Below are 144,179 nucleotides of genomic sequence, written 5' to 3' on the forward strand. Positions count from 1 at the left end.
AATAACTCTCTTCTGTGTGTCCTTATCTCTCCCTGTAGTCCAGCTTCTTTCCCCCCTCTTCCCTCCCTGCCCACTTGGTCCAGCATCTCTCCTATTTTTCCCTCAACCCGCAGGTGGTCCAACATCTCTGTTTCTCTCCTCACCACCCTTCCCCATCCCCTTCCCCATCCCTTTCTCTGTGGGTTCAGTCTCTTCCCCCTCCTCCTTCTATCTCTCTCTGTCTTTCTTTCCTTTCCTCTCTTCCTTCTATTCCATGCAGTCCATCACATCTCTCTATTACTCTCTTCTCCCCTCTGCCATATACGGTACCCCTCTGGCATCTCTTCTATTCCTCTCTCCTACCCCCAGGGTCCAGCATCTCTCTGTCCCCTTCCCCACTGCCTATGTTTGGCGTGAATAGGATTACCAGACTTCCAGATTTCCTCGGACGGCTTTTCAAAACCCGGCACTTTGTCCGGGTTTTGAAAAGCTTCCTCTAAATCGACGTCGGGCAGGAGGATATCCGTGCGGATGCCACGTGAAGACATCTCGTGCATGCATAGATACGTGTGATGCCATCATGGCAAATCTGCACATGCGTGGATTCCCTCCTGCTCAAGTGCAGGTAGCGGGGTGGGGAGGGGGGAGAGGGGGGACTGGGGTGGAGCTACGATGGATTAGGGGTGGGACTAGGGCGTAACAGAGTGGCGATGGGTGGAACTGGGCAAACCTGGAGGGGTGGGTCTAGCATAAAATCCTAGCATAAAATCTGGTAACCCTAGACGTGAATCACGTCTACAGGAGGCGTCTAGCAGCGTCTAAGGTCATTTGCAGCGTAAACCACACCTGCTTTGATCTTGGACACCATTAGGCTCCTCTGTAGATGCAATTGCGGCATCCTTTTTCAGAGGCACCCGGGGCGCCTACATTTAAAAAAAATGATATATATTATTTAGCACAAGTATTGGATGAGACTAGGAAGATTAAGGGGTCCTTTTATCAAGCTGCGGTAGGGGTTTAACACACGTAATACCGCGCATTAAACCGCCTGCCGCGCTAGCCGCTAGCGCCTGCATTGAGCAGGCATTAGTTTTTTAGCCAGCCGTGGGGGTTAGCGTGTGATGAAATGTCTGACGCGCTAACCCCTTCACATGCCCTATGAACTCCAGCAGATGGTTTTATTTGGAACAATAAGAGTGCTGAAAAGAGTATTAGCAGTGAACCTGAGAGGCTGAGATCATCACCAACATCCCTTGACGTATGGGGAAGGTTGAGGTTGAGGTTAAATTAGGGTTACCATATTTTTCTACGGGAAACCCCGGACACAAGGCCCTGTCCTGTTTTGTCTCCAGCCCCAGCCCATCCAGTTCCATCTGCAGCCCCACCCTAGCCCCACCCCTACAAAGCCACCTCTCTTCTTCCAGATGAGCTCCAGCCATGTCTGGAGGGCCTGGAGCATGCGCGGATGTGTGTGACACCATGCATGCAAGATCAGAGGCCCTCCAGATGCGGCTGGAGTTTCCCGGGGTTTGGAAAGTTCATCCTGGAGCCCAGACAGTCCTCGAAAAAGACCTTAGATAACCTTAGGTTAATTCCTGTTATGATGTGCACAAAACTAGCCCATTTGGAGCCATTACCCCTGTATGAAAGCAGGAGTGAATCGATGGGACAATATTACATGGGGGTGCTGGGCAATAGAAAGGATCCCAAAAGGGCCTTACACCTAATTGAACTAGAAGGTGCCCAATGAACACAGCTTAGTTTAATCAATTGTATTTTTCTCTTTCAAATTACCTTTATTTGTAAGCCAATGGTGCACTCTAGTGGCCAAACAGGAAAATTAGCAAATTGGATTTCTCACCTAGAGTTGCCAGATGTCTTGAAGTCCTGTTAGCTACCTTTTGATATAAGTCAGCCTCTCCACTATCTGGTATGTGTTCAACAGATTCCTAGTGGCCTGACCACTAGGCGACATTTTTCCTCTAAACTACAGTTCCCTAGTGGAGAATAACTAAACAAAATAACACTAAATAAACCAATCCCCACTTATATGCAAGAGTGCAGTATAGGTCTACTTATATACAGGATGAGGCCTCAGTAATGGAGCCTACGCACAGTCATATTCACTGACTGGATTTATCAGCGTAGTTGTTCTGCTCCTTGCTCCAATCATCGGCCGCACACCTGTATCCCCTTACTTTAGCAAATTATTTCTATCCATTTTATTAAGTAATAAATATCCTAAAAGTTCTTCAATTAGTTAAATTCACTCCATGATTTCTTTTCTATAAAGAGCTAAATCATTTTTTAGCTTCATAATATATTTTCTTTAAACTATAAATCTTTTTTTCTTTTTCTTATTTGTATTAATTTCCAACTTATCTTCTAGTTTACAGCTATTTGCATTCTTCGGATTCGTCTGCACTATTTCATTTCACTGAAACATTACTGAAAGATTTCTTAGCTTCAGGCAGTGCTCGTGTGTCAAAAACTGTCATTTCATTTCACTGAAAACATTACGTTTCACTAAAACATTACTGAAAGGTTATTTAGCTTCAGTCAGTGCTTATGTATCAAAAAATGCCTATACTGTATTATGAAGCAAAAAAATGATTTAGCTCTTTATAGAAAAGACAAAAAGTTTCAAGTTTATTAGGATTTTATATACTGCCTATCAAGGTTATCTAAGCGGTTTTACAATCAGGTACTCAAGCATTTTACATAATAGTAGATATTTTCATGCCATGAGGACTTGCAATCTAAAGTTTGTACCTGGGAAAAGGGTACCTGGGAAAAGTGACTTGCCCAGTGTCACTGGGAGAATCAAGATTTTAGCCACAGATTTCCGTTCCACTGGCCTGACCACTAGGCTACATTTTTCCTCTGCCATACCATCATCACCACTAACTAAACAGGGCAAGTGTGCCACTGGAAAGGAACCCCCCATCACCACCGTGCTTCCATGCCCCTTACCTTATTCTGTTATTTATCTTTTTTTTTTTTTTTTTCAAATTTATAAATCATTTTCAATGAACATAGCTCAATAAAATTGTACATAAAAATTAATAGTGTCCGCCAACAGTCCTCCCAATAAAGTTTCCTGAGTCTGAATCTGACGATGAAACTGAAGAGGCAGAAGAGGATCAGCTTTTCCAGTGGGAACAGCCATATCATTACCCAGCTGATAAATAATTTAATTAGCAGTTTATCTGAAGCCATCATGAGCAGTGGACAGACAGTGAGTCCCACCTCTGGAACCAGCAGGAACAAAGGTAAGGACACAGCCATAGAAGCCAGCTCTGGGAGTGCTATTGTGCTTGAGAACTCTCAGTATTGAGCAAACACTCAAGGAAGATATAGCGGCGCTAGAAAAGGTTCAAAGAAGAGTGGCCAAGATGGTAAAGGGGATGGAACTCCTCTCGTATGAGGAAAGGCTAGAGAGGTCAGGGCTCTTCAGCTTGTAAAAGAGACCGCTGAGGACATGATTGAAGTCTACAAAATCCTGAGTGGAGTGGATCAATTTTTTACTCCGTCAAAAATTACAAAGACTAGAGGACACTTGATGACGTTACAGGGAAATACTTTTAAAACCAATAGGAGGAAATATTTTTTCCACTCAGAAGATAGTTAAGTTCTGGAACGCGTTGCCAGAGGTTGTGGTATGAGCGGACAGCTTAGCTGGTTTTAAGAAAGGTTTGGACAAGTTCCTGGAGGAAAAGTCCATAAACTGCTGCCGAGACAGACATGGGAGAAGAAAGATATGGTGTTAACTAGTACGATATTTGTAATATTATGGATATTCCATGAAGAATAAAAAGGTAGATGCTGCTTTCATTAGATCATGACCATGTGCCACATGACTTTGTAGCAAAACAAGAAAAAGATTGTAGAACTGAAGATCGGACGTACCAGTTCGTAGTTTAATAAGCCCCCAAATAACTTAAACGCCGTGGGATCCTTTTACGAAGGTGCGCTAGTGTTTTTAACGCACGCGCCAGATTAGCGCACGCTATAGTGCGTGCTAGCTGAAAAACTACCGCCTGCTCAAGAGGAGGCTGTAGCGGCTAGCGCGTGCGGCATTTTAGCGCGTGCTATTCCACGGGTTAAGGCCCTAACGCGCCTTCGCAAAAGGAGCCCTATAATCTTATGAACAATCCGCAAAGGGTGTACAGCATTCAGTCACGAGTGATCCACGGGATAGAAACCAAATAATGTGTACAATAAAAATGGTAGAACCAAAAACACAAATACAAAAGAGGTGTAGGAAAATAAGTCAAAACCAAAATCACCTCAGTGAAAAACACCAAAATAGTACAGAACTTATAGTGTAACAAGCCTCAGAGACCTTACGTTCAAGCAATCTACTGCTGTATACGTATAGCCAGTCAGAATCTCAATCACTGGCTTGTGACAAGAAATGTACTATGATTTTCAATGTTCTAGTTATTTTAAAATTATGATTTAAATGTATTTTATCTTCTAAACATGTCTATCATTCAGAAAAAAAATCAACATTCAACAGTAATGCAAATATTAATAAACAGCACTTATCTGTGAAATAATGAAAATCCGGTGCGTGCACTAAAAAACACTAGCGCACCTTTGTAAAAGGAGCCCCGAATCCTGCAAATGAGGACTGATTAGAAATCGGATGTTAAAATATAAAATTGTAAACATAGACTGGTCGTGTTGTCTATATCTCAAAGGCATAGAACCAGACGGCTGAAAAGGATGAATTTTCAGCATCACAAAGCTATACCAGAGTGCTGGGGGGTGCCTTGTGGATCCCCTGGTAGTGGTGCTCCTCCTTCAGGTTCATCAAGTGGACCAACCATTGAAGAGGTTGATTAAAATAAGGATATGTGTTCCAGATTTGCCTGTTTAAATTAGAGGTCTGCACGGGAACGGGGATCACGGGAATCCCGCGGTTCCAGCGGGGGGTCCCGCGGGAATCCCCCCTAACCCACGGGACTCCCACGGGGACCCCCCTCTGGCCCACGGGACTCCCACGGGGACCCCCTTCTAGCCAACGGGACTCCCACGGGGATGGAAGGCTTTGAAGCAGGGTTCATCCATATAATATAATAGACACGTCAGCCTTAGTAAAAGAGGGGATTTATAAGTGAATTACCTCAACAGAAAACAAAAAAAGGGTTCCACCAAAGAGATTCCACAAGGAAAACAGCAAAAGAAACTGTGGAATTGATGATCCTGTCAGAAGTAATTGCTGCTTTTTATGGGGACGGGCGGGGATGGAGGTAATTCCTTGCGGGGATGGGTGGGGACGGAGAGGATCCTGGCGGGGACGGGTGGGGACAGAGAGGATCCTGGCGGGGACAGGTGGGGACAGAGAGGATCCTGACGGGGACGGGTGGGGACGGAGAGGATCCTGGCGGGGACGGGTGGGGACAGAGAGGATCCTGGTGGGGACGGGTGGGGACGGAGAGGATCCTGGCAGGGACGGGTGGGGACAGAGAGGATCCTGACGGGGACAGAGAGGATCCTGGTGGGGACGGATGGGGACGGAGAGGATCCTGGCGGGGACGGGTGAGGACGGAGAGGATCCTGGCGGGGACGGGTGGGGACGGAGAGGATCCTGGCAGGGACGGGTGGGGACGGAGAGGATCCTGGCAGGGACGGGTGGGGACAGAGAGGATCCTGGCGGGGACAGAGAGGATCCTGACAGGGATGGGTGGGGACGGAGAGGATCCTGGCGGGGACGGGTGGGGACAGAGAGGATCCTGACAGGGACGGGTGGGGACGGAGAGGATCCTGGCGGGGACAGGTGGGGACAGAGAGGATCCTGACAGGGACGGGTGGGGACGGAGAGGATCCTGGTACGGACGGGTGGGGACGGAGAGGATCCTGGTGGGGACGGGTGAGGACGGAGAGGATCCTGGCGGGGACGGGTGGGGACGGAGAGGATCCTGGCGGGGACAGGTGGGGACAGAGAGGATCCTGACAGGGATGGGTGGGGACGGAGAGGATCCTGGCGGGGACGGGTGGGGACAGAGAGGATCCTGACAGGGACGGGTGGGGACGGAGAGGATCCTGGCGGGGACAGGTGGGGACAGAGAGGATCCTGACAGGGACGGGTGGAGACGGAGAGGATCCTGGTGGGGACGGGTGGGGACGGAGAGGATCCTGGCGGGGACGGGTGAGGACGGAGAGGATCCTGGCGGGGACGGGTGGGGACGGAGAGGATCCTGGCGGGGACAGGCGGGAATGGGTGGGATTTCTGTCTCCACGCAACTCTCTAGTTGAAATATAAAGAACTCAGCCAGTAGACATCCCAAGATCTTTAGTCGTTGAGCTGCTGTTTAATTTCTGGGCATTTTGAGTACTTGAAAACCTGCACAAGAAGAAGGTGGTAATAGCACTGCATTTCATACTGTAACAGAGTTTTGAGTCCTAGCAAAAAAAAACAACAAAGAGCCTTTGAATTTTTCTAATGATGTTTCTCCACGCAAATAACTTGGTAAAGCATTCCAAAGCTGAGGAGTTATGACTGAAAAAATAGTAGTCCTCCTTGTACCAATAACTTTTAGGGATGGGATAGTCAAAAGATGCTGCTCTGTTGATCCTAATGTCCGAAATGGAGTATACGGTATAAGAAGACGGTCGAGGAATATTGGTGCATTTGATAGCCGGATTTTAAAGGTTAGTATTGCAATTTTGAATATGATTCTATAGGAGATCGGTAACCAATGTGCTTTTTTCAGAAGTGGGGTCACATGATCATATATTTTTTTTTTGAATCGGTGATCAATTTTATTGCCGTATTTTGTATTATTTGCAATCTTCTCAATTCTTTCTATGTTATGCCCTTATACAGTGTGTTCCAATAATCCAACCTAGAGATAACTAAAGAGTGAATTAGAATGTTTAGGGCATCTGGTTCTAACATTTTTGTTAAGGATCTGATTAGTCCAGGGATCTCAAAGTCCCTCCTCAAGGGCCGCAATCCAGTCGGGTTTTCAGGATTTCCCCAATGAATATGCATTGAAAGCAGTGCATGCACATAGATCTCATGCATATTCATTGGGGAAATCCTGAAAACCCGACTGGATTGCGGCCCTCAAGGAGGGACTTTGAGACCCCTGGATTAGTCGCAGCTTGTAGAAACAGGTTTTTTTTAACCACTGAGCTGATCTGGTCGTGATATGAATGTTTCTGATCTAGGACTACTCCCAGTAATTGTGTAGTTGATAATCACCTTCCAGAATTTTTCTGACATCGAAGAATGATTTAGAGCTTGTTTGTACTTCAGAACTGATCGAATTTGTGCTCCGTCCCTATTATAACAGGGACGATTAACGATGTTGTCTTGATATGTCTATGTTATACGTGACAATCGGAGGGGAAACAAGATTCTATGTATGTCATATGGAAACCGCATAGTTGCATGCGGTATATAAATTTTTAAATAAATAAATTTTGATATATTTCAAGCCAACAGGTTGTCTTCAATTTGATGTTTATATTATTTATGTCACTGGGGGTCTTCCGTGTTTGGCGGGTGTAAGAGTTGAATATCGTCTGCACAGGCGTAAGAAGAAAATCCGATTGATTGACTGAGAGTCAGTAAAAGGGACAGAAACATTTTCTACATTATTTGGGTTTTATCTTGTGGGTCACTTGTTTTGAGATGACTGTTTTCAAGTTATTTGGACGCTTATTTGGATGCAATTAAGATTTTAATTCACTCTCTAGTTATTTCTCACCTCGACTATTGTAACTCTCTTCTCAATGGACTCCCCCCAAAAAGAACTCCGACGCTTACAAATAATTCAAAATACAGCAATAAAACTCATCTATAAAACTGGCAAATTTGACCATGTTACTCCACTTTTGAAGGAAGCACACTGGCTCCCTATTACACACCGTATCACCTATAAAACCATTCTGCTCACCTTTAAAATAAGACTTTCCCACCAGCCTTTATATCTTGATAAGCTTCTTATCCCACAATGCCCAACACGCCTACTGAGGTCAGCAGATCAGAAACTTTTGTTAATCCCTTCCATAAAAGACTTCTTCTACACTAGGAAAATAAACTTCGCAGTAGTAGCTCCAACTCTGTGGAATGCTCTGCCACAGCAACTCCGATTCGAACATCAACTTGATAAATTCAAGATAAGCCTGAAGACTTTCTTATTTAGCGACGCCTTCTCCTGTATTTAGAGACCCTTTTTCTTTTTTCTTTTCTCTTTTTCTTCTTTTTTTTTTTCTCTTTCTTCTCATTCTTTTCTATTTTTTTTTTCTCTACTTATTCAGCAAACCGCTTTTATAAAGCGATCCCGCCCCACATGTTCTACCCTCTCCCCTCTCTCTCCCTTCTTCTTTTAACATGTAACTTTCCCCTCCCTTCTCCCTTTTTCCCTCACTCTCATGTCTGTCCTGTTTATGTCCTTGGTGTTCACTATTATTATTTTTTAATTATTTATCTTTTTAAAATTTTATTGTAAACTGGCCAGATACTTGCTGATGGTCGGTATATTAAAACTCAATAAACTTGAAACTTGAAACTTATTTAAACTACAAACCGGCACATCCGACCTTCTGTTCCACAATCTTTTCCTTGTTTTGCTGCCTCATTTCCTTTCTGGAACCTTTTGGAGCTATTTTGAATTTTGTTGTTTGTCACGTGACTTTGGGGTCCTTTTACTAAGGCGCGGGTACTACATGCTAACATGTGCATAGAATATAATGGGGAGGTTGATAAGAAGTGATAAAGTCAAGAAATGAACATTGTCTGCTTGTCTAAAGTTATAATTTTAATTACCTCTTTATTTTTATGAGACCTATTGGGAGTAGTTACAGTCCTAATAATGTGGACTTGGATTTGAAAGATTTATTTCTTGAATGTAATAATTTTGTTTAACATTGGTGCTAAATCAACTAGCACGCCTTAGTAAAAGACCCCCTTTGTCCGAGGTCTACAATACAGCTTCAATACTTAGAACCTGGCCTGATGGTTGCGCTGACCCCTCTCCTAGACAGAATGTTATCATTCCAGGCAGCCAAACTGAACACATGGCTCGTAAAACCCATACTCGAGGCCCCTTCATACGCCAACTTCAGAAAATCACTGAAGACCCGTCTCTCTAACAAATTCTAATCCCAGTTCTTGTCCAATCCCCCTCAGCTATCCTCATCCCAATCCTCAATTCTCTTGATTTTAGATTAACTCATGCTCTTCCCATTTGTAATGGTATTACACCCAAATTGTTTTCCCCTGCATCCCAATCTCTGACTAGATACTTCCTTTGATTCAAACCAACTTGGTTCTCTTCCATTTGTAATTTGTATCCCAGAAAGTACTTTTTCTTTTCCCCTTACATAACATACACTCATTGTATGTATCTTGTTGTATGGAATAGCGGTATATAAGAAATAAAATTATTATTATTATTATACCTCAGATGTACTGCGCAAAGTGTTCCAACTGCAGTGAGTCTGGGGAGCTCCTGGATATGCTGGTGGAGATTGAGAGGAGGCACTGGATGAAAGAGCAGGTAAGGCGTGAAAAGATCTCGTTGGGCCTTAGTCTCTCAAATTCATTTGGGCTTCAGGAAGGTGAATTTGAGGTGGTGGTGGTGGTGGTGGTGGTGGGGAAACCTCAAATATCAACTGGAACTGTCATAGTCAGAAAACAGAACCAAAGAGCAGGGCAGGATTAACCAACAGACCAAGTAGGCATGTGCCTAGGGCCCGAAATGGTCAGGGGGGGGCCCGATGAAGGAAGGCATCAACATTGTTTATTTCCAAACGGCGATGAGCCCCTCCAGCATTGATCGGCAGCACGGGCCCCCCCGATCAGCAACCTCCCCCCCCTTGACGGAAAGTAAGACAAGCAAGCAATGCGGGTAAGAAAGGCAACGGGAACTGTAATTTTGCAAGCGGTGCTACTTGCCCAAAGCTTCCCTCTGACACAGCTTCCTGTTTCCGCCTGGGCGGGGTGGGGCGGGGCAGGGGGCCCAGTGTACTTGTGTGCCTAGGGGCCCTCGATGAATTAATCTTGCCCTGCCAAAGAGTCTAACAAAAGGGGCAGACTTAATTCGCCTCTGGAAATCGAATAGCGTGATATAATGACGATCACCAGAAGAGTACATGTAACAAATATTTGGCACAGAAAAGATGTTTATTAAGGTCTGAAACAAGGTATCTGGAGCTTGCAGGAGAAAAGGCCGTCAAAGGCAGCTCATTAACACACTCCATATACAAGTTTATTTAAAATTTCATAAATTGCCTAGACATAGTTTCTAGGTGGTTTACAGCTAAAATTAATGGACAGTAGACACGACAATAGGATTTGAACAACAGGATAGGAGGGGAAAACTACAATATTAAATAGAAAATAAACAATTAGGGCAAGAACAAAAGGTACGATAGAAAAAAGAAAGTGATCTCTCGTACAAGAGATCTCAATTTATTTAAAAAAAAAGGAATGAAAATATTGATAATTTTGTCCTAAAAAGGACATTTCGATATTGTAAGTCTCTTTAAATGCTTTTAATTTTAATTTGAACTACCCGGCATATATTTGTCATCGGACATAAATGTATTTACTTCTGCTTAAGATGTCTGGGTGGTGGCAGTGTCAAAAAAGGGTCCCTTAGGGGAAAAAAATAGGACATCGAGTTAGAACAAAAAAACCCTCTCTTTTACTCTGGAAATAAAAATAACACCCCCCCCCCCCACCTCATCCACTGCTTCCCCCAACACATACATTTTAATTAGTTGTGAAGGCTGTCTAGGTTTTCCTTGCAAAAGACACTTTTAAAGGTCCAATGCCACCTTTTTAGACCAGGCTTATGGGGTTCATAGACAACCCCGCGAAAGACAAAGGCGCGCGCCGACAACTGAGCGCAAGACGGAGGCACGCGCCGAAGAAAATTACAGTTTTTAGGGGCTCCAAGGGGGGGTTTTGTTGGGGAGCCCCCCCAGTTTACTTAATAGAGATCGCGCTGGTGTTGTGGGGGGTTGTAACCCTCCACATTTTACTGTAAACTTAACTTTTTCCCTAAAAACAGGGAAAAAGTGAAGTTTTCAGTAAAATGTGGGGGTTTACAACCCCCCACACCCCCACAACGCCTCCACAACGTGGCGTGATCTCTATTAAGTAAAGTGGGGGGGTTCCCCCCACACACCCCCATCGGAGCCGTAAAAACTGTAATTTTCTGCGGCGTGCACATCCGCGCTGCGCTCAATTGTCTGCGTGCGCCTTTGTCCCGGCGCGCTTTTGACCTGACACCGGCTTATGGCACTCACCTTACAAAATCTCTTTGGTCTGCCATAGGATGACTGTATTGTGCCCCCTCCCCCCTTTATCTTACTCTACACCTATTTTTCTTTTATTTATTTATCAATTTTACATTTTAACAAAATCAAACATTTTGTACAGAAAGAGTGTCTGACTTTGCATTATTTTTGTTTTAAAAGAAAAATTCTCTATTCAAACAATCTCGAGTCCTCATAATAGATCCAAGAGTTATGAGTGAACATTTAGGAAATTCAAAAGATAAGTCCTCCTTTACCAAATAAAGGTATCTAGTGAGTGGATCAAGGGGTGACGGGAACCCAAGGGGACTTAAAACTGAACTTTTTCCCTAAAAAACAGGCAAAAAGTTTGGTTTCAAGTATAATGAGGGGGGTTACAACCCCCCAAACCCCCCACAACACCAGCGTGATGTCTGTTAAGTAAAATAGGGGGGTTCCCCACCAACACCCCCCGTTGGAACCCTTTAAAATAGTGCTTTTCTTCGGCGCGACGTCAACCTTGCGCTCAGTTGTCGGCGCGCCGTTGTCTCACGTGATTTTGTCTATGAACCGATCAAGGAGCTTCATTTCTATTTACTAGTCTGTTGTTCCGTCCTTTTCCAGGCGTTTCGACGTCAAAAAAGTTGTAAGTTGAGCTGGTTCAAAAAACACATATTTGTTATCACGATACCTTACCACACATTTACACGGAAAGCGCAAGAAGAAAATACCACTCAACTGTGTAACTCCTGGTTTCAATAAAAGAAATTGTCGTCTACGATTATGAGTTTCTTTACTAACATCTGGGAAAACTTGAATTTTCAAACCTAGGAACTCCTTATGTTTATTTTTTAAAAACATTTTTAATATCCATTCATTATCTGGCAATAATGCCACAGATAATAGAAGAGTTGCTGGTTTAGCCAAATCTTTATCAGATACTCATCTATAATCTCAAAAAATCTGACCATATAAGCCCCTTCTACAAAAAACTGCACTGGCTGCCTATGGAGGCGAGGATTATCTTCAAATTTGCTTGCCTCTGCTTCAAAACCCTAACAGGCTCGTCCCCAATCTACCTATCAGATCACTTTGTCCGTCCGGGCCCCACCCACACACATAACGCCCACTTGTTTGCCTTCCCGTCCCTAAAGTGCTGCATCTACAAGAGATTCCTTGACAGATCCCTGGCGTTCCAGGCATGCAAATGGAACAAATGTCTATCCACTCTCATCTCTAATTCTCCCTCCTACCAAACTTTCAGGAAGTCAATCAAAACTTATCTCTTTGACAAATATCTCTGACTCCCGCCCTCCTTGTAACTCTACTTTTAACTATGCCTTGTACCTCCCACCTTCCTGCACCTCCCACCTAGCTGCCTCCTCCATACCTGCACCTCCTACCTACCTGCACCCGACTTCCTAAGCCACGCCGATTGACTTGTTTATAACCTCGCTATCTCCTTCTTGCCTGCTCCCGACTCGCTAAGTTATATTGATTGATTGACTTATTTGTAAATTTCGCTGTAGATGTACAGTCTCTTGTCATGTAAACCGCTTTGAACTATTCTGGTACTGCAGTATACAAAAATAAAGTTATTATTATTATTATATTTCCAAAATTGCTGTTAAATCTAGTTGAGGTTCCTGTTCAGTCTGTTTCAAAAATCTTCCGCTTGCTGTTCCATTACTTTAGAAGGCAAGTACCGTAATAACCTATTTTTCTTTCTATCCCCATCTTTACTCTCTCTCTGTCTCTCTTACATGTGGTGGTTTTATGTCATTTAATTTATTCATTCCTTCCTTAGCTTTACTGGGATTTTCAGCTCCTGGACTGTGACCGGGATAACCAGCTTTCTCTTCAGGACACAGGCCTACTCCTGCAGTTAGCACAAGAGGCCAACATCACTGACAAAACCTGGAGGGACTTCACGAGGAGTTCTGGGCACACGGCACGCGGTGTGACGTGGGAAGCACTGGAGGTAAAGGAACATCAAGCACCGGAGATGCTCAACATCCTGCGGAGATGCCAAGGGGTGATCCATCCCAAAGAGCGAGAATTACCTAAGGCCAAAGAGTGGTATTTTCTCAGTAGTGTTTCAGGGTAGAGAGTGACATGGTGACATAATTCATCACCATTCCCGTACACGCGAAACAATTCCGCGTCATTCTTTAGTGTCTATCTCAACCTCAGTCCTTCTATACCAGCGTTCTTCAATGCAAGGCTTGAAGGTCATTGGTTGTGGCCATTCATACTCTGATTCTTATGTGAGCCAAGGATAATGAAGCCATTGTGACATCACTGATGTGACTGGCTCTTAGGCATTGGTGGAATGAGGAATTATGATGTCACAGTATCTGCTCTGGATACCAGAGACTGTCATTCTCTAGTGTCGATCTCAACCTCAGTCCTTCTACTCCAGCATTCTTCAATGCAAGGCTTGAGGGTCAGTGGCTGTGTCCATTCATACTCTGATTCTTCCCTCTTTCCTTAAAGAATGACATGGAGATGGTTTCCTGAGGTTGTCCACGGGGACGGGAGCGGTGATGAATTTTGTCACCATGTCAATCTCTGTTTCAGGGGTATAAATCTAAACACATTCTTGCTTCTCCCCACATGCAGTTCTTTATCTCTGGCCTCAGTTTCTATCCTTCAGCAACCCTTGATTTGACCTCAATCACCCCTGTATCCAGCCTTAAAAACCTTCACTACCCCCACTTGCTTCTCAACAAACTTCCTCCTCCCCAGCAAATATCTAGTCTCTGGCCTCAGTCACTTTCATTCACCCCCCCCCCCTCCCTTCATAAAGGGGATGGAACTCCTCTCATATGAGGAAAGACTAGAGAGGTTAGGGCTCTTCAGCATGGAAAAGAGACGGCTGAGGGGAGATATGATTGAAGTCTACAAAATCCTGAGTGGAGTAGATTGATTTTTTTTTTTACTGCATCAAGATTTACAAAGACTAGGAGATACTCGATGAAGTTACAGCGTAATATTTTTTTCACTCAGAGAATAGTTAAGCTCTGGAATGCGTTGCCAGAGGATGTGGTAAGAGCAGTTAATGTAAGCTGGTTTTAGAAAAAGGTTTGGACAAATTCCTGGAGGAAAAGTCCATAGTCTGCTTTTGAGACAGATATGGAGGAAACCGCTGCTTGCCCTGGATCGGTGGCATGGAATGCTGCTACTATTTGGGGTTTTGCCAGCCACTTGTGACTTGGATTGGCTTCCGTGAAGAAGAAATACTGTGCTAGATGGACCATTGGTCTGACGTAAGACTATTCTTATGTTCTTACTCCACATGCCACATTTTTCCTACCAGACTCCAACTACATGTCCCCGGTTCATAGACAACGGCGCGAAAGACAAAAGCGCGTGCCAACAATTGAGTGCAGTGCGGAGGCACGCGCCGCTCTAAATTACTGTTTTTAGGGCTCCGACGGGAGGGGCATGGGGGGGAACCCCCCACTTTACTTAATAGACATCGTGCCGGCGTTATGGGAGGTTTTGGGGGTTGTAACCCTCCACATTTTACTGTAAGCTTAACTTTTTCCCTAAAAACAGGGAAAAAGTGAAGTTTTCAGTAAAATGTGGGGGGTTACAACCCCCCAAACCCCCCACAACGCCCCCACAATGCGGCGCAATGTCTATTAAGTAAAGTGGGGGGGTTCCACCCCCACACCCCCCCCCGTCGGAGCCCTAAAAATGGTAATTTAGAACGGCGCGCGCCTCCACGCTGCGCTCAATTGTCTGGGCGCACCTTTGTCCCGGCGCGCTTTTGACCTGACACCCTTCGATTTAGATAGGCGCCTCTCTAGTTGGGCGCCTCTGAAATAGGTGCCTAATATTAGGTGCAAGTTACAGAATTTGGGCCTTAGTATCTCTGCTCCTGGGTCAAGAGCAATGTTCCCTCTAAGGATTGATGAGGTGTGTGCAAAAAAAAATATGCATGAGCGACAAGTTACATACTCCACAAATTTATGAGCAGGCGCGCATGCGCACTCCTATCTGCGTGTTCTGTGAGGTGTAGGTCCGTGGCCGCCGAAGTGCGCATGCGCAAGTCCCCAGCCTTACTGGTATGTTCATGCTGTTCTTTGGTCTGCCCTGCTCCTTGCCTTAGTGTATTTTTAAGCTGAAAGACGTGGCAGCGGCTCCTCTCACGATCCCCACCTGCGTCGGAAGTCCGATGCAGTCGGGGATCTTGAGAGGAGCCGCCGCTGCATCTTTCAACTTGAAATACACTAAGGCGAGCAGGGCAGACCGAAGCTTCAAAAAACATTTCAGGCGACGGTGCGGAGCGGCGGATGGAAAAAAACAAGGCTCCGAGGAGGACGCGCAGGCACAGCGTCGCCCGAGGAGAACGACAAGTGCCGGGCTCACGCCGCTTCTGTCCCCTTTCGCGGTGCCACGCCGGCGCTTGGCCCGAGCCGCCGCCGCCGCTTCCTCTCACCTCCGCCCGCGCTCGATTCCAGTCACGCCCACTGCGTATTTTAGTGAGCGACACGAGAAAAATTATGAGCGACGCCAATGAAAATTGTGAGCGATCGCTCGTGCGCTCAGCTTAGAGGGAACATTGGTCAAGAATCAATGATTCCTAACCGTATAACGTACACATCAACCAATCAGCTACCAACTGAAAAAGTTGTCCTATTCTAAATCAGATTCGTTGTGGCTTCTTGTGTATTCTGCATTGTTCTGTGCCCCAGTGAAGGTGATATATCAAACCTGAATGAACATAAACATTTCCCAAGGTCATAATGAGCGGTTTGTTTGTCTTTCCCCATTGGACGCATATGTGCAGTTCAGCTTTATTTCTACAGTGCCATCAGCAGCAGTATTTAAGGGGCTTTCCAGGGTAAGTCAGGATGTTAGGGATTCCCTATCCTCAGTAACTTGCTGTAGGGAATCAATTGCTTCATGACAGACCAAGGGACCACTCTGTGGCACTGAAGAGCTAGAGTTTCTTAATTTCCTGAGGACAGACATTTTACCCTGAGCAATCAAACTCTGGAAATCGTCTTGGGTTCAGTTAGAGAGACGGTGGCGTAATTCCTGAAGCTGGTGTACTCCTTAGGTGCCGACCGAGAGAGGTGACATTAAAGATATCCAACATCAGTTCTTCCACTGGAGCTTAGAAGCCGGTGTGACAGCAGCAAGCTCTAGGAGTTTAAACACAACGGGAGTTTGGGCTGCCTTTTACCTGTCCTGCTGTATTCTTGCATTGCATCTCTGCTCTATAGAGAAATATTTCACTGGATTTCTGTCCTGTAGGAATGGCTGTTTGGAAATCCCTTGCTTGGGTCAGATGAAGAAGAATCTCCTCCGCAAATGCAGCTGAAGGCAGGTGCCAAGGAGGGATGCACAGGAATGAATCTCCATGCCAAGGTGAGGTATAGAGTGAGCACATAACTGCAACCAGCACCTGGGTCATGTGTCTGGGGGTTTTGGAGTGAAAGGCAGAGGTCAACGTCATACTTAACCTAAGGACCAGATGAATTTCTGGCCCAGGGCACCGGTGCTAAATGGCACCAAAAATTAAGCTCCTCCCTCTTCTGAGGCTGCTGTCCTGTCCAATCTCGGTGCATCTTCATAGGCCAGTTGACGCTACCGCTTGACACTGAAGCCGGCCTATGAAGCAGCACACTGCCGGGAGTAGGCAGTGGCATCAGAAGAGGGAGGAGGGAACTGACCAGGGAGTGGGGGGGGGGGGGGGACCGAGGGGCGGGGCATGGGCCACGTTCTTGAGCTGGCTCTGGCCAGAGGTGTTACAGCATCTACCACCTATGCCATGTGCCTGGGGTTTTGGAGTGAAAGGCAGAGGTCAACGTTAGCTTAACCTAAGAACCAGATTAATTTCTGGCCCAGGGCACCGGTGCTAAATGGCACCAAAAATTAAGCTCCTCCCTCTTCTGAGGCTGCTGTCCTGTCCAATCTCGGTGCATCTTCATAGGCCAGTTGATGCTACCGCTTGACACTGAAGCCGGCCTATGAAGCAGCACACTGCTGGGAGTACACAGTGGCATCAGAAGAGGGAGGAGGGAACTGACCGGGGAATGGGGGGGACTGAGGGGCGAGACATGGGCCAGGTTCTTGAGCCGGCTCTGGCCAGAGGTGTTACAGCATCCACCACCTATGCCATGTGCCTGGGGGTTTTGGAGTGAAAGGCAGAGGTCGTCAGCTTAGCCTATGGACCAGATTAATTTCTGGCCCAGGGCACCGGTGCTAAATGTCACCAAAAATTAAGCTCCTCCCTCTTCTGAGGCTGCTGTCCTGTCCAATCTCGGTGCATCTTCATAGGCCAGTTGATGCTACCGCTTGACACTGAAGCCGGCCTATGAAGCGGCACACGGCAGTGGCATCAGAAGAAGGAGGAGGGAACTGACCGGGGAGTGGGGGGGGACCGAGGGGTGGGGCATGGGCCAGGTTCTTGAGCCGGCTCTGGCCAGAGGTGTTACAGCATCCAGCAGATATGCCACATGTCTGGGAGGGTGCTGGGATGAAACCCAGAGGCACTGCAGCAGCCAGTGGCTGTACCACGTAGTAAAAGACGGTTGGCACCATTTGAATGAAAAAGATTTGCATTAGTAGTGATATCATGACATCAAGTGTATTGTGTTCATTAGGACTCCCCGGTGGAGCTCAGCATGGCGGAACAGGATTATGTTGCAGAGAGTCAGCTGATAGAAGTGAAAGTCATCCCTGGACATCTCTTCCTGACCAAAGATGGGAGCAGTGCAGTCAAAGACGGTCCTTCAGCTTCAGGACAAGCCAAGGATATGTCAACTACACATCATGTAAGGATAAACCATCTCCTGTTCTAGCAGAGCTTCCTCGTTTTCACACTCCAGCCCTTTACGTGGAAAAGGCTGGAGCCCACTGACATAAGGTACAGGGGAGAGTGGCTGAATTTCACTGCTTTCCCCAAAACCCTGTCCCAGCAATCCCCCATGGCTATCTCCTTCAAGACAGATAGCTTCTGGCTTTAAAGGGACTTTAATAAGCAGAATGTATGCCCTTCCTGCTGGCCGTAATGAAGAAAAATTTCACGTTATTTGGTTGCCCCTCTCTCCCCCCCCCCCCCCAATCTAGGTTTTGAATATTAGCTTGAATGCTCAAGGTGAATTTCCAAATTCCTGACAGCGTGTATATAAATGAAATAAACAAGTAATACCATAAGGCACAACTGGGGAGACAGATTGGCACAGAAGGCTCTGAGACTTTTACTCAAAGGATTTAAATCTATAGGAAGATAGTAGGAGAATGATGAAGAAGTCTGCAGGGAAGAGATTAAACCAGTGTTCTTCAACCACCGGTCTATGGACCAGTGCCGGTCCACAGAAATTTCCTGCCGATCCACAGTGCCAGCACGTGCATCAGGCCCAAAACAGTGTTCTTCAACCGCCGGTCCACGGTGCGATTGATGCGGCGTTATCTTCGAGCCAGCTCCCTCTTCCTAACTGATGCACAAAGCCACGGGCAGTGGCTCCTACAGACATCCTGAGCCTGAACCGGAAGCCTTCTCTCTGACGTTGCAACATCAGAGGGAAGGCTTCCAGATGAGGCACAGGACGTGCAAGGTGCAATTAGTACTATTATGGGGGCGGGGTCTGGGGTGGACATCGAGTAGAGATGGGCAGGGTCTGGCCCACGACTTAGCCGCCGGTCCACAGACCGATGCCGGTCCACAGAATAATTTTTTTATTTCTGCCGGTCCATAGGTATTAAACCATAGGATTAAACCATGGCACTAGGGTCAAGTATTCTTTATGACCGAGGTGGGTTTTCAGGTGGAATTTGAAGGACTGGAATACTCAAGACTATTGAGCAGAGAGAGATTAAAGTGCAATAGTGGGGTGCGGTGACAATATGTCCATCACTTTGCTGGCCCCTCCCACATCCAAAAGGTCTTGTTCTAGGCGTTTGGAACTTGGACGATTTTTTGGGACGAGAATGTAGTATACAGTAAAGATAGACGTACTAGCAGTTTGGACAATCAAACGGCTGGACGTTGAAGTAGACGATTTGGGGTGAAAAAAAAAATTGGGGACGTATTTTTCGAGAATGAACTTTGGATGCTGCCAACTTTGGGGTGCTAGCACCCTAGGCCCAAAACGGACTGAGACGCTTGTTATGATTATGTGTCCTGATGATTTGGAATTTGGTTTTACTGAATAGCATGCATTGCAAATTTACAGCAATCGCAATAAAATGCACTGATGCCATAAGTGCACATTATTGTAGCTCAAGGTCCATTTTACACAATGGGGCCCAGTGGTGTAGTAAGGGTAGAAGGCGCCCGGGGCGGTGGCATCTCCCCCTGTTCTCCCTCATGCCCCTCCACTCTGCACCCCTGCTCCTTCCTGCCTCCCCCTCCCCCACTCCCTCACTCCCCCCCTCTCGCTCTCCCTCCCCCCTCCGTACCTCTAAATCTTCACCACCGCGAGTGGCTTCTGCGGTATGCTCCTCGCGCCAGCGTTGGATTTCCCTCTGAGGTCACTTCCTGGCCCAGTGACCCAGAAGAGATTCAGAAGGGAGTCAGGCTGGCACGAGCAACAAGCAGAAGTTGCTCGAACTAGCGAAGATATACAGAGGTACAGGGTGGGGGGAAGGGATGGCATGAGCGTGACATTGTGTGGTGGGTCGGGGGCACATAAGTGCCAGCGCCTGGGGTGGTCCGCAACCCTCCCCCCCGCATCCCCCTTACTATGCTAATTATGGGGCCTAGTTGCTAATAATGAATGCAGGCAGCATTAGAACATGCTAATGTAATGTAATGTAATGTAATTTATTTCTTATATACCGCTACATCCGTTAGGTTCTAAGCGGTTTGTAGAAAATATACATTAAGATTATAAATGAGAAGTAAGAAGGTACTTTAAAAATTCCCTTACTGTCCCGAAGGCTCACAATCTAACTAAAGTACCTGGAAATTAATAAAGAAGAGAAAATAAAGATGGTTGAAAAAAGAAAAATTCTATGTGAACTTATAGGATGGAAATTAAATTACAGTGTTTCTATAACCATAAAGTTCTATGACATCACAATGTAGGTGTGAAGAGCCTTAGCCAATAGGGAGAGGAGGAGATAGTGGATGCTGCGGAAGGACCATTTGGCCTTTATCTGCCATCATGTTTCTATAGTGATAAAGTTCTATGACATCACAATGCAGGGGTAAAGAGCCTTAGCCAATAGGGAGAGGAGGAGATAGTGGATGCTGCGGATGGGTCATTTGGCCTTTATCTGACATCATGTTACAGTAATGTAATGTAATGTAATTTATTTCTTATATACCGCTACATCCGTTAGGTTCTAAGCGGTTTGAAGAAAATATACATTAAGATTATAAATGAGAAGTAAGAAGGTACTTAAAAAATTCCCTTACTGTCCCGAAGGCTCACAATCTAACTAAAGTACCTGGAAATTAATAAAGAAGAGAAAATAAAGATGGTTGAAAAAAGAAAAATTCTATGTGAACTTATAGGATGGAAATTAAACTGACAGTGAAGAACTGTATGAAAAATACATATGGAATGCAGTTAGAGAGGGTAGGTTACAATCTATTTATGGTATTTGTTTAATTGTATGTATGTAATGCATGTTTATTGTTTATCAGGACTTTTTTTTTACTGCTTACGTTTGTATACTATAAAAATATATCCAGGCGATGGACAAAACAGTATGCAGGACTCCCCTGAAATTCACGGGGGTTCCGTTCCAGGAGCACTCGCGAATTTTGAAAAAACACAAATGCCGTTTAGGAGCAGATCGGAGGCAGGAGAGGGAAGCTGAGGCGTCATCGGGTGCTGAAAATCAGGTGCAGGATCCTTCTTAGTCATTTCTGACCGCCTCTTCCGGGAACTAAAGTCAGGCTACACCAATCAGGAGCTGCTTTGACACGCTATCTGGCGTGTCAAAAACAGCTCCTGATTGGTGTAGCCTGACTTTAGTTCTCAGACGAGGCGGTCGAAAATACCGCAAAAGACTGAGGCCGCGATTTGCGAACCGCGAATTCGCAGGGGAGTACTGTATAAATATAAAAGACAAATAGAACAAGGAACTCTATAAAACAGATAGATAGGAAGACACCACGCATACTAGACCTTTCATAATAAAATCTTTAAATAAATCTTTCACTAGGCTACCTTCTCAATCAGTCGTCAGCTGTATATCATTGTGGAAGATCAAGGTGGAAGATCATTCCATAATTTTTAAGCCAAAAAATCAGAAAGTCAAATTACGGGTGGATTCATGTGATGCAATCTGTGGGGTTGGGCAGGACTAACTGATTAGAAGCCATCATAGAGCCTAAAGCACGGCTAGAGGTATATGGTATAATCCATGATGACAGATACGAAGGTTCATTTGAACAAAAGACTTTATGAGGCAAAATATGAATCTTGAACCAAATTTGATATTGAATAGACAGCCAATGAAGACGGATAAAAGGTAGGGTGATATGATCAATTTTTTTTAGCATTACAGAACAATCTAGGTGTAGTGTTGTGTAATATTTGTAAATGTATGTCGGTAACTCTAGCTGCTATTTTTATAATGTCTCAACCAATTAAAGATAACAAGAAACCGTAGCCTGTGGCTTAGCCCACTGATTTGAATAGGACTGCTTGTGGTTGCTTTTCTCAGCACCTATGGGTATATGCTAAGTTCAAGTGTTTAGACTGGTGGATCTGTATTCAGAAGTGTTCAGGGTTCATGTTTCAAGATGAAGTTTTGTATTGCCTGATGTGTATTCCACAATTATTTCTATTGGTTGATTTAGAGCAAGAGTGTAAACAGAACCAACCAGTTGTGAGTTTGCTGCTGGTTCCAATCTATCTCCTGGAGCCCTGACAGTAAGATACCCTGTAAGTCCTAGTCATATATCATTGCTTCTAACCCAATACCTTGTCTCTGTTTTCTATTCTTCCTAAGCCTTCTTTGTCAGACTCTGGGTGGATGAAGCTGGAGAAGTCAGGAATCCGGATTGGCCATTCAGGAGCATCTGAAGAAGGACTGGAACCAGCAATAGAGAATTCATTGGGAAAAGGCAGCAGTGGGATAAAGGCTGAGGAATGTGATTCATCCATGCCGGAAGAGTCTGATGGCTGTAACCCACCAGTGCAAGAAGAGACTGAAGAATTTGATCAACCAGTGCAGGGAGACATTGAGGGAAGTGATCCACCAGTTGAGGAGAAGATTGAAGCATATGTTCCACTAGCGCAGAGAAAGATTGTAGGATGTGATCCACTAGTGCAGAAAGAGAGTGAGGGATGTCAATCATCAGCACAAGAAAAGACCATGATATATGATCAACTGGCAAAGGAAGGGATTGAGAAATTTGATCAACCAGCAAAAGAGGAAACAGAGAGATGTGATGCACCAGTACAGAAAGAGAATGAGGCATGTAATCAACCAACAAAGGAAGAGACTGAGAGACATCATCAACCAACAAAGGATGAGACTGAGAGACATGGTCAATCAACAAAGGAAGAGACAGAGAGATGTGACCTACCAGCACAGGATGAGACCGAGAGATGTGATCAACCAACAAAAAAAGAAACTGAAATATGTGATCAGCCAACAAAGGAAGAGACTAAAAGATGTGATCAACTGGTAAAGAAAGAGACACAGGAACGTGATCAACCAAGAAAGGAAAAGACAGAGAGATGTGAACTACCAGCACAGGATGAGACCGAGAGATGTGATCAACCAACAAAAGAAGAGACAGAGAGATGTGGTCAACCAACAAAGGAAGAGACTGAGAGATGTGATCAGCCAACAAAGGAAGAGACTGAAAGATGTGTTCCACCAATAAAGAAAGAGACTGAGGTATGTGATCAACCAACACAGGAAGAGACTGACAGACGTGGTCAACCAACAAAAGAAGAGACTGCGAGACGAGGTCAACTAACAAAGGAAGAGACAGGGAAATGTGAAATACCAGCACAGGATGAGACTGAGAGATATGATCAACCTGCCAAAAAAGAGACAAAGAGATGTGATTTACCAATACAGAAAGAGACTGAGGTATGTGATCAACCAACAAAGGAAGAGACTGACAGATGTGATCAACCAACAAAGGAAGAGACTGACAGACGTGGTCAACCAACAAAGGAAGAGACTGACAGACGTGATCAACCAACAAAGGAAGAGACTGACAGACGTGGTCAACCAACAAAGGAAGAGACAGAGAGATGCGAACTACCAGCACAGGATAAGCCTGAAAGATGTGATCAGCCAACAAAGGAAGACACTGAGAGATTTGTTCCATCAATAAATAAAGAGACTGAGATATGTGGTCAACCAGCAAAGAAAACAACTGGGAAATATGATCTGCTAGTCCAGGAAGAGACCGTGAGGTGTGATCCACCAGTAAAGGAAGACACTGAGAGATGTAATTCTCCAGTGTCAGGAAAGATAGATGGATGTGATCCACAAGTGCGGGAAAAGATTAAGGGATATGATCTGCGAGCACAAGGAGAGACTCAGGGCTTGGATCTATCAATGCTGGAAGAGACTGATGAACATGATATATCACCACAAGGAGAGGGCAAGGAGGGACCTTATAAGCATGTAACTGAACAGGTAAGCATAGGGATCTTTTGGTTGGTTAGTACCTGTCCTGCTATTAGTCTTCTGTGCCTTTTGTCTATGGGCCACCACTACAAAGGCTGGGCTTGAGGGACTATTATTATTTTTTTAACATTTATTTATATATCACTACTATCACAAAGTTCTATGCAGTTTACAAGAAATCAAGACAATCTCTTGGGAATTGCATATAATTACAAATTCTAGATGTAAAAAATGACTACAGCAAATACACACACCATCAAAGTACTTCAGATTATTTAGCATTGGAAATATATTCTAAACAAAAGTGTTTTAAGATTGTCCTAAAGGTTAAATATGAATTTGAACATTGCAAACATAAAACCATTCCCAAGATGATAAAAGGGGATGGAACTCCTCTCGTATGAGGAAAGACTAAAAAGGTTAGGGCTCTTCAGCTTGAAAATGAGATGGCTGAGGGGAGATATGATTGAAGTCTACAAAATCCTAAGTGGAGTAGAACGGGTACAAGTGGATCACTCCGTCAAAAATTACAAAGACTAGGGGACACTCGAAGTTACAGGGAAATACTTTTAAAACCAATAGGAGGAAATTTTTTTTTCCACTCAGATAACAGTTAAGCTCTGGAACGCATTGCCAGAGGTTGTGGTAAGAGCAGATAGCGTAGCTGGTTTTAAGAAAGGTTTGGACAAGTTCCTGGAGGAGAAGTCCATAGTCTGTTATTGAGAAAAACATGGGGGAAGCCACTACTTGACCTGGATCGGTAGCATGGAATATTGTTACTCCTTGGGTTTTAGTCAGGTACTAGAGACCTGTATTGACCACCATGAGAACAGGCTACTGGACTTGATGGACCTTTGGTCTGACCTAGTAAGGCTATTCTTATGGTCTTATGTTCCAGACTTTTGGAGCTTGAAAAGATAAACGTTTTCATGATGTCTAAATCTTTTATCCATTTGACTGATGGAAGAGCAAATGAACAATGATTTCAACTTCCTATTCCCAATCAAAGTGGAAAATATAAAACGCTCATACAAGACAGTTGTTAGGTTGCATCCGCAGGAGTTTCGTCAGCCAGAAGCCTGAAGTCATAATGCCATTATACAGAACCACGGTGAGACCTCATTTGGAATACTGTGTGCAATTCTGGAGGCCATACTACCGAAAAGATGTGCTGAGAGTAGAGTCGGTGCAACGGATGGCCACCAGGATGGTCTCGGGGCTCAAGGATCTATCGTACGAGGAAAGGCTGAAAATTTTGCAGCTGTACTCACTCGAAGAACGTAGGGAGAGAGGAGACATGATCGAGACGTTTAAGTATATTACCGGCCATATCGAGATGGAAGAAGAGATTCTTTTTCTCAAAGGACCCTCAGCCACAAGAGGGCATCCGCTCAAACTCAGGGGCGGGAAATTTCATGGCGACACCAGGAAATATTTCTTCACCAAGAGAGTGGTTGATCCTTGGAACGAGCTCCCGGTACAGGTGATCGATACAAACAGCGTGCAAGAATTTAAGAGCAAATGGGATGCCCATGTGGGATCCCTTAGAGGGTTAAGCCAAGGGAACCTGTCACCAGGAGTGGGATCCCTAGGATAATAGACTTGGGGGTGGGTCAGTAGAGTGGGCAGACCTGATGGGCTATGGCCCTTATCTGCCGTCATCTTCTATGTTTCTATGTTTCTATACCTTGGGCAGTTTCTATTTAAAACTTTATATAACATATATGACTATTTGAACATAATTCTCACCTCAATTGGTAACCAATGAAGATTAATATAATATCTTATAATCCTATCATTTTTGTAGAGAAGAAAATTAGACGTACTGCTATGTTTTGTGTGTTTCTGCAATTTTTGGAAAACTTGTTTGGAAAGTTCAGTATAACTAACCTCCTCTTTTACAAAGGTGCGCTACGCTTTTTAGCGTGCGCTAAACATTAGCACGCGCTAAACACACGCTAAACACTAACGCGTGCATGTTATCCTATGGACACGTTAATGGCTAGCGCACGCGTTGATTTAGCGTGCGCTAAATCTGCGCTAAAAAATGCTTAGCGCGCCTTTGTAAAAGAAGGCCTAAGATTACAGTAATCTAGTTTTGACAGCAATAAAGATTGCATTAACCATCTGAACTGTTCCGATTCCAAATATTGGGCTTCTTTTACTAAGGTGCGCTAGCGTTTTTAGCGCACGCAGGAAATTACTGCACGCTACACCGCACGCTACGCTTCTAGAACTAACGCCAGCTCAATGCTGGCGTTAAGGTCTAGCGCGCGGCGATGTAGCATGCGCTATTCCACGCTTTAAAGCCTTAGCTTAGTAAAGCACCTTAGTAAAAGGAGCCCATTTGTCTAATTTGTCTCAATGTCCTCATCAGAAAAAAAAAAGGAGCTTTTTATTAATGCATTCGCTTGTGGTTCAAGAGATAGGGTTTATTTTATTTTTATTTTACACCGCTTATCACCTAAACCAGGGGTAGGGAACTCCGGTCCTCGAGAGCCGTATTCCAGTCGGGTTTTCAGGATTTCCCCAATGAATATGCATGAGATCTATTTGCATGCACTGCTTTCAATGCATATTCATTGGGAAATCCTGAAAACCCAACTGGATTGCGGCCCTCAAGGAGGGACTTTGAGATCCCTCTAATCCAGGGGTAGGGAACTCCGGTCCTCGAGAGCCGTATTCCAGTCGGGTTTTCAGGATTTCCCCAATGAATATGCATGAGATCTATTTGCATGCACTGCTTTCAATGCATATTCATTGGGGAAATCCTGAAAACCCGACTGGAATACGGCTCTCGAGGACCGGAGTTCCCTGCCCCCGGCCTAAACCAAATCTTAATAACCAGAACTAGAGCATATTAGACTAAAAGATCATTATTTAACAGATCAGGTTTGTCTAGTAAGAGAAATGTAGTTTTGCCTGAGTTTAGTTTCAATTTGTATTTCATTATCCAAGACCCAATCCTATACAATATTAATTATTTACGTACAGGTTCAAATAACTGGTATCATAACAGCAATATCATCTGCATAACTACAAACTGAAAGTCTTATTTTTTTTTCCAATTTGAAACATTAGTGTATATAAATAAACCTTAAATAATGGGGGCGATAGAGGCGGGTCCCGGGGAACTCCACAGGGAATCTTCCAACTATCAGACAACGTTTGTTTTGTCTAATTTTCTATGATCTGGTGGCCGGACAAAATCTTTGAACCAGTTTAAAACCCCATCAGTAATCCCACACATAAATAGTTACGTGAGGGAAATCATTTGGGATCATGAAGGGCAATTTAATAACAGGACACCTACAATGAGGCACTCAAAGGGTGCGAGGAAAGAGTCCATTCTAAAAAGGAACATAAAAACATTTTTTAAATGTTTCTTTGTTTTTAATGTTTTTATGCTTTTTATGTTTTTATGGTTTTTATGTTTTTTTATGTTTCTATGTTTTTGTTTTTTATGTTTTCTATGTTTTTATGGCCTATCTAGTCTGCTCATCCATGCTATCTAGTATTCTTTCTCTCCCTTACGGATCCAATATATTTGTCCCAAGCTTTCTTGAATTCAGATACATTATTCTTCTCCACCACCTCCTCTGGGAGGCTGTTCTACATGTTCCCCCCCACACACACACACTTTCCATATAGAAGTATTTTCTGAGGTTACTTCTGAGGTTACCCTATGCCTACTCATTCCAGAGCTTCCTTTCAATTGAAAGAGACTCGCCTCATGCGCATTTATTCCATGTAGGTGTATGTGATGATCTTAAGGTGGCCACACAGGTTGAAAAGGTGACAGCAAAAGCTAGAAGGAAGCTAGGGTGCTTAGGAAGAGGTATTGTCAGTAGGAAAAAGGAGGTATTGATGCCCCTGTATAAGACTCTGGTGAGACCTCATTTAGAATATTGTGTACAATTCTGGAAACCGCACTTTCAAAAAGGTATAAAAAGGATGCAGTCAGTCCAAAAGAAGGCTACTAAAATGGTGTGTGGTCTTCATGATAAGGCGTATGGGGACAGACTTAAAGATCTCAATCTGTATACTTTGGAGGAAAGGCGGGAGAGGAGAGATATGATAGAAATGTTTAAATGCCTATGTGGCGTAAATGCGCTTGAGTCAAGTCTCTTTCATTTGAAAGGAAGCTCTGGAATGAGAGGGCATAGGATGAAGTTAAGAGGTGATAGGCTCCGGAGTAATCTGAGGAAATACTTTTTTACGGAAAGGGTGATAGATGCTTGGAACAGTCTACTGGAAAAAGTGGTGCAGACAGAGATTGTGTCTGAATTCAAGAAAGCCTAGGATAAGCACATGGGATCTCAGAAAAAGGAATAAATGCAAGTAAACTGTTCTGGGAGAACGGTATAGAAAATTGAATAATTATAAAAAATTAAATAAAAATAATGGTTACTGCGGATGGGCAAACTGGATGGGCCATTTGGCGTTTATCTGCCTTCATGTTTTTATATATCCCTCTCCTGCCTTTCCTCCAAAGTATACATATTAAGATCTTTAAATCTGTCTTTATATGCTTTATGACAAAGACCACTGACAATTTTAGTAGTTGTCCTCTGGACCGACTCCATCTTGTTTGTATCTGCCCTCCTTCATCCAAATATCAACTTTTCTTGTTTTCATAAAGGATCCCCCTAAGGAATGGGTAATGAAGGTCCTGGAAGCTGCAGACGCTCTGATTGGTGCTTTAATCTCACTTAAAGGGGACATGGGCAGAACAGCCAAGATCAGATTGGATACAGTGGCGGAGAGAAGCATCTGCCATGAAACCTCTCCACCAGTGTGGGGGCACAGAGCAGTTACCACTGACAAAGTAAGCAAAAAAACGCTCCTAGTTCTATATTTATCTCTTCTTCCTGTGACTAGTCACTGTTCCTCCACCGAAACACTTTTTCTGAAATGTGGTGTAGAGAAGGAAACTCTAGTCTTGAAGAAAACTCTAGTCTTGAAGCGAACTCTAGTGTTGAAGGAAACTCTAGTGTTGAAGGAAACTCTAGTGTTGAAGGAAACTCTAGTCTTGAAGGAAACTCTAGTCTTGAAGGAAACTCTAGTCTTGAAGGGAACTCTAGTCTTGAAGGAAACTCTAGTCTTGAAGGGAACTCTAGTCTTGAAGGAAACTCTAGTCTTGAAGGGAACTCTAGTCTTGAAGGAAACTCTAGTCTTGAAGGGAACTCTAGTCTTGAAGGAAACTCTAGTCTTGAAGGGAACTCTAGTCTTGAAGGGAACTCTAGTTTTGAAGGAAACTCTAGTCTTGAAGCCCGACCTATTGGCCACCTGGCTGGGTGTAATCTATTTCCCAGGATATCTCCTGTAGTGGAATAAGAAGGGTTTGGGGAGCACACAGCAGAGGTAACAAGGAAGGATTCAACCCCAGCAAAGGAAATGACCTGTATTCGGCCTACAAAACCTCACCATGCTGTACAAACCATCCAGATGGAAAGATCTTGGTCTTTTTCTAACTAGAATTTCTTTGTGATACAAACCAAGCACTCATTGCAATGGTGTTTAATAAGTAGGTCGTAGCAAGGGGAGGTCATAAACAGTGGCATAGCGAGGGTGAGTGGTACCTGGGGCGGTGGTGCCCCTCCCTTGCCTCCTTCTCTGCCCCCCCATCACTCCTTTCCTCCGTACCTCTTTAGTTTTCCTGGCGTGAGCAGCATCGTGAACTTGCTGCCCACGCCGTGTCTGCTCTCCCTCTGACGTCACTTCCTAGGCGCAGGACCTGGAAGTGACGTCAGAGAGAGCCAACACCAATGCGGATAAATTCGTGATGCTGCTCGTCCGGGAAAATTAAAGAGGTTCGGGGGAAGGGGCGCACGTGTGTGGTGGGAGGGTGGGAAGGAGCAGGGGTGGGGTGGAGAGGAGGACGGGAGCTGGCACCCCCACCAAGACGGTGCCCAAGGCAGACAGCCACCCACCCTTGCTACACCACTGGTCATAGAACTGATGTACGATTAGAATATACTATGAACTAGATTGATGCCGAAAAAAATGCTATGTGCTACTCTATAAATTTATTTTATTTATTTATTCAATTTTCTATACCGTTCTCCAAAGGGAGCTCAGAACAGTACTCAGTATTCAGGTACTCAAGCATTTTCCCTGTCTGTCCTGGTGGGTCACAATCTAGCTAATGTACCTGGGGCAATGGGGGGATTAAGTGATTTGCCCAGGGTCACAAGGAGCAGTATGGGGCTTGAACCCACAACCTCAGGGTGCTAAGGCTGTAGCTTTAACCACTGCACCACTCTAGAAAAATAAAAATGTAGTAAAAGTGAGCCAAGTATAGGACAATGAAGCCATTGTGACATCACTGATGAGGTTGGCTCTTATTGGAGGAATGAGGCATTGTGACATCACAGTATCAGCTCTGGTTACCAGAAACTTTTCATACTTTTTATTCAGTTTTCTATACTGTTCTCCCAGGGGAGCTCAGAATGGTTTACATGAATTTATTCAGGTACTCAAGCATTTTTCCCTGTCTGTCCTGGTGGGTCACAATCTATATAATGTACCACTGCGCCACACAAAGTTGCCCACCATTTGTAGAATTGCGCTTAGCACCAGGAACCGCACCTAACTTTGGGCGTGGCTATTTATAACCACAGAAATGTGGTGCAAATTCTCTTGGAAAAATTAAGGCCCTCTTTTACTAAGGTGCGTTAACCGATTAGCGTGCGCTAATCCAATTAAAAGAGGGGGTAAGTGTGGATCCCCCCCCTTACTCTATAACTACACACGTCATTTGGAGGAACATCTCCAATCCGCCCATGACTCTCACATTTCTGCACCCTCTTTTTGGACTCGTGCGTAAAATATAGGTGCAGATCTCATGCCTAAATTTGCATATGTTAATTTTAATGAACTGCAATAGCACCAATAATTGATGGTTCCGATCCCAATTCTTGGTGCTAACTGACTCGTGAATTAAATTGCACACACAATTTTAGTAGTTGTTATAGAATTTGGACGTATATATATATATATATCCCTGACCCCCAGGAGCTCTTAGTAGAAAGGATCCAGCTTTAAAGTAGAGGTCTGCACAGGAACGGGGATCGCGGGAATCCCGCGGGTCCCACGAGTGTCCCGCGGGAATCCCCTTCTAACCCACGAGACTCCCACGGGGACCCCCCTCTGGCCCATGGGATTCCTACGGGGACCCCCCCTCTGGCTCACGGGACTCCCGTGGGGACCCCCCTCTAGCCAACGGGACTCCCATGGGGATGGAAGGCTTTGGAAGCAGGGTTCGTCCATATAATATAATGGATACATCAGCCTTAGTAAAAGAGGGGGGTTTATAAGTTAATTACCTGAACAGAAAACAAAAAAAGGGTTCCACCAAAGAGATTCCACAAGGAAAACAGCAGCGCAAACACAAAAGAAACTGTGGAATTGATGATCCTGTCAGCAGTAATTGCTGCTTTTTATGGGGACGGGTGGGGATGGAGGTAATTCCTTGCGAGGATGGGTGGGGACGGAGAGGATCCTGACGGGGACGGGTAGGGATGGGGAGGATCCTGGCGGGGACGGGCGGGGATGGGTGGGATTTCTGTCCCCACGCAACTGTCTACTTTAAAGGTCTTCTTTGGCAGCCAGTGTTTGCTGCAATTAACAGATAACTTGTGCTTTTCTGTTTCTCAAGTGAAATTTCTAGTTATGCAGAGTTCAGTTTTCAAAGATATTTTTCCAAATAAACAGAACCGATTCAAAATTGTCCTGTTCAAGTGGAGTCCAACCTTCTAATTGACTAAATGCAATCTTTATGCGTATTCTGAGGGAAGTATAAAAAGACAGAACCATTCAAGGAACAACTTAAACTGTAGCAAATATTTCTCTTCACTTTCTTAAAACAAGGAAGATAGTGAATACAAAGCAACCGCTCCAGTTTCAAAAAAGAGCAAAGTTATAAGCTAAGTCCAGTGGTACTTTGGATTACGAGCATAATCCGTTCCAGGAGCATGCTCGTAATCCAAAATGCTCGTATATCAAAGCAAGTTTCCCCATAGGAAGTAAGGGAAACTTGCTTTGAAATGTTCCCACCCCCCACCTTTCCCCCCCCGAGGCAAGCAGCGCTGCCCCCCCCCCCCCATGAGAACCGGCATTGCTCCCCCCGAAGGCCCCCCCGTGAACCGGCACCCTCACCCCCACGATCTGGCACCCCCCCTCGCCGCCATCGGGCACCCCCCCCCCGCCACGACCTGAGATCCCCCAACCCACCTGAACCCTCTTCTTACTTCCAGTGTAGCCTCCGCATCGACATTGGCACGTCCTGTGCATTGGTGCCGGTGCCCGAAAATCTGCTTCGTGTGCCGGGCATTGAGCATGCACGCATGCTCAAGGCCCGGCACAGGAAGCAGATTTTCGGGCACCGGCACCAACGCACAGGACCTGCTGGTGCCGGTGCCAATGCAGAGGCTACACTGGAAGTAAGAAGAGGGTTCGGGTGGGTTGGGGGATCTCAGGTTGCGGCAGGGGGGTGCCTGATGGTGGCGGGGGGTGCCAGATCGCGGAGGGGAAGGTGCCGGTTCGCGGGGGGGGGGGGGCGCTCGTACAGCGAGGCAAGCTCGGTTTACGAGGCACCAAGTTTGCGAATGTTTTGCTCGTCTTGCAAAACACTCGCAAACCGGTGCACTCGTAAACCGAGGTACCACTGTACTTTGAACCTGGACAAAACATGAAATGTTAAATCAATTGATGTAGTACTTAATTAGCTCAGAATTCTTTGACACATAAGCACAAGCATTTTAAGTATTTTTGAAATTTTATGAGTTGAAATGAAATGATATGGAAATGATCTACAACACTGAAGTAGCATAATTGAAATGAGCTGATAAGCATTGACTAGACGAAGTGAGCCATAATGAATTGAGATAAATAGCACTAAATGAAAATCGTTTACAGCACTGAGGCACCTTTTTGAAATACTCTGGAAAATACTTGAAGCATAAACACACTTTAAAAAAGTTAAAATATCATCTGTTGCCGGTCCTGAGGGTTCAGCTTAATTGTAGTTTTTTTTTAACTTTTAGTAGTAGTTAGTTATGAGATTTTTAATAAAATTTAAGGAAATTTAATGAAATATCAAAACATTAAAAGATTAATATACTAAAACTTGATGAATTGTTTAAGTTAGGTTAGATTAAATAAGAAGATATTAATAAGAAAGTAATCAATTTATTAATAAAGTAATGAAGTAATAGAATTGATAAATAATGGTAGGAAGGACGGGTTCAAGCCTATGATGTCATCAGGAGAAAATAAATTTTTCTTCTCTTGGAAGAATTTCCAGTATGAGATAAATTGCTCCGCTTTCTGAGGCTTGTTCCTGTCAGTATCACTTGTTTTAAGAAAGTGAAGAGAAATATTTGCTACAATTTAAGTTGTTCTTTGAATGGTTCTGTCTTTTTATACTTAACTATTTAATGAACCATTGATTGTTGTATTAATCTGAGGGAAGGACATGCCTGGAATTTTTCTCATATTCATGTTCCACCAGCACAGAAAAAGCTAAGTGGTTGATTGGAGATGTTCTCCATAATTTTTGAGTTCACTTGAGTTTGTGATCTATTTCCCAGGAACTTCCTGCAGAGGAGCACAAGGAGATTCTAGATGCATTCCCTGACCACATTAGTGCAGGAGACACACTAAGAGACATCCCAAACGGTAGATATCCAGACTCCACTGAAGAAGACAGCAGCCTCACAGCTAGGAAGCAGGAGATTCCCTGCAGACCCCTGAAAGAAAATTTATATGCTGGGAAATCCATTCCCAGGGAGCAGATGAGGGTAAGAGCTTGTGTTATGGTGGCATCTCCACATGAGAAAGCTCAGTTATAGGCAGAAGTGCTGTCACTTTTTGGGGATATAAATAAACCAAAGATGCTGCATGTAGAGCTTATGGTGGTTTTATACTTGTGATAAACCTGGAGAACCTGCCGCCTGTAAAAAGAAAGACATTTGTTCTTCAATATTCCACTTTACCAGAACACTGCAGGTCTTGTACTGTTCCTATTATCCTAATAATTATGCTTTTATAGGTTGTTCCTAATCTGCTATCAGATGCTAAGAGAGTAAAGATGGAACAGCTGGCAGCTCTGATTCTGGATTCAGGGTCTTCTGAAGAGCCAGAGTTGACTTCAGAAAGAATCTTTGACAACAAAATTATGAAAGTTAAAGCCAAGGAACGTGCTCCACCAGCAGGAGGAGAGGAGATTGAACAGAATGTGACAAAGAACTATGAAGAAGAAGAAGAACAGAAAGTAATTAAGAAATGTGATCTACCTGCACAGGGAGAGCAAGAAGTGACTGAAAGATGTGATTCATCAGCACAGGGGGAGCAGGAAGTGACTGAGAAATGTGTTTTACCAGAAAAGGGAGAGCAGGAAGTGACTGAGGAATGTGATCCACCAGCACAGGGAAAGCAGGAAGCTACTGAGGGATGTGATTTATCAGCACAGGCTAAACAGGAAGTGACTGAGGAATGTGATCCACAAGCACATAGAGAGCAGAAAGTTACTGAGGGATGTGATTTATCAGCACAGGCTAAACAGGAAGTGACTAAAGAATGTGATCCACCAGCACAGGGAAAGCAAGCAACAACTGAGGAATGTGATCCACCAGCACAGGGAGAGCAGGAAGTGGCTGAGGGATATGATCTACCTACACAGGGAGAGCAGGCTGTGATTGAGGGATATGATCCATCAGCACACAGAGAGCAGGAAGTGACCGCGAAATATGATTTACCAGCACAGGGAGAGCAGGAAATGACTAAGGAATGTGATCCACCAACACAGGAAGTGACTGAGGAATATGGCCTTCCAGCACAGGGAGATGAAAAAGTGATTACAGAGGGCTTTGTCAAACAGGTGAGTACTGTGAAACTTTTTTTAAAAAAATAAAAATCTAGAATTGAAACACTGATGAAATTTGGTAGCTCCAGTCATGAACACACACAAATTCAGTTTTCTGGTCATTCAGAAGTGCTTCTATAAATAAGGCTTTAATATTTCTCCACCAAATACACTGTGAAATGAATAGAATAACGCAATATGTGTGTGTGTGCGCATACCTTACTCAGTGTGTATTTTACAGGTGGGCGGATACTGGGTGGTGCGTGGGCAGAATGCACATTATGGGCTTGATTCTATGAGCATGGAGCAGCAGATGAAATCCAGGCCACCCTTCTGGTCAGACTGGATGGGCTATACTGGTCTTTATGTGCTGTCATTTACTGCGTTACTGTGTAATATCGAACGCCAAGACCTATTTCTGGTTCCAGCTAAGTACTCAGAATCCTCACTGCCCATCCGCCTCTGTGTCCCTCGCTTCCTTTCCTAGGGATCATCGGAAGAGTTGATGCTGGCGGTGTGGGAAGCAGCAGAGAATCTGATTGGCAGCTTGGCATCACTGAAAAAGACAATGGGGAGAGAGTCAAGAAAGCGACATGTCAGCGTGTCAGATGGTGCCGTCTGGGATGGACGCCAGAGCAATGCAGAAGAGAACGAAAAGACAGCAGCGCAAGAGACTCTTGGCACCAAAGAGGTGAGTAACCAAGTTTCTTCATTCCCTTGTGGCTGTTCCTATTATCCCACTCGCATTCACAATGTTCTGTTCAGCTTTTCTAGATCCCTAATTAACGTGGCCACATTTTTTGCTAGCAGCTTCTGAGGTTCTTTTTTGAGGTTAATGCCACGGATTTGGCCCAAAATCTTTTTTGCTGTACTTACACTGACCAACAAGACCAAGAAGTTGCTCCATGCAAATACTCTTACACAACTACCATTACAGCAAATACCTAGCTAATAAAGGGTATGGAGGACCTCTCATAAACTGACAGACTGAAAAGGCTAGGGCTTTTCTCCCTGGAAAAGAGGAGACTTAGAGGAGACATGATAGAAACCTTCAAGATCATGAAGGGCAGAGAAAAAATAGACCGGGACAGATTTTTCAAATTAAGGGGATCAACAAGTACAAGGGGGCACTCGGAGAAATTGAAAGGGGAGAAGTTTAGAACAAACGCTAGGAAGTTCTTTTTCACACAGAAGGTGGTGGATACATGGAACGCGCTACCAGAGGATGTGATAAACAGGAGCACGCTACAGGGGTTCAAAGAAGCTTTGGATAGGTACTTGGAAGACAAAGGGATTGAGGGGTACAGATAAGAGTAGAGGTAGATTATAGGGATGGGATTAGAGGTAAGTTATAAAATTAATCAGGGATCACTGTTCAGGCACTAGGCCTGATGGGCCGCCGCGGGAGCCGACCGCTGATCAGCGGAGGCAACTCTTATGTTCTTATGTTCTAGCTATGACTTTTTTTTTTAATGTTCCTTTTCAGCTGTTTGAATCTAGTTTTACTAGCTAAAAGACATTCTGAAGAATTATTAAATTATGTACTCTGTATGATGGGTTAGCGTCCTATTGAATGTTTCCAGGTTTGTACAGTTTATCTTCAAACTGCTTAGGAGAAGCTCTGAGCATAGGAGAATAACTTTTCAAAATAATTGGGGTTCTAAACCCAGTGGAAATTTATCCTTCCCTGGTCACAATCAAGGAGCTTTCTCAAGCCCCCCCCCCCCCCCACAGGGTTGGCTCCAAAGGCTCTGAGTGTACAGCAGAAGCGGAGGCCAAAAGAGATCCCAACACGTCCGAGTTCTAATCCTAGCTCTGCTACAGGCTTTCTTTGTCCAAAGGACAAAAAGTTTGGTTTCTCTTTCTGCCACAGTCACATTGTTTCATTTTCCCCTCTCCTGTTCTGGTGTAGTTTATAGTTCAATAGCAAAAAAAAACTCGGATATTGTGAAAACTACTAAAAATGAATAAAACACTTTCACAAAAATGGAATAAAATATGAAGGTATATCAATAATGTGAAAGCACAAGCAAACAGACCACTTGTTAACGGAGGAAAAAGCCTCAGACAGGGGCCCACTCACCTCCACAATAGTGGAATAGCGGTGGTGGAGCGATCACTTCACTGACTGAAAACCTCTTGTTGATAATAGTCCAAGCAAATGTGCTCTATTACTTGTTACTTTGAAAATTGTGTAAAATAGATGAAAAACCAACTTATCTTTCCTTTCTCTGAGATCGGTACACCGATGGTAGCCAGCGTTACACAATTTTAGCTGCCTGTGTAACGTATCCAATCGTACTCTGATTTGGACGCCAACAGCGTTCAGAAATCAAAACTGGTAACCATAAACAACATAACGGTGTATATGAAATTATGGAACATGTTGGTGGAATTTGAGAAACTTATTTGTTTCCTTTGCTGTGTATGTTCCGTTGTTTGGATCGTTGGTGGGGTTTGGCAGGGCTCCTTGTTTGACTGCATTTAAGGAAGGTTAGATCGATATGAGGCTGTGCAGTGCTTCTGTGTTGCAAATGCTCAAGACAAGATGGATTGGGGGAGGGGACGAGCGGTAGGGTTGGGGGGGGGGCGCTCCTGGTTTACTCTTACTTTTTTATTTGAAGCTTTTTTTATTGAAAAACTTGCACAACAAATACAAAAGTTTACAAGTTTACAAGTTTACAAGTTTACAAGTTTAACTTTATTTGATGAATCGCTTATCATGATATCTAAGCGATGTACAGTTAAAAAACCATCAGAGTGTGGTAATACAATTTAAGTTACAAGGTCACTTAAAAGACGGACATACATTTAATTTACTAAAATCATTTTTAGGACAAACGAAGATTGACAAACAAGAGTGGGTGGGAATGGAGGGGAGAAATTACAATCTTATTATTTGTTAGAGTTTGACATCAAAGGGTAAAAACAAATTAGGTAATAATGGGATTAAAAAAAAAAAAAAAAAGAAGAAAGAAGAATACAGAAACCTAGAAGGACAAAGTTTTATAAGTCAAATGCGTCCTGGAATAAATATGTTTTTAAGTTTTTCTTAAATAGCACAAGGTCGGTTTCATTTTTAATAAAATTTGGGAGGGCATTCCATAGTGTGGGAGCTTTTACTGAAAATATATCGTTGCGTCTAGTACCTATGATTCTTAGCGATGGGACTGAGAGCAAATTAGATGAAGAAGATCTTAAAGAACGAGCAGAATTGTGTGGGACGATCATTTTTGAAATAAATTGAGGTTCATTGGTGCTTAGCGTTTTATAAACCAAAAATAATATTTTAAAGGTAATTCGGTGGGTTATGGGCAGCCAGTGTAATTTAATTAGTAAAGGTGAAACGTGGTCAAATTTCTTTGCATTAAATATTAATTTAACTGCTGTATTTTGGATAATTTGTCATAAGTCAAACCAAGGCTCAACAGACCCATACAGAAGACATGGCCCAAGCATCGAGAACAAATCCAAACAAACGAGGCTGTAGAAAGTCAACGTTCTCAGACCTTGAGTTGTAATTTATTCAAAGTGTTCTTGACAATAACAATAAAAGCAATGAGCACGATAAAAACTCTATCCACATTTATCGTGAGAGGACCCAACACGGGCCTTGTTTCGGCTAAACACGCCTTCTTCAGAGATCCAAGATGCATTTATACAGTCTTCGATAGATGTGGACCAAAAAACAAACAAACGGGCAAGCCGATTTGTGAAAGCCCAAAAACTGAGTGTGAGATAGCAGTGCTAGAAGCAATACTCAAGAACATAAGAATTGCCGCCGCTGAGTCAGACCTGGGTTCATCCTGCCCAACAATCCGCTCACGGGGCGGCCCCCAAGTCAAAGACCAGTGCTCTAAATGAGTCCAGCCTCACCTGCGTACGTCCCAGTTTAGCAGGAACTTGTCCAGCTCAGTCTTGCCAACCAAGCATCAAAAACTATCCAAAGTTAACACATTTGGAAATTTGCTCTTACTTGAGGCAAGTTGATTGGTAGTGAGCCTGTATGGCAGTCCTGGTTTTGCGCACGCACAGGGCTCATGTTGCATGGTGCCCTGGGCAAACACCCTATTCATCCTATCCTACAACCACCACTCCATTGTTAAGCCTGAACATCTGTCTCTCATATATCCCATCGGATGGTCTCGTCAACGACTTTCCATGACGTTTTATCAATTCCTGTTCTCTACACCACAGGAGTGGAGGAATAGCCTAGTGGTTAGTGCTACAGCCTGAGAGCCAGGGGAACTGGGATCGATTCCTTGTGACTCTTGGCAAGTCACTCAAACCATCTTTTCTCCAAGTACAAAACAAGTATCTGTGTATACAATGTAAACTTTGTAACCACAGAAAGGCAGCGTACTGCCCCATCCCCCTACCTGCATTCTACCTCTCCCTGTGCTACTCAGAAACCAGCGCAATGACTTTTTGTTGTGCAGGGGATAAAATTGTGTAACTGACTTGTGGGGCATTGATTTTTCCTGTTTCCTGATTTTCTGAGGATCTGATTATTAACGTTTATCTGTCTTTTATTTTGTTTAAAACTTATGCATGTAATATTTGATAAACTGTTTAGGCTTTAGACGGTATAGAAAATTTTAAAATAAATTTTTTTTAAAAGACCAGGAAGCAGGAGATTATCTAATCGCTGGTTGCATTTCCTTAAAATGGTTATGGTTCTGCTTCAAAACCATAACTGGCTCGTCCCCGATATACCTGTCACACCACTTGGCGTTCCCAGGGACCAATCGCACACGCAATGCCTATCTGTTTGCCTACCCATCTCCAAAGGGTTGCATCTACAAAAGATTCCTTAACAAAACGCTCTCATTCCAAGCTGGCAGATGGACTGATTGCCTGACCACCCTCATCTCATCTGCCCCATCTTACTCATCCTTCAGGAAATCTCTCAAATCTTACCTCCAACCCCTCCCTGCCCAATAACCAAATTCTACCCACCTCTCTCATCTGGCAGTATTCAGTCTCATGCAACCATTGTATTGCATCTGCACTGCATAAATAGCTTGCTGTATATGTACATTCCCTTAAGAACATAAGAACATAAGCATCGCCTCTGCTGAGTCAGACCATGTGTCCATCACGCCCAGCAGTCCGCTCCCGCGGCGGCCCCCCTTGCATGGTATCTTCGCTGTATAAATATCTTCGCTGTATATGCAAAGTCTCTTGCATTGTTAACTGCTCTCTACTGCATTGTGGAGTGTGTGGCACAGGGGTTGGATCTACAGCCTCCGCACCCTGGGGTTGTGGGTTCAAACCCCGCGCTGCTCCTTGTGACCCTGGGCAAGTCACTTAATCCTTCATAGCCCCAGGTACATTAGATAGATTGTGAGCCCACCGGGACAGATAGGGAAAATCCTTGAGTACCTGATTGTTAAAACCGCTTAGATAACCTTGATAGGCGGTATATAAAATCCTAATAAACTTGAAACTTGTACATTCTCTTGTATTGTATCTTCGCTGTATATGTACAGGTTCATAGACAAAACCGCGGAAGACAAAGGCGCGCGCCGACAACTGAGCGCAAGACGGAGGCGCGCGCCGAAGAAAATGACAGTTTTTAGGGGCTCCGACGGGGGGGGTTTGTTGGGGAGCCCCCCCCCACTTTACTTAATACAGATTGCGGCGGCGTTGTAGGGGGTTTGGGGGGTTGTAACCCCCCTCGTTATACTGTAAACTTAACTTTTTCCCTGTTTTTAGGGAAAAAGTGAAGTTTTCAGTAAAATGTGGGGGGTTACAACCCCCCAAACCCCCCACAACGCAGCGCGATCTCGTCGGAGCCCCTAAAAACTGTTATTTTCTTCGGCACGCACCTCCACGCTGCGCTCAGTTGTCGGCGCGCGCCTTTGTCTTCCGCGGTTTTGACCTGACACCATATGTACAGTCTCATGCATTGTATACTGCTCTGAACTGTTTTGTGGTATTGCGGTATACAAAAATTAAGTTATTATTATTATTATTATTAAAATAGGAAATGGATGCATCAAAGCAGTTCCTCATGGAAGGGCTAGATGAGCCTGTGAGGGATAGAATCCAACCATTACCTCATGAGGAAGAAAAGTCAGGTGGAAAGTTCAAAGTCACCATTAAACAGGTAAACAAAGACCTTAGCATGATTTATAAATTGCTGACATAGAGACAGGACCCCGACTAGGGTGCAGACAGATTCTGAAAGGGTTACGTGAGCATTCTATTTAATCATCCTTGGTCTGTGTCTGATACCGAAACAGCTGGATGCCCAGGAACCATGTGAAGCCTACAGAGACCAGGATATGGCTGAAGGTTCGGCTCCCAGCGATGGGAAGGAAGGAGTTCCATCAGTTACTGGGACATACGGTGATACTAGCAGTGAGGGCAGTGACCCAGCTCCCATCAGGGAGCCGTCAAAGGTTAGCTCGCATCAGGAAGCATCACTGTGCATCGAACAGGTATGTTTGAAAACACCAAGACCATCGAACGTAGCCACAGGCTCTCTTCTACCTTTTCGGAAGCTTTTGGAAACGACTTTATTCACTAAACATTTTGGAAATTAATTCTTTTCGAAATTTTTCTTTTTATGGTTTATATTTTTTTTTACTTAACTATTGTAAACCGGGTCGAGCTTTCTTAGAATGAAGACTCGGTATATAAAGCCAAGGATTAGATTAGATTAGATTCAGGACTGAGGTAGATTTGAATTTTTCCCTCTGGGCTGTTGTGAATTTTGGGTTCATAGTCATTCGCGCATGGGACTTCGGCGCGCTGACATTTCAGCGCAGACAAATCGGCGCAAGACCCCAGTGCACCGCCTAAAAAGTTACTTTTAAAGAGCTCCGACGCGGGGTGTGAACGGGGAACCTCCCCCCCAGTTTACTTCATACTCTTCGTACTGCCATTAGAGGGGGGGTTGGGATCCTCCATTATAGAGTAAACTTAACTTTTTCTGGGACCACTGCACAGGTGATAGGCCTGAGGGGCCGCCGCGGGAGCGGACTGCTGGGCAGGATGGACCTCTGGTCTGACCCAGCGGAGGCAAATTCTTATGTTCTTATGTTCTTAAGAGAGAGATTTTTTTGTTGTATGTATCACCAGGCCAAATGTGGCTAGGTCACAGAGGTCCAGAAGTGATCAGATAATTCCATGAAACTCGAGTAGCCAAGAGAAACTACAGGCCCCTTTTACAAAACCGCAGTAGCGATGCTGTGGTGGGGAAATGTACCAAAGCCCTTAAATCTACAAATCCTGTCCTTGGTTAGTAGACCATGGCTCAATAAAGATAGTAAAAAAAAAAAAAAAAGCTGTAGTTCAATTTGTTAATATACGAGGGTCATTTCATAAAAAATGCACACTTTTTTAAAATTTACATGTTGTATTTTCTTCAAGTATTTCTTTACAATCCTTCAATATAGTCTCCCTGCTTTGTAATGGCCAGGTCTCAACATCTGGGAAGCTTCATTATTCCATCCAAAACATCGTTTTTGTTCAGTTGCCGAATGGCTCAGGTACCAGCGGAAAAAAGCTCTTCCAGAGATGTTAAACGAAACCTGGATCGAAGTCTCCAAGTAGGTCTTTTAGTATTTGGGTCTTATTGTGGACTGATCTGGCGTTACAGTAGAGTGTTGGGACTGGGGTGAGAGAGTCGGAGGTAAGGTTAGGTAGGTTGGCTGGAGGAACAGGCTTTAAAGAGGTGTGATGGACTCCTCTGTGTTTTTTGAAAGGGTGATTCTCCATCCTCCATCCCTACCAATATGGCTTCAGACCCAGCTTCAGCACCAAATCCCTCCTGGTTTCCTTAATTTCTAAGGTGCAACAACTACATTCTTGTAACAAATTCGCTGTCCTATTACAATTCGATCTCTCTGCAGCTTTCGATGTTGTCCACCACAACATACTACTTTATCAACTTTCCGAGATAGGAATTGAATCCACCATCCTAAAGTGGTTCTCAAACTTCATACGCTCTCGCTCCTACACTGTCAACACAAATGGCACCATGTCCGTTCCTTGGACACCATCTTGCGGTTTCCCTCAGGGATCACCCCTATCCCCTATTCTCTTTAAGATCTATATGTCCTCCCTGAAACTCCTCCAATTATCCCCCCTTGAAACAATCTACACATACGTTGATGATATCCTTGTCCTCCTTGAGACAGACCAGAACCTCACCAACCTCCACAAGAACATTACAGCTTGCATAATGAGACTCCATTCCTGGTCCTTCTCGGTACAGATGAAATTGAATGAATCAAAAACAAAATTACTCTGGCTCGGCCCAAAATTAGAACACCTGCCCACCCTCTTCGCACTACCCTCAGGCGCTGCACTGCAGCTTGAGTTCTCAAGCAAGGTCCTTGGCATCATTATCGATTCTTCTCTCTCCCTCAATGACCACCTCAACTCCTTGGCTAAATCATGCTTTTTCAGCCTCCACATGCTGAGGAAAGTAAGATCCTATTTTCGCCAACAACATTTCGCCGTCCTTGTCCAATCCATCATCCTCTTCAAATTAGACTACTGCAATGCCATCTACTTAAGCCTATCAAAAAAACAGTCTTCAAAGACTCCAGCTAATCCAGAATACTGCAGCCAAGTTGATCTTTGCAAAATGCAAGTCCGACCATGTCTTCCCACTCCTAGCCAAACTTCACTGGCTCCCAGTGATTTCCAAAATCCATTTCAAATGCTCCTGCCTGGCTTTTAAGATCATTCACGGCATCCTTCCTCCCTTAATCCCACTATCTTATAACTCCTCGAATCCTGACTCTACCAGATCCGCCCAAAGGTATAAATTATCCTTCCCCTCTCTACACGGTATTCGCTATGCAGGGAAACTGGGAAAATCCCTTCTCTTCAGAATCACAGGTCTTTCGAACGACCTTACTACCCCGCTGCGGAACCTGGGCTCCCTCCAATTATTCCGCAAGCAATTGAAAACCTGGCTTTTCACTAAAATGTAATTCTATCCCCCCTTACTCTTCTCTTCTATATATAAGTTCATGTAAACCTTTTTTTTCCTTCTCTTCCTATATTTTAAGTTCTTGTAAACTGTGCCGAGCTCCACAACATCCGTGGAGATGATGCGGTATATAAACTTAAGGTTTAGTTTAGTTTAGTTGTTTCAACTTTGGAAAAAGGTCAACGTCTGATGGTCTCATGTCTGGACTTCAGGGAGCATGAGCTAACACCTCCCAGCCGTATTCTTGCAGTTTTTCAATGACGACATTCCCTATGTGCGGGCGAGCGTTGTCGTGAAGAATGAGTGTCCCAGCCAAGATCAACTGAGGTCGGGTTGCGTGCATTTTTCTGCACATTTTTTGGCAAAAAATCACGATAATATACTGCTGTGACACTTCTTTCACATGGAACTTTGTCTGTGATAATGATGCCTTCATGATCATAAGCAAAAAAAATCAGCATTTGTTTGACTTTTGATTGAGCTCGTCAAAATTTTTTTGGCCATGGTGAAGATGGAGCTCACACTCGGACTGTGATTTCAGCTCCGGCATGTTCACTACAGTCCTGACATGAGTCCACCAGACTTCAACCTTTTTCCAAAGTTGAAACAACCTATGCGTGGACATCGTTTTGCATTTCTGTGGGACTCGGTCATTACAAAGCAGGGAGACTATATTGAAGGATTGTAAAGAAATACTTGAAAAACAAACAAACATGTAAATTTAAAAAAAAATAGTGTGCATTATTTATGAAATGACACTCGTACATTAAAGAAAGCCATGGCACAAAAGTATGTGGTGCATGTGAAACCTGCTTGACATCATCTGTATATGTATGGAGAATCCATTCTGTAATATATTAGTCTCTAATTCTGTATTTATACAGGGAATCAAAATTAAGACACGAGTTTTCTATCCACTGCTATCTCATTTCAAGCCTTTTGAGTGGAACCCTAAAAGGTCAAAAAAGAAAACACCTGAAACTTTTACTGAAGATTTGGGGCCATCTAAAGAGGGTCTGGAGCCATCATTAGGGAACCCACTGAGCAAAGAAATCGGTGACAAAGGGACCAAGACATCTAAGAAAGGATTGAATAGAGAGGATGAGGAGGAATACGATATAGTAGCCTATGAAGAAAGAACAGAGGAGGAAAATGCAAAGGGATGCTGCCCAATATCTAAAGGAGAAAAAATGAAGAAAGAGACCAGGAAATGTGACGAAGCATCGTATGGAGAGAAAGAGAGAGAGGAATGTGACCCAGCATCTTTTGGAGAGGAGGTAGGAGAGAAAGAGACTGGGGAATGCGACCATGCTTCATATGAAAAGAATGGAAAGAAAGAAAGAGAGGAACCTGACCAAACATCATATCAAGGGGAGGAGAGAGAGACTAAAGATTGCGAACAAGCATCATTTAAAAAGAAGGAAAAAGAAACAAAGGAATGTGAGCCAGCATTTTATGGAAAGGAGAAGAGAGAGAGAAAGAACTTTGAGCTAGAATCCTGTGCAAAGAGGAAAAAGAAAGAGGCAGAGGCGAACAGCCCAACATTTTGTAAAAAGGAGAAGAAAGAGACAGAGGAATGTGATCTGGAATACCATGAAAAGGAGGAGAAGAAAGAGACAGAGGAATTTCTCCCAACATCCCATGGAAAGAATGAAGAGAGAGAGTCAAATAAATGTGACCCAGCATCAGGTGGAGGGAAAGAAAAGAAAGAGATACATTCACTACCCTATGGAAAAAAGAAGAAAGGGACAGAAAAGGAGGAGGAAAAAGAGACAGAGCAATGTGATCAGGCACCATATGAAAAGATGGAGAAGAAGAAAGAAAGAAAGGAGCATGACCAAACATCATATGGAGAGAAAGAGGAGAAAGGTACTAACGGCTGTGACCAAGCAACCTATAGACAGAAAGAAACAGATGATCAACATCAAGCATCATATGAAAAGAAGGAAAAGACAGAGGAATGTGACTCCGCATCCCATGAAAAGGAGGATGAGAAAGAGAAAGATGAACATGACCAAGAGTTATGTGAAGAGACGAAGAAAGAGACAGAGGAACATGATACTATGTCCTACGGACAGAAGCAGGAGAATGAGACCAAGAAATGTGGCCCAACCTTCAACAAGGGGGAGGAGGAGAGAGAGACAGCACGATATGACTCAGCATCAAATGGAGAGAAGGAGAAAAAAGAGACTGAGGAATGTGACCAAGTCCTGGATGAGAACAAGAAAGAGACAGAAGACCATGACCCAGTGCCCAACAGAGACATGGAGGTGAAAGAGACAGAGAAATGTGAACAAGCTTCTTATGAAGAAATGAAGAGAGAGACAGAAGTATGTGGCCAATCATACCATGAAAGGAAAGAGGAGAAAGATAGAGTTGAATGTGTACCAGTGTCCTCTGGAGAGGAGAAGAAAGAGTCAGAGGAATGTGAACAAGCATCCTATGAAAAGGAGGATGGGAAGAAAGAGACAGAGGAGTATGAACAAGAATTATATAGAGAGAAGAAGAAAGATAAGGAAGAATATGACCTGGCTTCTCAAGAAGAGAAAGAAAAAAATAGAGAAGAAAGTGCCCAAGAATGCCATGAAAAGAAGGAGAAAGAAAAAGATGAATGTGACCAAGTATCATATGAAAAGAAGAAAAAGACAGAAGAACATGGCACAGTGTCTTTTGGAGAGAAGGAAGCAAAGACCTGTGACCCAGCATCCTATGAAAAGGAAGAAGAGAAAGAGACAAAGGAATATGACTCAGCACTAAATGGAGAGGAGGAGAAAGAGATTGAGAAAGGTGAACAAGCATCTTGTGTAGAAATGAAGAAAGAGAAGAAGGAATGTATCTCAACATTCCAAGAGAAGGAGGAAGAAGAAGCAGATAAATGTGACCAAGCACTGTATGAAAAGAACAAGACAGAAGAATCTTACCCAGGATCTTATGAAGGAAAGGAGAAAAAACAGATGGAGAAATATGACCCATCATCATATGGAGAAGAAGAAGCAGCACAGAAATGTGGCCAAGCATTGTATGAAAAGGAGAATGTGAAGGAAGAGAATGAGGAGGCCCTTGTTCAGCAGGTAAGCTGGCTTATATTATTGCATGCAATGCTAAGGTAGAGGGAAAGAAAAGAAAGATATATAGAATTTCTATGTAATTCATTTTCATCAAGGGCTCTTCTACCTCCCTGTGCATGTTGAGATTTTATTTGTAGGTTATGTGAGCATGGGATTAATAAGTAGGTCTCACAATCCATTTCCTTGATTTCCCTGAAGATATGTTCTCAAGATGTTCCAAAGAAGAACTCACAGTCATCCAAAGAAACTGCTAAATTGGAAGAAGATGGAGAAAAACAAGAGCAAAGAAGAAGGTTTGAGGAAGAGTTTAGGAAAAATAAGGGAGTGCTGATAGAGGAGGAGGATGTACAACAGAAAGATAACATGGCAAGGATAATGGAAAAGAAGAATGGGGAGATGGCAGAAGATAAGGATGAAAAAGTGATCGAAGCTAAACCTGAAGAGGGAATGATTGAAATTAGGAAGAAAGAGCTGTTGAAGGGGGCAGAAGAAGAGGAGGTGGAAGAGATAGTAGAAAATAAGGATGAGGTGATGGATGATAATTATGAGAAAAGAGTGAATGCTAAGCAGGAAAAAGTAGACGGGAGGCATAAGGAGATGGTAGAATTTGAGAAAGAAGAAATAGTAGAGGACAAGAAGAACAGGGAAGATAAAGTAAATGAAATGGTAAAGGAGGAAAAAGTGGTAGCAAAGAAGGAACAGAAAATGATGGAAGATAAAGAGAAGTTGGTGAAAGAGGAGAAGAAAGTAGTATGTAATGAGAAGAAAATGGAAGATAAGGCGATAGAGATGGTGAAAGATACAGGAATGAGAGAAAATAAGGAGATATCCAGATATACAGTGTCATCAGCTGATTCCAAAGTCCCTGAAGAAGAAGCTTTACAGTCTCCAGAAAATGAAGAGAGCTACATCCCAGGAGATTCTGGCAAGACTAAAGTGGTAAATAATCTCTAGGACATATATAAATACATACATTTGTGTAATTGGATGCATTCTGTTTAATTAAAACAGATGCACAGAGAGGGATGACCACTCATGTCCCAATATTCAAATTTATTTAACAATTTAAATCCCTCGGTTGGGGCTAGTTGCTCATTTTCATCGGCATTTAACTAACTACATTCTGTTGAATATTATGGCTAGTGTTGATATCAAAGCCAGCTATTTTGGGGACAGAGTCAGCACTTGGCCACTTAAATGCTAATGGTCAGCCCTTAAGCGGTCAGATTTACTGCATCAATGGAAACACATAAAAAGTCCACCCTATTTTTTATGTGGTAACCCATGGCCGCTTAAGTGATGAATATTGTCTTAGCCTGCATAAAAATAACCAGATATTAAAGGCCAAAGCCCACACAGGTCCCAGTTTTAAATATCCAGGAATAACGCCGTCAGTGGTGAGCAAAACGCTCACTACCTGACAGCTGGATGTGTTGACCCTTAGTTGCAACTCCTTGGGATTCTGGGCAAGTCAACTAAACCTCCATTACCCTAGATACAAAATACGTACCTGTATATAATATATAAACTGCTTTGATTATAACCACAGAAATTCCATCCCCGTTCTCTTAAACACAATTTCTGACTCGCTTCCAGAGATCGCCATTCGTACCTGAATTCAATGAACCAGTGGATGTGAGTGGGTTTAGACTGGTCGCCAAATCGCCAGCGAGCATTTCTCCAGCATTGTCACCAGTTAAGACGTTAAGGTGTGATTCACTGGCTGCCAGTGATGCAGGAGTCATTCCAGAGGACAGGTGTCTGGTTAGAAATGAGGTATATACCAATCTTACATCTTCACGATGTGTTTATCAGAATATATTTGATGTCATTTCACTGTATGTATGCAGTCTCTTTTTTGCTGTAAACCGCTTTGAACTGTTAAGGTATTGCGGTATAGTACTCCCCTAAAATTCATGGGGGTTCCGTTCCAAGAGCACCCGCGAATTTCAAAAAACCGCGAATATTGGACGCGGTTTAGGAGCGGAGCGGAGGCACAAGAGGGCTGCACGGGTGGCAGTGGGTACCTATGTAAGTCAAGAGAACTTAAAAACAGTTTGTCTCATTGAAAATGAAACCATCACAAGAGCAGGCAAGGAATTAATCGATCCGATACCGAGAAACACCGGAGTTAACAAAGAGTTTGCTGGGATAGTGTAAGGGCAACCCCTGGTATACTCACCTGGATGTGGGGAACTTTTGTTCGTCACTGATCCTTGGAGCTTGTGAATTAGGGGCGGCGGCCGATGCTTATGTAAGTCATTCGCGGTATTTTCTGACTGCCGGAAGAGGCGGTCAGAAAACGCCGCGAGTGACTGAGTCCATGAATCGCGGACTGTGAATTCGCAGGGGAGTACTGTATATAAAAATTAAGTTATTATTATTATTATTACAAAGCCACGCCAGAGTTTTTAGCACCGGCTGCAGCAGTAAGAACTCCAACATTCAGAATTCCTATAAGCGTCGGAGTTCTTACTGCTGTGGCCAGCACTAATAACGCTAGCGTGGCTTTGTAAATGAGGGGTAAGCAAATATCTACAAAAGGGGGAGATCCTGTTATCAGTTTAAGGCCCACCTGCTCACAGCAAGCACACTCCTCTTTAAAAAAAAAAATAATAATAATAATAATTTTTATGGATAAAGCAGCCAACAGCAAAACAAGAAAACATAAATGACATCGTCAGAGTGATCAATATGTCCAGAACAGTCCCAGAGGGGCAGCGGACAGAAACAACCTGAAAACAGAAAGGAGATACCAGCGATTGCAGATCACACAGAATCCAAAAGTGCTTCAGCTGAGCCATGAACAAGCAGAGTCCCCCGTCCCCCCAATCACGAAAGAAAACTGACGCTCCGAAGAAGCCCCCTCCGGGAGAACTAACCTTGACTGCAATAACCGTTTACAATGATTTAACCCAGTGGTCTCAAACTCAAACCCTTAGAAGGGCCACATTTTGGATACTTGGAGGGCCTCAGAAAAAAATAGTTAATGTCTTATTAAAGAAATGACAATTTTGCATGAGATAAAAACTCTTTATAGTTTATAAATCTTTCCTTTTGGCTAAGTCTTAATAATAATATTGTCATTTATAGCTAAAGAAACATATGATCAAGAAACTGTTTTATTTTACTTTTGTGATTATGATAAACAGACCGAGGGCCTCAAAATAGTACCTGGCGGGCTGCGAGTTTGAAACCACTGCTATAGGCTAAGGCTCTTTACACCTGCATTGTGATGTCATAGAACTTTATGGTTATGGAAACAGTAACATGATGGCAGATAAAGGCCAAATGGCCCATCCACAGCATCCACTTTTGTGATTAGGATAAACATACCGAGGGCCTCAAAATAGTACCTGGCGGGCCGCATGTGGTCCCCTGGTCGCAAGTTTGAGACCACCTATTTAACCCCAGAACCCACACACCTGCCCACCCACACCAACCGCCATCAAAACATACCATACCCATCTCATGCGTGCATTCAGCGGAGACGGCTGTTTCTGCTGCCCCACTAGGATCCTGCTTTCCTGGCTCTTAGGGGATTGAAGTTTTGCTTCTACTCTCAAGCAAGCACACTCCTAGGTAGATTAAGGGAGTGCAGTTTTCAGAATGCAGATTCACACAGGTAAATCACTATTGGCTGCTCCCCCACCCCCCCTCCTAAATGGCTTTGAAAATTGTCCTCTCTCCAATGAGGCAAAACTAACTCCACTAAGCAAAAAGCTGCACACGATACTAAATAGAAACCACAAACAGCAGCAAAAAAAAGGTCTGATGGACCTTCAAAGTAACTAATTTCTGTCTCGAGCACTGGACTACCAATCAAATGCCATATAAATAATATAATTGAAAAAAGGAGGGAGTCTCAGTGTGAATTTCACCTTATTTCACCCTATTTTTGATTCGGTTGGTGGGTGCACACAATGATGGTGTGCAGGTGGAGGTTATTAGACCTTCACCGTAGCATGTGAGTGCTGGAGATGTTTTTCTCCTTTCGCTGGTCTTTCACACTGAGATTCCCTCCTTTTTTCAATTATATTATTTATATGGCATATGATTGGTAGTCCAGTGCTCGAGACAGAAGTTAGTTACTTTGAAGGTCCATCAGACCTTTTCTTGCTGCTGTTTGTGGTTTCTCTCTCTAATGAAGCATAGGTTATCACGGTTTCATAAAAGAGGAGGCTAGTGTCCATCTACGCAAGTTTATGCCAGTATTCTATCTAATAAACACGTTCACAAAAAAACATATGTATAACGTCTCATGGATGTCCATAGCTCCGTGCAGGCTTACTCATGAAGTGCAATTCAAAAAGCAGAGGAAAAAGCCTCAAGCTGAGGCCCTCCCACCACCACAAAGGTGGTTCGGCGATAACCTCACTGGCAAAACACCTCTGTAACGTTGCAGGTAGATAAAAGCACTGCTCGGTGCTATTTAAATTATATGCACTTGAAGATAGAGGAAAATTGACATGATAGTGTACCGATCAACAGCAGTAAGTGGAAGACTATTCATGTCATTTATCTACCTGCAACATTACAGAGGTTTTTGCCAGTGAGGTTATCGTCGAACCACCTTTGTGGTGGTGGTAGGGCCTCAGTCTGAGGCTTTTTCCTCTGTTTTTTTGAATTGCACTTCATGAGTAAGCCTGCACGGAGCTATGGGCATCCATTAGACGTCATACATATATTTTTGGTGAAAGTGTTTATTAGATACATCAGGTTTTCACAGTACTTGGGTTGTTGTTTTTTTTTTTTTGCTATATGCCAGTATTCTAACTAAACTAAACCTTAAGTTTATATACCGCATCATCTCCACAGAAGTGGAGCTCGATATGGTTTACAAAGCTTAAAAATATAAGAAGAGAGAGGAGAAAGATTTACAAGAGCATATGGATAGAGGGGATGTAAACAGGAGAAGAAATGTTATATGTAAGAAAAAAGCCAGGTTTTCAGTTGTTTTCGGGATAGTTGGAGGGAGTCCAGACATTTCTAAACATTTACTCATGCAGTGGGCACATAAATGTTTGTCCCCGGTTCACAGAATTGCTCTGATGGGCACCTAAATGTCTCATCAGAAATGGGTCGCTGAAATAAGGCCTAGGAAGCATCACACCAAGATCACGTTTAATAGTAAAAAAAAAAACCCAAACCTCCAAAACACCCCAATGTCTAATTCTTTGTCTGTTTTAGAAGTTTCTGACACAAAATGACCTTCAGGTTGTAAGGGCAAAAGAGGAACGGATAAGTTACGGAATCAAAAGTTTGCAAGAGACTGTACCCGCCGGGAGTGACGTCTGCTGCTCTGTGGCAGCTACGGGAATGGAGAGCCTTGGACAAAACGTGCAAGGAGCGGAAGCGCAAGTGAGGACCATTGACTTTGCTTCTCTCCGAACTACATAAAGCACCTTCCTTATCGGGGTCTCTATTTAAAAGCTGTCTTCATTTGCTTCTGTCTTATTACTACTGTATGGGTAACCTGTGGTTTCAGTAGAGCACCAGTGGTAGGGTTACCACTGTCAAATGCACGCAGGGCATTGGCGCCCCGACATTTCCGCCCCGACATTTGCATGCCACCCTATTCCTTACCGTTTGCGCTCTGAGAGGGGGTTTGGGGGGGACACGTGCGCTTTTGTTGAGGGTGTGGGGGGGGAACCCCACACACTACACTTACAACTCGTGCTCTGAGGGGGTTGTGGGGGAGGAACCCCACACACACTCGTGCTCTCGTTGAGGGGGGTGTAGGGGGAGAACCCCCCCAAAACTTGCAAATCGCGCTATGACCACTTACAATTCACGATTCTACCTCAGCAATTCCCCTCCCTTCAAGCGCTCAATTATCGCTGCATGCATTTGACGGAGCAGAATTGTCGGCACGCCAGTTGACGGTGTATCCTTACCAGACGTCCGGATTACCCAGACATGTCCTCTTTTAGATGACCGTCAAGGCGTCCGGTCAGGTTTTCAAAACCTGGCGCTTTGTCTGGGGTTTGAAAACCATTGAGCGCGGGGCTGCGTCTGGAGGGCATGCACGGGTACGACGCAATGATGCCATGCACATGCACAGATGCCCTTTAAACGCGGCCCCAAAGAGGCAGGGTTTGTATGGGACCAGGGTTGGAGGGCAGGGCGATGGGTAGAATGGGGCAGGGCTGTGGGTGGAATGGGGCGGGACTTGGTGAGGAACAGGGCGGGGCCATGCGTCCACTTTTTTTGAGGCCAAAATCTGGCAACCCTAACCAGTGGGCTTTACAAATACATTTAACTGGCTGTCGGACAGGCGCCAGAGGGTGGTGGTTAATGGAAGTCGCTCGAAGGAAGGAAAGGTGAGTAGTGGAGTCCCTCAGGGTTCGGTGCTGGGGCCAATCCTGTTCAATATGTTTGTGAGTGACATTGCTGAAGGGTTAGAAGGAAAAGTGTGCCTTTTTGCAGATGATACCAAGATTTGTAACAGAGTAGACACCGAAGAGGGAGTGGAAAATATGAAAAAGGATCTGCAAAAGTTAGAGGAATGGTCTAATGCCTGGCAACTAAAATTCAATGCAAAGAAATGCAGAGTAATGCATTTGGGGATTAATAATAGGAAGGAACCGTATATGCTGGGAGGAGAGAAGCTGATATGCACGGACGGGGAGAGGGACCTTGGGGTGATAGTGTCCGAATATCTAAAGGCGAGAAAACAGTGTGACAAGGCAGTGGCTGCTGCCAGAAGGATGCTGGGCTGTATAAAGAGAGGCGTAGTCAGTAGAAGGAAGAAGGTATTGATGCCCCTGTACAGGTCATTGGTAAGGACCCACTTGGAGTATTGTGTTCAGTTTTGGAGACCGTATCTGGCGAAGGACGTAAGAAGACTTGAGGCGGTCCAGAGGAGGGCGACAAAAATGATAGGAGGCTTACGCCAGAAGACGTATGAGGAGAGACTGGAAGTCCGGAATATGTATACCCTAGAGGAAAGGAGAGACAGGGGAGATATGATTCAGACGTTCAAATACTTGAAGGGTATTAACGTAGAACAAAATCTTTTCCAGAGAAAGTAAAATGGTAAAACCAGAGGACATAATTTGAGGTTGAGGGGTGGTAGATTCAGGGGCAATGTTAGGAAATTCTACTTTACGGAGAGGGTGGTGGATGCCTGGAATGCGCTCCCGAGAGAGGTGGTGGAGAGTAAAACTGTGACTGAGTTCAAAGAAGCGTGGGATGAACACAGAAGATTTAGAATCAGAAAATAATATTAAATATTGAACTAGGCCAGTTACTGGGCAGACTTGCACGGTCTGTGTCTGTATATGGCCGTTTGGTGGGGGATGGGCTGGGGAGGGCTTCAATGGCTGGGAGGGTGTAGATGGGCTGGAGTAAGTCTTAACTGAGATTTCGGCAGTTGGAACCCAAGCACAGTATCGGGTAAAGCTTTGGATTCTTGCCCATAAATAGCTAAGAAGAAAAAATTAAAAAATTAAAATTGAATCAGGTTGGGCAGACTGGATGGACCATTCGGGTCTTTATCTGCCGTCATCTACTATGTTACTATGTATTTATATTGGAGTGATTGAGGGTAGAACCAAGGCTAGCATAGCTAGAATAATAATAATAATAATTTATTTTTTTATATACCGCCAAAGCCATAATAGTTTGAGGCGGTTTACAATAAGAGATGCTTGGCAATCAGCGAATTGGTTACATTACAAAGTCATCGAATATAAGGTACAGGATGGGAGTAGTGAAACACTATAAGATTCTTGGGTTACAATTGATTAAACAACTGACATAATATCCGGTCTGTCACAGACATGTCAAGTCATATATGTTAGGTGTGTGATGCACATATTTGGGTCCTTTCTCCAGTTCACGTGCCTAAATGCATGGCAAGTCCCAGCTTCGTATTCCCTGACCCCAAGGTCTGGCATATCTCTCTCTATGCTTTATTGTGCTTGATATGCAGACCAAAGCAGTGTACAATTAAAAATACACACAAAATTTATCAATACATATAAAAATTAAAGGAATTCCAAATTTCAATAGGAAAGCGTAAGCATACAAGGGCAGGCACATCAGTAAATAAGAACATAAGAATAGCCTTACTGGGTCAGACCAATGGTCCATCAAGTCCAGTAGCCCATTCTCACGGTGGCCAATCCAGGTCACTAGTACCTGGCCAAAACCCAAGGTGTAGCAATATTCCATGCTATCGATACAGGGCAAGTAGTGGCTTCCCCCATGTCTTTTTCAATACTATCCTCATCAGTCTGTCAGGTATTCAGCCTCGCAGCTCAACCCCCAAATGCCTTTTGGATGAAATAAATTTTATAGCAGAGCCTGGCAAGGGAGGCGAGTCATTCCGTAGCTTCGGTGCAATGGAGAAGAAGGCAGTAGTCTCGTTGATTTGTGAGATGTTTTCTTAGGGCCAAATAACACTAGTCGATAGAAATCAATAGATCTTAAAGCCTTGGGTGGTATGTAGGGGATGAAAAGATGGGACTCCCAAAGAGTAAGCCTTGTGAGTTAGGCAGAGTAATTGAAAGGAATTCTGAATGGGACAGAAAACCAGTGGAGCCGTATAAGTAAGGGAGTAATGTGGTCAAATCACTTGGATCCACAGAGAAAGCTAGCCGTGGTGTTCTGGAGCGTCTGAAGGCATCTGAGAAGACAGCTAGCTATACCATTACAAAGTTAGAAGAGATGGATGTGGATCTGAAGTTGGAAGAAGGCAAAAAAAACCTGTGCATCAGACGTGGTTATATTACATTACATTACATTAGTGATTTTTATTCCGCTTGTACCTTGCGGTTCAAAGCGGATTACATAAGAAGAGAACTGGACATTTCCAGGAGGGTACATGACATTGGAGAATACAGATTGAGGGTATAGACTTAATAACATTGGAAGATAGATCAGGTTACATTACATTACATAGCAAGTAGTCTGTTTCCATACGTTGGTAGATAGTCGGTTTCAGTAGGATGATTTAGGTTTCAGGTAGCTTTCTTGGCATTTTGTTTTTTGGTTTTTTTTGTTTGTTTTGTTTTGTTTTATTTTATTTTTTTTATTTTTTTGGTTGATGTGAAATGTGAAATCCAAATGTGATAGCAGCAGAATATGAGGAGTGTGTAGTGCAGTGGTTAGAACTACAGCCACAGCACCCTGAGGTTGTGGGTTCAAATCATATGCTGATTTTTGTGACCCTGGGCAAGTCATTTAATGCCTCAAGTATATTAGAGTTTGAGCCCTGAATGTAAACCACTTAGCCATAAGTGGTTTATAAATGCTAAAAATATTCAGAGGTGAGGTAAAACAGATAAGCAAGATATGGTTAGCATAGAATAGAAATTAGTATTATAAGATAGGAAGGGAGTAGCCAGTGGACTGATAAAGATATTAAAGAGTAGCGGGCATCTCTCACTCTTCCCCCCCACCCCCACTCTACCAATTTGGTTTGGTGACTTCCCAAGATTCTGATTTCTTAAGTCATGTCTCAGCATTCAATGACCTTGGCTAATTTATATAATCCCTTTGTCTCTCTAGAGGTTCCTCGAGCGCCTTGAATGCATCCCGTTGCAAAGGGAGAAAGCCTTTATCCGTCTATCCCGGCTCGAGCAGGAGGAGGCCATGGAGAGACTGAAGGAGCAGCAGAGGAAAGCTGCATTCAGATACCAGCAAGACAAGGAGCGTCAGATGCTGAGGGTGAGAAGCGAGCCTGCGACGAGTGGCTTAAGCTGAGAGTTCATTGTAAATTCCTGCTGCAGTTCGACTGCCTCGCCACAAGATACTGCCTCCGTAGCTTTTGGTTTCCAGAAAAGGGGAATGCCTTGTGTGCAGTTTTCCATCTATACAAGGAATATTTTGCTGGATTCCGTATATTGTTCAAAGCTGGGTGTGCAATTTTGGGCACGGATTGCAGATCTTGAAGAGCCTGCTATTAAGGCCTTCACTGACAGACCACTCAACTCTCTTTATGCTGGTTCAAATAATATGAATTTAATAATCAAATAGCAATAGCTTACATGAGCAAATCACACAGCATAGAGTAATAAATCATGCACCAGGCTGGCCAGACTGATGGAGAACTTCTAATGAGTTCTGAATCCTTGGTTCAAGGAGCTTTCTTTTATATGATTCTGACAGCTCTGGCCCACGTTGGTGCATGTTACATTTCACACTTTCATTGGTTAATCATATTCCTTATCTCATTTATTAATCTATGGATTGGTTAACATAATTGAGTGATACTGTGTGTCATACCTTTTTTCATCTACTTCTCCCTTACTTCCCCGTAAATGTCCTATTAATATATCAAGAACCTCCCTCGAGCACCTGGGCCTAACGGCTTTCCAGGTCTGTGGATAGAACATGAGAACATAAGAACATAAGAATTGCCACTGCTGGGTCAGACCAGTGGTCCATCGTGCCCAGCAGTCCGCTCATGCGGTGGCCCCCAGGTCAAAGACCTGTGCCCTAACCGAGACCAGCCCTACCTGCATTCGTTCTAGTTCAGCAAGAACTTGTCCAACCTTGTCTTGAATCCCTGGAGTGTGTTTTCTCTTATAACAGACTCCAGGAGAGAATTCCAGTTCTCCACCACTCTCTGGGTGAAGAAGAACTTCCTTACGTTCGTACGGAATCTATCCCCTTTTAACTTCAGAGAGTGCCCTCTCGTTCTCTCTACCTTGGAGAGGGTGAACAACCTGACTTTATCCACTAAGTCTATTCCCTTCATTATCTTGAATGTTTCGATCATGTCTCCTCTCAGTCTCCTCTTTTCAAGGGAGAACAGGCCCAGTTTCTCTAATCTCTCACCGTACGGCAACTCCCCCAACCCCTTAACCATTTTAGTCGCTCTTCTCTGGACCCTTTCGAGTAGTACCATGTCCTTCTTCATGTATGGCGACCTTGTTTCCTGCACAGCATTCGTCCTTCTTGTGAAACTTCCATAAGCTTATCATACCACTATAGGGCTAAGATCTCTTTTTCACTAGAATTGCTTTTTTTCTCCAGCTGTGCCTTCTGTTTGACCCTGCTTCCAAGAAGGCAGAAGTGTCTTTCAGAGCTGACAGTTTTTTAGTCAGTGTCCATTTTGCTGTTTCAGCAACCATTTTAGGTCTTAGCTGTATTGGCCTGTTTCTGCTTTATTGGGGAAAATTCTCAGGGGTCTCAGGGGTCTTCACCTGGGCTTACAGGACTTCTCATCCCTTCCTCAATCTGCACATAAACTAATTGACTAATTAGGGGATAACAATCAAATATTGGCATTAACAAATGCTAATTAGCAGTCATTAGGAGTTACGCATGGATCTGCCCTACACCCCTATTCCATAACTTGTACACCTAACTTATCTTGCACACAACTCCAAAGGAGGCGTGGCTAGAGGAGGGACATGGGTGCAACAGAGGCGTTCCTAGGATTTAGGCGCAGTTATAGAATGCGGTCACTTCTGCACCTAACTACCACTAGTTGGGTGCGAGCGTTTACAGCAGCCCATTTGGCAGGTGTAAATTCTAATGCCCAAAGTTAGACCCAAAAATGTGTGCTAGGCTAATAAAGGCCGTTCCACACAAAACCTTTATAGAATACATAGTGTGGATCATCTAACTGTGTGGCCTAACTGTGGCCAACCTATACAAACATATATTTACGGTTATTAGAAAGACATAAAGACCTGGATTCTCTAAATGGTGCACAAGCTTAGTGAAAAATGCCATTTAAATGACGTTTTTCACTGATTTTCAAGGCGCCCACCAGCACCTATAAAATAGGCTCCAGAATCACGCCTCCATAGGTATAGCCTTTCAGCTCTTGCTATTTTTTATTTATGCACTGCAGACGTTCTTAAAGTAACAGCAAAACTAATTAAAATGTACTGCTGTGTAAATATTATTGGGTCCACCATACAAACCAAACACTGAAAATCATTAAAAAAAAAAACAAGTGGAGAAAAACAGACCTCAATAACTTACTTTCCCGCCAAAATTCAAATTTCTGACCAACTGACTTTCCCGCCAAAATTCAGATTGGTTGACTGCCCTGTTCCCAATCAGGTCAGTGAACCCACTATTTACAAAGATAACTGTAGACCTCACAGCATACCCTGAAGAAAGCCACAGAATGGTGGCTGAAACATTGGTTTCTACCTGACAAGATTTAGCAAGACCCAGAAACCTGCTACAAGCTCAATAACTTGAATCCCAGACTCATAAAGCGTCCATTGGACCCATGATGATATGGGTTCCAATATTCGCTTCATGAATCTGGGAGCCAAGTTATTGAAGTCTATTTTCTCCACTTGTTTTTAATGATTTATTTATGATTTTCAGTGTTTGGTGTGTATGTAATGTAATGTAATGGTGGACCCAATAATACTTACACAACAGCACATTTTATTTGGTTTTGTATTTTATATTTATATAATGAGTCAAAATGTTGTGTGATCATGGCACCGAGGTATCCCCCTCTTCAAACCCAGCATGGAGAAAAAGCCTCAGACTAATGTAGCAGTATAGAACCAAGAGGTACAAATCAACACTGCTTTAAATATTTCCACTGGCAAAAAAAACTCCCTCACACAACAGCTCAGGTTTAGAAAAGGGCAAAGTCACCCGGAGGCACGTACAAGGACTTAGCTGACAAAAGACGACTTGAGCTCCAACGCTGTCACGTCTTCTCCAATCTTCCCAATAAGCAACCTTGTTTCACCAATGTTTGGCTCATCAGGGGAACAAACAATGCACTGTTTGTTCCCCTGCTGTCTTTTCGTTCTCTTCTGAATTGCACTGGCGTCCATCCCAGACGGCACTATCTAACACTTTGACATGTCGCTTTCGTGACTCCCCATTGTCTTTTTCAATGATGCTAAACTGCCAATCAGATTCTCTGCTGCTTCCCACACTGCCATTGTTTGTTCCCCTGATGAGCCAAACATTGGTGAAACAAGGTCACTTGTTGGGAAGATTGGAGAAGACATGACAGCATTGGAGCTCAAGTTGTCAGCTAAGTCCTTGAACGTGCCTCCGGGTGACTGCCCTTTTCTAAACCTGAGCTGTTGTGTGAGGTAGTTTTTTGCCAGTGGAAATATTTAAAGCAGTTTTGATTTGTACCTGTTGGTTCTATACTGCTACATTAGTCTGAGGCTTTTTTGCCCTCTTTTTGAGTGCATGCTGGGTCTGAAGAGGGGGGTACCTTGGTGCCACGATCATACAACATTTTGAATCATTATATGAACATATTATATGTTGTTCGTCCTCTTATAATTTGTTAACACATTAGTATTTTTTATTTATGCCAACTGGTTTTGAAGACTGAAAAACAGCAGAGACAGGAAAGTATGATGAGAAAAACAATACTGGAAGGAAAGGACCAATGTTCCACAAAATTTCTGATGAAAGCAACAAGGGTAGTAGAACACCAGATCCTAGATGTGCAGGAGATTTCAGGTGCAAAATATCATTTGGTAACTTCACAAAACAAAACTCTTGTATACAGAAAATCTATGTGAGATTATAACAGTAATTATATCAAATGCTCTTTGCTCACGGAATATCCCGTAACAACGGGACCCTACACAGGCCGTGTTTCAGCAAGATTTTGCCTTCCTCAGGGGTCCTGATGGTAATCTTGAGATCTGAGGGAAATATCTGTGGAGCAACTGACACAATTCCAAGGCACAAACAGCTTCCAATATAGGGAATGCAATGTCTAACGGTGAACGTTGGTTGTGCACCTTTAGACATTGTGTTCCCTATATTGGGAGTTGTTTGCACCTTGGAATTCCCTCAGATCTCAAGATTACCATCAGGACCCCCGAAGAAGGCAAAATACTGCCAAAACACAGCCTGTGTAGGGTCCCGTTGTCACGGGATATTCTGTGAGCTAAGAGCATATGATATAATTACTGTTATAATATCAACACAGATTTTCTGTATACATAAGAACATAAGAATTTGCCTCCGCTGGGTCAGATCAGAGGTCCATCCCGCCCAGCGGTCCGCTTCCGCGGCGGCCCCTCAGGCCTATCACCTGTGCAGTGGTCCCTGACTATTCCTATAACCTGGCTCAACTCCTACCTGTACCTGTACAAGAGAGTTTTGTTTTGTGAAGTTACCAAATGATATTTTGAGAACAATAAACATTTGCACCTGAAATCTCCTGCACATGCAGGATTTACTGTTCCACTGTCCTTGTTGAAGTATGATGATATCTAGAGAAGGGATCAAGTAGGGAAAGGAATGATGAGGGCAAAAGGATTTAGCGGTGTAGTCTCAATCTTTCCCTTAGCTGCGTTATCAGCTAAGGATGATTTGTTCCCGACTTTTAGGCTAAGGTGAATAACCTCTAAAAAATGAGTGGGTTAGCATCTTCCAACCTAACTCCATTGGGGATATAATTACATTACAACCACACACACATAGGTCTGCCCATGCACCTCACTCCTGACCCACAGCACCCCCTGACATTCCACTTTTCCTTTCTTTCCAGTTTCAGGAAAAGCTTTCTATTGCAAAGAACAGAAAGTCAGATGATGACCCTCTTGGAATAAGCCAGCACGAGAGACATCAATACTCAGCGAGACCTTTTCATCAGGTAAGACCACCCCTAAAAGATACAGAGGCCAATATGCAGTGGGCAGTGTGCTTAAAGCCTGCGCTGGCGCTGATCCTGGATGGGCCATTTGGCCTTTATCTGCCATCATATTTCTATGTGTCTATATTCAGTGCTGGGCTATTTCCAGTGACCAGCATTGAATATTCAGGTTTTTTATAAGATAGCTAGCCAATAATCACTTAGACAATATTTAGTGCTAACCGGCTATCGGCTAGCACATAAGGAAAGGGCTGCTATTTATGTGGTCCTATCTATGCACTAACCTTGGCTGGTTGACATTGAAAAGCAGGACATATACTGGACCTGCCATCACCCCCCAAAATGCCCTCAGATCACCAGTTAGCACTTCGGTACTAACTGGTGATTATCAACCAGGATAACCAGTTATCTCCCACTGATTATGACCGGTTAGCCATGAGTTGGCAGTCGTTGCTGACCACCACCTACACCCTTCTAGAACAGGTCATCAAATCTCACTCTTCTTCCACCCCAACTCCTGCCCACCCCCTACCACATCACTTCATTTATAGTCAATTATTCTATTTGGGATAGCAACAGGGGAGTTTTCATTAAGAACATAAGATTTGCCACGGCCGGGTCAGACCAGTGGTCCATCGTGCCCAGCAGTCTACTCACGCCTCGACCCTTAGGTCAAAGACTAGTGCCCTATTTGAGTCTAGCCTTACCTGCGTATGTTCTGTTCCAATAGGAACTTATCCAACCTTTTCTTGAATCCCTGGAGGGTGCTTTCCCCTGCAACAGCCTCCGGAAGCACGTTCCAGATTTCTACCACTCTCTGGGTGAAGAAGAACTTCCTTACGTTTGAACGGAATCTTTTCCCTTCTAAATTTACATTACAGTCTGAGAAGCAAACACTAAATAAATCACACAATATACCATATAATCTTAAAGATCGTTATATTAGTCCAATACCCCTAGTACCTTAACAAGTTTTAATTAATTAAACAACCCAATAACACTAAGATGCAGACAGCAGTCCAGCAGCGAGAAGGTTGCTATCCATTCTTTTGCACTGTCACATGTATGATTATCTCCCAGTTGACAGTTGTGTGTGCTTGCTGCAAAGAGCTCCTAGCTCTCAGAGAACGACTCTGTTCTTTTGAGACTAGAGTAGCAGACTTGGGGGAGCTGAGGGAGACATAGAGGAGACCTACAGTAGATGGACTTTGTAGAGAGGTTTCAATCTCCAATCTGGCAGCCTCTGTGCTGTTTTGAAGGAGAGGGGTCTTCTAAAAGAAGCGCATTACCCTGGTGAAGTTGGAAGTAATCACGTAGCCAGGAGCTGCCCACCAAGGGATACAATATCCTCTTGCTCTGAGGATGTGTCTCCAGGGGCTTCTGCCCAGGAGAAAAAGTTTAGGCAGCTGTTGTAGTTGCTAATTTGATCGTTAGGCATGTAGATAGCTAGATGGCTAATTGACGTAAGGATTGCCTAGTCACTTACATCCCTGGTACGAAGGTAGTGCACTTCATGTGTCACCTAGAAAGGATTTTAGATAGTGCTGGGAGGAACCAGCTGTCTTGGTATATGTGGGTATCAATGACATGGAAAGATGTGGGAGGAAGGTTCTGGAAGTCAAATGTAGGCTATTAGGTAGAAAGCTGAAATCCAGATCCTCCAGGATAACATTTTCAGAAATGCTCTCCATTCTACATGCAGGACCTATGACACAGACAGAGCTCTAAAGTCTCAATGTATAGTTGAGATGATGGTGCAGAGATGAGGTTTCTTATGAACTGGGCAACATTCTGAGGATGGGGGACCCTATTCTGAAAGGATGGACTCCATTCTAACTGGGATGGAACTAGGCTTCTGGCACTAACATTTAAAAAGATGATAGAGCAGCTTTTAAACTAAAATGAGGGTAGAAAACCAACGGTCACCCTGGAGCACATGGTTCAATGTGCAGTATCCTTGAAGGATTCTACTGAAACAGAACATTTAGGGAATCCCAATAGAAAAATTTTAACAGTGGTGAAAGAAAGCCAGAAGTATTTAAGGAAAGCGCAGAGTAAATGATGCAAATTATCCCCATCAACTTCTAAGCAACTAGTAGTTGCAGCGAAAAAAAACAATTTGAATTGTCTGTATACAAATGCTAGAAGTCTAAAAAATAAGATGGGAGAAATAGAGTATATAGTACTACATCAAGAGGTAGATATAATAGGCATTGTAGAGACATGGTGGAAGGAGGACAATCAATAGAACATTGTGCTAACAGGGTACAAATTATATCGCAAAGATAGAGTGGATCAGATTGGAGGGAGGGTTGCACTATATGTTAAAGAGGGAACTGAGTCAAACAAACATTCTGCATGAAACAGATAGCAGCATGGAATCTTTATGGATAGAAATTCACAAAATGAAAGGAAGGAGTATACCTGTATACTACCTTCTGCCAGGACAGAATGAACAGACAAATGAAGAAATGTTTTAGAAATTAGGAAAGCTGGCAAAGTGGGCAACAATATAATAATGGGTGATTCTAATTACCGTACTTTCACGCATATAACGCGCGCGTTATACATGATTTTACAAACCGAGCATAACCATGTGCGTTATATGCGTGAGCGCATTTTACAATTTTTTTTTTACATTGCTGGTTCCCCTCCCCCGACATCCTATTCAGCCCTGAAAACCTGATGCCCCACCCCGAAGAACCGCTTGCACCCACCCCCGATGTCCGATTCATCCCCCAGCCCCGCCCCCGCATCGTTTGCGGTGGAGAAGCAGCCTACCGTGGGTTCGCGATGCCAGTGAGCCCTGCTGCTTCCTCTGCCAGCGGTCCCGCCCCTTCTCTGAGCCCTGCGCTGCTTCCTCTGCCGCGGTCCCGCCCCTTCTCTGATGTCAGAGAAAGGGCGGAACCGCGGCAGAGGAAGCAGCGTAGGGCTCAGAGAAGGGGCGAGACCACCGGCAGAGGAAGCAGCAGGGCTCACTGGCATCGCGAACCCACAGTAGGCTGCTTTTCCACTGCAAACGGTGCGGGGGGGCTGGGGGATGAATCGGACGTCGGGGGGGGTGAGAGCGTTCCTTCAGGGTGGGGGTGCAAGTGGTCCTTCAGGGTGGGGGGGCCAGCGGTCCTTCGGGGTGGGGCATCAGGCTTTCAGGGTGGGGACATGACTTCAAGGGGGGACAGGCAGACCTTTAAGGGGGGACAAGACTTCAAGGGGGGACAGGCAGACCTTTAAGGGGGGACAGGACTTCAAGGGGGGCTGAAGGAGATTTTAATTCAATGAGCAGCATGCGCGGTATACGCGTGTGCGCGCTATATATTAATTTATTTACATAAATTTCTTTTTCCCGCGCGCTATAGCTGTGTGCGCGTTTTACACAGGTGCGCGTTATACACGTGAAAATACAATACATGATATTGACTGGATGAATATTACATCAGGAAGCACTAGAGAGGTAAAATTATTAGATGTAATGAATCACTGCTTCTTGGAGCAACTAGTCCAGGTATAAAAGTGAGGGGGAGCTATTTTAGATCTAGTCCTCAGTGGAATACCTAACATAGTACGAGAGGTAATAGTGTTGGGTCAGCTGAGAAAAAATGATCATGATTAAATTTGAGCTAATATCTGGTGTGGCGTCACAATGGAAATTTACGGTAGCAGCATTTCATTTTCAAATGGGTGACTATGATAAAATGAGGAAAATGATTAAAAAGAAGCTGTAAAATTTAGGACTTTAAATAAGGCATGGACATTGTTTAAATTTACTATTGTTAATTAGTATTCATTCATAACATGTTGCATCCCAGCAGCTAAATTTAGATGTCCTTTTGATATTTCTCCCATATATTCTCCTCTTTCCTAAAATAAATTTTGCCAGGGCCGGGCAACCACAGTTCTTGAGGGCCACAACCCAGTCAGATTTTCAAGATTTCCACAATGAATATACATGAGGCCCATAAAATAATGAGTGGAGTGGAAAGAGTAGATGTGAATCACTTGTTCACTCTTTCAAAAAATACTAGGACTAGGGGACATGCGATGAAGCTACCAAGTAGTAGATTTAAAACAAACGGAGAAAATATTTCTTCACACAACATGTAATTAAACTCTGAAATTCATTACCAAAGAATGTTGTGAAATCAGTTAGCTTAGCGGGGTATAAAAAAAGTTTGGATAATTTCCTAAAAGAGAAGTTCATAGGCCATTATTGAGATGGCTTGGGGAAATCCATTGCTTATTCCCAGGATAAGCAGCATAGAATCTGTTTTGCTACTTGGGTCTAGCTAGGTATTTGGGACCTGGGTTGGCCACTGTTGGGAACAGGATACTGGGCTTGATGGACCTTCTGTCTCTCCCAGTATGGCAATTCTTACATACAATGGAAGCAGAACATGCAAATCAGCCTTGTGCATATTCATTGTGGAAATTTTGAAAACCTGTATTGTGGCCCTCAAGGACTGTGGTTGCCTAGATCCTAACAGGGTGACATTATTGCCACACTGGTGATCTGTTTCTGTGCAGCTTTTCCTCTGAGATTTCTCTTTCTAGGAGGACCGTGTACACCAGAAGATTATGATCAAGGCACGACTGGAGAAAATGAAGCGTGAGCGCACATACATCATGCAGTCAAAGCGAGAGAGGCAAGTATTTTCATTTTTCTCACCTTCCCACAAAAAGCAGAACTTCAGACACCTCCCATATAGACCTTAACCCTTTCAGGACCAAGGGACATATTTGTCCCATAACTTTAAAATCCTATCAATTTTGATTGGGATAGTCTACAGTTCTAAATTTGATATGTACGGATTCCATATGATACTGCCTTTATGTAAACAAACTGGTTCCGACATTCATTCATTAGCGTCGTTGCCAGATTGACGAGAAGATTCACTTGCCACACTGTCCATAAGCCAGAAGTTTGATTTTTTTTTAAAAAAATAATGATATTTCACAAAAAAAATCAATTTTTTGGCATCTGCAAGCCCTTTTTACCATAAAAATGTCGTCAAAACCACAAAAATTGGCCTACGATCCTTATGGTCCTGAAAGGGTTAAGAACTGGTCATTCTACACTCTAGGTTTAGAGCAGCTTTAACAAGGGATGTTTAATAATTTATCTACCTGAGTATGAAAGACAATAGCAAGCGATTTGAAACAAGCCTATGCATGCTGTGAAATGTCTCAAGGTTACTCATGCACAGTTGCAGCTCAGTGCGAGTCTAACATTTCAAGAGACAGGATCTCAGGAGAGTCCTCATGCAAATCAAGTATGAAACTGCTAGATTTGAAGCACTGCTCAATGATATTTCTCACAAAAGAAGGAAAAAAGCCAAAGGAGATCCATGAACACATGACTGCAGTTTATGGCGAGTCTGCTCCATCAGCCTACATAGTAAAATTTTGGAGCAAGCAATTTAAATGGGGTAGAGAGTCCATTGAAGATGACCCTTTCACCGGATGGCCTTTGGAAGCAACTTCCACAGATATGTGAAAGAAAGTCAAGGATTTAATTTTGTCAGACAGATGAATTAAGATTTCCCAAATAGCTGAAGAAATGGGTATCTTGGCAGGTACAGTTTGGAAAATAATTCATGAAAATTTGGGCATATCCAAGGTTAGTGCAAAATGGGTTCCAAGAATGCTGATTCCATGTCAGAAGGCCATGAGGTTCCAGTGCTGTCAGAAGAACTTGGACATGCTCCTTGAAGACCAAGTGAATTTTTTTCATCGCTTGGTGACCGGAGATGAGACTTGGGTCTATCACAGAGATCCTGAGTCCAAAATGGAATCAATTCATTGGAAGCACAAGTCATACCCCACTCCAAAATTGTTCAAGACAGAAAAGTCTGCAGGCAAAGTCATGGAAACTGTTTTTTGGGTTGATGGACTTTTGCTTCTGGATTTCATGCCACACAAGACATCCGTAACCCTGGAGAGTTAGGCCAACACAAGATCGCTTTGCGGGAATCAAGCAAGGAGAAAAGACGAAGAAAACTCCCAGTATGTGTGCTACTTATTCATAACAATGCACTGGTGTACCTGTCACGACAATCACAGGCTGCCATCCGAGAATCTGGGTTTCAGCAGCTGAACCTTACCTGGCTCCCTCGGATTATTTCCTGTTCCGAGTTTTGAAGAAACTCTCCGTGGACAGCAGTTTTCAAGTGATGAAGACATCAAGGAAGCTGTGATGTCCTGGTTTGAAGGTCAAATAGAAGAATTCATTTCAAAGGGGTTAAAGCCATTGCAGGCAAAATGGATGAAGTGTATGGACTATATTGAAAAATAAAGCAAAACTGTTTTTGGAAAACTCTTCTTTTCTACTGAGGTAGGTAAATTATTGAATGCCTCTTGTAGCTGATCCATGTATTCCCAGCAAGTCATCCTATACATTACATGGTCTTTGATTTTGAGATTAAAGTACTTGCCTTTTGTAAATCTGAGCTACAAGCAAGGATACAAGTTATTTTCCCATCCAAGTAGACTCACAATCTAATTATACTGGAAGCAATGGAGGGTGAAGTGACTTACCTAAGGTTACAGGAAATGTCAGTGGGATTTTGACCCTGTTGTTCATAGTTCTTAACCTGCTTCTCTAATCATTAGGTTACTTCTCCAATCTTTGTTAGATAACTCCTATCAAACCTAAGTATCCCCTTAGAGTTGAACTTTATACTCTACAGTCTTAAGACTCTTCCAAGAGCAGGCAATTACGCTCTATAGTCATAGGGCATCTTCCATCCAATTCAACTTTTCCAGAGTATTGGTATTCATTTCCAAAAGTGTTTCATCAGTTTCTAAACAGCCCAAGTATCTCCACAAGCTATGTTCTATAGGGCTAATTATACAGTAGAGTGTATATATATATATATACTCCGGTACACTAAACAGAGCAAATGTTTTTCGTGGTACATTACAATTGAAATTCTAAACTTGCAAAACCAACAAAAAATTACATTTGAGAGTGTTATTTATTTAAAGTTCTTTAAGCTATGGATGGATAATTGTAACAACAGTGAAACTAAAGTAGATAGAATAGAATTGCTAATCAATGCGATGGATGTGCTTGTTTTTGAGGGCAAATTAACTCAAAACACGGCTCGATAATCGACAAGCAAACACGCATTTCATCATCCACCATCCGCAGTTGTCCTCTTTTACCGATTTAATTTCTGTCAGAGCTGAAAATCCAAGTTCGCAAAGATCCATACTGTAACAGATCCTTAATTGCTTTGTTGCTCGTTAGGATAACTACCGCATGAAAAATAAAAATACTTGCCATTAGTTTTCAAGGACCAGTCACATCAAAGAATGATGCTTGTCTGGGTGATTGTATCCTTACACACACTGGCACTCATAACACTAACAGACTCTTGTGTATGTGACATACATGTCATCTAGTGTATATTTATGAAGGGAATTTTTAAAAATAAAATTCTGGAATCTCTCATGGCATACCCGGAATCTCTTCGGGGCACACCACTGTACCCTGGCACACAGTTTGAGAGACACTGCCCTAGAGGAAAGGAGGGATAGGGGAGATATGATATGATATAGAGCAGTATTTTTCAACCTTTTTACACCTATGGACCGGCAGAAATAAAAGAATTATTCTGTGGACCGGTATCGGTCCATGGACGGCGGTTGAAGAACACGGGGCTAAGTCGTGGACCAGACCCCGCCCATCTCTACCCAGTGTCCACCCCAGACCCCCTCCCCCATAATAGTACTAAATGCACCTTGCACATCCCGTGCTCATCTGGAAGCCTTCCCTCTGATGTTGCAACGTCAGAGAGAAGGCTTCCGGTTCAGGCGCAGGACGCCAGTAGGAGCCACTGCCCGTGGCTTTGTGCACTGAATCAGTTAGGAAGAGGGAGCTGGCTCGAAGATAATGCTGCATCGATCGCACTGTGGACCAGCGGTTGAAGAACACTGTTTTGGGCCTGATGCACGTGCTGGCCCTGTGGACCGGCAGGAAATTTCTGTGGACCGGCATTGGTCCATGGACTGGTGATTGAAGAACACTGATATAGAGAATGACACGGGGGGGACAAATTTTTCCCTGTTCCCACAGGAACTCATTTTCCTGTCCCGTCCCATCCCTGTGAGTTCTTTTTCTATTCCTGCCCCATGAAAGCTCTGTCCTCATCTGCACATGCCTCAAACACTTTAAAATCATAAGTGTTTGAGGCTTGTGCAGTTAAGGCAGAGCTTACAGGAATGGGACAGGGAGAAAACTCACGGGGATGCAGGGATGAGGACAAATTTGTCCCCGTGTCATTCTCTAATATGATATAGGTGTTTAAATATAAGGAAGGAAAGAAAGAAAGAAAAAATTTCATGGAGAGGGTGGTCAGCGTCTGGAATGCCCTCCTGAGGGAAGTTGTGAAGGCAAAAACTGAGACTGAATTCAAAAAGGTATGGAATGAACACAGAAAATCCCTAATTAGAAAGAGGAGGGATATAAAAATAAAGTGCAAATGACTGCAGGCATGTTGATATGTTTGGTGATGCTTAGACAGCGACTCGATCCGTGGAGCTAAGGCCGGACTTCTCCAGTCTGAGTCCCATATATGGCAAGACAGATTACGATGTGCTGGACAAGGCTTTGATAGCAACACCAATAGTTGGGCAAACGGGCATTAATGTGTTTGGAGGGGAGGGGGGGAGACACTGGCATATAAGAAGCATTTCAACTATTCTTGAACACACTTTATAGAACGATTGGATTAACGATTGGATTGAGTATATTACTTAATTGAACATTACTCAAAAAAAGCTAATTACATCCTCAGTTCAAATAGTTAATCATTTATTATAATATTCGTTAAATTATTTTATTAAATACTAACATATAAATCACATGAACTACACAAGATATCACCAACAGACCCTTCCCGGTTCATTCACCCAATAAAATATATTATTAAAAATTCCATGAAATGTTCACCCATGCAACCGGGTATAGCAGCATCACCAATAAATGTTGAGTTTTCAGTTCTTTGTCAGGTAGACTCAAAAACCACTTCATTTTCATAGAACTGAAAACTCGAGAACATTTATTGGTGATGCTGCTATACCCGGTTGCATGGGCGAACATTTCATGGAATTTTTAGGAGTATATTTTATGGGGAGAATAGCCAATTGGAAGAACTATGATCAACTTAACTTTCCTTTCTGGTGGGCAAACTTATGCTCCAGCTACAAATATGAAAAAATGAATGCTGGAATCTTGAGGCATAGCAATGGTGTGGGGCCCATTGGCATCTTTTATTGCTTCTATATACTGTATTTTCACTCATATACCGCGCACCCGTGTAAAACGCGCACACGGGTATAGCGCGCGGAAAACTGTAATTTATGTAAATAAATTTTTATATACCGCGCACACCCCTATACCGCGCATGCCGCCCCGAGTCTCCCGTCGCTGCCCGACTCTCCTTTCGCCCGCCCCGACTCTCCTCTGGCCAGCCCGACTCTCCTTTAGCCCGCCCCGACTCTCCTCTCCCCCTTGAAGTCCTGTCCCCCCTTGAAGTCCTGTTCCCACCCTGAAAGCCTGATGCCCCCCCCGATGTCCAATTCACCCCCCCCCCCGCAGGACCACTCGCACCCCCACCCCAAAGGACCGCTCGCGCTCGAACACACACCCGCACCCCCACCCCGAAGGACCGCTCGCACCCCCACAGCCTCCCCCTCCCCATCATGTAGAAGCTGCCTACTGTCGTCCTGCTGCTTCCTCTGCCGGCGGTCCTGCCTCTTCTCTTAGCCCTGCGCCTACGCTGCTTCCTCTTCCGGCGGTCCCGCCCTTTCTCCGCCAGCAGAGGAAGCAGCAGGACGACGGTAGGCAGCTTCTATATGATGGGGGTGGGGGTGGGGGTGGGGAGGCTGTGGGGGTGCGAGCGGTCCTTCGGGGTGGGGGTGCGGGTGCGGGTGCATGTTCGAGCGTGAGCGGTCCTTCAGGGTGGGGGTGTGAGCGGTCCTGCGGGGTGAATCGGACGTTGGGGGGGGAACTATGTAAAAAAAAAAGGGGATAATGCGCTCACAAATATAACGCGCATGGTTATACTCGGTTTGTAAAAATCGTGTATAACGCGCGCATTATATGCGTGAAAATACGGTAGTTGCCATTTCTCTTTAATTTCTGTCTGATTTCCTTATACATCCAGGGTGGGAATGTATTACTACTTTAAATAAGAGTGGGTTATTGGAAGGATAATTGCATTTATATTATTGATTAAGTAAAGGGGTTGGGGGGAAAAGATTACTTTCGAATATTTGTAAGTTCAAAGTGCTTTCCTTGATTTGTTATACGTTCAGATTCATATGTATTGCACTGTTACTACTTGAAAATCAATAAAGATTTATTTTTTTTAAAAAAACAACCCTATTTGAATTGAGGATGCAATTAGCTTTTTTTGAGTAATGTTCAGTTAAGTTATGTGTAAAGCTATTGAAAGGTTTCTAATAAATCCTGCTGAAGTTTATTTATTGGTGATCAATTCATTATTGAGTTGTCTGCTAGCTGCATGGCAAAAAAAACCCCCACTATTTGCGCATTTAGGGATTTTCACACAATTCTCTAAAAGCCACAAACATACATCTGTGAAAACAGCTGCAAACGGAGAGCCATCTCTTTTTTGCCTGTCGTCAACCCTGCACGTTAACCTAACATCCTTTCTCCTACTGAGGCAGGAACACTACCAGCTTTAAAGAGCTACTTGATCCAGTGGTGAATAGTCGGGAACACTCCCACGAAGTGAGCAGCTCCTCAAGCTGACCTGGGAAAGGCTGATATGGGATCCGAGAGAAGCATCATATCTACGAGCATGTGTTTCATTGGTTATTGTGATCACATTGTGAATATTATACTGTGTGTTATTCGAATGCTCTTCCATGCTGCCTGTTATGGCATCCTTTGTATGCCACTGACATTTATCACATTTTTGTGACTTTACTGGCTTACTGGTGCTGTTAAATTTTAATATATCTGATAAGTGCTTTGTCAGATTAGCCCTATTATCAGATTCAATAGCCATCCTAAAATTACCTTATTGAATGTATTTATACTTTTATTTTGGTCATTTTAATATTGTTATGCTGTTAAATTTGTACGTTTTATGTGACGCTCTGCCTGCTGTATACCTGCTTCGGTGAATCTCTTCAAAAAGATAGTTAATAAATCCAGTCAATAAATAATTGAGCCTGCCGGGACAGAAAGGGAAAATACTTAAGACTACCTGATTACTATTCACTGTATGATGAATCTTTTCATGAAAAGGCAGTTAATAGATCCATATATATATATATATATATATATATATATATATATATCCTTTTGGCCTAAGGCCTTAAACGTTGAAAGTAGAAGCAGGGAAATTGTCCATTATCCAAAAAAACGTTCAAAAGGAGGTTTTGTTTGATAATAGCCTGCCTCTACGTTCAGCTGTTTAAACGCCCAGACCACCACTATGTCTAAACTTATACCATATAATCAACCTAAAAAAAGCCTAAGCCCCAAACGTCCAAAACAAGGGCTTTTAGGCCAGTCCTTCGCCTAAAAGCTGGATTCTGTAACCGGTGTCTGTCAAAAACAACACCGGTTACAGAATCCACCACCTCCCCTACAACGATCCAGGCAAGAAGGAGCCCAAGCCCTCCTGCCCCGTCAACGACCCGACGTTCCCCAACAACATCAGGGCAAGAGGGAGCCCAACCCCTCCTGCCCCGTCGACTGCCCGATGTTCCCTGACAACATCGGGGCAAGAGGGAGCCCAAGCCCTCCTGCCCCGTCGATAGCCCCGACTTGATCGTGCCAGGAGAGAGCCCAAGCCCTCCTGGCCACGTGACCCCCACCCCCTACAAGATCGGGCAGGAGGGAGCCCAACCCCTCCTGCCTATCTCCCATCCCCATTAAAATACGGGCAGGAGGGATCCTAGGCCCTCCTGCCCTCGACTCAACCCCCCCCATGACCGTCCCCCCACCCCCCGATCGCCCCCCCCCCCTGCCAACCTGCAACCCCCCCCCCCCACGGGCAGAGCAAATCAGGGCAGTAGCAGGCCATGAAGCAGCGTGTTTAGAGTGCTGCGGCCCCTGCTGGAGTAAGGACGTTTGTTGGGACCGCGGGAAGGGGGCGGCAAAGGACTAAGTTGGCCGGTAGTGCTGTTTTTCTGTGATGGAGGTCTGCGCGAGCTCTCCCAGAGCCTGGCCTGCACCAAGACGCGCTCCTACGGCACTACGGCTAACACGCGAAAAGAAAACAAAAGAAAATAAAGAAAACGTTGGTCCCTGCCGAAGAAGCGGAAGGTGGAGGAGGGGCATGAGGAGCTGGAGAGCTGTATGTAAGTGTGTGTGTGCGTGTGTATAGCCGAGGAGGAAGTGTAGCAGGAGCAAGGAGGTGGGGAGAGTGGATTTCCCCTACTTGGATGTCAGGCATCAAGAGGATTGGAGTAAAAGCTTTGGTCCTGTGATCCTCACTCTTTTCCTGGGGCTACTGTTGGACAGGGGGGGGGAGCAGGACGTAAAGGAGAAGAGCTACTGCTGGACAGGGGGAGGAGGGAATGGGAGGGGTGCTGCTGGACAGGGGGAGATAAAAGGAGAAGGGCTACTGCTATATGGGGGGAGCAGAGAAAGGGGGGGAGGTGTTGCTGGACAGGGAGGAGGTAAAAATAAGGGAGAAGGGCTGCTAGCACCCGTTAATGTAACGGGCTAAACAACTAGTAATAATCTATATATATAAAATCGGAGGTATGTATGTGTGTATGTATGTATGTGTGTGTGTGTGTATGTGCCGCGATCACGCAAAAACGGCTTGACCGATTTGAACGAAACTTGGTATGCAGATCCCTCACTACCTGGGGTGATATGTTCTGGGGGTCTCGCGGCCCACCTGCACACGTGGGCGGAGCTACAAACAGAAAATCATATTTCACCCATTCATGTCAATGGAAAAAATGTAAAAAGCTGCCAACGCAAAAACGGCTTGCCCGATTTGAACGAAACTTGGTATGCAGATCCCTCACTACCTGGGGTGATATGTTCTGGGGGTCTCGCTGCCCACCTGCACACATGGGCGGAGCTACAAACAGAAAATCAGATTTCACCCATTCATGCCAATGGAAAGGATGTAAAAAGCTGCCATTCTCACCGTAATTCCAACTATAAAACACTTTCTATGACACTATAACCACTAGGGACATCGTTTCTATTCTACCACGGACACCATACATATAGAGTTTGTATGTTCTAACTGTGTTTGTAACTGTTTCCTTCATGCACCCCAGTTCTTAATGTTATTACATTACATGAGTACTCACATATGCTGAACTAGGAACACAGGTTCCATTCTGAACCGGGAAACAACTGCATGGAGTTTCTTTTCAACCTGAGTTTCCATATATTGAGTTGTTTTAATCAATACTGGAACTTTTGGATGCCACTTATTCCAACAGATCTTCCTTTTCAGTTTAAGAGATTGCAAATTCCAGTGAGACTTGCATTCTCTATCACAATCAACAAATCACAGGGACAGACTATTACATACTGTGGAGTGGATTTAAGATCCCCCTGTTTTTCCCATTGGCCAACTCTATGTTGCTTGCTCAAGGGTGGGTTCACCCAAGAATTTATATGTTCTTGCTCCTGGAGGTGAAACTAAAAATGTTGTTTATAATCAAGTTTTGTGTTAGTTGTATTGTATTCATTTTATCAAATATTTCACATTATAATTTGAATATTGTACTTTTTATAAAGCTGTTAAAAAATAATTTCATTCATCACTATAAAGTATCTTTATTTGATTCCATTTACAGTGTTATTGCTATAATTAAATACCCGTGCAACGCCGGGGCATCAGCTAGTATAATATATAATAGCAGAATCATCTTGCCATTTCTCTATGGTCTTGTATCTCAATACCATGACATCTTAGTCTAGAATCCTCTTACCATTACTCCATATCTAGAATCACCAGGAAGAATCCCCTTATCTCAATGGTCTCCAATTGAATGACCCCTGGTCCACATGCAGCCCTCAAACAGTTGACTGAAATGCTCTTCAAAACCTGTAAATGTATTAATTTCAATCTCCCTCCTGCCTGCAGGCCCTGCCTCTGCAAAATTTCAGACTTTCCCCTTCCCGGTGCATCCCGAGATGCACTGGGAGAGACCTAAGGCCCTGACTGACCCAGATACCTAAGGCCCCTCCTATGGGAGGGCCCATAGGTATCCAGGCAAATCAGTCTTAGGCACCCCTCCCACTGCATCCCAGGATAAACCGGGAAGGGAGCCTAAGGCCCTGATTGTCCTGGGTGCCTAAGGCCCCTCCCATAGGAGGGGCCTTATGTATCTAGACCAATCAGGGCCTTAGGCCCCTCCCAGTGCATCACAGGATGTACCAGGAAAGGGAAGGCCCACCATTTTGCAGAGGTGGGGCCTACCGGCAGGAGGGAGTACACATCCCTCCTACCAGATTTCAATGACAATGATGCCTAAAACAAGGGGGGCTGTCCTTGAGCTGGGGGGATCTGAACTGATCCAGCCCACCAGGGCCTTCTTTTGGGCACTTTAGTGGGGATCTAGGATGGTCAGAAAGGGGCCTTCATGTTGAGGGGTAGATTCAGGTAGGGCGCTGGTCTTTGACCTAAGGGCTGCCACGGGAGCGGACTGCTAGGCACGATGGTCCACTGGTCTGACCCAATTCTTATGTTCTTATGCCTCTAGCAATTTAAAAGAAATAAATGTATTTCTGTAAACCTGTGGGTAGTCATTGAAAGCATGATTAAAAACGAAGAATATCCAATGGGTCACAGTGGATGATCCTATCATATTCTATAGTGTCACAGGTAGAAGACTCTTAGTTTCTTTGAACAGAAAACATATGACATCATTACTACAACATGTGCCTGGCACATCTTAAAACTACACATTCAGCCTTTTTATAAATCCCGGTAAATCCCTTATACAGGAAGTTTGTAACCCGTTGCTCATACAGGACAGATTGACCATTGCTTCTGTACATTCTTTCATAGTAGAGAATGACATGGGGACAAATTTTTTCCCGATCCCGCAGGAACTCATTTTCCCATCCCGTCTCTGTGAGTTCTTTTCCTGTCCCTGCCCCGTTCCTGCAAGCTCCGTCCTCATCTGCACAAGCCTCAAACACTTTAAAATCCTGAGTAGCAGCATTCTAGAGCTCAGATTGTGATGTCATAATGCCTCATTCCACCAATGCCTAAGCTCCGTCCTCATCTGCACAAGCCTCAAACACTTTAAAATCCTGAGTAGCAGCATTCTAGAGCTCAGATTGTGATGTCATAATGCCTCATTCCACCAATGCCTAAGCTCCGTCCTCATCTGCAACAAGCCTCAAACACTTTAAAATCCTGAGTAGCAGCATTCTAGAGCTCAGATTGTGATGTCATAATGCCTCATTCCACCAATGCCATCGTCATCTCCACAAGCCTCAAACACTTTAAAATCCTAAGTAGCAGCATTCTAGAGCTCAGATTGTGATGTCATAATGCCTCATTCCTCCAATGCCTAAGCTCTGTCCTCATCTGCACAAGCCTCAAACACTTTAAAATCCTGAGTAGCAGCATTCTAGAGCTCAGATTGTGATGTCATAATGCCTCATTCCACCAATGCCATCGTCATCTCCACAAGCCTCAAACACTTTAAAATCCTAAGTAGCAGCATTCTAGAGCTCAGATTGTGATGTCATAATGCCTCATTCCACCAATGCCTGAGCTCCATCCTCATCTGCGCAAGCCTCAAACACTTTCAGATCATAAGTAGCAACATTCTAGAGCTCAGATTGTGATGTCATAATGCCTCATTCCACCAATGCCTGAGCTCCATCCTCATCTGCGCAAGCCTCAAACACTTTCAGATCATAAGTAGCAACATTCTAGAGCTCAGATTGTGATGTCATAATGCCTCATTCCACCAATGCCATCTTCATCTCCACAAGCCTCTTTAAAATCATAAGTGTTTGAAGCTTGTGCAGTTAAGGCAGAGCTTACAGGAATGGGGGCAGGGACAGAGACAGTGACAGTGACAAAACTTGCAGGGACGGGATGGGGGAAATTGAGTTCCTGCGGGGACGGGGACAAATTTGTCCCCATATCATTCTCTAATTCATGGGTCAAATGGAACATTCTTTTTAGGACTATTCTTTGTAAAAATATATTTCTCGTTTTCCACATAACAGGGGAAGGAGGGAAAAAAAGACTGGGAATGGGAATTAGGGCTGGCAGATGGGGTAAGGATACCAGGCATTCAGGAACCTAGCTTTGCACGGCATAATGTAAACCGTGGGCTGTCAGTGTTAGAGATCTCATAATTACAGCATGAAAGCTCCTTGACCGATCGCTGCTGAGGGTTATCAGATTCCATGCCATGAATTAATGATGTTCTTTATATATACAACAGCAGTGCTCCTAGCTACTTCCTGTTTATTTATTTATAAGAATTTCAACCTCAATCTGCAATTCTGAGTGAGCAACAAAACATATGCATTAAAACAATTGTCAAAACAAATTGATAAAATCATATCATAAACATTTAAAGCTAAAATTAAAAACTGAATCTAATATGCTTTCAGAATCAAACGGCTGTTCCTATGGATTAAATGGTCATTTTTCTCAATGGAGGAGAGTAAACAGTGGAGTGCCTCAGGGGGTCTGTAATGGGACCGGCGCTGTTTAACTTATCAATAAATGATCTGGAAATTGGAACGACGAGGGAGGTGATTAAATTGGCAGATGACACGAAACTGTTCAAAGTTGTTAAAAGGCATGCGGATTGTGAAACTTTGCAGGCAGACCATAGGAAACCGGAAGACTGGGCAGATGAAATTTAATGGGGACAAATGCAAAGTGGTGCACATTGGGAAGAATAACCCGAATCACAGTTACCGGATACTAGGGTCCACCTTGGGGGCTATGGTTTTGTAAAAAAAAAAAAAAAAAAAAAAGGGGGGGGGGGGAGAAATGAGCAAGAAACAAAACCAATGAAACTATCACACACGAAAACATCTTTTAATCTGTCCCCGAGCATTATTATTTTGATCTCATCTGAATGCAAAAATTCATCATTTCAGCCAAATGTTTGAACCAAAAAACATGTGCTTTAAGTCATTTCATAAACTATAACACGTTTCTACACAAACGTATTGTTCCAGGAATCTCATTCCACAGCACAGGTTCGGCAGCCGAGAAAGAGGATTTTGCAGCATTTAGCATACTTGACCTCCTCTCTTTTCCGTCCATCTAATAGCATACAATCTTCTGCTCTCAGTGACCTACTTGCCCTATATAAGGCCAAACAGTCGCTGAGGTGACTAGGTAAAAAGCCATAAATCAATCCCCTGATGAACTAGCTTCAGGATTTTGTACTCTTGGTGAAAATGTACCAGCAATCAATGAAGTTCCTTTAGCACCTGTATTATTTGCAGTGATGTTGTAAGGGGGGAGCGAGAGGTGCGGTCCGCCCTGGGGTGCCATATTAGTGGGGATACCTTCACCCCTCCTCCTTTCTGCTTCCCATTCCTCCCCTCCATGTGCGCGCCCCCTTCCCTCCCCCTATGTTGTTGCTCGTGGCGGTCAATGTGCTCTTCGTGACCCCATCGGCTCTTCCGCTGACATCACTTCTGGGTGCCACGCATTGGAAGTGATGTCAGAGAGCCAATGGGGTCATGAGGAGCCCGTTGTTGACCGCCGTGAGCAACAACTTCAACTAGAGGTGCGGGGGGAAGGGAAGGGGGGCACACGTGGCAGGTGGGATCGGGGAAGGAGCGGTGGCAGCCAATGAAATTCCTTTAGCATTGGTGTTATATGCAGTGGCGTAGTAAGTGGGGGGGAAGCGAGAAGGGAAGTCCACCCTGGGTGCCATGTTGGTGGGGGTGCCGGCACCCCTTTCTCTGCCCCCCCCACCTCTTCCCAATCCTCCCCTCCATGCATGCACCCCCTTCCCTCTATACCTCTAGCTGAAGTTGTTTGTGGTGGTCAACGTGCTCTTTGCGACCCCGTCAGCTCTCCCGCTGACATCACTTCTGGTGATGTCAGAGGGACAGCCAATGGGATCGTGAGTAGCACATTGTTGGCCACCGCGAGCAACAACTTCAACTAGAGGTGCGGGGGAAGGGAAGGGGGGCGCACATGGTAGGTTGGATCAGGGAAGGAGTGGGGAGGGGAGAAATGAGGGTGGGGGAGGGGCACCACCGCTCCGGGGGCCTCTCACCCTCGCCACGCCACTGGTGATATGTTCATAATGTGACTTCCCCATCAATATCTGGGCTACTGAATTAGAGAGGAAGTCTCATTTCAGGGCTCTTAGGGCTGGGGATCTTCTTGTGGGCTTGGAATAAAGACAACTTCATGCCACATTGTGTTGTTCCAAAATAAAAAATTTTACTGAAACACTTGCTGAATAGGGACAAGTTGACAAACCACATTTCTTTCTGGTGATATCCATAAAATAATTATAAGCAGCCACTTCACCAGTCCACATGCGTTTGAAGCTTTCCTTGACCCATGAACTCCTTCAAGCTGCCCCTTGGGATGTTTTAGACTTTGTCACCTGAGTGAGACATCTGAAATCCTCTAAACCAGTGTATCTCAAACTGTGTGCCTCCTGAGATTCCAAGTGTACCGCGGCACACTGAGGAGGAAGAGAGGAGCCTGCCAGAAGTCTTCCCTACACGGTACAGCGCCAGCGCTGCCCGATTCGCTGAAGGCCTGCATGTTTCCCCCTTCTCTCTAGCGTCCTCCGGCTTCCCCCCGGCCTCCTGGTCTCACCTTTAAAGCTAATTACAGCAGCCTGCAGAGGATTGTCGGTAGGTAAAATGATTTTATTTTCAATATGGTGATTGAAATGTGTCAGTTTTGAGAATTTATATCCGCTGTATGTTGTGTGTATATGAAAAATGAATGGGCCTAGGGAGGTCTGTGGTTGGGGTACTCAGTTGATATTTGTTAGACTTCGGGGGTACTTAGCTTGAAGTAGTTGAGAACCACTGCTGTAGGCAATCAGCTGGCGCCAGTGCCTCTCCGGCCCTCTTCCCTGCTGGCACCCCCTACTGGCATCTCAGGGCCCATCTGGAGGCCCTCTGCACATGCACGAACGTCGACGTGATGATGTCACGCACATGCCTGATGCCATCATGGCGACGTCCACGCACTTCTGGGTGCCTCAAGCCGTGGCCACTACCTTTAGCGTGCTCTTGCTCAAGAAGTTTGAGAAATACTGCTCTGGACTGAAAATGGTAATTGATTTCCGTTCACACAAATTTCCACTATACTCTCCTGAACAATGTAACTGGTGCAGATGCAAATATTTTGGAAGCTGTCACGTTCCTTTGTGTCTCACTAATTCTTCAACTCACACAAACCAGGAATACTCATGATGAGAAAGAGGTTACGGTAAAAACTCCCCTTCACTAGGAATCTTACCAAAATGTCTGCTCGGAGCCCCTCACAACTACTCCAGCCACACCCTGGCTTCAACCATGAGTCCTGGCCTACTGCAGGACAGAAAGCACAGGTACAGTATATCAAATGCCATCCCCTTTCCCAGTGGCATAGCGAGGAACGCCCACCCTCTTCTCCGCCCCCTCCCACCTCCACATGCTCCTTGCCCACCCCTCCTGCCGCTTCCCTTCCCCCTTCCCTCTGTGCCATTCCTGGCATGAGCAGCCAGCGTCGGCTCTTCCTCTGACATCAGTTCCTCCGGTGTTGGCTCTTTTTCTGACATCACTTCCTAGGCGTGGGTCCAGGAAGTGATGACAGAGGAAGAGCCAACGCTGGCACGACAGCAGCTTGGGGGTTGCTACTCGCACCAGGAGCGATACAGCGGTACGAGGAAGAGAAGTGGCGCATACAAGTGACGGTGGGAGGGGGGGAAGGAGTAGGGGCGGAGAGGACAGTTGCCTGCGCCCCCTCCCCCTTACGCCACTGCCCTTTCCCTTTCCATGTACTTAGGGGTCCTTTTACTAAGGCGTGCTAGCTGTTTTAGCGCATGCTACATGCTAGCACGTGCAAAACGCTAACACGTCCATAGCGCACCTTAGTAAAAGGACCCCTTAATTTTGTTACTCCCGAAACTCCTCGGCCACCATCCATAAGGGTCTGTCTGTATAATACCACCCTCCTCATACATATGGGCAGCAACATAGTGAGGGAAGGAGGCACCTGGCATCGCTGCATTGTGTGCCCCCCCTCCCCCTGCTATGCACCCCTCCCCCCCAGCGTACCTCTTCAAATGATCGCCGGCAGTGAGCAGCTCTCTCTCTCGCTGGCCTCAGCTATCTCTCTGATCTTATGTGGTAGGTTTCTGTTTTGTTTTGGTGCAGGTTAGGGTATCCTTTAATCTGTTTTCGAGTACGTTGAGGGCCGGAATCCAATTGGGTTTTCAGGATTTCCCCAATGAATATGCATGAGATCTATGTGCATGCACTGCTTTCAATGCATATTCATTGGGGAAATCCTGAAACCACGGCTGGATTGCGGCCCTCAAGGAGGGCCTTTGAGATCCCTGTCTGTGTAACTGTGGTTCCATTCGTTTTTCCCGTGGATTTTTGGAAAAGCCATGTTTTTTTTAGATGTTTGCAAAATATAGCATATGACAGAAATTAAGCTAGGCTTGAGCAGGGCAGGATTAATTCGTCGAGGGCCCCTAGGCACACAAGTACTCTGGGCCCGCTGCCCCGCCCCACCCCCACCATGCGCCCAGGCAGGAAAGCTGCGTCAGAGGGAAGCTTTGGGCAAGCAGCACCGCTTGCACAATTACAGTTCCCGTTGCCTTACCCGCGTTGCTTGCTTGTCTTACTTTCCGTCGAAGGGGGGGGGGAGGAGTGTTGCCGATTGGGGTGAAGCCTGCGTTGCCGATCGGGGGGCCTGCATTGCCAATCGATGCTGGAGGGGCCCATTGCCGTTTGGAAAAAACAATGTTGATGCCCTCCTTCATCGGGCCCCCCTGACCATTTTGGACCATAGGCACGTGCCTACTTGGCCTATTGGTTAATCGTGCCCTGGCTTGAGATCATGTGCTACAGAAAGGTGTTACTTAACCTTGTAATGATCATTTCAGCTCCCTTTATTCAGATCCCCAATCACAATAATTTCATTATAGAATTTACCAAAATGTTTTGATGGTCTGTAAACGCCAGGTGCTGGAGAGCTTGTTTTGAGAAGCAATGAAGTGTGTGGCATATCACCTTAGCATGCCCTAAGGAAGACATTAGTTTTGCCAGGCCTCAGGAAGTTTGAATAAATGCCAGACGCTTCCTCTGTGCATTCTTGGAGATAGACTGAAGGACCGATTTACAGAGGCCAGAACCTGCCCATAAAGCTGCTGTCCAACTACGGAGACTGGAGTGGCATATCTAACACTTTGCTGAAAGACAGGTTCTGGAACATCTCACGATGTGATGACATGACATCCAGTAATTACGCACTTTCACGTTTTCATTTAGGAATTTGTGCAACAGATGCCAATCAGTCCTTCAACGAGGTTGAGAAAAATAGGTAGCGGTTTTTGGACTGAGCGAGTTTTGCGGAGTATTCAACACAAAGTCATTAAAATATCATGGCCAAGTGAGTTTTGGTACAGGAATAAGCTACAGTAAATGAATCTTGGCTTGGTGAACACAAGTAACTGCATTACTCAAAGCTGACAAAACATGGACTGAGTTTTGGAAAAGGGCTTTTCAATTTGGATGAAAATCAGAACAAATAGTCTGATAGCATGTTCCTTCTTTGGGAAGCCAAGGCTTAGTGATGTAGAAGAATTCATTTCAACATAACTATAATGGGAGAGTGTGGTGCAGTGGTTAAAGCTACAGCCTCAGTACCCTGAGGTTATGGGTTCAAACTCTCACTGCTCCTTGTGACCCTGGGCAAGTCACTTAATCCCCTATGGCCCCAGGTACATTAGATAGATTGTGAGTCCACCAGGACAGACAGGGAAAAATGCTTGAGTACCTGAACAAATTAATGTAAACCGTTCTGAGTTCCCCTGAGAAATCAGTATAAAAAACTGAATAAATAGTATGACAAGTTTCTGGTAACCAGAGCTGAGATTGTGATGTCACAATGCCTCATTCCTCCAATAAGAGTCAACCTCATCAGTGATGTCACAATGGCTTGATTGTCCTATTCTTACTTTTACTACATTTTGATTTCTAGAGTGGTGCAGTGGTTAAGGCTACAGCCTCAGCACCCTGGGGTTGTGGGTTCAAACCCACGCTGCTCCTTGTGACCCTGGGCAAGTCACTTAACCCCCCATTGCCCTAGGTACATTAAGTAGTTTGTGAGCCCACCAGGACAGCCAGGGAAAAATGCTTGAAGACCTGAATAAATTCATGTAAACTGTTCTGAACTCCCTTGGGAGAACAATATAGAAAATTGAATAAATAAATAAAGTGTGGATGGGTGTAGAAAGGGGCAACAATTAGTTGTTCTTTACCATCCTATTGCTCAAACCTCTCCAATTGCACAGTTTACCTAGATATTATGCTTAAGCTGTGCCAAATTGACATGACCTATAGGAAGCTGCCAGCTCTGGTGTCATGTGGCAAGGGTCAAGAAGCCTAATTGTTACTACACTGGGCTGAGAACCTGGGGAATTGTGTTCATTTCCCCCTTCAGCTCCTTGTGACCCTGAGCAAGTCACTTAACCCTCCTCAGGTACAAAACCTAGATTGTGAGTCCAACAGGGACAGGGAATGTATCAGCATATAACATATGTAAATCACTTAGGGCTCTACCACAAAAAGTGGCATATCAAACCAATGACCCACCACTAATAACTTCTGAGCATTGAGGACAGACAACCTGCAAGTGTTGACCAATATAAGAGGCACGCCAAAACGAAGTATCTTTAGACGGCATTCCATTAAACCAATATCAGATGGCACAAGCTTAATGACCTCTCCAAACAGGCCTAGCGGGAGGAGGGAGTATGGTGGCATGTTTGCCCAGTAATGATGACAAAAGATCAATTCTCTTGAGAAGCAACCATCTCTCAGCAGGAGGCAGTGTCATGGGGATTTAACAGGGAGAAGACGCCATTCCTCCGGAAGAAGGTATCCTTTAGTATAGGGTAACGGGAATAAATGGAGTGTTGCGTTGGATCCATGTTCCCTACAAAGAGAGACAGAGCTGTTCAGTATACAGAGTAGGGGAAAGCCAAAGGCTGCTCTTCCTCAACATCCTGCACAGATGAAGTCCACGTATGTGGGGTAAAACCAGGACTAGGCTGACTCTTAGGGCATGGACCATAGGACTGACTCATAGGGCATTGACCATATTGGCATTGACCATAGGGCTGACTCTTAGGGCATTGGACATATTGAAACCCCTAAAGAGTGCTTGCTTGGTAAGGAAGAGTGGTCAGCCCTACTGGAAAGGGGAGGTATTGGCAACCCTTAAAGAACGCTTACTTGGTAAGGAAGAGTGGTCAGCCCTACTGGAAAGGGGAGGTATTGGCAACCCTTAAAGAATGCTTGCTTGGTAAGGAAGAGTGGTCAGCCCTACTGGAAGAAGGAGGGAATTGGCAACCCTTAAAGAGTGCTTGCTTGGTAAGGAAGAATAGTCAGCCCTACTGGAAGAGGGAGGCATTGGCAACCCTTAAAGAGTGTTTGCTTACTAAGGAAAAGTGGTCAGCCCTACTGGAAGAGGGAGGTATTGGCAACCCTTAAAGAGTGTTTGCTTGGTAAGGAAGATTGGTCAGCCCTACTGGAAGAGGGAGGCATTTGCAACCCTTAAAGTGCACTTGCTTGCTAAGGAAGAGTGGTCAGCCCTACTGGAAGAGGGAGGCATTGGCAACCCTTAAAGTGCACTTGCTTGCTAAGGAAGAGTGGTCAGCCCTACTGGAAGAGGGAGGCATTGGCAACCCTTAAAGAGTGTTTGCTTGGCAAGGAAGAGTGGTCAGCCCTACTGAAAGAGGGAGGCCTTGGCAACCCTTAAAGAGTGGTTGCTTGGCAAAGAAGAGTGGTCAGCCCTACTGGAAGAGGGAGGCATTGGCAACCCTTAAAGTGCACTTGCTTGCTAAAGAAAAGTGGTCAGCCCTACTGGAAGAGGGAGGCATTGGCAACCCTTAAAGAGTGTTTGCTTGGTAAGGAAGAGTGGTCAGCCCTACTGGAAGAGGGAGGCATTGGCAACCCTTAAAGTGCACTTGCTTGCTAAGGAAGAGTGGTCAGCCCTACTGGAAGAGGGAGGCATTGGCAACTGTTAAAGTGCACTTGCTTGCTAAGGAAGAGTGGTCAGCCCTACTGGAAAAGGGAGGCATTGGCAACCATTAAAGAGCGCTTGCTTGGTAAGAAAGAGTGGTCAGCCCTAATGGAAAGGGGAGATATTGGCAATCCTTAAAGAGTGTTTGCTTAGTAAGGAAGAGTGGTCAGCCCTACTGGAAGAGGGAGGCATTGGCAACCCTTAAAGAGTGCTTGCTTGGTAAGAAAGAGTGGTCAGCCCTAATGGAAAGGGGAGATATTGGCAATCCTTAAAGAGTGTTTGCTTGGTAAGGAAGAGTGGTCAGCCCTACTGGAAGAGGGAGGCATTGGCAACCCTTAAAGAGCGCTTGCTTGCTAAGGAAAAGTGGTCAGCCCTACTGGAAGGGGAAGTCGGAAGAGCGGAGGCCGGCTCTCACCTAACTGCCAACCATACGACCAGCTGGTGGTGAGGGGATGCACGTACTTCTCTTCGGGCTTCAACTTGTAGCGCTCCCGGAGGTACTTGAACCTGCCCTCCTCCTCCTTGGAGATGCCATTGTAGAGTAGGCTCCTGGTGCACGGGGTGACCGGCTTCATGTCGAACTCGGGCAGGGCGTCTTTCTCCACGTCCACCTTGTCCGTCTTGGAGGTCAGCCGCTCGATGCGCTCCTTGATCTCGTCCGCCTTCTTCCTCTCCTCGGCAGCCTTCAGGAGCACCTCGTTGATGGCCGGCAGCTTGACCTTCTCCCTGGGCTTCGCTTTCCGCGGGCCCTTCGCCTTGGCGGTCTGGCCGTGCTGCCGGTACCAGTTGAGGCGGATCAGAGCCTCCTTGAGGTACGTCTCCTTCCAGAAGTTCTGCCTTTGGGTGGTCAGAAGTTCGCGACCCATGGCGGTAGGTTGAAAGCTCGCTTTCCTCGCTCAAAGGGGCTTCTTTCCCGTGCACTCGCAGCTAGCTCTGGCCACAGGGCTGAGGCATGAACGCTCAAGGCAGGCAGGCAGACGTCCTTCTTTTCCTAGAGTTGCGCGGGCAAGCGTTAGGCGCGCAAATCTCGCAAGCTCGGCCTTTTCACTGGTTGCTTTGAGCACTAAGGCGCATTCTTGGGTCTTGATCGCGGAGAGCCAGGGGACCGCCGGTGTCGATGCCGCGGCTGCTTTCACGTCTTCCTCCGGCTGCGGTTCCCGCACCTCTCTCTTGTTGCGGGCGGTTGCCGTGGTGATCACATCAGCCCCCCATCACTCACGCACTCACAGGGGGGGGGGGGGTTGACATCCCTCCGCAGGGGACAGGAGAGAGAGGAGAGGCAGTAGCCAAAGGGCAGCCCGGGGAGCAGTCGCTGGAGTTACTGGATCCGGAGAGCAATTGGGTTGGGGACGGATCGAAACCTCAATGGAAGTCAAATCCAGAGGTCTCAATCCGTCCTCCTTTTCCTGGAGTCATATGGTAAACCCTACAATCGGGGAACCCCTCCAGTAAGTAAGGAACTGTCCGTGTGGTCTAGTCTGGTGAAAGCACTTTTTGTGCAAAATGCATATTTTCCCTCCATCAATATTTTATTGAAATCTAAAAAAAAAAAACCCCAAACATGTCATATAAAAAATATCCAACTCAATATAAATTGAAAAATAAATAGATCGACTCAGGAGCTCCTCATTAATCACAACTCCATAATCACCTTTCTGTTGTACAGATATTTATAAAAATCCGCTATAATAAAACCCTTAGCGCGCATGCGCACTTCAGTCTCTGCGATCCGTGACTCCGTGTCCGCGCGGTGCCTGCCTCGGCTGATTTCCTGCCCCGATCTCCGACGCCGGCCGACATTCTGCCTTCTGACTATCCTGCCGCTGCCGGGACGCCTCTTCTTCTCGCTCCCGGACCAGCAGAGGCAGCCGCCGCAGGGCATTTGCTAGGCCGGCCCACTTCAATAATGCGAGGCGGACCGGCCTAGCGGATGCTGGACGGGGAGCAGGGAAGGGAGAAGGGCTACTGCTGGACAGGGGGGAGCAGAGACACATCTGTTCTAGCACCCGTTAATGTAATGGGCAAAAAACTTGTAAATATATAAACATATATATTTGAAAAGCTCAGACCCCACAACTAACCTCTAATGATAAACACGGAGCCAGTTGTAAATGAGACCATCACAGCTAGTGTGGCGCAGTGGTTAAAGCTACAGCCTCAGCACCCTGGGGAAGTCACTTAATCCCCCATTGCCCCAGGTGCATTAGATAGATTGTGAGACCATCAGGACAGACAGGAAAAAAATGCTTGAGTACCTGAATAAATTCATGTAAACCGTTCTGAGCTCCCCTGGAAGTATAGAAAACTGAATAAATAGTATGAAAAGTTTCTGGTAACCAGAGCTGATACTGTGATGTCACAATGCCTCATTCCTCCAATAAGAGCCAACCTCATCAGTGATGTCACAATGGTTTCATTGTCCTATACTTGGCTCACTTTTACTACATTTTGATTTCTAGAGTGGCGCAGTGGTTAAAGCTACAGCCTCAGCACCCTGAGGTTGTGGGTTCAAACCCATGCTGCTCCTTATGACCCTGGGCAAGTCACTTAATCCCCCCATTGCCCCAGGTACATTAGATAGACTGTGAGCCCACCGGGACAGACAGGGAAAAATGCTTGAGGACCTGAATAAATTCATGTAAACCGTTCTGAGCTCCCCTGGGAGATCAGTATAGAAAACTGAATACATAGTATGAAAAGTTTCTGGTAACCAGAGCTGATACTGTGATGTCACAATGCCTCATTCCTCCAATAAGAGCCAACCTCATCAGTGATGTCACAATGGCTTGATTGTCCTACTCTTGGCTCACTTCTAATACATTTTGATTTCCAGAGTGGTGCAGTGGTTAACGCTACAGCCTCAGCACCCTGGGGTTGTGGGTTTTTGCTCCTTGTGACCCTGGGCAAGTCACTTAATCCCCCATTGCCCCAGGTGCATTAGATTGTGAGACCACCAGGACAGCCGGGGAAAAATGCTTGAGTAACCTGAATAAACGCATGTAAACCGTTCTGAGCTCCCCTGGGAGAATGGTATAGAAAATTGAATAAATTTAAAAAGAAATAAAAATACCACTGCTGTGATGGTCTCATTTACAACTGACTCCGTGTTTATCACTAGAGGTTTGTTGTGGGGGTCTGAGCTTTTCACATATATATGTTTAGATATTTATTTTTATAAATATTTATCAGTACAACAGAAAGGTGATTATGGATTTGTGAAACAAAAAAATATCAGCACAATATTAGAAAAAGAAAAAAAATAATGTCATAGGGTGTCATATAACATAATAATCCAAACTAAATATAATAACATGAATCCTTGACCTTAAGTAAGCAATCCCATACCTTCCTAAATCTCCCCATATTTTCGAAGTTACAAAATTTCTGCCCTCAAAACAACTCTTAGAAGTTAGGCTGGTTTGGTGCCACCTGTTACAGAGCAAGGATGGTAAATTGTCTGGTTTATCTCCCATTATTTGTTGTCCCAAGTACAGAATTAGATTACAGTGTACTTGCAATAGATCAGAGAACCCATTAACCAGCCAGAGGAATCCTTTTCACAGTCTGCATGTGCCAATCACTCTGCCTCTGGTACCCAGAGGCTCTGCCAGTCTGGAGGCTCCCGAACAGCAAGTCTGGAGACGGATCCTTTTGGTCCCCAGCTGCTCTCTTCCCCTTCACTGCCTGGTCTTCCGAAAGCATCCAGGTTGGGGGGGGGGGGGTCTAGATCGGTGGTTAACAAAAGAGTGTGAGCACCCAGCTGCTGCTCACCTTGCCCAAAGATGAAATGAAATTCCCCAGGGGGGGGCAGCAGAGGTCACAGGCTGGCCTGGGGGGCCTCAGTGCTCCTGTCAGAGCTGTGTATGTGCTGGGATTTAAAGGTCCCCTTTGCTTCAATGAAGGAAAAGACTTTATACTTTATACAAAATATTTTGATCTTTTATCGTTCAGACTATTGGTGCAGGCATTAGTTTTACCTATTTTAGACTATTGTAACATCATCTGTTTAGGAGCACCCAAAAAAATTCTAAGAATAATTCAGAATACAGCTGTTCGATTGATTTTTGGTTTAAAACTAGAACGATGAGATGTTAGAAGATTGGTTGCCTGTTATGGCATTTCACCTCTGCTTGTGAAGACTTTGAAAATGCTCTCTGTCCTTTTGGTTTGACCCTTTTTTGATTATCTAACTTTTTATACTGTTTACTGACAGCACGTTTGCACTTGCACCTGCACTTTGTGATATGGAGGTTGGATTTGAACTCTAATCTATTTGGGATGTCGGTTTTTTGATTTTTTTCCTTTCTGGATGGCCCACAATCATCTTGCTTGCTTCATTCCTCGTGGACACTGTTCCAGGAAGGCTTCAAACTCTGAAGCTAAGTGATTTATGAACTTTTGAACACAGCTATATTTATATATCATTGTATGATTTTTTGTGTGGCCTTTTCCAGCCTGGTTTGATAGTGCTTGTTATATGTTGTTATATCTTGTTTGGTTTGTTTGTATGGTGTTCTGTGTATGCTATTCTATGAAAATTTTGTGATATTTTTGCAAATTTTAAATTAATAAATATGTACAATATTTCTAATTTTGCAATTTGAGTACATTGCTCTGATATTATAGTATTTTCTGTGGTATATACTCTTTAGGGATTTCTTTTTCTTATCTAACCTTAAAAACAGAACGACCATATTAGTCCATATTATCGTTTACTTCATTGGCTGCCTTTGGAGGCAAGAGTATTATTCAAATTTTCCTGTATCTGCTTTAAGTTGATATCGGGATTGTCTCCAGCTTACCTTTTTCCTCATTTTGTGTTGCATAGACCATCAAGAGAAACTAGAAACTTCTACTTATTTGCGTTTCAAGCTGGTAGGCAACAATCTTGGTTAGGTAAATGTATTCAGCAAGCTATTGCTGTTTTCGGAAATTAATTAAGAGCACTTTGTTCGATAAGTTTATTATTTAATGAGTTTTATTATTGAAATTCTATTTTACAAATATTTGTTTTTTTTTTTTTTTTACTGTATTATTGTATTTCGCTGATTGTCCAGCTCTTTTTAGTGTAAACCACCTAGAACTTTTGGCTATGGCGGTATAAAATATTATTATTTCTAAGATCTTCTATTGGAGATTATAAATAAGAATTTGTCAGGTTTGTTTGTTATACTGGGCCGAAGACAAACAGATACTTTGGAGGTTATGATTTCAGTTTCATTGGTTAATACAAGCAGTCCATAGCTATTACACACCATGATTTGGGGCACAGTGGATTTTAGTGAAGTAGGGCGATAGGGTGCTGTTGCTCCTATTTTTCTTAGTTTATATTTTGAGTATTTTGCCTGAGTTTTATTGCATTTTAATTTGCTTTTATGCTTTGGGGGGTTTTAAAATTGTGTATGTACCAGTTGTAGCCCACCTTCATCATTGGGAAAGAAAGAACTAACTAGTAAAAACTACAATCCCTACAGGCAGGTGATAAAACTAGACCTGGAGCCATGTCACAGTCTCAGCACTGGAATGAGGCAGTATCAGTACACTCAGGCTGAAATGCTGTTTCAGCTTGCTCTACTTATTGAAATAAGATAGCCAGGAAAAAGATATTCCTGGTAGTGGCATAGGAAGGGCGAGGGCAGACCACGCCAGGTGCTTCTCCTCCTCTTCACCTCCCCTCCTGCATACCTCTTGAAATGTTTGCAGGTGTGAGTCAACCTCAGCCCCCTTCTGACATCACTTCCTGGTCATGGGACAAGGACATGAAGTCAGAAGGGAGCCGAGGCCAGCATGAGCGGTGGGTGGAAGATGCTGATAACGCCAGCGAACATTTCAAGAGGCACACGAGGGGCAGGGGTGCTCAAGTGACAGGGTGCAGCAATGCCAGCCTTACCGCTCCGGGAACCAACCTCCTCAGCTATGCCACAAATTCCTGGTGCGAGACTAAAACCACCTCAAGTTCCATAACTCAGCTTCGAAGCCAGCTCTGTGGGTGCAGTGGGTGATGAGCACAACCCAGATCAGGCATTCACAATCTAGTCATTGGGACATACCCAATCAGTCAGGTTTTCAGGATAGCCACAATACTGTATATATGCATGAAATAAATTTGCATGTAACCACCGCTATGGTAGACATGGTCAAAGGAACCAACCAAATGATTTGGGGTGCTCAACTCAGCACAAATGACCAAGTCCTTATAAAGAAAATTAAAGCATGGTAGGTTTAACATCTTTCTCCCAGCTCATCTACACCACACTCACAGGACTACAATAAGATCACTACAGCCACTTCCTGGTCACAGGCTATGCCTCGTTAGACATTTGCTGAGTGTCTGTCTGTGTGATCAAGGGACTTCAGTTCACAAACAGAAACATGAAGGCAAAAAATTGAACAGGAAACCTTAAAATTTCAGACACTACGTTTACAGCACTATTTCAGATTTTGGAAATGCATACCTATTAAATTGTTGCATGAGCATTTTATTTTTCTATTGACTTAGGTCTCAAGTTCAAGTTCAAATTTATTTGATAAATCGCCTATAAATAACATTCTAAGCGATGAACAATATTAAAACAAAGTAAAGGGAAACAAATTTTAAAACAATTTTAAGACAATATGTTAGACAACAAATGTTATTAAGGGACAAATAAAAAGTCACAGTGCTAGAGTTTCTTTTTACGTGACTTAGTGACAAACATGATATAAAAGGGAAAAGTTACAATATTTTAAGCAAGAAAAAAAAAAAAAAAAGGATAAAAAACAGGGAAGGGGGAAGTAATTTTAAAAGGATAAGCACATTAGTTTGGTCGTTTAATTATTAAAAGCGTCGTTAAATAAAAAAGTTTTTAAAAGTTTTTTAAAAGAGAGATCTTTTTCTTGTCTCAGTGACTTTTCTGTTCTTCTCTGTTGGTGGGTTGTTTTTTTTTTTCAGGGTCTCCTATATGACATTTTTCTTCTATGTCCACCATCCATCTTCTCTCTGCATCCCTATGTGTGCCATTGAGAATCATGATAGCCCACCCATGCATTAGTCCCTCAGGGAGATGGAAGATGATTGGCATGGATAACATGAGCTCTGTTGATCCAAGAAGAGGGCTGGTTTATCTATTAGATAGACTAGGTGGCTGCCTAGGACAACAGTTTCGTGTGTGAGGGGGGGGGGGGGGGGGGGGTAGCAAAGAATAACTACACTCCAAAGAAAACAGTAGTTCCTGACAGCAACGCCAACCTGAACAACCATCAACAAATACTTTTACAAGTTGTTGCTTTTTATTTTTTTTTTGGTAGGATCATTTTAGGACATGATCAAAGTTGTTGAGTTCAATTATCTAAATCCTTGTACCTGTCATATGTACATGAACAGCAGTGAAGGGCTCAGTCTGGGGGGAAAAAGTTTCTCAACCAGCCCTTGGTTCACAAGGGGGACCCTACCACCCAGGCAGACAGACACGGAGACCTAAAAGCAACAGCACAAAGATATTCTTGCCCTATCTACCTACCTTCCAAATAATTAAATAAAGAAGTCCTAGGCAGGAAGGCTGAATTAGTGCCAGATGGTTGTACCCAGTTCCCTTGAAGCGTCTTATGGTACAGATTATTCCTTCCCCAGCCCTTGCTTTTTCTCTTCAGTGAGAAACAGGATTGTGATGTCCCTGTCTTTGACATCACAACTCACCAAGCAAGTGGAATGATGTGGCTGGAGGTCATAAGTCAGAGACAGTCACCTCAGCTACTTCACACTGCCAATGTTCAATTACAGTCATCTTAGTCTGTGTAGGTTCTTTGGACCACCCCAGAACCACAACTGGGCTCACAAGTGTTCCAAAGTAGAGAATGACACGGCTAAGATCAGGGTCAGGAACTTTGGAATAGAGAATGACACGGGGACAAATTTTCCCCAGCCCTAGTGATTAACAGCTCTAGAGATCAGTTATTGTGGAATAAGATAGTATAGATCAGGGGTAGGGAACTCTGGTCCTCGAGAGCCGTATTCCAGTCGGGTTTTCAGGATTTCCCCAATGAATATGCATGAGATCTATTTGCATGCACTGCTTTCAATGCATATTCATTGTAGAAATCCTGAAAATCCGACTGGAATACAGCTCTCAAGGAACGGAGTTCCCTACCCGTGTTACACGATCGAACTTCTTCAACCCCAAAATTAGCTTGACCGCCACATTTTCACCAATTGTAATCGTCGCATATTCTTCTGGGAAATTGGCAAGTAGGCGATATTACAGTAATCAAGTTGACTCAGTATAAGGCAGGGGTAGGGAACTCCGGTCCTCGAGAGCCGTATTCCAGTCGGGTTTTCAGGATTTCCCCAATGAATATGCATTGAAAGCAGTGCATGCAAATAGATCTCATGCATATTCATTGGGGAAATCCTGAAAACCTGACTGGAATACGGCTCTCAAGGACCGGAGTTCCCTACCCCTGGTCTAAGGGATTGTACCAGAATTCTAAATGATGAAGCATCAAAATATTTCCGATTAATGTTCCAGGTCATACAAAATAAAATACCTAACACATTGCATGTCTTTGTCAGTTGCACCGGGCCTCCTGTAGTCATTTTTTCAAACACAGGATAACGTTACATTCATGCACCTGAGGCAGGGAATTCATTTTTTTAAGTCGAGCTCCTATTCCCTGGGGAGAAACGGTCACACGAGCCTGGTGCTTTTTATCCTCAAAGGAACAAGAACATAGGTTTCCTTTGGCTGGATGCTTTTGTGATTTTCAGTTCATAGCTTTAGTTACTGATTAATCTTTTTAGATATTCACTTACTGTAGCATGAAAACAAAACACAAAGTTATAGCAACCTTATTTGCACACATGAATTCTTGTTATTGCTGTGACTTGTTACTGTCGACAAAAACATTATCTTGCAATAAGAGTAACTGTAGTGTCGGTTTTAAAACTGTTTGGCAGGAGGAACTCGGCACCCCTGGAACGAACTTAGCCCTCTTCCTATACTACAGGGCTACTCATTTCCAGCCCTCGAAGTCCCTAGGCATGTCAGGTTATCCACAATGAATATGCATGAGATAGATTTGCATATGAAGGAGGTAGTGCATGCAAATCTCTCTCGTGCATATTCATTATGGATATCCTGAGAACCAGACTTGCCTGTGGACTTCAAGGACTGGAATTGAGTAGGCCTTTCATACTAAAGGAGAAGGGGTTTTTTTTTCTCTAGACAAGGGATTTACAACCTAATCCTTGGGACACCTCAAGTCAGTCTGCATTTCAAGATATCCACAATGGAGTGGAGGCAGAACATGAAAATGTCTCTCATGCATATTCATCATAGATATCTTGAAATCCAGACTGACTTGGTGTGTCCCAAAGACTGGGTTAAGAATCAAATCCAGTTTTCTGCTGCTACTACTCCTACTTATCACTTATATAGCACTGAAAGGCACACATAATGCTGTACATTTGACATTTAATAGATGGCCCCTGCTCAGATGAGCTTACAATTTAACTTGAACACAGACATGATATATAGGATTAAGGATACAGAACCCAAGGTGAGGAGTTAGGAGTTGAAAATAGTCTCAAAGAGATGAGCTTTTTACTGGGCCTTGAACACAGCCAGTGATGGAGCCTGCTGTAGGGATTTGGGCAGCTTGTTCCAAACATATGGCACAGCAAGGTAGAAGGGACAGAGTCTGGAGTTGGTGGAAGAAGAGACATGCACAGACAGGAGAGACTTGCCAGCTAAGCAGAGCTCACCAAGTCAGGGGGGAGGGGGGGAGAGATAAGTGAAAGGTAGTGAGGGGCAGCTGAGCGAGTGCATTTTAGGTCAGTAAGAGGAGCTTGAGCACCTCTCTACTTTCAATTTAATCAGAACCAGGCTTGATTTGGTGCCATAACCCTTCTCAACTACCTAAGCACCTTTCTCCTATTCATATCTCCCAGCACCCAGCAAACCTAGTCTGATCTTTCCATGAACAGTCCTAGAATCCCTCACATGCTTGGTTTCATGGAAACCAAACATGTAAGGAGGGGGGGATGCTCAGCAGAGGTGGCAATGTTTACAGGTAAGATGAGCTTGTCTGCAGGCAGGATTAGGAACCCTTATCAGCTCAAATATGTGGGGGTCATAGGGGTACAAAGAGCAGCTGAATGAGGCAAAATTTTGTGGCCCTCCCATCTCCTGTGCTCTAGCGTCTCTGAAATTTGAAGTCTAGCTACATTGGACATTACTGCATACTGTCAGGATTGATAGTACCACAGCCCCATAAATCCAATTATCTCTCTTGCAGCAATATCAAGACCCTCTCTCCCAAAGAACCCTCGGTACCTACTGGAGTAGGGAGATAAGTTCTCTGATGTCTACAGTGAAATGGCAGAACTGATCAACATTCACTCTTGCGCTCTATGGTGCTGGATTTAAATGGTGGCTCTGCCACCTACTGGTAATATCATGGTTTAACAAGATTGAGAGAGCAAAAATAAGTGGAGATTGCTCCTTCCCCTTCCACCGTATTGTACAGGGAGTATTCTTGGGGGGGGGGGGAGCTTGATGCTGTGCTTCAGGAATTAGAGGGCATGATTGGTGCAAAGGAGAGCAAGTGTTATCCTATAAACATTTGGGCCAAGGTATATGCAGTATGTGTCTGTCCTTTGTAGATGCTTGCCACATTCCTAAAATTTACTGATTTTAAGGTGCGGAGAAGAAGGGTCCAGAGAAGAGCGACTAAAATGGTTAAGTGGCTGGAGGAGTTGCCGTACAAGGAGAGATTAGATAAACTGGGCCTCTTCTCCCTTGAAAAGAGGAGACAGAGGGGACATGATTGAAACGTTCAAAATAATGAAGGGGATAGACTTAATAGATAAAGACAGGTTGTTCACCCTCTCCAAGGTAGAGAGAACGAGAGGACGCTCTCTAAAGTTAAAAGGGGATAGATTCCGTACAAAAGTAAGGAAGTTCTTCTTCACCCAGAGAGTGGTAGAAAACTGGAACGCTCTTCCAGAGGCTGTTATAGGGGCAAACACCCTCCAGGGATTCAAGACAAATTTAGGCAAGTTCCTGCTGAACCGGAACATTTGCAGGTAGAGCTGGTCTGTTAGGGTACTGGTCTTTGACCTAGGGGCCGCCGCAGGAGCGGACTGCTGGGCACGATGGACCACTGGACTGACCCAGCAGCGGCAATTCTTTGGTTGATATTGACCACAAGCGACACAGTAGAGGATCCTGGGCTCACCTGTTAAGTGCCACATTGCCAGAGGTGTGGCTTAAAGCAGAAGCACCAGGATCCTCAGGTCTTCAAGCACAAAATATATTCTTACTACACATTCTAGCAGATAAAATTGGTTTCACTAATAGGCACCAATTAACCAAGAGTTAGTACATGTGAGCCCTCCTCAGTCTGTGATATTGTTCACTGGTTGCAGCTAGGGCTATTATTCACTAAAGAGTAAACAATAGGCACCAGACCAGAAGCCTGAAAGTTAAGACTGAAGCAAGGGAGAAAGTTTGGCTTGGAGCATCTCTTTTATGTATCCTCACATTCCCCCCACTCTACTGCAGCTTGCCACTAGGCCATGCTTGGTTTTCAACCTGATTGGTGATGGTACAGTAAAATTTCCAGTTTCAGTGGTTTGTATGAGCTCAGTTCAATATTTTGCAGGCTGTGACATTTTATTAAATCAATGTAAGAGTCAAGAAGCCACATAGGTCCTTTTTTCAAATCCCCCTACAAATCTATTCCCATACATACTTAAATTTCCTAAGGAAACACCTGAAAACAGGGCCTCGCTAATCTGTTCTGGGTCAGCTTTGTTGGATTGCCACAAATAGGCATTTGGTAAATCTAGATATACAATAGTCAAGTCTCGGTTAATCAGGTCTCACACAACTGGCAAAAAAAATCACCATTGTGAGGGAGGAGGGTGGAATGTCCCCCAAAGTACCAGCAGCATCCTGAGCTGCAAATCCTCCCTCCCTCAAGCCCCCAAGCAGCTACGCACCCCCTTCCTCCCGGCCCAAAGCCGCAAAGCCCTCCTCACTTAACTCCCTCGCTCTCTCTTCCTTATCCAAAGCACGACAGGAGGCACAGGCTGCTCGTGGCCAGTCCCGACAAGGCTTTTCCTCCGATGCATCACTTCTGACGCATCAGAGGAAAGACCCTGCCAGGGCTGGCCACAAGCAACCTGTTTTGAGGCTGCCTCCTGCTATGCTTCAGAAAAGGAAAAGAGAGTGGGAGCGAGGGAGTTCGCGACACAGTACTACTGCCTGCTTTTGCCACTTCAGAGCTTAAGGGAGGGGGGAGGGCTTTGCAGCTTAGGACCGCTGTCATGCTGCTGCTTTGGGGCAGGGGGAATTGAGAGTGTGTTAGACAAGGTTACTACCACATTCTCAATTAACCAGAAAAACAATTATCCGGTATCCCCCAATCCCCGTGGGTGCCAGATAACTGAGATTCTAATATACAGGGTTTCTGCGTAGGCAAATTTATAACAAGCCTATTCATTCTGGATATTCTGAACCCGTGACAGGAGTGGTTTGAGAAGCAGCGCCATAAGAGTTTAGAGCCAGAATGCCCAGCCATATCTAATAATGAGATTTCCTGTCTAGACAGATTTTTTTTTTTTCAAAGATGATTGTTGAATGTATATGAAAAATGGTTGAAGAACAGTAACTAGGGTTGAAACCTAAATAATTGGCACTACTATCACAAGTTTCAATTACTTAGCAAATACAAAAAGGGCTGAGTTAACACAGATGGCCAGTTTATGCCCACATAAATTCTGTTTGATCAGAGAAAATAACTTAATTTTTCTAATGTGCCACAAGGTGACCTCACTACCTCAAGGTGATCATTTGTGAGTGGGGTGTAAGACCTTTTTTAAGTAGTACAATTTTCTTAAGTGCTTATTCCAAATCTAATATAAAATTACTTCAAAAGACCAGATGTGCACAAAATAAGAACAGTGAAGCAATAAAAAGGCAGGTTGTAAAAAATATTTTCATGGGTTGAAAATAGCATCTGCTCTCAGCATTCCTCCTCTGTAAAGCCTCACCTCCTCCCATCAAGTACCGGTGCCTTAGCATGACTAATAATCAATCAACACTTCTTATACAGGAAGTAAGTGTTTAGAAATGACAAAATGCATTTTGAATACTGTTCCCAGGCCTGCAAGTGAAGTACCGGTGCTGTTCACAGCACCTGCATAAAAAAGGGGTAAGACTTTCAAGTCTCTGTGGGTATTGTACCTTGCACATGCATGGGAGCAGTTGCAAAGTATCACATTACTGATTTATTAATTGTGTTTTCATGAAGAGATTCACCCAATGCGGTTTACAATGCACCAAAGAGTAATCAGGTACTCTAAGTATTTTCCCCATCTGACCCAGCAGGCTCACAATCTAATTGGGGCAATTGGGGTTAGGGGTATGACTTGCCCAGAATCACAGGTGGTTAGTTAGGTGCCATCAACTCGTCTTCAAGTCCTAGTGACTTGATGAATTACAGATCTAAAAATAAATCAGTTTTGTGCTAGTCTGGTAAGGCCCTCCAGTGTCATCCCCATGGCTGTTTTCCACATGTTCAGACATCTGATTGCAGGTCACCCTCTTCGCCTGGTTCTTTCAATCTTCCTGAACATGATGTTCTTCTCCAATGAGCTTTCTCTTTTGACAGTAGGGCCAAAATAAGATAATCGTAATTTCAGCATTTGGGCTTCGAATGACATAGTTGGTTTGATCTCTTCCAGAATCGATTTGTTAGTTCTTCTGGTGGTCCTTGGCATGCATAAAATCCTTCTCCAACACTAAAGCTCAAATGAGTCAATCCTCTTTCTGACGTGTCTAGCTTTCGCATCCACTGAGAAAATGAGTGTGTGGACAAGTCTGATCTTCACTTGGAGTGTTACCTGGGGCAATAGAGGGTTGAGTGATTTGCCCAGAGTCACAGGGAACAAACTGGGATCCAGCTCACAACCTCGGGGTGCTGAGGCAGCAGCTCTAACCACTAGGCTACTCCTCCTCTTCCTGGGGAAACACCGTGAAGTTTTCCTTTAAAAGTAAGCTTGCAGTGGTATACAGTATGAAACGCCCTTTCAGGTTATCAGTAACTAACCTCTGCCCGCTCTAGAAGATAAACAGAAAAGGGACTGAAAGGTTTTAAAGCCAAGACTCAGCCCACGTTGTTTGAAGGATACAAGTAGCTGTTTCTTAGATAATGATAATTGTAATAATACAAGCTCCGATTGTTTAAATATAAATCAGACAGTGAAAATACTGCAGTTCTCAAGCTCTACCCCATTGAGGACAAACACAAATATGCCAGATGGCTCTGGCTAGGACTTGTTCCTGCAGGAACTCCCCTACATATTGGAATATCTCAAGGGAGGGAGCAGACCAGGGAGTTCTGTTAAGCTACTTCACAACTACTAGAAAACTGCTTTGCCCAGTCCTGTAGGTCACCTTTTAAGAGCAGTACATGTTGTTTAATTCATAAACAGAATCTGGCTAAATTTAGCTTCATCAGAATCTTCATTCCAGCTAGCTCTAGTGTCCATTATAATGTTTTTGCTTGCTAGCCTTGTATGTTTACCTAAGCAGCTAAAACATCCTCAAGTTTGCAATTTCCTATTCGCCAGTTGGTTTGTTGTTTAAAAAATAAAAATAAAAAAAATAATAATTGGGGGGTGGGGGGGGGCTGGTAATCGCTTCCAGTGCTCTTTGTTTAGCTAATTAGATAATATATTGCATTTTTCAAAGACTATATAGGTTAGGGGTGGGCAAACACAGTTGGGTTTTCAAGATTTTACAATGAATATGTATCAAGGGACCCAGACCATACCAAGAAAACATTCTCCAGATCATAACGCTGCCACCAGTTTGTCTATGACCAACAAAGGTTGACTGATGGGTGTTTGTTCTCAGCGGTTTAACATAAGAACATGAGACTTGCCACTGCTAAGTCAGACCAGTGGTCCATCATGCCCAGCAGTCCGCTCACGCGGCGGCCCTCTGGTCTAAGACCAGCACCCTAACTGAGACTAGCCCTACCAGCGCACGTTCTTGTTCAACAGAAACTTGTCTAACTTTGTCTTGAATCCTTGGAGGGTGTTTTCCCCTATAACAGCCTCTGGAAGGGCGTTCCAGCTTTCTACCACTCTCTGGGTGAAGAAGAACTTCCTTACGTTTGTACGGAATCTATCCCCTTTCAACGCCTGACATGTTAATGTTCATCCATTCGATGGAGCTCAAAACATGACTCATCAGTGCAGTCAGTGCAAGTCCAATGTCGGTACCCCTATGCAAATTGCAGCCGCTTTTTGCGATGAACCCTCGTGAGCATGGGTGCAACCAGCAGCCATCTGCTCTTGAGCCCCATTTGTAACAGGGTTTGCTGAACAGTTATTTTGCACGGCGAGTTGCTCCACAGTAGCATACTGATCAACCCACACCAACCTGCACAACGGACGTTCACCACTCACATCCATGGCTCATGCTGCCCCCCAGTTTCGTCGGGTCATCGAAAAGGTTCCATTCAACGCTCATGGTACATTTTAACCACAGAAGCCTGTGAACAGCTCATAAACTCCGCCATTTCTTTGCCCAGTAGCCGATGATCATGCCTTTTTCAATGTCTGATAAATCGTGTCTTTTTCCCGATGACAGCCACGGTTTGCTATATTGGCAACTTGCTGACATCCCACTTTATATACCCATGGTCTACACATGACACGTACAGACTTTGTGGGTATATAAGGTGGGATGTCAGCAAGTTGCCAATATAACAAACCGTGGCTATCATCGGGAAAAAAAAGCGCGATTTATCAGACATTGAAAAAGGCATGATCATCAGAAACTGGGCCAAGAACGGCAGTATCTTGGAAATGGTTTCACAGCATTTAACACATACTGAGTTTGTTAGTGTACCTTAATAAATGGACTCCTAAGTCCTTAACAACAGGAAAAATATCCAACCAAAAAATACATTTCACCATTTTTTAATTTAACATTCACTCAAATATTACTCTGACATCTAGAACATTTACAACAAGATGCAGATTTCATTTTTACACTCGGGAAAAAGAGCATTAGTGCAAGAACAGAGTGAATAAGCTTCAAAGCACCACACAGAAGGAAAGGCTCCACTTCTGGATTAAAGCATTACATCGGACAATGTGCAAAAATCCAGCAGAGACAAAGACAGCTACAAGCATGAATTCAAACCTTCAAAATCAGCAAACCAAATTTCTACTGAGCTTTAATGTATTTTGTAACTTCCCTTACTTTTTTAACATGAAAAAAATGTATTTGTCACATATACTGTACTTGCTCAGGATGAAACAAAAAAAAATGGGTTCCCTCGATATTTTCAATAAGCCAAACAACCTTTTTTTCCCAAGGCATTCAAGATTAAGATCCAAGTTGTTTTCAAATGAGTGATTTACTTTAAATGTGGCAATGGAGTGCCAAGGAGTGGCAGGGAGCTCTCTAATTTTCCTCAGCTTATAGCAATACTCTTCTCATAATCTACCCATCAAAAGATGACTAGGAATAGAGGAAGCGAATTGGAAGCGATAGAGCTGACCAAAAGTTACTTTAAAACAAGTTGTACAATAATGGAAAAAGGCTTCACAGATAAAAACAGCAGAAATCAAGACAACAATCAAATTCCAGTTTTCAAGAATGAGACCCTGTTTCTGTAAAAGGAAAGACTTACTGCCATCCACCCAGTATTTCCTATACCAACTTGGAATAAAGGTGGAAATTCTAACACCATGGTATTACAATTTACCATTCCACCCAGCAAACTATTTCACAGCAAGGGGAAAACCAAGCCTTGAAACATAGCAGAGAAAGTGAGTAAAGACAAAACTTTAATAAAATGCGATATTCCAAGATTGCACTAGTCCCTTCTTCCCAGTAAAATTAAAAATGCCAGGGATCCACAAACTGCAGCATTTCTGCACTCTAGTACCTTCCGTTTTTAAAAACCTAAAAAATAAATACATAGCCAAAAATTATAGATCAAAATAAATGCAGTGTATCCCAAGCATCTAGAATACAAAATATTTTTGTGTTAGTCACTTACTGCACAGAATACAAAGCCAAGGATGTACACTGTCCTACACCAGATCATTTACTGACCACTGTATGGTGTAATACAAGATCTATCATCCTATGCTTTGGCTTCCATTAGGGTGACACCAGACACTCACTGATCATAAAAGGGAGGAAGATGAGGCTGTTTTCTTTTGCAGCATGGGACAATGCCAATCTCTGGCCTGTGTGTGTGTGGTCTTTCCTTCCTCAGCTTTGAAAATAGAGAGGTTTAAATTACAATTAGACACAAAATATAGATAACACAGACATCATAATTAATCTCTGTTTATGAGGTGGGGGGAATCAGGACAATTCTTCTTATACACCATATGCAAACCTTGCATATAAATGGAGTGGGGAATGCTGAAGACTACACTTATCGCAAGTCCTCAGCAGTAAACATGCCCCTGGCTCGTCGGAGGATGGAGTCCTTCGAAGCATCATATGGGTGCTCTTTGGAGGGAATCTCCAGGACAGCTGGGATAGACCTGTGATGGGCATCAATAGCATGGCGGATCATTTCAGCAATGAACTGGTTGATGAGAATAATTCCAATGTCATCCCGGCCCAGAAAACTCCTGTACAAGGTGGAAAGAAAAGAGAATTAGAAATAGAGAGAACATGACTCAGCACTTTTTGCATTCACATAAGGACAATTACAGGGGCAAGAGGAAAACTAAGCGCTTGTACAAAGACCAGGAGAACGTTACAAAATGACCTATTTTTGCCAAAAACGGCATTTTAACCTAGCACAAAAAAAATTAAAAAGCACCCAAAAACTGCTAGGAAGGAAAAAAAAAAAAAAGAGGGAATGAAAAAGTGGACAAAGAAAACAGAGGGGAAAATTAAACTATTGTTAAATTATTCTTCTATTTATTAATATTTGCAAAGTGCCTTTTTTATAACGTAAATCAACGGTTTTACAATAAAACAGAAAAGAAAAAAAAACCCTCCATTTGGTGAAAGGAAAGGTTTTCTACACAGTCACACTTAAAAGACAATATGTTCAAATGAGTATTGTTAGTATGTAATTTACAATTTTGTTACCATTTAACACTAGTGACCCTGGGCAAGTCACTTAATCCCCCGATTGCCCCAGGTACATTAGCTAGATTGTGAGCCCGTCGGGACAGACAGGGAAAAATGCTTGAGTACCTGAATAAATTAATATAAACCGTTCTGAGCTCTCCTGGAAGAACGGTATAGAAAATTGAATAAATTAAATAAATACAAATCAATGAGGTAAACGTGGAGATGTGCTATTTGTATTCTGCTGTCAATTTGCTCTCATAAAACAGATATGATATTCACAATGTCAGTATACATTACATTACATTAGTGATTTCTATTCCGCCATTACCTTGCGGATCAAGGCAGATTACATTCAAACTAAAAACAAGAATTACATTCAAAATTTGAAAGAATAGAATAAGCGATGATATAAAATTTTTAAGGTAATAAAAAAAATTAAAAAAAAATTGGGTAAAGAGTTACCAACTGGAAGTAGAAGTCTTTAGGAGATAAGAATGGGGTGAATTATGTGATTTTAGATAACATTAGGTAAATAGAAGATACTGTGAACAAAACACTTTCATAGATACACATTAGAATAAACAAGTAACAGAGGGTTAGAATGATACAAGGAACATCTTTATGTGCAACCAAATGGTCAAGTGCCCTTGAGACCCAGATAAAATGGGTAGGACAAAGTCACTGGATAAAAACATGTAATGGGTGGCTAAATCAAAGGCAAATTACATATACAGTTGAATAGACACAAAGCACAGGCAAATTACGCATGCGACTGAGACCCAAAAATTTGGGGGAGGGGAGGGGGCCCTCTCAGTTTGTGCAAAATTTGTAAGATACTTGTCTGGAAATGAGAAGGATGCCTAAAAAGTGTATGGATGTTTTTCAGAATTAGCCCTCTATAGCTCTCCTTCCTCCCCCATTCCAATACAGAGAATGAAGTAGGATCCAGCCAATGGGAAAGTTGCTTTGTTACAGTAAGGAGGGGCTGAGCCTACAAGAAGTAGAGGGTTGAACCCCAAATAGGGCTTTGAAGAGAGAGCTGTGGAACCAGCGAGTGCCCTGGGGATGAAGGAGATCTACCGTAGTTACATTTTTTCACATGTGAGCTGACCAAGCAGTGCAGAGTGCAGGCATGAACCAGACCTGGAACAAAGCAGCTCACTCCAGCTACATCTGCAGCCAGTGGACTTCAGTTATTTACACTGGGTTTCTTGTTTGTGCAAAAACAAGAGACCTGTCTACTGTATACAGAGCAAACGGCATCCAGAATAAAACACATAGGCAACACAATCTTTGCACACAAAGAACACTGACAAAATGTTTTCATGCCCTTGAATGTAGATGCACTTAAAACAAAATGCTGTTTCCTAGACCCTATCAGGGCCAATGCACTGCAATTGTACGGAAGCAAGTATTAAGAAAGAAAACCCAGCCAAGTGAAGAACACGGATGGGAGACCAAAATCCTAAAAACAACCACTAACAAAATCTTTCCATCGTTTACTTATATAAAGGTGCAAGTTGCCTTGATTTTGCACATGCAAAGAAAACACAAGCATTTTTACAGAGATGCCAAGCCTTGCTCATTATGAAATGTGTCACGCTATTTCAAGGCTCTCTCGCATTCTGAGCCCCTTAGACCAGTGTATCGCAAACTGTGTGCCGCGGTACACTGAGGAAGAGGGGAGGTACCGATGCCGGATGACTGTCTACAGGACGTTCCTCTCGCAAAGAAAGGCACGTCCTGTAAGCAATCTCCCGACACCGGCACCTCTTTTCTCTGCCGTCCCTTCTCTCCAGTGCAGGTCCTTCTCTTAGCTCAAGGCCCGTTTGAAGGGCCTTTGCGCCTGTGCTGAGGTCAGCGTGCATGTGCATGACGTCATCATGCCGACGCACTTCCGGATGTCTCAAGCCGGGGACACTAGGTTTAGTGTGCCCCAGCTCAAAAAAAGTTTGTGAGACACTGCATTATACCATCAGTACCAGTGCACTGATTCTGACCACTACTTTCATGAGAAGCTTGAATAAAAGATCCCCGGTAGAAAGAAATCCGGGTACACCATCAACTTTAATTTTTCTTGCAGCACATGTGCTATAAAATCTATGTGCATACTTTTAGACACCGAGTGGAGAGTAATTTTCAGCCCTGAGAATTTGTCCATATTGTTTCCACTCTGTCTATGTCCATTTAGAGCACTGTCTCTCAAACTATATGCCATGGCACAATGGTGTGCCCTGAAGAGATTCCAGGTGTGACACGAGAGATTTCAGAATTTTACTTTATTTTTAAAAATTCCCTTCATAAGTATGCATTAGAATAAATGACATATACATCATGTACGCAAGAGTCTGTCAATGTTATGAGTGTCTGTGTGCATAAGGATACAATCGCCTAGACAAGCATTATTCTTTGACGTGATTGGTCCTTGAAAACTTATGGCATGTAATTTTAGGTTTTATGCAGTAGTTATCCTAACTTGAGCAACAAAGCAATCAAGACTTTGTTACCGTTTGGATCTTCTTATCTTTTGCGAGCTTGGATATTCAGCTCTGAAAGAAATTAAATTGAAAGAGAACGACTGCAGATGGTGCATGATGAAGTGCATGTTTGCTTGTCAACTATCGAGCCATGTTTTGAGTTAATTTGCACTCAAAAACAAGCACATCCATCAGATTGACTAGCAATGCTATTCCATCTACTTTACTTTCACCGCTCTTACAATGACCCATACGGAGCTTAGAAGAAAAGAACTTTACATAAATAACTCAAATTTCATTTTTTGTTGGTTTTGTATTTTTATAATTTCAATTATAATGTACCACGAAAAACATTTACTCCATTTAGTGTGCCAGAGCTTTAAAAGTTTGAGACACTCTGATTTAGAGGTTCTAGTCTAAAGAAAAGTGAAGCAAGTATTTTCAACTGCTTCTCCCCCCCCCCCCCTATTTGCAAAACAATATAATTTACATTTTCTAGATCTATACTCTGGTTATATCATTGGAAAATCTCATTCTCTGACCTTCCAACTCACTCACTGGAATGGTTCACCCTTGGTATCCCTACATTTATTAGTCATACAAAAAAAAAAGCTTCTGAAAATACACAACAAAAAGCAGAACTTTTCTCCACTCATTTGCAAAAGGAAATTCATGTGACTACTGACTCATCAATCCATAACGGTTTAAGGAAATACAACTATCATCATCAAATGGCTGCTCCAGACAAAACTGTCAAACATCTCCATCTAGTAGGCATCATTTTCCAGCACATAAGAACATAAGCAGTGCCTCCTCCGGGTCAGACCATAGGTCCATCCTGCCCATCAGTCCGCTCCCGCGGCGGCCCAAACAGGTCACGACCTGTCTGAATCACCAGAAGGGGCCCCCTTGCCACCTTGGTTTCTCATTGAAGTCCTATCTTCCCATCAAAGTCCTAACCCCCGGTCTTGCACTTGCACGACCTGGGTTGGCTTTCTATACTTATTACCTGGTTAGCTTTCTATACTTGTGTTACATCCCAGCACCTCTCTCAGTATCCCACGATCCCTTTATCCCTCAGGAATCCGTCCAATCCCTGTTTGAATCCCTGTACCGTACTCTGCCTGATCACTTCCTCCAGTAGCGCATTCCAAGTGTCCACGACCCTTTGGGTGAAGAAAAACTTCCTTGCATTTGTTTTGAACCTATCTCCCTTCAGTTTCTCCGAATGCCCCCTCGTATCTGTTGTCCCCCTCAGTCTGAAGAATCTGTCCCTATCTACCCTCTCTATGCTCCTCATGATCTTGAAGGTCTCTATCATATCTCCCCTGAGCCTCCATCAACTGCCTTACCATATGTGCAGAATTGCTTCGTCATTTTTTAATGATAGTTATGGCAATACAAATGAATGTAAGAGTGAGCTCTTCAGATGGATGTTTCACAGATATTACTAATGAGAAAATTGAACAAAGGGTCTAGGCCAATAGTATTCACGCCCCAATATTCCAGCCCCAAAGCCACAAAAAGGTCAGGTATTAAGGATATTCCCAACAGGAATTTGTGTACAATGGAAGCGGCTTCGCATGTGTATGTATTTATTCATAGCCCATCTATTACAAATCTATGCAGGTCACAACATAAAAACATACAGAGTTGAACATAAAATAACTACATCATCCAAATTGCAAGACATAAAGCAAATGGGTTGCCTGTACGCACTTCACATATACAGTATCCTGAAATCTAAACTATTTGCAGCCTTTCGAGTGAATATTACTGGTCTAGGCCCATTATTTAGACTTGTAACTGATAGTCCGGTCAACACAATGTCGAGAATCTTACCCTATTAGCAGTTATTCATTCTGATATAATATAATAGTACAGTGTCTCTCAAACTGTGTGCCATGGCACAGTGGTGTGCCCTGCAGAGATTCTGGGTGTGCCATGAGAGATTCCAGAATTTTACTTTATTTTTAAAAATTTCCTTCATAAATATACACTAGAATAGATGACATGTACATTGCTGGCATTAGTTCTAGCTGCGTAGCGCGGGGTTAGCTTGTGCTAATATTCTGCGCGTGCTAAAAATGCTATCGCAGCTTAGTAAAAGGAACCCTAAGGGACTGTTTTACAAAGCCGTGTGGCAACAGCCCCGAAGCCCTTTAAGGGCTCATTTTACTAGGGTGCGCTAGCGTTTTTAGCGCACACACAAGATTAGCGCGTGCTAGCCAAAAAATTGTCGCCTGCTTAAAAGGAGACGGTAGCAGCTAGCGCGCGCTATTCCGCGCATTAAGGCCCTAACGCACCTTTGTAAAAGGAGCCCTAAATCTCTTTGGGCTTCGGAGCCGTTACTGAGAGGCTTTGTAAAACAGGCCCTAAGCCTGTCTCCACTTAAAGGTGGCACAGACGGGTTTTCAGGATTTCCCCAATGAATATGCATGAGATCTATTAGCATACAAGGAAAGCAGTGCATGCAAATAGATCTCATGCATATTCATTGAGGAAATCCTGAAAACCCGACTGGATTGCAGCCCTCGAGGAGGGACTTTGACACCCCTGGTCTAAAGCTAGGCTTTGGGGCTCCCTCATGTCAACCCCAGCCCTACACGGTCACCAAAGATTTCAAAATGATGGGTGAAATGCTAAATACAACACACAGAACAGAAACAACGATGGCGCTTGGAAAAGCGCAGAAGAGAAGAGAAGAGCCGGTCCCCACCCCTCCTCCTCCCTACCGGAACGTTTCTTCTATCTCGGTGACGCTGGTCTCTTTCTCCACCACCAAGAAGTTGGGTTTGCGGTTCTTATTGAGCTCCCCAATCCCGCCGAGAAGAAAGCCCGTGCAGGTGTCCTCGTCCCCGATCACCGCGATCAGCTTCCCCCGTGCCGCCATCGCTTGCCAGGCCCGCGGAAAGGCTCTTCGCAAAAGCGGCTTCCGGCGCTCGCGAGCTAGACGTCTCGCGCCGTCCCCCAGCAAAGGAGAGTCCGGCCGGCTCGCGCACAGACCAGCTGATGCCGAGCTCGTGCGCCAGTCACGCGATGCCTACGCGCCCGCTAGGCCGGCGGTTAATGGCGCGCGCGAAGTGAGCTGGGCGGGGTGACGCGCGCTTCACCAGCCCAAACAGTAGCGGCTCTCTGAAGTCACTTCCTGACACTGTTGCCAGATACCTTTGTTCTAATCCCGCCCAATTACCTTGCAAAAGCATCCCCAAAACAGCCCAATGGCGGCTGACTGAGGGAGGAGAAGTGGTGGCTGTTGAGTGTAGAGTGCTGGCCACCTATGTATTTGATGGACTGGTCTGTTTTATTGACTATATACACTTCCCCCTCCATATTCGCAGTGGTTAGGGGTCGAGCCAGCCCGTGAATAATAGTTGGGCTGGTTCTGCCCCTAATCCCCGCTTCCCCCAGCTATTTTAAGCCCTAAGGTCTAGCGCAGTGTTTTTCAACCTTTTTACACCTATGGACCGGCAGAAATAAAAGAATTATTCTGTGGACCGGCATCGGTCTGTGGACTGGCGGTTGAAGAACACGGCTAAGTCATTGGCCAGACCCCGCCCATCTCTACCCAATCTCCACCCCCAGACCCCGCCCCCATAATAGTACTAATTTCACCTTGCACGTCCCGTGCCTCATCTGGAAGCCTTCCCTCTGACGTTGCAACATCAGAGAGAAGGCTTCCAGTTCAGGCGCAGGATGCCCGTAGGAGCCACTGCCTGTGGCTTTGTGCACTGAATCAGTTAGGAAGAGGGAACTGGCTTGAAGATAACGCTGCATCGATCGCACTGTGGACTTGTGTTTGAAGAACACTGTTTTGGGCCTGATGCACGTGCTGACCCTGTGGACCGGCAGGAAATTTCTGTGGACCGGCACTGGTCCATGCACCGGTGGTTGAAGAACACTGGTCTAGCGGGTTTTCAGGCAGGAGCGATCTTCCCACACTCCTGCCCCGTGCAGATCGCTTACAGGCAATGGCTTGATCTCAAGCCATTTCCTGTGAGGATCTGCATGGGGCAGGAGCGTGGGAAGATTGCTCCTGCCATGAAAACCCGCTAGACCACCAGGTAAGGCTTAAGGGGGGGGGGGTTTACAGGGCTTAAAATAGCCTGAAAAATGAAAATGCATTTTTTGGTTTAAAACCGCGAATAAGCGAATCCGTAGATACAGAATTTGCGAATACGGAGGGGGAAGTATACACTCATTTCTCAATATTTGCGGGGGTTAGGGTCAGCGCTGGCCCGCGAATATTGAAAATTTGCGAATAACTTTTGGGCCGGCTCTGACCACCCCTGCCTCCCTCCTTAAGTTGATTAATACCCAAGGCTGCAGCCAAGCGCACCGGACCGTACCTGGTGGTCTAGCGGCCATTTTGGATGAGTGATCTGCACGGGGCAGGAGCTTAGGAAGATTGCTCCTGCCCCGAAAGACTGCTAGACCATCAGGTAAGGTTTGGGGAGGTGATGGGGATTCCGGTTTTAGGAAATCGTGAATAATCAAAATCGTGAGTCCTAAAGCCGCGAATCGGGAGGGGGAAGTGTAATGATGTTCGTCGGTGAGGCAATGTATGCTATATGCAATTTTATATTTTGATGTATGTCAGGGTTCGGCCAGTTTTCTGGGCTATATTGATGTTCATCGTTGAAGCGACATGTATGTTGCATGTAATTTGACTTTCTGTATGTAAATGTGCAATTTGTTTTATAGTGTGTTTATTTAAGTAATCTGTATGTTAAATGTACTGCCTTATTTTGTATGTAAAAAGTGTAAAACAAACAGTGTATGAGGGGGTGCTGTAAAGTTCTCAGCCCAACTAATCAGAGGGGAGAGAGGTTTTTAATTTTCCTCTGGTTGATTTTCTCCCACATCCTTTTGCAGGTGTTTCTGCAGTGGCTGACCGAAGGCTGGCATCATTTTGCTGCAAGAACCAGGGGCAGTTTCAGTTTTTAAATTTTGGTGGCACTGCAAGGCTGAGGACTTCTTATGTTTTCCTTTGGATTTCTTTTTTATTTGTTTTGCTGGGTTATTCTTGTCATTTAAATAAATTAATTTCTTATATTTGATTTATCATTTGGTGCGGTTCCCTCTTAGATGTAAATGGCACCAATAATCAGTTCCTTTATTCCTGACATCGTGAAAAGAAAATCCTTCAAATCATCCCCTTATCATTTAAGAACATAAGAATTGCCGCTGCTCGGTCAGACCAGTGGTCCATCGTGCCCAGCAGTCCGCTCACGCGGCGGCCCTCTGGTCAAAGACCAGCGCCCTAACTGAGACTAGCTTTACCTGCGTACGTTCTGGTTCAGCAAGAACTTGTCTAACTTTGTCTTGAATCCCTGGAGGGCGTTTTCCCCTATAACAGCCTCCGGAAGAGCGTTCCAGTTTTCTACCACTCTCTGGGTGAAGAAGAACTTCCTTACGTTTGTACGGAATCTATCCCCTTTCAACTTTAGAGAGTGCCCTCTCGTTCTCCCTACCTTGGAGAGGGTGAACAACCTGTCTTTATCTACTAAGTCTATTTCCTTCATTATCTGGAATTTTCAAGGGAGAAGAGGCCCAGTTTCTCTAATCTCTCACTGTACGGCAACTCCTCCAGCCCATTAACCATTTTAGTTGCTTTTCTCTGGAACCTTTTGAATAGTACTGTATCCTTCTTCATGTATGGCGACCAGTGCTGAACACAGTATTCCAGTATTGCCCCATAAGCACTAGAAACATAACTGGCTGAAGTACCTCAAGTTTAGAACTTGTAAACAGAAATGCTGTGTTACTTCCAATTTACTTTTCTTTCATCAGCATAGTTCTGCCCTGTCAGTATACATAGAAATGCACACACATGCACATACACGTGACTCCTGTCTGATATTTGCCTTTTATCTTTAGGGGGGAACCCCTTAAAATGCATGTCAAAATGTTTCCTTTACTGTTATTTGAGGTTTGGGAGGTTCGTAGATTTTGTGGACGAACTCATCCCTTTTTGAAAATTTGGGACCCCTATATTGAGGGCCGGAATCCAGTTGGGTTTTCAGGATTTCCACAATGAATATGTATGAGATCTATTTGCATGCACTGCTTTCAATGCATATTCATTGGGGAAATCCTGAAAACCCAACTGGATTATGGCCCTCGAGAACCAGAGTTGCCCACCCCTGGTCTAGGGTTACCATTTGGCTCCAGAAAAAAGGAGGACGGATTAAGACATCCGGGTTTTACTTCCATTGCTCTCAGTAGAAGTAAAACCAGGATGTCTTAATCCATCCTCTTTTTTTTTTTTTTTTTTTTTTTCTGGAGCTATATGGTAACCCTAGATCTGTCAGATGTTTACATTCTCAGAGGCAGGTTTGTGTGCCTCCTTTTGGTTTTGCCTTTCTTTTATTTAGATCTTCTAAGCAAACATGATTAGACCATGGTACAGATAATTCCTTACTGGTGCAGTGAATTCTGACTCACCCTCAACAACACTCATATATAAAAATATAGAGAAATAAAAGTAAGAGTTCAGCATTAGCAATGAAACTTTTTTATTTTAGTTTGCAGTTTATGTTTTTTTTACCATTCAATAGGTATGTAACAAACCACTGGGGTACTGCATTATCACCATTAATACATACAAAAATCTCACTGTAAAATTTGTTTTAGTCCTATTTTTGCTAACACTTTAGTAGTTTTGCTTTTTTAAATTAGTTTATTCTTTAAATACAATTTTTGGTAAGTAATAGCAATGGTCACATGATGCTACACCTGACCTTGCTATCCTTGTCTAAGACAGTGCTGTGACAACCAAAGATTTTGCTCAGTTATAGGCTAATGCAGGTCCAGAGGTCAGTCCCAGGGAGCTGGGAAATCAGTTCACAGTAGCATAAATTATTTAGAAATGTAATTTCAGAAGCTGGAAAAGAGTGCACCTTGTGAAAATCAGCTGCACATATTACCATTTTTATTTTTTTAAGGGGGGGGAAGAGTTCTCTTGTTTTCATGTTCCAGTTGACTGCCTGTGATTTCCTGTCTAATTAAAATATACTCTTAAGGGCAGCCATCAGGATATATTGCACTCATAGAGAAGGTTGGGTCAGTCCTAGCTCTTTAACTTCAAGTGGAATCTGGTACTTGATGTTCTACCATTGGGAATGACAATACGGTTCATTATATGTGTAGAAAGTGTTTTTGATCTTAACGCAGCCACAAGATACTTTACAAACAATATGTTAAAAGCGTACATGGAGCCATCTCAGATGCGTGGTTGTCTGCAGCTTTCCAGGGACATACGTGCACAAATATTTATAAAGGAGAGAGGAGTTAAATAAGGTACAGGGAGATACATTCACTTTCTTAATTTGAAACAGACATGTCCGAGGCAGAGGAAAGATTAGAACTCACATTCCAAGGTACACAGTGCTATAACCAGCAGACCTTACAAGGCTTCTCATTAGAGGTAGATTGTCATGGCTGCAAGGCATCAAAAGCCAAAATCTCTCTCGTTGCCACTCTAACCATGTTCCTTCCCTGACTAACTATTATTCTTAGATGTTTATGTAGTTTTATTTCAGAGTGTGAGGTTCCATTCTTCAAGCTTTCTGCCCTGATTTCTAATAACCCCAAAAGTGCACCTTCCCGTGGCGTCATGGAGCAGGATGTTGGGCTGAGATTGTTTGGATCCCATATTTTGCATGACTGCCCCATCCTCTGGTGTAGGCAATGGAAAGTGGCACGGATTTGTAGCATCTCTTGATAAAATCATGCTGAATATAGCATCTCAAGCCAAAGGTGTAAAAACATTACCAATGTGAGCTGCAAAAGGATTATATCTGAGTGCAAAAGCGTTCAGGGCGAGTGCAAAAGTGTTCAGGGCGAGTGGCGATTACTTGGGCCTTTCACCGGTTGCTTTTCACAGGACATGAACACTGTGGCTGGGTGGAACACAGGTACCAGATGATATGACATCAGTAGCAAGGTGGCAACAAAAAAAGAAAACATAAAAAAAAAAAAAAAATCAGCCCTTCTCTCTTCTTAAAGCTTAGCACATTATGCAAGTGTTTAACAACAGGAAGAGATTCAGAAAAGGGAAATATCGCTATCCCACAATAGTTGGAAATATCATTTTAGCTGCTAATTGAAAGACCCAAGAAAAATCAAAGCCTCATCAGATGATCTTCTTTATTCAGTGCATAGGAAGGTCTTAATTCTCTCTTCTTCCCTTAAAATCACAGCATCTTATAAATCATTTTTGTTCCAGTAGAGCCTCACTTCCCTACTGCAAAAACACCGTGCCCAGCAGGGTTATACTAGTCTATACAAGAATAGAGTGATTACCCCCTACAGAAGAGCCAGTGCACAAATATGCATGCTGCATATAGAGGGGCAGTGCATATAAAAACAGGTCTATAATTTAAAAGAACCTACATTTTTTTTTTTTTTTAAAAAGGAAATAGAGCTCAGCTTGGATATGACCTCTGACCTCTTTTACAATCCTATAATGTTTCCCACCCATTGCCCTTGACCCACAAAAGAAGAGGAAAAAACATTGCTAACGGTGTCTTTAAAACACAAAAATACTACTACACAAAATCCATAGGCAAAGGACCAGAGCATTCTGGGTAATAAGCATGCTTTCCCTCCCCTCTGCTCTCTCACTGTGCTGTCACTATTGCACACTCAAAGGCAGTCTTTGCTAGGCAGAAATGTATTTTCAGTGAGAAAAGTTATTTCTTCCACTGTCAAGTGTCGATCCTGTTGTGTTTCCACTTGCATTTTTCAGTGCATTTGCATTTGGGGGAAAGAGGCGCATCCGGATTGACAGAAGGGAGAAGTTTTTATTTAGAAGCGTGGGTGTGCGCTGCACGCTGTGGTCTGTTCCTACAAAGGGGAGGATGGGTCTTTTAAGGGACGGCAACTTGGTAAGGGCTGCCAGGCACGCTGTCGTCTCCCCACTTCACTATCAGGATATAGTCTCCTTTTTCCTTGACTGTGTAGGTGACGTTGTACACTCGATTCCCCACATGCTTTACGTATACTTCTTCACACGGCGTTTTGGGGCCATGCACTCCCACCATCAGCATGTTGGTGCCTGGAAAGAAACAAAATCAGTGTAAGGTCTCAGTCACAGCCCCCACTCTATGGAACACCCTTCCGTCGGATCTTAGACTAGAAACATCTCTTGAAAAGTTCAAATCTAAAGTAAAAACATTTCTCTTTAAAGACGCCTACTCATTCTGACTTTCTCCATTTCAATAAGAGTTCGACAGATTCTATGAAGTCGGCATTACCAAATTGAAACGTGTCATTTGAAGCGACCCCTACCCTATCCTAGTGTGCTAAGCCCCTCCCTCTCTTCTCTCCCTTTTACGATTTTATTTTCGCATTGTATTTAATCTCTCACCATTACCCACTAATTCCTTTTGGTACTAGTAAGTTTACATGTTTTGTCACCCCCCTCTATTTTTTAACTTTTTATTTTTATTAATACTTGATAATTGTAAACAGTTTAGGTTTGCTTATGATAAACAGTATATCAAAGATTAAATAAACTTGGAAACTTGGTTCACTGTAAGGCCTATTTTTCAGTTCTCGTCTGGCCCCATCTCAATTAAACACATGGCCAAAAGACTTATACCAAGACTCCAAACAGGGCACCAATTAAAGAAAGCAAATAGCGGTAACTCTGGCAGTAAAAGATCTCTTTAGGAAGTTAAGGTCAGCAGACGTGTAAGTCTAGGAGGTCCACTCACCTCTCTTCCACAAAAGCATAATTAATAATTTTTTAGCATTGTAAACCGGCCAGGTGCATGTCGATGGTCGGTATACTAAAATTAATTAAACTTGAAACTTGAATAATAATATTCAGTTTATTTATATACCGCATAGCCGTGAAGTTCTATGCAGTTTACGTAATTTAAAATATATTTAAAATACAATAAAAGCAAAAGAAGATTAGAGAGTTAAAAAACAATAGCTAAAACCCCTAAAAATCTAATAATTGCATAGTAAACAATTTTACAAATTAACTACCTAAGTACTTAAAAAATAAATGTGTTTTTAGATGTTTTCTAAATTTCCCATAAATTTCAGTAAAAAGGAGCAGTTGATCTAAATCTTTGCCCCATGCTGCTGCTTGATATGAAAGAAGATGCTGATGACATTTTTTTTAAGTTTGCATCTTTTAATTACTGCTTCAAAGTTAGTATCTTGACATACTGAAGGGAGGAAATACCTACCCTTGCCCCTGTAATCCCTATTAAATAAATCTAAGCAAGAAAGACTGGGTGAAAAACAGATCCAGAGTTTGAGAGAGAGATTGGAGTAAGGGGAATCCAGGGTGTGTGTGTGTTTTCCCTAACTCACGCCTTCACTCATTCTTCTGTCGCATCCTGCCCTCCAAGAAAAATACATTGGTGTCTCGCACTATAAAAACATTGCAAAAATGCAAACATAAAGCACAAAATCTGTTGCTATGCAGAGACTATAGAGACAAAATAGAGCAGTGCCCTTGTTTGACTAAAATCAGATACACCCCCTCCCCCACCAAAACTACTTCTAGTGTTGTTCTTAGATATGTCAGTAGGTGTAACTCCAGGTTGCTTGCAAACATTTTCTTTCTAAGGTAGAGTTACCAGACGTCCGGATTTCTATGGACATGTCCTCCTTTTGAGGACATGTCCAGGGGTCCGGAAGGCTTTTCAAAAACCGGCACTTTGTAAGGGTTTTGAAAAGCTTCCCCCGAAATTGTGTCGGTCAATAAGGCATCCGTGCACGCACGGATGCCACGCAATGTCATGTGCCGCGGGTGCGGATGCCTTCTTGCCTGACCAGAGCAAACAGCAAGGGCAGGACTGGGGCATAACGGGGTGGGGCTGGGCAAATCTAGGGGGGGTCAAGATTTTACAAATGTAAAATCTGGCAATCCTACAAAAGGTCATCATACAAATGTGCAATGTTCCAGAAGAGGGGGATCTGACAAGTGTAGCAGCTCAACATTTCTTCAAGTCAGGATCATAACCTTTTTCCTCATTTACCTGCTTTGCTGCAGTCCACAGTGAAGGTGTTCTTCTGGCCTATGAAAGCCTTGGATAAACCTGTTCCTCGGGCAACAACCTTGGAGGCATCACTTGAGAACTTTGGCATGGGGCTATAACTGCCCATGCTGGCAGACTTGGTGACAGTTTCAACTAGGACAGAGGAGGTCTCGTGCAGGCTGTGACCACCAGAGAGGCGAGGTCCTGGCAACAAAGAACCAAAAAAACCGAAAAATGTGACTAGGATAATCCAGAGCCCTTCTCTCCCACAAGTCTCCTGCTTGAGTTGCAAAGTCATGTTGTGTTCCAAGAGAGATTAAATTAAGACATCCTCTTAATAAGAACACCACAGCTCTGTGCAGAGCTCTCTAGCCTTCACCCTGGTCAGTTGTGGGCTAAGTTCTCCCTAGTGGCTCTGCTTTAAATCAACACCATTATATCAGTCTGGAAGCTCTGGAATGAGGGGGCATAGGGTGAAGATGAATGGAAACAGCCTCAGGAATAAGTTAAGGAAATTACTTCTTTGTGGTAGGTTTGTGGAGGTGGTTGCGATAAGGATTGTATCGAAAAATCTTCTGCGATTTTTAAGGCACTATTGAAATCATACTATTTTTCTTTGGCTTTCTGCTCTTGGCCTTTTTCCTTACCTTACTCATGCTATGGATCACCCTTTCTTCTTTGACTTCTTAGCTTATATCCTTAATTTTTTGGGCAGAATTTCACGGTGATTTCTCTTAACTTTTGTTCCTCTCCTTCCCTTCCCCAGCCTTTTTGTTTTTATTGCAACCTCCCTTTTCTTTATCCCCCTTGAACCCATTTTTGCTTGTATGCTAGTTGAACTTATGTTTTTGCTTATTATGTCTTTTAAAAAAAAAAATTTCTTTTAATAATATTATTACTGTAAACCGCTTAGACTAACTATGGTTGGATTTGCAGTATATCAAATAAATTGAAACTTGAAACTATCTGAATTTAAGAAAGCATGGGGCGAGCACAAAGGATCTCTAATAGAGGAAAATAAAGCATAGATTGGTAGTTGGTAAGGATGGACAGACTGGATAGGCCACACAATCTTTATCCGCTGTCATTTTCTATGCTAAACTGTGCTAAACACAACAGAGGAAACCAAACTTTTGAGTCTGCAAACAGAAAGTCCCTGACCCCAGCACATCCCTGTGACCCTCAGCCTTCTGGCTAAGATCCACATGAAAGATCTGAGTCATGCGCTGAGAATGTTCCCTACTTGGCCTTTTAGCTGAGATGAAAACGTGTATAATATAGGATAAGTTGGGAGGGATCACATCTTGCTATTTGACTTCATTGAGTAGATGACATAATTACTGTCAAAACAGAAGACTCAAACTTTGTTCTAAATAAAACCAGCAACATACCTGCGACCCAGGCTATGTGAGGGAATGCCGAATTACAGCAGATATCTGCAGGGCCAGATTTCCAGTTGTCAAAGAGGTGCACCACACCATCAGGCCAGTGTACTACAGCTATCAGTGACTCCGATGCCCAATTGTGACTGGCTGCTGTTACCCAGCTACCAGTTACAGGCCAGGCTTCTGCAGTTTGCTGCATGCCATATGCCAGAGGGCTCCTGCTGGCTGCTGGGTAGATCAAACCCAGAGGATTCCCACAGTGATAAGCAACAGTGCACTGTCTCCCTTCTCCACACACACAGAAGCATAACTTTGTTAGGGGGATCTGGACTCCCACCCTTGGAGTGGGCGATATACACTGTAAATTTGCTCCAGCATACCTGTGACCTTGGCTTTGAAAGGGCTGCCCACGATGTGTTGTGGACCACCATATTTGATGGAAATCAAGTAGTTTCCTGGTGCCATGGGTGTGTAGATGACCTTGTAGCCCTCTGGGCACTCCTGACAGTCCATCTTGACCTTGGAGGGGCCATCGATAGTGACAGATAGTGCACCTGAACCAGCATTGACGGTGTTCACCACAAACTCCGAGAAGGTCCCTAGGAGAAAGCAGTGAGAATAAGCAGGATTCCTGGGACGATGGGGGCTGTCCAACCCAGGCGCCATGTTAGTGGGGGCACCGGTGACCCTCCCCCTCACCGCTTCTTCCCATTCCTCCCCTCCATGTGTGCGCCCCTCTTCCCTTCCCCCGTACTTGAAGTCGTCGTTTGCGGCAGTCAACAAGGTACTCTTTGCGACCCCGCAGGCTCTCCCGCTGATGCCACTTCTGGGTGCCGCTAGAGGAAGAGCCGACAGGGGTCACAAGGAGAACATTGTTGACCACTGCCAGCAACACCTTCAACTAGAGGTAAGGGGAAGGGGGGGCACGTGCAGCAGGTGGGATCGGGGAAGGAGCGGGAGGGATGGAGACAAGTGCGGGGGAGGGGCATCACCGCCCTGGGTGCATCTCACCCTCACTATGCCACTGCTCAGCATTATTTTAGAGTGCCAGTCTGTCTCCTGGGAACCCAAATACAGTAGGTTATGAGTTTCTCTAGGTTTGAAGCCATGTTATGGCCTAGAAGATGACATTGTATTAACTTCTGGGGCAGGAGAAAGAATGTACCTATCCCATCTTGTTTTGTAAAGGACAGATTTTCTAATTTATCGACTTCATTGGGAAAATAGTCTCTCTACCCCAGGGGCATCAAAGTCCCTCCTCGAGGGCCGCAATCCAGTCGGGTTTTCAGGATTTCCCCAATGAATATGCATGAGATCTATTAGCATACAATAAAAGCAGTGCATGCAAATAGATCTCATGCATATTCATTGGGGAAATCTTGAAAACCCGACTGGATTGCGGCCCTCGAGGAGGGACTTTGACACCCCTGCTTCTACCTCATGAATACCATCTCATTAGAAAGCGGTATGAAGTACGAAGAATGGAAAGCCTTAGCAATTTGGGACATGCAGCGTTCCTACCTGTGATGCCTCCCTCTAGGCCAGGCCCATATGCAGAGACAAGGCCCGGGTCTCCTGCTTGGCTCTGCTCTCCCACCCGGATCTTGAAGGGACTACCAGGAATATGACTGCCGTTAAACTTCACATCAATGGAGTGCACCCCATTTTCACGTGGAATAAACCGGATGGCATGTTTATCTGCAAGGAAAAGAAAAGAAATATGGAGGATAACGAGGTGGGATATTCCATGTCTGTCAGTAGCATTTCTTCCTGGAAGGGTGTCTTAAGAAATGTCTTTTATGTTTTTTATTTATTCGTAACCTGCTTTTTACAGAGTGGTTTACAAAATAGAACATACACAATTGAAAGGGGATAGATTCCGTACGAACGTAAGGAAGTTCTTCTTCACCCAGAGAGTGGTAGAAAACTGGAACGCTCTTCCAGAGTCTGTCATAGGGGAAAACACCCTCCAGGGATTCAAGACAAAGTTAGACAAGTTCCTACTGAACCGGAACGTACTCAGGTAGGGCTAGTCTCAGTTAGGGCACTGGTCTTTGACCAGAGTGCCGCCGCGTGAGCAGACTGCTGAGCACAATGGACCACTGGTCTGACCCAGCAGCAGCAATTCTTATGTTCTTAACATATACATGCACTAAATAAATATTTGACATCCAAACAAAAGCAACCACTGATCAGACCTTACAAATCACCAATTCCCATATTTCATACTGCAAAACAAATATCTCTTCAAAAACTTCTCAAAAACACCAAGGATCCCCTTGCTGTTGAACATACATTGGTACTTGGTTCCATTCCTGAGGGCCCATACAAGAGAACATACTTGCACGTGCTATATTCAATCTCAAACTCTTGACAGGAGGAATCAACAATTCTGCACGGTGGACAGAACGTAATTTTGGTAATGGGTCATAGGATTGAATAGCACCCATCAGACATGCTGGTGCCAAACCATGGACACACAAATAAATCATCACCAGCAGTTTGTAACAGATATGGTCTTCCAATTTTAGCCATAATATTCCGTCACATGTTTGGTCCTCTTCAAATGAAAAAAATGTTCGTACAACCTGCAAAGCACTTAACGTAGTTGTAGGCAATCCCAAGAGAACAAGATTGCAATAATCAAGACTGGGTCATCTGCTGTTCTATTGTCCTTTAATACTCAAGTTCTGGAAGTCGATATGGGGACAGATTAATGCTATACTTGAGGCATCGATTCCTTTGACATATGAGGCAGTCATATGTGGGACATTATTATATCCGAAGCCCTCATTGGACAGAGATAAAGGGTGGCTTTTCCTTATCATGACTGGGGTAGCCATACAAATGGTTCTGCGCAACTGGAAGAACTGGGATCGCCTTAACTTAATTTTTGGTGGGCAAGTTTATGTTTCATTAATAGATTTGAAAAAATGAATGCAGATATACTGGGTCATACTAAGAAATTTAAGTTAATCTGGGGCCCTTTGATATCTTTTATGGATTCGTTGTAATTGGTTGTTCTTTGGTTCCTGTTGGTATATTGCACACACATCCAGGGGGAGGGAGGGTGGGAGGGGGGTATTTCTGTCATGGTTTCATTCCCTTGTGAAGTATTGGTTGGGTGGGGGGCTTTTTTGTATGGATTTTGATTGATTATAAATGCATATATGATTAGTATTATTTGTATAGCTACTGTATTGAATTTTTGTTAACTTTAGAAAATCAATAAAGATTTATAAAAAAAAAAAAAAAAAAAGACAGGCTAATACCATCGATTGCAAAAATTCCATCCTGCAAATATGGCCTAAGTTTGCTCAAAAGAAATTACTTTCAGACGCCTTGCATTTTATTTTGGTCATTTTGTCTGTTTAAGACTGCTGTGAGGGCAAAAGTTGCCTAAACCACAGCAGGCCAGTTTAGAGACTTGACGGAGGAGGTAGGGGGAGGGTAACAAATTTAATCAGACTGAACGCTGTCGAGCTAAATTTATGCCACAAAAGCCCACACAAACGGCAAAGAAATAGAAATGTGCAAAGTTTGTCCATCCAGCTTTATTTGCATGTTTAACCCCATTTCTACTCAAACACAGCTGAATATCCAGAAAAGGTTATAACTTCAGATTAATTTTGTCTGCTTCTTGCCAGCTGAATCTTGGATTCTAAGGAACAGGGGAATGAAGTGATAGGTTCCAAGATAAAACCAAGTTTCAATGGCAGAGCTGGGCTTAAAAACCAAAGGGTTTAATCTCACGCTGACTGGACTCCAAGGAAATATTCGGCAGCATTTACTGAATAGCGTCATGAAAAATCCCCTCTAACTGCTATAACCAAAGCCAGGTGAGGAGTTGGCACTTACGGTAATCAGGTAAGTGCCAATATTGAGCCCTTAACCAGTTAACCCCCCCCTCACCTTGCACAAAACCACAATAGCGTTTTTTTAGCGCAAGCCGGTGCGCTGAATGGTCTATGCTGCTCCTGATGCTCATAGTGGTGGGAGCAGCACAGCACATTCAGTGCGCCAGCCTGCACTAAAAACCGCTATTGTTGTTTTGTAAAGTGGGGGTAGGGGTAAGTTAACTGGCCAATAGGAAACCGCTCTTTATCCGGTGCTATCTTTGTCTGGTTTAACTTAACCCGTTAAAGGCTGAATATCAGTTTAAAAAATGTTGACCACTGCTTACTGAATATAGCTCTCCCCCCAAAACATATCAGGAAATTATATAACTTGTCCAAAGTTACAAAGTCAATAACTGACCCCCTCTTTTACTAAGGCGCACTAATAGAATTAGCGCGCGCTAAACGCTAACGCATCCGTAGACTAACATGCACGTGTTAGCGTTTAGCGCGCGCTAATCGGTGAGCGCACTTCAGTAAAAGAGGGCCTGAGATTTGAGTATCAAACCTTCCGCGTAGCACATCGGGCTTGTTGTTTTCAGGTTTAACTGCCAAGTCCTGGTTACCCAGTTCCACAAGGAAGACTTTGTGACCAATGTTCCCTCTAAGCTGAGCGCATGAGCGATCGCTCACTATTTTCATTGGCGTCGCTCATAATTTTTCTCATGTCGCTCACTAAAATACTGCCGTGGGAAACTGAGGACGGCATAGTAAGATCTCCGATGCACTCAGTGGCGTACCAAGGGGGGGGAGGTCCGCCCCGGGTACAGCCTTAGGGGGGGTGCACAGCCGGCCAGGTCCGGAAGCCCCAAAAGTTTGGGCACCCCCGAGCTAGAGCGTTGAAGCTGTGCATTTCTATTTTATCCCCCCTTTTACAAAACTGTGGAGCGTTTTATAGCGCCAGCCGTGGTGGTAACAGCTCTGATGCTCAGAATTCTATGAGCTTCAGAGCTGTTACCACCGTGGCTAAAATCCACACTACAGTTTTGTAAAAGGGGGAGGGATTAGTTTATGATGACATATTCCATACTAGGCAAAGGTGTTTTCTGTGTTCTGTGTGTTCGAAAGACATGGCTTTCTGTTAGGATTGACGGTGTAGGATTGATCTGTACTGGTCTGGCTTGTTTAGTTTTGCAATGGGTGTATTGATGTACTGCTCACTGCAATATGTAAGATGCTGCCTTTTCCTAGGTACTCATGTATGACGTGTGGCTTGTTAATAAAAGTCATGTTTTTCGTACAGATGGGGGGGTGCCAAAAAATGATGGGCCCCGGGTGTTACATATGCTAGGTACGCCACTGTATGTAAAGATACCAGAAAGCTGGCAAAGCAAAAACTTTAAGTAAATTATTATTCTTCTAAGTTTTGAGTATTTAACCCTCCCACAATCTCATGGGCACTTGTCATCAGCGCCTGCTCATAAATTTGTGGAGTATGTAACTTGTCGCTCATGCATATTTTTTTTTGCACACACCTCAATCAATCCTTAGAGGGAACATTGTTTGTGACCAGTTCTAGTTTTGAACTTCCTGCTTTTGGAATGTACAAGTATGTTCAATCCTTAATTCTACTCACCGAGATCAATGATGCAGGTCCCATAATGCATCAGGAGAGGGTTGCCTGACGTCCAGGACTGATCTATAATCTCCTTCTTGGAACTGGGTAACTCGGAAGCTCTATTCTAGTCCCACCGGGCCTCAGCCTGCCAGAAGAATATCAGAGAACTCTACTTACCACTGTCCAACTCAGAAACGTAGCATTCTTCCACAGCTCCTGAGGGGGTATGGACTTTGGCATCTATCACTCCTCTGGCACCATTCAGTTGCACTGCAAAAGATGCTTGTTGGTTGACCTTCAAGCCTGTCTCCTGGGAAATTCAAAGTACAGTTATTGCTTAGGATAGTAGTTTAGGGTTACAGGATAGCTCTGTTCTACAATTTTGCCTTTTTTTTCTCTCTCTCTCTCTTTCTTTGTCTTCCTATTTAGGTTGGACCAGACAAGCCAGTGCCCTCAGCCCTGATCAATAAGTTTTCACTTTTATTCTTTGGCTTGCAAAGGGTCTCTCAAGGAATAAGTGATATTAAGCCCTCTCTCGTGCCATGGTTAAAGCAAATCAACTTGGTGTCATTGGGAAATATGTGTAGGAAGCTGAGTACAGATATACATGCAGAGCCCACTCGTATATACCAATCACTGACCTGTTTCCTGTTTGCGGGCACAGTTATTCTAGGTCAGGGGTAGGCAATTCCGGTCCTTGAGAGCCACAGGTTTCCAGGAAATACACAATGAATATGTACGAGATGGATTGGCATGCACTGCCTCCTTGAGATGCAAATCTATCCCATGCATATTTATTGTGGAGATCCTGAAAACCTGACCTGCCTGTGGCTCTCGAGGACCGGACCCCAGATCTAGGTCATACCTGAAGACTTGTGACTGTCAGTCTGCGAGCATCATCTGAAAGAGAGGCCACCGGAACCACAAAGGGGCTGTCGGGGACGTGCTCATCGTTAAATTTAATGGATACTTCGTAGTCCCCTGAAGAAGAAACAAAGATCAGAATGGGATCAATGATATGTGATGTCACTGAGGCACAGGTTCACAAGCGCTCCGGTTCATTCTGACCCCAGACATAGGGTTACCAGACCGTCCGGATTTCCTGGACATATTCTCCTTTTGAGGACATGTCTGGGAGTCTGGACGGCTTCTCCAAAACCTGGCACTTTGTCCGGGTTTTGAAAAGCCTTCTCTAAATCGTGTCAGGTAGGAGGAAATCTGCGCATGCACGGATGTCATGCGATGACATCACGCACGGCATCTGCACATGCGAGGATTTCCGCCTGCCCGACGAGAGCAGGCAGCGGGGGGGGGGGGAGGGGCAGGGATGGGTTTTACTATAGTAAAATCTGGCAATCCTAATCAGACATTCCACATTCCAAAAAGGGCTCTGAAGAAGTACACAGCCATGTTTATGCTCAGGCTTCTTAATTTTTGCACACTCGCACGAGCAAGCGCAAAGGCCCTCATACACCCGTTTTCTCAGAAACCTTTGAGCACGCCTGCAGAAACCATTCTCTCCACTTGCCTGGCTCCTGGACAATGTACGAGACCCCACAGGATCCATCCTTTCTGTCTTCAAAGGCAATTTCAGCTTTGCTGGGACCCTCAACAGCGATAGAGAGACCTCCTGCTCCGGCTTCCCGTGTCCAGATGCTAAACTCAGCTGGGAAAGGACAAGAATCGGGACAGGTGAGACGATCACTCTGAACAAGTCAATGTTTCTAAACCAGCTGTGCTCCATTTTCAACAAGAGACCACAACATAGGTCCATACTTTCCCCTCTGAACCTGTACTGATCCAATGCCCCACTGTGGTGTTAGAGACACTTCTCCCGTCCTTGTACTGATCCAGTACCCTAGCAAAAGATTAGGGACACTCTCTCCTTTGAACTAGAGGTCTGCACGGGAACGGGGATCACGAGAATCCCACGGGAATCCCACCCTAACCCACGGGACTCCCACGGGGACCCCCCTTTGGCCCACGGGACTCCCACGGGGACCCCCCTCTAGCCAACGGGACTCCCACGGGGATGGAAGGCTTTGGAAGCAGGGTTCGTCCATATAATATAATGGACACGTCAGCCTTAGTAAAAGAGGGTGTTTATAAGTTAATTACCTGAACAGAAAACAAAAAAAGGGTTCCACCAAAGAGATTCCACAAGGAAAACAGCAGCACAAACACAAAAGAAACTGTGGAATTGATGATCCTGTCAGAAGTAATTGCTGCTTTTTATGGGGACGGGTGGGGATGGAGGTAATTCCTTGCGGGGATGGGTGGGGACGGAGAGGATTCTGACAAGGGATGGGTGGGGATGGAGAGGATCTTGACGGGGATGGGTGGGGACGGAGAGGATCTTGACGGGGATGGGTGGGGACGGAGAGGATCCTGGCAGGGACGGGTGGGGATGAGTGCAATTTATGTCCCCTTGCAGTTCTCTACTTTGAACCTGTACTAACCACATGCCCAGGCATGGTAACATAACATAAAAAGTGATGGCAGATAAAGACCAGCGTGATTCATTTGGTCTGCCCAGAAAGGTGGCCAGATTTGCATCTCCTGCTTGGTGCAGGCTACCCTTCTCCCCTTTGTTATTAGGGTTGTACTGCTGCTCCATGCAGATTCCTCCCCCCATCCCCTTGCTCTCTCTCTTTTATTTTGAATAGAGCTATAATACACAGTCAAACCTTGGATAGCGAGTAACGTGGTTTACGAGTGTTTTGCAAGACGAGCAAAGCATTTTCTTGCATTGTAACTCGATAAACGAGCGTTGTCTTGCAGTACGAGCACCTATGCGTGCATCACGTCAAATGCGCACAATGTATGCGCGTCACGTCACTGATCACGTCCGAACATAATACATGCACCCACAGTTCACGCGCGCACAACATACACACATCTCACGCTGAGCACGGCCAAACGTAATAAAAGCATCACGCCCAATTCACCCGCAGAGTAGGGACTGTTCGACACGAGCGAGATTTTGCAATACAAGTATGTACAGTACTGTATTTTGTATTAACGAATCGTCTGAGTTTCCATTATTTCCTATGGGGAAATTCGCTTTAATATACGAACGCTTTGGATTACGAATTATGCTCGCAAACCAAGGTACCACTGTACTTGTATTCCGTCCTCTTCACATATTGGGATCCTCTGTGTGTATCCCCCACCTTTTTGAATTCTATCACTTCCCACAGAGGAGCGTTCCAGGCATCCACCACTCTCTCCATGAAAAAGTATTTTATGATGTTTTCCATTTCCTTGGTGTTAGAGGCCCTCTCTCCTCCGAGCCTGTGTTCATCCAGCACTACCCAGAGCTGATATTAAACCAAGGCACCAGTATGGTGCTTGGGGCTCAGCCTTGCGACTGAGTCAGTATTAAACCAATACCAATATCCCAGCAGAGTACTAAAAGATACTTTTCTTCCCTGATCCAGTACCCCCAGCACCATTACTGACCAATGCCCAGTACTTGCATTTATATCAGTAGTAAACCAGTGCAGCAGCCTCCTTTTTGAGGGTATCATATCGCAACTGTTTTGTTAATCTAAGGCAGTGTAACGCAAACTGTGTGTCGTGGCGACATTCCGGGTGTGCCGCTAGACACCGGCTGACTGCTTACAGGATTTGCCAGTTCCGGCACCTCTCCTCCTCGCTGGCACCAGCACACCCACACCCACTGGTGGCTCAGGGCCCCGTCCGGAGGGCTTTTGCGCATGTGCAGGCGCCAACCTGATGACATCATGCACATGCGTGACATCATCACGTCAGCGGCCATGCATTTCTGGATGCCCTCCAGCCACGGCACAGGGTTTAGTGTGCCGCGGTGTCCAGAAGTTTGCGAGACACCGATCGAAGGTATTTACTACTGCATGGACATCGAAAATCATATGGTACTTTTTCCAAACCTAGGAATGTCGGTACCATTACGACTCAGGCAGCATTCCAGCACAGACTCAAAGTCCCTCCTTGAGGGCCGCAATCCAGTCAGGTTTTCAGGATTTCCCCAATGAATATGCATGAGATCTATGTGCATGCACTCTTTCAATGCATATTCATTGGGGAAATCCTGAAAACCCGACTGGATTGCGGCCCTCAAGGAGGGACTTTGAGATCCCTCTAATCCAGGGGTAGGGAACTCCGGTCCTTGAGAGCCGTATTCCAGTCGGGTTTTCAGGATTGCCCCAATGAATATGCATTGAAAGCAGTGCATGTAAATAGATCTCATGCATAGTCATTGGGGAAATCCTGAAAACCCGACTGGAGTATGGCTTTCGAGGACCGGACTTTCCTACCCCTGCTCTTATCTTATGCCTGCTGAAATTCAAGTTGTATTGCACGCAGAAAAATTCTTCATTTTCCCTCTCTAATCCCGATGACAAAGTTCCCCTGGAAATGAGGATCCGTGGTTCCTAGTCATTCGCGCGCGAGACTTCAGCGCGCCGACATTGCAGCGCAGACAATTTGGCGCAAGATCCTAGCACGCCACCTAAAATGTTACTTTTAAAGAACTCCGACGCATGGTGTGAGTGGGGAACCCCCCCCCCCCCAGTTTACTTCATATTCTTTGCGCTGCCGTTGGAGGGGGCATGGGGGGTTGGAACCCTTCATTATAGAGTAAACTTAACTTTTTCCTGATTTTTTTGGAAAAAGTTAAGTTTTCTCTATAATGTGGGGGGTTGCACCCCCACCCCCAACAGCAGCGCGAAAAGTATGAAGTAAAGTGGGGGGTTCCCCCCTCCCACACCCCCATCGGAGCTCTTTAAAAGTAACTTTTTCGGCGGCGCACTGGGGTCTTGCGCCGAATTGTCTGCGCTGCAGTGTCAGCGCGCTGAAGTCTCACGCGCTTTTGTCCCATCACCGGATCCGTAGAGCATGCACACGAGACACTTGAGAGCCACTCACCTGGCACTCCAGCGACAGCCCTCTCCAGTCCTGTGCCTCCGGCCCGCACCTTGTGGGATCCTCCTTCTCCCAGTGGGCCGACAGTGAACTGGAAGGGGCTTCCAGGAACGTGCTGCCCTCGGTACTTGACATTGACCGTGTGGGGCCCCATCTCTTGCGGTACAAAGCGAACACTGTAGGTGCTGTCCTCCCCATCTATGATCTCCGCGTCGTCCATCTTTCCCGAAGGGCTGGTGACCTGAGCGGTCATATCCTGAGACCCCGCTTCTCCTGAAACACAAGAGCAGCAAGTGGAGGGAGTTTAGTGCGTACTGCAAACCCCTTCTGTCCACCAACCAACAGCATGTAAGGATGTTGCTTAAGCATACAGCGTACGACGTGTTCCTCGCATCCACCAATCAGCTACTGGTGAACGTGGATTTTAGTCTATGCATTGTGTTTTTGAACTGTTTACATTTCTATTATAGATTAATATATGCAGCACCTAGCAGAACCGCAGTGTATAACATGTGTCTAGCAATCGGCAGAAGTGAGCGAAAAGGAAGCCGCCCTCCATCCACCCATCGCAGTAAATAGAGAGGGCAGTCAGAACATACAGTGTGCATACCTTCCATCGACCCATGAGATGCTCAGGAATGACACACAAGAGTAGAAAGTGCCGTAGGAAGTGAGTGAGCCGTTGCAAACATGAAGTCAGTCCTACAGGAGAAACATGGCAAACCCTTGCAGTGTAAGTCTACAGGAGTAATCATAATCAGTGGCCGTAGTAAGGGTAGGAAGTGTCCGGGGCATCTGGGGCCCCGCCCTGCCCCTCCTCTCCTTGCTCCTGTTCCTTCCGCCCTCTCCCCCATTCCTATACGCCCCCCCACTTCACACTCGCGCTCTCCCTCCCCCCCCCTTGCGAGTGGCTTCTGCAGCATGCTCCTCTCGCCAGTGTTGGATTTCCCTCTGATGTCACTTCCTGGCCTGTGACCCAGAAGTGATTCAGAGGAGAACCAGGCTGGTGCGACCAATAGGCAGAAGTTGCTCGTGCTTGCGAGGATCTATACAGGTGCGGGGTGGGTGGGAGGGATGGTGCAAGCATGGTGTGGTGTGGCGGAGCAGAGAGGTGCCAGAGCCATCACTGACATGGTGTCCGGGGCAGTCTGAAGCCCCCCTCCCCCCCACCCACCCACACACACCTTACTACGCCACTGACCATAATAACATTTTCTATTTTGTAGGACACATTTATAGAGTGGCAAACTGTTTTCCACAGCAAAGCATTTGGTCCGAGAAAGGCCATTTTTGAAAAGTGGGGAGGCTAGATGGATGTTGTTCCATGGTGCTGGTGCATCTTATCACTCTCAAGCGCTTGTTTGGCTCTCCAATAATTTAACGTTTGAGGTGGAAGGCTATGACAAGCAGGTCCACCCTCCATCCTACATACAAAACACACACCCTCCGGCCTGGCAATGGTGCTGAATGTCCCAAGGCTCTCCCGTCCCAGGAAGTCCCCAAAAACATTGTGGAAGGGGTCCCCGCCGACTTGGGTGGACTCTTCCACCCGCACCTCCCTCTTGGTCTCGCCGCCACGGGTCTTGCTGATTTCTGTCCTCTCGGTGCGCGTGTAGGTATGGCTGCTACGTGTGAAGGTGCGCGTCAGGCGCTCCTGCGCAGAAACCATCTGGAACCAGTTCCCTAAGGGATGAGATGGAAGGTGGAGAAAAGGAAAAAGGGGGGGGGAGACAAATAGTGGAGAAGAGAAGCATGGAAGTGTGAAAGAGAGAAAAAGACAGAGTGAAAGATGGAGCAGAGGACAGGGGAAGGCAAAAGGAAGAGAGAAAGAAGGAAATAACGAGTTCAGAAGTAGGAAAAAAAATTATGAAATAAAGATTCCTTAAAGAAAAAAAACAAGTGCCCAAAGACTTTCCTGAAACTCTGGATCAGTGAGGCAGCACCTGCCTGAGTTCACAGCCCAGAGCCTCTGAGAGGATGACGGGGTCAGACGTTTTGAGATGAATTACAGTAACACCGATACAGAAAATGGAGAAGAGAGTTACAGGCTTTAAGGAACCCCTATTCTATGAATTTGAGACCCCCACACCCAATGCCTCCCCTCCGAGTGAATGAATCAAGCATCCCCATTCTCTTCCCTATCCTCCTTCAAAGGGATATGCCTTGCGCTCTAGTCCAGACCATCATACCAAAGCTGCGGCACTGTGGGGTCTTATAATGTCTCTTGTTAGAACTGAAGCATTAGCATTTTGGGGAATGAAAATAAATGACTTGATATTTTTGGATTTGCTGAGGTATCACTACTTTTGTTTGATTAACTCTTTATTGAGAATGACACGGGGACAAATTTGTTCCCGTCTCCGCAGGAGCTCAATTTCCCCGTCCTGTCCCTGTGAGTTTTGTCCCTGTCCCTGCCCCATTCCTGTAAGCTCTGCCTTAACCGCACAAGCCTCGAACACTTATGATTTTAAAGTGTTTGAGGCTTGTGCAAATGAGGCACTGGTGGAATGAGGCATTATGACATCACAATCTGAGCTCTAGAATGCTGCTACTTATGATTTTAAAGTGTTTTAGGCTTGTGCAGATGAGGATGGAGCTTAGGCATTGGTGGAATGAGGCATTATGACATCACACTCTGAGCTCTAGAATACTTCTACATATGATTTTAAAGTGTTTGAGACTTGTGCAGATGAGGACAGAGCTTGCAGGAATGGGGCAGGGACAGGAAAAGAACTCACAGGGACATAACAGGAAAATGAGTTTCCACAGAGACGGGGAAAAATTTGTCCCCATGTCATTCTCTAGTTGTGGCCTCTACACTTCCATATAACCTTTCCTGTTTTGTGGTTCATGGGACTAGTTTGGATAGTAGAAACCATTTTTTAAGCAGTGCTTCCCCCCCCCCCAGATGTGCATGCTACCATAAAGACACATCAAGTCACAAAAACATTTAACTAGAGATTATAGGTGCCTGAAGAAAGGGCCCATATGTAGCCTAGAAGGCTCAGGTACTGCAACATCTTGAGCTATTGCCTATGGGAACCCACTAAGAGATGAACCTGCAAAGAGTCAGGTTCAGTGGCGTTATAAAGTGGGGAGCGCTCCGTACCGGGCGAGGTCTTGGTAAGGGCACTGGCATCCGTCCTCCTCTCTGCCCCCTCCCAGCTCCTTCCCAACCCTCCACTGCTGTGCCCACGTGCCCCTTCCCTCGTATCTTTTTCATTTTCCCCTTGTAAGCAGCATTACGAACTTGTTGCCCGCGTCGGTGTCGCTTCTCTCTGACATCACTTCTGGGCCCCGCGTCTAGGAAGTGATGTCAGAGGGATAGCCGACATGACACAAGCAGTAAGTTTGCGATGTTGCTCGCGGCTGGGAAATTAAAAAGGTACACAGGAAGAGAAGGGGGATGCACACGTGGCCGGGGGGGCAGAGAAGAGGGCAGGGGAGAGGCAAAACCACCCCGGGCGCCACTCACCCACGCTACACCACCGATCAGGTTGACTCTAGAATGATTGTAGCCACCAGAACTCTACGAAAGGGTCAGAAGTGTGAAATTATGGAGCACATTGCTCACTGAACCAGTTATGATTGCCATATGTGAAGACGGGTCATTTTATAATGAGTTGCATACTCATTACAGTACTCCCCCGATATTCACGGGGTTCTGTTCCAGGAACCCCCGCGAATCTCGAAGAACTGCGAATACGATTTTTCATGGGGGAGCCTGAAGAGGGCAGCAGGAGAGCAGCCGGAGCGCCGCAAGTGCAGGAAATCTCTTGCGCTACGCTCCGGCCGCCTCTTCCTGCACGAAGTCGGGCCTTATCCAATCAGGAGCTGCGTGTCAAAGCAGCTCCTGATTGGATAAGGCCCGACTTCGTGCAGGAAGAGGCGGTCGGAGCGTACCGCGAGTGATTTCCTGCACTTGCGGCGCTCCGGCTGCTCTCTCCTTGTCAGTGGTTCGCTGTCCGAAAATACTGTGAATGATCGGGACTGCGAACCGCTGACCATGAATGATCGGGGGAACACTGTATATGTTGAAAGGATATGTGTGCTCCTATTTTGGGCCTACTTATAAAGAAAGAGAGGGATTTTCAATATGACGTCTAAATCTGATTTAGGACGTTTTGGGAAAAACCTGGATTGATAACTGTTGGAAACAAGATACTGGGTTAGAGGGATCATTGCTCTGACCCAGTATGGCTATTTTTATGTCTGCTCTATCCAGTTGCGTACCTAGGGTTTGTGACACTTGGGGCCCATCATATTTGACCCCCCGGCCCATCATTTTTTGATACCCTTTTCCACTGGCCCATCATTTTTTTGACACACACCCCCTCCCACCCTTGGTACGCCACTGCTACGGTTCTTCTCTTCAATTATAAAACACAGCGGAAAAAAGCTAAGAAAAAGGTGCTAGAAAAAGGCTAAGAAGCTGGCGGGAGAGGCGAAAGCGCTCTATCCCGCCCCCTTCATGATGCCACCGAACAGCGTTCTCAGCCATTGGTCAACCTTGCCTGGGCGCTGCGACCCCAGGCACCAGAATGCTGATCGCTTTTGTTCTCGATCAGCGTTCTGGCACCTGGGGTCGCAGCGCCTAGCCAAGGTCGACCAATGGCTGAGAATGCTGCCCGGGGCCGTCATGAAAGGGGTGGGATAGAGCCAGATTGGGAGGGCGTTCCTTAAAGGCCGCTTTCGCCGCTCCCACCAGCTTCTTAGCCTTTTTCTTGGCCGTGGGGGTGGACCGGGAGCCGCGCTAAAGTGCAGGTCCCAGGAGGTTCCAGACCCAGCCGGCTGTGCACCCCCCTAGGGCATGCACCTGGGACTGTCCTCCCCCCCCCCCTCCCGGGTACACCACTGGCTCTATCATACTTATCAATAAACTCTTTATAAAGAAGGTGATGGCAAAAGAAGCTGAAGCTCTCCTCCACCTGAGGGCTGCCAGGGATTGGGTGGTTTATAAGGACGGTCTCCCTCCAGCCTGTAACCTAGAAGTACTCCGAGTTCTTGTTTCTGTCTTTTGAAGGCTTGAATAAAATTAGAATACTCAAAGCAAAGTGTAGATTTTCTTAGAGAGGCAAGATCAAAGACACAAACTGAGCAGGAAAGTAACTGGACTGCGGGAGGAGATGCTTATTCATGAGGACAGGAGGCACTGCTGAGCCCAGCTGAATTTGTTTATATTAGAAACATAGAAAGATGATGGCAGAAAAGGGCTACAGCCCATCAAGTCTGCCCACTCTACTGACCCACCCCATTAAGTCTGAGTGCTGATGACTTAGTTCCTTAGCTCGACCTTCGTAGGGATCCCACGTGGATGTCCCATCTATATTACGTGGCACCACTCTGTGCATTCCCAGATCTTTTACCCTTCGATGCTTCACTCTGCAGAATCCAACCATTTCACTGGCTGTAATCTGCAGCCATTTTGCTATCATTCGTAACCATCTCGCTGGTTGTGTAGCTTCGTTACCTGGAATCTTGAGGTTGAGGTCACATGTGCTGCCAATGGTGGCAATGGATGGAGCTTGTCTTCTCCTAGTAATGCTTTCCTTCATCCTACCCTCTCCCGTCACCTTCACAGTAAAGGGACTTCCTGTGAGCAGAACAAGTGAATGCGGAGATAAAAATCAAAACCCTTTCTCTTGTATATAGAATTGCACACACATGAAAATGAAGACTGCTACTACTATGAATTATTTCTATAGTACTACCAGATGTACACAGCACTGTACAGAGTCACAAAGAAGAAGACAGTCCCTGCTCGAAAGAGCTTACAATCTAAACAGACAAAACAGGATGTCATGGATACAGTTATGGGGAACAGTTAATCAGCTGGCTGGGTTGGTGGACAGAGGAGAAGGGTTATGGATTGAAGGCTATATCAAAAAGGTGGGTTTTCAGTCTGCTTTTAAATAAGGGAAAGGGACGGGTGGACAAACTCAGGTAATTTATTTCAGGGGGGCAGCTAGATGAAAGGAATGAAGTCTGCAACTGGCAGTGGAGGACAAGGGTATAGATAAGAGCAGCTTATTTGAGGAGTGGAGTTCTCTGGGAGGTATATAGAGAGAAGATAGGAGAGATATTGAGGGGCAGCAGAATGAACACACTTGTAGGTTAGCAATGAGAGTTTGAACTGTATGCAAAGGCAGACAGGGAGCCAGTGACGTGACTTAAGGAGAGGGGTGACATGAGTGTAGTGAGGTTGGTAGAAGATGAGTCGTGAAGCAGAGTTTTGCACAGATTGCAAGGGGGAGAGGCGACACTGCGGGAGACCAGTTAGAAGTAGATTGCAGTAATCTAAGCGTGAGGTTACGAGAGTGTAGACAAGGTTCTGGGTAGTGTGTTCAGAGAGCAAGGGGCAAATTTTGGTGAAATTGTAGAGGTAAAAGTGACAGGCCTTAGCAGATTGTTGGAGGCGCGTAGAAAATGAGAGGTCGGAATTGAAGACCACTCCAAAGATGCAAGCAGAGGAGATTGAAACAATGACCGTATTATTTACTGAGATGGAGAAAGGAGGAGGAGGAGCAGAGGGTTTAGGAGGAAAGAAGAGCAGCTCAGTCTTGGACATGTTTAGTTTCAGATGATGGCAGGACATGCAGGCAGCAATGTAAACAAAACAGGCAAAGACTTTTTCTTAGGTGAAATTTCAGGTGTTGAGAGGTAGATCTGGGAGTCATCAGCATATAGTTGATACCAGGAGCCATGGGAGGAGATCAGGGCACAGAGGGAAGAGGTGTAGAGAGAGAAGAGGTCCTGAGACAGAACCCTGGGGTGCCAACCGCTAACGGGGTAGCAGCAAAAGAGGACCTACCAACACATACACTAAAGGTGTGTTGGGAGAGGTAGGAGGCAAACCAGGAGAGGACTGATTCACGGAATCCAAGCGAGGACAGTGTATCAAGGAGTAAGCTGTGATTAACAGTATCAAAGGCAGCCGACAGGCCAAGAAGGATGGGGATCGAGTAAAGGGCTGTAGATCTGGCCATAAACAAGTCACTGCAGACTTTAGTGAGGGCAGTCTTTGTGGAGTGTTGGAGGCGAAAGCCAGATTGTAGAGGATCAAGAATTTGTCGAGTTGAAAGGAAGTCCAGGCAGTGATGGGGAATAGCACGCTCGAGTAGCCTGGATAGGAACGTAAGAAGGGAGACAGGGCAATAGTTGGATAGGCAGGTGGGGTCCAGCAAGGGTTATTTGAGAAGCAGCTTAACCACCATATGTTTGAAGGCAGCAGGGACAGTTGCAGTGGAAAGAGATATTTTGAAAATATGGCAGATGGGAGGGATATCAGTATGTGAGATGGGGCCAAGTAGAGGGGTGGGAATAGGGTCTGAGGGGCATGCAGTAGGCTTGGCTGAAGACAGAAGCTGTGCAGTTTCTTCCTCTGTGATTTCAGAGAAGGAAGAAAAATCAGTGGTAGTTGACGGAGGGACGAGAGGGTGGGGCCAGGCAAGAGGAGCTTCCTGAGTTGTTTGTGTGCAGGATGGAGGGGTGGTGCGAGTTTGAAGTTCAGGAGAGTGGATGGTGGGTAGGGGAGAAGGATGTGAATTTGTAGTGAATTCAAGGGCGATCTTGTGGATCTTGTCATGGAAGTAATCAGCTTTAGTCTGGGGAGAGAGAGAAGGAGGGGTCAGAGGTGGGGGCGCTTTGAGGAGGGAGTTCAGCATGGCAAAGAGACAATGGGGGTTGGAAGAAAGGGAGTTAGTTGGATGTAGTAATCTTGCTTGACCTGGGTAAGCGCAGAATTAAAGGAGGTCAACATAAATTTAAAGTGAAGAAAGTCAGCACGTGTGCGAGATTTGAGCCAAAGGCACTCGGCACAGCAGATACAGGAATGTAAGTAATGGATATTGGGAGTGAGCCAAGGTTGAGGTTTGGTATGCCTAACAGAGTGGGGAACAGTGGGAGCAAGGGTGTTCAGAGCAGAGGAGAGAGTAGAGTTGTACGACGAGACAGCCTCGTGGACAGACTTTGATAAAATAGTGGAGGCAAGGAGAGGTGAAATAGTGGTTGAGAACGAGGAAGGATCGAGGGCTTGAAGATTTCAAAACCTGTTGGAGGTGACTAGGCGTGGCAGAGGGAGAGGGGGAGTAATTGTGAAGGTTATCAGATGATGATCAGAGATGGGGAGCAGTGAGGTAGAGAAGTTAGAGAGATAGAAGTTGGAAAAAAAGAACAGATCAAGGCAGTGGCCATCCCGCCGAGTGGGGGTAGTGGAGCAAAGCTGGAGGTCAAACGAGGAGGTTAAGGCAAGAAACTTAGAAGCATACATATCAGAGGGATCATCAGGGTGAAAGTTAAAATCCCCAAAAATGAGTGAAGGAGAAGATGAATCAAGGAAGCCTGAAAGACAGGAATCAAATTCAGTGAGAAAAGAGGAAGGGGACTTGTTGGGAGAATGATAAATGACCGCTATCCACAGAGGTACAGGAGTGACTATGCCGACGGAGTAGACTTCAAATGAGGAAAGGCTGTGGGATAGAGGAGGGAGAAGAGGTTGGAATCTGCATGAAGGAGAGAGAAGAAGCCCAACACCTCCGCCTCAACCAGGATGAGGTGTATGGGAGAAGTGATTGCCACCATGGGAGAGGGCAGCAGCTGCGGTGGAGTCCTCTGGGCAAATCCATGTTTCAGTTACAACAAGCAGGTGGAGGGACTGGGAGATAAAGAGGTCATGAATGTTGGGCAGTTTGTTGGAGGCAGAATGAGCATTCCACAGGGTGCATGAGAAAGGGAGATAGGAGGACTGGAGGAGAGGACTAGGTATAAGGTTAGGGCGAATACACACTTGAGGAAGCAGATGGCATGGAGGACTAGGGTTTGAATTGACATCCCCAGCAGTGAGCAGAAGGAGTAAGAGAGTGCACTGAAGCAAAGGGAATAATGACGGCAATGACGAAGATGGGAGGGGCTCAAAGAGAAAGGAGATGGATGAATGGAAGAGAGAGAATGCTTGAGCGTGAGTGCAGTGAGTATGATAGATGACAAGATGGCTGGTGAGGGGATGGGAAAAAAAGAAGGATAGTGAGGATTTGTGGTGTGGAGAGGAGAGGGAAAGGGAGTAAGACTGGGAAGAGTGAGTATGAGAAGCAGAAAGTGGAATGGAGTCATAAGGAGAGGAACAGAGAAAGGAAATAGAGATAGTGCGAATATGAAGGCGCACAAAGGAGCGCACTAAGGAGAACATGCTCTTTGTTCGAGCTCCTTCGTCACGCGCCAGCAGCATACACCATCCAGAAAGGGTTCAGATTAAATAGGAAGGCTAGTGCAGTCAAGGCTAGTGCTTGCTTGGGAGGGGCTACAGTCAGCTAGTCAGAGGCGGCAGCGGCGGAAGGGCCTAGATGTGAACTGCAAGAGAGACGGGGGATAGAGAGATGACTCTGTTGTGCTTTTATGCTCCCTCTGCCCCATTAAAGGAATGAATGTGTGATGAGATTCAAGTAGCAGACTGCTGATCTTGGCAACATCTAATAGTATGCAAGACCCCTCCCCTCAAAAAAAAAAAACACCACCCCTTCATGCTCTATATTTCCAGCTCTGCACCTGGGGACAGACAGAGCAAGGTAAATAGGAATTTTAGAGTGGTTGACCTCTGTCTCATTTGTGGCACAAGAGTCATGGGTTGAGGTATCCTTTCCAGTGCGATTAAGGATGCTTACATATGTCACAAAACTGGTCCACTCCTGCTCTAGGGCAGTGGGGGGGGGGGGGGGGTTAATACCTGCTGATAAAAGAGTTGCTTCACCGCTGGGGGTTGGGGATTATAAAATGGGGAAAATGTAGAAGAAAAATGGAAATAAAATGTTGAAAGATACGTAGATGTTTTGTATCGATCATTTGCCTTCTTACCTATCCCCCGACCCAATAATTTCACAAACAGTTTATTTCACACATTGTACATTGTTTATCCAGTCCATATTTGCAAGTATGAACTTACACATCTCTCCCTCCTGTACATAACAAATCAGAAATCTCACCCCCGCCTGATAAATGAGAACAGGACGTTCTGCTCTGTTTACTAGGGAAAAGGTCATCTCCTGTAAATCCTGCCCTCTCATTTGGTTACCTGGTACGTGCTTATCAGCAAACTTGATGTTAATGATGTAATTTCCTGGCTCTGTTGGACAGTATGTCACCTTACACGTCCCATCTTCCACATCTTCACAGTTGATGTCGACTTTACTTGGGCCTTCTATCGACAGTCCTAATCCTCCATATCCTGGGAAGGAACACCCAGAGAATTTTAAAATGCCAAGAGTGGCCGAACGGTTTCCCTTTCCCACCCATGTGGAATTGCTTTTGCACACAGGACCAACAAACTGATGAACAACTGCGAGGAAAGACTGCCTGCACGGTCCTCATGGATCTCAGGATTCAGAGCCGGAGATTAACTGCAGTCTTGTGGGGTGCCAGAAAGGCAGTAGACAGCACTGTTGAGTAAAGGAGGTCAGTGGCGTAGCAAGGGTGAGAGGCGCCCCTCTTCCACCCTCATCTCCACCCCTGTTCCTTCCCCAATCCCCCCCTGCCACCCACGCACCCCCCTTCCCTTCCCCGTACCTCTAGCTGTTCACCATTGCAAGTAACAACGTCAACATGCTCCTCGCGAACCTGGCAGTTCTCCCTCTGATGTCATTTCCTATGCGCGGCACCCAGAAGTGACATCAGCGGGAGAGCTGACAGGATCACGAAGAGCGCATTGAAGTTGTTACTTGCGGCAGTGAACAGCTAGAGGTATGGGGGAAGGGAAGGGGGGTTGCGCACTCGGTGAGGGGGAGGAATGAGAACCCATCAACATGAAGCCCAGAACGGATTGCCCCCCTCGCACCTCTCCCTCCCCTCACTATACCACTGATCCTGCCTATGATTAGAGGCAGAGGTTGGATCTGGGAGAAAACGAGCCAAACCAATGCAGACAGCTACAACCTTCTCACTGGCACTTTTCTCCATAGATTTTGCACTATACAAAGTCACAGGATATGAATTTAAAATATAATGTTTTATTAAAATTTAAAGTACAATACAAAGTAAACAACACGTCTCAGAACAAACTTTCCGGCAGTTGTGCTTGAGGATTCGTCAATTTCAGAGGCTTTGAAAACTCACCTGTTTCAATTATCAAGATTTCAATCAGGAGTCAGCGTGAGAGACAGAACCCCTGAGGAAGGCAAATTTGATTGCTGAAACACGGCCAGTGTAGGGTCTAGTTTCTAGTTCGTTCCCAGTTTCTTCTGAGACATGTTGTTTATTTTGTATTGCTCGACACAGACTGTTGCGCTTTTAATTTTAATAAACACTATATTTTAAATTCATATCCTGGGACTCCAGGAACTGGTTCCACCTTTTGTGACTTTGTATAGTAAATGGTAAACAGTATGACATAGTGTGGTAGAACATTGTATTACAGTGCTTTTCCTGCTGTCTTTTCTGTCCTTACCTGCATTCCTAGTGTCCACAATAAACTCAGACAGCTGGAAGGTGAGGCCTTCCCTCAGGCCCTTGCCCCAAACCTTCACTCTGCTGGCATCTCCGATCTCTGACTGGCCCACCATGATCTTGAAGGGGCTATTGGTCACGTGCTTCCCATTCTTTCTTACACTCACCACGTGTTCACCTACCTCCTTGGGGGTGAAGGAAATACCTGTGGAGGTGGAGAAACAAAAGAAATAATTGCTAGAAACCAAATGTCTTAATTCTATAAACCAGTGATTCCCAACCCTGTCCTGGAGGAACACCAGGCCAATCGGGTTTTCAGACTAGCCCTAATGAATATGCATGAGAGAGATTTGCATATGATGGAAGTGATAGGCATGCAAATTTGCTTCATGCATATTCATTAGGGCTAGCCTGAAAACCCAATTGGCCTGGTGTTCCTCCAGGACAGGGTTGGGAACCACTGCTATAAACCATCCCTGACTAGGCCCATTCCCCTAAGTAGGGTTACCAGATTTTCAGTCTGGAAAATCCAGACCCCCTAGACCCACCCACAGGCCCGCTCAGTCCCACCCATCCCCACCCCGCCCCTGATCCCACCTCCAAGCCCACCCCAGCCCCGCCTCCAATCCCGCCTCAGCTCCCCCCCCATGCCTGCTCTCATCAGGCAGGACATTCGCGCATGCGCGGATGTCCTCCTACCCGAAGGGAAGCTTTTCAAAACTCAGACAAAGTGCTGGGTTTTGAAAAGCCATCCGGACCCTCAGACATGTGCTCAAAAGGAGAACATGTCCGGGGAAATCTGGACATCACCTCCCCTACCTATTAGGTAAAGTGGTGAGAGAGGTAATTTTTTATTAACTAAGACTTCACTATTTTGCATGCTATGCAGTAAATCAGAAATACTCTCATCTAGTAGCATCATTCACCCCCCCCCCCACTCCATTACAACTGCAAAGTTTCAAGTTTTATTAATGCTTGATATACTGCTTTACATTCCTAAGCGGTTTACATCATACATTGTTAAAAATTAAAAGTAGGGGGGTATTACATTCATGATTAAAATGTTAAACAAATCATACACAAAACCAAACTAGTTACAAAAGGGAAATGGGTGAGAATACATTGCTTAAAATTTAAAAGAAAAAAAAAAAGTGATGGCGAAGGAAAAACCAAAAGGACATGCGGAGACATTTGCATCATGGTCCAGGTCTACATCCCGTTCGTATCTTCAAAAAAAAAAAAAAAGGTTTTAAGCGTAGATTTGAATTTAGAGCAATTAGATTCTTGCCGCAGTGTTGATGGCAGTGAGTTCCATAACATTGGAGCTACCACTGAAAAAATTGTTTTACGGGTCGTGTTGTAGAACAATTGCCGAACGGAGGGGATTGCAAGAAGGCCTTGTTGGGATCAACAAAGTGATCTGGAAGCTCCATATGGAATCAACAATCTATCAATGGTTAGTTAGTACCTTAAAGGTGAGACAGAGGGCTCCTTTTACGAAGCCGTGGTAGCGGTTTAACACACGTAATAGCGCATGCTAAACCGCCGGCCGCGCTAGCCGCTACTGCCTCCTCTTGAGCAGGCGGTAGTTTTTTGGCTAGCGCGGGGGTTAGCGCGTGATTAAACGTCACGCGCGCTGAAGCCGCTAATGCGGCTTCGTAAAAAGAGCCCAAAGTATTTTAAATGTAATTCGGTGGGAAGTGGGCGGCCAGTGTGCTTTTTTCAAAAGTGGGGTGACGTAATAAAATTTCTTGGCGTTAAAGATCTTTTTTTTTTTTTTTAATTTAATAAAATATTAACAGTGCAATACATAAAATGATAAGCATACAATACAGTATGAAAGCACTTACAACTTACAAGTATCCATATATAATCATTTTATTCCACCCACCCCCCTCTCCATCCAATAAATAATCAACATAAATATTAAACATTTTACCCACCTTCCCACCCACCCTGGATGTGCAAATAACTACCAATTAAAAGCCAAAAATATCTATCCTGATCAATTTTGTTGCAGTGTTTGGAATGATCTGTAGCTTCCTCATTTCTTTTTGAGTAATACCCTGGTAGAGAGAGTTACAATAATCCAGTGCAACGGTATTAGCTGTCCTAGGCAAACTTTCAGTCTTGCTCCCCCATTAACCTTTAGATTCCTTGGCTCCCTCAACACTAAACAATGCCCCATCACCACCCCTGCTACAGTAATCTGGGTAAATGGACTACTTCACAACTGTCCCCTTCCCAGCTGGCAAAAGCAAGGGCTGATGGTTCTTTGAGTTTGTGCTTTGTTTTGCTTGCAGCTGCCCTAGGCAACCACCCTAGTTCTGCCTTAAGACTGGGCCAGACCTACTGCTAAATGACTCAGTTTTGGGGGGATGCTTTAAGTTGGTTTTAATGTTTACATCCCTTTGCTAGGAAGTCTGTCACCCTGCCATGCTGATTTCAACTGTGCAGAAATCAAATTAAAAAAATGAAAACCTCTCTCCAAAAACTGCATCACTCTGGCTCCAGAAGTAGCGCCAATGGCATCCTTGAAACAGCCATGTTTGGAAGACTCACAGGTGCTAGGTTTACCAGACGTCCGGATTTCTCCAGACATCTGGTAACCCTAGCACCTGTGGGTCTTCCAAACATGGCTGTTTCCTTTTGAGGACATGTCCGGGGGTCCGGACGGCTTTTCAGAACCCGGCACTTTCTCCGGGGGTCTATCAAATCATCATTGGGCATGCGCGGATGCCCTCCTGCCTAACGAGAGCAGGCAGTGGGGGCGGGGCGGGGCTAAGGCAGGATTGGGGGCGGGACTGAAACATGATGGGGCGGGGATGTGTGAACTGGGTGGGCCTGGGGGCGTGTCTAGGGGGGGATCCGGATTTTCCAAACGGAAAATCTGGTAACCCTACACAGGTAACTTACAGATAACAATCTGATGGTCTCAGGCTGTGTGTGTAGCTCTATTGGTGGGCTCACATATGGGGTAAGTTCCACGAAAGATGAGAGACTGTCCCAGTACCATGCCCAATCTGTGTGAAACTCCAGGAGGCACTTACCGATGTGCCGATTGGGCAACCTCTTGAGCAGGCAGGGCTCCTCATTGCCAGAGGGCGCTCGGATGCTGGCCGTGAGAAGACTCAGATCTGTTTCGCTGATCTTCAGTGACACATCCGTGGAGGTCCCCACGTTCAGCTGAGATGTCCGCATGGAGTCATCGCCTAGAGAAGAAGCATCCCAAAGGAATTTAGCTTAACTTGTATAACTTCACGTTCCACCAAGCAGAGACAGCAGTCAGCATTGTGAACCCTCTTATTCAGCTACAGAATACCTTTATAAAACATTTTTGTGAATGAAAAACTGATTTAGGTGTAGAAATGGGCTGTTATAAAATATCAATTGATGAAAAAGTCTCATGACATATTTTGATCATAGACATGTACACGGGAGGCGTTTACAAGTATAATTATAGATTATAAAATAAAATCTATGCACATACGTTACTTACACAATCCAAGCGTGGACATTATCCCCCGGTTTCTATAAATAAGGACATAAGAATAGCCCTACTGGGTCAGACCAATGGTCCATCTAGCCCACTATCCTGTTTCCACAGTGGTTAATCCAGGTCACAAGTATTTGGTTCATAGACAATGGTGCGAAAGACAAAGGCGCGGCCGAACAATTGAGCGCAGCGTGGAGGCGCGCGCCACTCTAAATTACTGTTTTTAGGGCTCCGACTGGGGGGGCGTGGGGGGAACCCCCCCACTTTACTTAATAGACATCGCGCCGGCGTTATGGGGGGTTTGGGGGGTTGTAACCCTCCACATTTTACTGTAAACTTAACTTTTTCCCTAAAAACAGGGAAAAAGTGAAGTTTTCAGTAAAATGTGGGGGGTTACAATCCCCCAAACTCCCCACAATGCCCCCAC

General features: G+C 44.6%; 4 protein-coding genes across 8 annotated transcripts in view; 1 reads left to right on the plus strand and 3 right to left on the minus strand.

The window, feature by feature from the left end:
• Positions 1–3,097: 3,097 nt before the first annotated feature.
• LOC117366880 (trichohyalin-like) lies at positions 3,098–72,479 on the plus strand. Its single transcript, XM_033958850.1, has 20 exons — positions 3,098–3,217; positions 9,405–9,497; positions 13,049–13,222; positions 16,510–16,623; positions 17,862–18,032; positions 22,168–23,820; positions 28,454–28,639; positions 33,405–33,614; positions 33,866–34,693; positions 35,166–35,369; positions 40,668–40,790; positions 40,927–41,124; positions 44,516–46,702; positions 46,898–47,638; positions 48,296–48,475; positions 51,890–52,060; positions 56,216–56,374; positions 61,161–61,265; positions 65,814–65,905; positions 71,958–72,479. Exons 1-20 carry the CDS (start codon positions 3,098–3,100, stop codon positions 72,040–72,042), a joined length of 7,794 nt encoding a protein of 2,597 aa, XP_033814741.1. The 3' UTR covers positions 72,043–72,479.
• An 11,766-nt stretch (positions 72,480–84,245) lies between these two features.
• On the minus strand, positions 84,246–86,372 carry ATP6V1FNB (ATP6V1F neighbor). Its single transcript, XM_033958280.1, has 2 exons — positions 85,908–86,372; positions 84,246–84,403 (listed from the first exon to the last, which is right to left on the minus strand). Exons 1-2 carry the CDS (start codon positions 86,356–86,358, stop codon positions 84,285–84,287), a joined length of 570 nt encoding a protein of 189 aa, XP_033814171.1. The 5' UTR covers positions 86,359–86,372; the 3' UTR covers positions 84,246–84,284.
• Positions 86,373–101,449: 15,077 nt separating this feature from the next.
• On the minus strand, positions 101,450–109,213 carry ATP6V1F (ATPase H+ transporting V1 subunit F). The gene is made up of 2 exons (XM_033959774.1): positions 108,812–109,213; positions 101,450–103,145 (listed from the first exon to the last, which is right to left on the minus strand). The coding sequence occupies exons 1-2, from the start codon at positions 108,967–108,969 to the stop codon at positions 102,944–102,946; spliced, it is 360 nt and encodes a 119-aa protein (XP_033815665.1). The 5' UTR covers positions 108,970–109,213; the 3' UTR covers positions 101,450–102,943.
• A 3,364-nt stretch (positions 109,214–112,577) lies between these two features.
• FLNC (filamin C) overlaps positions 112,578–144,179 on the minus strand; it is a 234,353-nt gene continuing 202,751 nt past the window's right edge. For all 5 annotated transcript variants that reach the window (XM_033958234.1, XM_033958233.1, XM_033958232.1 and 2 more), the window contains 13 exons: positions 143,307–143,468; positions 140,258–140,461; positions 138,890–139,042; positions 134,297–134,419; positions 130,270–130,509; positions 128,830–129,099; positions 125,450–125,587; positions 124,787–124,902; positions 124,099–124,231; positions 119,989–120,165; positions 118,848–119,066; positions 117,083–117,286; positions 112,578–115,137 (listed from right to left, as the gene is read on the minus strand). In XM_033958234.1, the coding sequence (XP_033814125.1) occupies positions 114,950–115,137; positions 117,083–117,286; positions 118,848–119,066; positions 119,989–120,165; positions 124,099–124,231; positions 124,787–124,902; positions 125,450–125,587; positions 128,830–129,099; positions 130,270–130,509; positions 134,297–134,419; positions 138,890–139,042; positions 140,258–140,461; positions 143,307–143,468 (2,327 nt within the window). In that variant the 3' untranslated portion in view covers positions 112,578–114,949. The remainder of the gene's footprint in view (positions 115,138–117,082; positions 117,287–118,847; positions 119,067–119,988; positions 120,166–124,098; positions 124,232–124,786; positions 124,903–125,449; positions 125,588–128,829; positions 129,100–130,269; positions 130,510–134,296; positions 134,420–138,889; positions 139,043–140,257; positions 140,462–143,306; positions 143,469–144,179) is intronic.

This window comes from Geotrypetes seraphini, chromosome 9 (assembly GCF_902459505.1).
Source record: "Geotrypetes seraphini chromosome 9, aGeoSer1.1, whole genome shotgun sequence".
NCBI lineage: Eukaryota > Metazoa > Chordata > Amphibia > Gymnophiona > Dermophiidae > Geotrypetes > Geotrypetes seraphini.

What these genes read in the sequence shown, in the direction of transcription:
- LOC117366880 (XM_033958850.1), top strand. Translation starts at nt 3,098, where the DNA reads ATGAAACTGAAGAGGCAGAAGAGGATCAGCTTTTCCAGTGGGAACAGC. An exon ending in AGACTCTTGGCACCAAAGAG is followed by an intron (nt 35,370 to 40,667) that starts GTGAGTAACCAA and finishes TTATTAAAATAG; the next exon opens with GAAATGGATGCATCAAAGCA. An exon ending in CATCACTGTGCATCGAACAG is followed by an intron (nt 41,125 to 44,515) that starts GTATGTTTGAAA and finishes GTATTTATACAG; the next exon opens with GGAATCAAAATTAAGACACG.
- ATP6V1FNB (XM_033958280.1), bottom strand. Translation starts at nt 86,358, where the DNA reads ATGGGTCGCGAACTTCTGACCACCCAAAGGCAGAACTTCTGGAAGGAG. An exon ending in GTCGTATGGTTGGCAGTTAG is followed by an intron (nt 84,404 to 85,907) that starts GTGAGAGCCGGC and finishes CTCTCTTTGTAG; the next exon opens with GGAACATGGATCCAACGCAA.
- ATP6V1F (XM_033959774.1), bottom strand. Translation starts at nt 108,969, where the DNA reads ATGGCGGCACGGGGGAAGCTGATCGCGGTGATCGGGGACGAGGACACC. An exon ending in GAGATAGAAGAAACGTTCCG is followed by an intron (nt 103,146 to 108,811) that starts GTAGGGAGGAGG and finishes CACCTTGTACAG; the next exon opens with GAGTTTTCTGGGCCGGGATG.